General features: G+C 40.2%; 3 protein-coding genes across 5 annotated transcripts in view; 1 reads left to right on the top strand and 2 right to left on the bottom strand.

Moving 5' to 3' along the window:
• The window catches only part of nfkb1 (nuclear factor of kappa light polypeptide gene enhancer in B-cells 1), a 75,187-nt gene extending 66,392 nt beyond the window's left edge, over positions 1-8,795 (bottom strand). Inside the window, exons 1-3 of one of the 2 annotated variants that reach the window (XM_072914907.1) lie at positions 8,580-8,795; positions 4,326-4,369; positions 4,173-4,257 (exon numbers count right to left, since the gene is read on the bottom strand). In XM_072914907.1, coding sequence (XP_072771008.1) covers positions 4,173-4,257; positions 4,326-4,369; positions 8,580-8,688 — 238 coding nt within the window. In that variant the 5' untranslated portion in view covers positions 8,689-8,795. The remainder of the gene's footprint in view (positions 1-4,172; positions 4,258-4,325; positions 4,370-8,579) is intronic. The other variant, XM_072914906.1, reaches the window with a different exon arrangement.
• A 14,549-nt stretch (positions 8,796-23,344) lies between these two features.
• Positions 23,345-75,579, bottom strand: LOC133617111 (diacylglycerol kinase theta). Its single transcript, XM_061976840.2, has 23 exons — positions 75,197-75,579; positions 72,825-72,904; positions 72,660-72,759; positions 72,501-72,586; positions 72,298-72,423; positions 61,576-61,738; positions 61,439-61,507; positions 61,279-61,379; positions 47,311-47,525; positions 47,158-47,239; positions 40,130-40,184; positions 39,990-40,051; positions 39,763-39,913; positions 39,649-39,687; positions 39,401-39,516; positions 35,746-35,897; positions 35,532-35,680; positions 35,296-35,471; positions 35,136-35,236; positions 34,919-35,065; positions 25,774-25,885; positions 25,480-25,632; positions 23,345-23,697 (listed from the first exon to the last, which is right to left on the bottom strand). The coding sequence occupies exons 1-23, from the start codon at positions 75,495-75,497 to the stop codon at positions 23,593-23,595; spliced, it is 2,841 nt and encodes a 946-aa protein (XP_061832824.2). The 5' UTR covers positions 75,498-75,579; the 3' UTR covers positions 23,345-23,592.
• Positions 75,524-140,318, top strand: mgat4b (alpha-1,3-mannosyl-glycoprotein 4-beta-N-acetylglucosaminyltransferase B). Of its 2 annotated transcripts, XM_061976841.2 has the most exons (15): positions 75,678-76,997; positions 109,509-109,688; positions 109,796-109,939; positions 110,066-110,199; positions 121,131-121,177; positions 121,656-121,769; positions 122,305-122,380; positions 122,449-122,563; positions 125,132-125,262; positions 125,321-125,428; positions 125,488-125,681; positions 131,525-131,603; positions 131,670-131,757; positions 139,465-139,577; positions 139,640-140,318. In XM_061976841.2, exons 1-15 carry the CDS (start codon positions 76,754-76,756, stop codon positions 139,661-139,663), a joined length of 1,791 nt encoding a protein of 596 aa, XP_061832825.2. In that variant the 5' UTR covers positions 75,678-76,753; the 3' UTR covers positions 139,664-140,318. The 2 variants fall into 2 exon arrangements, with proteins under 2 accessions (XP_072771006.1, XP_061832825.2); XM_072914905.1 differs by lacking the exon at positions 75,678-76,997 and adding an exon at positions 75,524-75,671 and having other exon boundaries at positions 109,509-109,939.
• Positions 140,319-144,179: the final 3,861 nt, after the last annotated feature.

The following is a 144,179-nucleotide window of genomic DNA, read 5'->3' as shown; positions in this document are numbered from 1 at the left end:
CTGCTGCCCACTGCTCCCCTCACCTCCCAGGGGGTGAACAAGGGGATGTGTCAAATGCAGAGGACAAATTTCATCACACCTAGTGTGTGTGTGACAATCATTGATACTTTAACTTTAACTGCATTATCCTTTTCATCCTTTGTAACTGAGCTACTGTGTGGAACGATTTCCCTTGTGGATCAATAAAGTTGGTCTAAGTCCCGTCTTCTAATCGTCCATAGTGTTTTTACATGTATGGATTCTTCATTCATCACTCCAAGCAACGTTTGTAAGTTTTACAATATAACTAAAACGATTCTTACTTACTAAAACCGTCCCATGTGTGATGTCTGGAGGGGTGTTTTCATGCATATATTTTTGTGCTATCACATTGTAATTAAGCTAGCATAATCAACATTAGTTAGTATGCTCACACTTTCACAAGTGTCTGTGTTGGTATTATTAACTCACAATGGCATTCTTTTTGTAATGTTTCAGTCTCCTTGGTGTTAAATTCACCAAGACGTCACCATGGAGTTATTGAGTCCGTTTAGCTGATTGGAGAGCTGGCTTCCGCAGCCAGCGGGTCCATGACGATGACTTCTGTTTTGTTTGATCAGCCGTTTTACTGCCGTGTTACACACATCGTTTGGAAACATTTAAGGTATGTAAATAAATATTTCTATGCAAATAACTAATTTCACAACGTACAGTCGTGGTAAAAAGTAAACTTGTAAATAATAATGTCATGGCTGTCTTGAGTTTCTAATCATTTCTACAACTCTTCTTTTTTTGTGATAGAGTGATTGGAGCACATACTTGTTGGTCACAAAAACATTCATGAAGTTTGGTTCTTTTATGAATTTATTATAGGTCTACTGAAAATCGGGCATGTGATTTGACCACAATGAAAAAGACTGAAAAAATTTCCGGAGGTCTGGGGGACGAAGGACCCCAGCCAGGTCCAGGGCGGTGCCCTGGTGGGGGGACTAGGGGGGCAACGCCCCCCGAAGCTCCTGGTTTTTCACCAATTTAACATGCTAAAATTAACAAAGACAGCACCATTTGAAGAAAATATTTTAGTGTTTAAAGACATGAAAACATCATTAATAGAATATACATAACCCAATTATCCTAATGAATCACTGTATATGGTTCAGTCCCAACAGTATTTAATCACTAAAAAATTATCAGTGGTGTAACAGGTTTGCCAAGATTTATTATTATACAAAATATATTTTAAAGTTAAGACTAATACATGATATATGCTATCAGAAAGTAGCATTAATTGTAAAATACATAACCACTAATAACAATTCAGTTTTAATGTATATGCCTAATTGCCTACAAGTTTAGTTATAAATATAACAAAATACCAAATGTAACCATTTCATTCTTTTCGCCAAAATAGGATATAAATTTATGAAAATAATTAAACATGTTTAGTATTGTTAACTCATATTTGAAAATAGGAAATAATAATAATGTGAGGACACTGACATATTGCATGAAACAAGTGTGAAAATATTTACCTTCAAGATTGTTACACCACTGACAATATTGTTTCAAGAGACTACATAAGAACTTAATATTACAAAATAGTATTATATGCAAATTTATTTCAAATAAATTGTTAACTGGAATCAATAATGCGACTCTTTGAATTTCTGTAATTTCATAATATATTTTCACGTGGCTTTTTATTTTTAGAAAAACCCATTTATATTTCGCAAAGCAATAATTGGTTGATATTTAAAACAAACATGCGTATTTCGCAAGCAAATATTTTTTAGCTTACCTCACTATTAACAACCCTGTCTGCAACTGAAGTGGGTTGTTTGGATGGATCTTTCCTCTCGATGTCTACGGCAGTTGTCGATGTAAACAAAGGATGAAGTCCGTAAGGTTTGCTCACTTTTGGTTGACATCCAAAAGTACCAGCTAGTGAAAAGTTTGTTTTCCTTGCTTCAAGTTGTTTCATATGTTTTTGGCGTTTCGCATGTACTTCCAAAGCCTTGAAACCTCATGATCCATAGTCAATATTATCATGACACCACGTGCACAAAACCTTTCCGGGACGATCGATTTTCCGAATAAAATCACTGAACAAAGTCGTAACTTCCTTCTTCCCAACAGTATCAGTGATTTCCCTTTCCATCCAGTCCCATCGAAACTTATTTTTGACATGTTTATCAATTTCTTTTACTCGTAAAGCGTCCTTTCTCTCGAGAACCGACATCGTTTACATATGGAAAATGGCGGTAATAACCATTATGAATGATGACGTTATTAACGTCATCATTCATAACAGATGTCCTGATTGGTCACAAGGAACATATCGACCAATCAACTACGGCGTAATATAAACTACGTCTCGAATCTTGATTTATGGTGGGAAAAAAAAACGGAAAAACGGGAGATAATTTTTTTTTTTTACCGAGATTAAAAAAGACGGAATTCCGACTTTAGACGGAAAAATCACATGCCTGGAAAATGTGAGCAAATCTGCTGGGTCAAAAGTATACATACAGCAACATACATGATCAATTTAGGTGATGTACAAAAGTTACAATCAAATCAAACTAGCTTCATGGCATGGCCTCTTAACTTCATGTGAGTGATTATGATTGACGACACCTGTTGACTTCTCTGAGCCCATTTAAATAGGGCTCATCTGATGCAGTCATTAGACTCGGTTACAAATGCGACAATGGGAAAGTCAAAGGAACTCAGCACAGATCTGAAAAAACGAATAATTGACTTGGAACAAGTCAGGAAAGACACTTGAAGCAGCTTAAGGTCCCAAGAGCAACTGTGTAGATAATTGTTCGTAAGTATAAAGTGCATGGCACAGTTTTGTCACTGCCACAATCAGGAAGAAAACGCAAGCTATCACCTGCTGCTGAGAGAAAATTGGTCAGGATGATCAAGAGTCAACCGAGAACCACCAAAAAGCAGGTCTGCAATGAATTGGAAGCTGCTGGAACACAGGTGTCAGTGTCCACAGTCAAGCGTGTTTTGCATCGCCATGGACTGAGAAGCTACCATGCAAGAAGGAAGCCCTTGCTCCAGAAGCCACACCTTAAGGCTTGTCTAAAGTTTGCTGCTGATCACATGGACACAGATAAGACCTTCTGGAGGAAAGTTATGTGGTCAGATGAAACATAAATTGAGCTGTTTGGCCACAATACCCAACAATATGTCTGGAGGAGAAAAGGTGAGGACTTTAATCCCAGGAACACCATTCCTACCGTCAAGCATGGTGGTGCTGGTAGTATTATGCTCTGGACCTGTTTTGCTGGTACTGGTGCTTTACAGAGAGTAAATGGGACAATGAAAAAGGAGGATTACCTCCAAATTCTTCAGGACAACCTAAAATCATCAGCCCGGAGTTTGGGTCTTGGGCGCAGTTGGATGTTCCAACAGGACAATGACCCCAAACACACGTCAAAAGTGGTAAAGGAATGGCTAAATCAGGCTAGAATTAAGGTTTTAGAATGGCCTTCTCAAAGTCCTTACTTAAACCCCATTGGGAACATGTGGACAATGCTGAAGAAACAAGTCCATGTGAGAAAACCAACAAATTTAGCTGAACTGCACCAATTTTGTCAAGAGGAGTGATCAAAAATTCAACCAGAAGCTTGTGGATGGCTACCAAAAGTGCCTTATTGCAGTGAAACTTGCCAAGGGACATGTAAGCAAATATTACCATTGCTGTATGTATACTTTTGACCCAGCAGATTTGCTCACATTTTCAGTAGACCCATAATAAATTCATAAAAGAACCAAACTTCATGAATGTTTTTTGTGACCAACAAGTATGTGCTACAATCACTCTATCACAAAAAAATAAGATTTGTAGAAATGATTGGAAACCCCAGACAGCCATGACATTATGTTCTTTACAAGTGTATGTACACTTTTGACCATGACTGTATGTATCTGAGTCCTATAGTTCCAGTGCTGCTAATATATGGGGATGTTTGTGTGTGTCACACAAATGGCATTTGGAACGCCGCATGTGGACTGTGTCAACAGGAAGTGAGAGCAGTCACGTGACCAAGGCGTCACGAAACTCTTCTTTCACTTTCCCGCCACCACAACTTGTTTTCCCCCACCCACAAAGTTTCGCCTGAGAAGGAACAACCGCAACGACGCGAACAACCGTGCATGTTGCTTTGAGGAAGCCTCACCTGTCCTGAGTGACGAGCTGTGAGTCGTGAGCGTAGTGAATTGTGGGAAGTCCCAGGACGGGTCCATCATCAGTGTGTCCAGTATCTGCACAGAACGTCCAATACTGACTTCCCGCCTGTGTCGTCGTTATTTCTGCATAGCAAGTAACGTACCTGACTGTTCGCAGGAAGGAAGTGATCGTCCCCCGCCATGGTTCCTGTACAGGCAAAAGATGAAAGTCGTTATTAAGTCAACCACCAATAAATGACTTCTTTATTCAACTTTGAATACGCTGGCCTAGTTAAAACTGAAAAGTGAATACTAATTTACTTGCCAATCATCTGTCCTCACAATAGTTGTAAAGCTATTAGGAAAATTACCGTATTTTTCGGAGTATAAGTCGCTCCGGAGTATAAGTCGCACCGGCCGAAAATGCATAATAAAGAAGGAAAAAAAACATATATAAGTCGCACTGGAGTATAAGTCGCATTTTTGGGGGAAATTTATTTGATAAAAGCCAACACCAAGAATAGACATTTGAAAGGCAATTTAAAATAAATAAAGAATAGTAAACAACAGGCTGAATAAGTGTACGTTATATGAGGCATAAATAACCAACTGAGAACGTGCCTGGTATGTTAACGCAACATATTATTGTAAGAGTCATTCAAATAACTATAACATATAGAACATGCTATACGTTTACCAAACAATCTGTCACTCCTAATCGCTAAATCCCATGAAATCTTATACGTCTAGTTTGGTGGTTCTTAACCTTGTTGGACGTACCGAACCCCACCAGTTTCATATGCGCATTCACCGAACCCTTCTTTAGTGAAAAATTTAAAAAAAAAATTCAAATTCAAGACAAAGTTATATGTTTTTGGTAACACTTTAGTATGGGGAACATATTCTAAGTAACAAAGACTTAATTTAGAGTTATTTGGTTAGGGTTAGAGGGTTAGGGTTATAATAAGGCCATGCCGAATATGGCATTAATAAGTACTTAATAATGACTAGTTAAGAGCCATTTGCATGTTAATAAGCAACTAATTAATGGTGAATATGTTCCCCATACTAAAGTGTTACCATGTTTTTTTTACTGGTGCACAAAATGAACTGTGCATGAACATCACCTTGTTCAAAGAACAAAACCAACACAGTGCATAAACTCACAACAAATTACACACCTGCAAATCATTCTGACTCCTGCTGTTGCCGTATCCGTAATACGCCGATAAGGAGAAGTTTTTATTTACACGATGAGTCGGGTGTGTCTTGACCTCCGCCGAACCCCTGAGCCCGACTCACCGAACCCCTAGGATTCGATCGAACCCAGGTTAAGAACCATTGGTGTAGTCTCTTACGTGAATGAGCTAAATAATATTATTTGATATTTTATGGTAATGTGTTAATAATTTCACACATAAGTCGCTACTGAGTATAAGTCGCACCCCCGGCCAAACTATGAAAAAAACTGCGACTTATAGTCCGAAAAATACGGTAACCACGGACGGATAAAATTATATTGACTGCATTCTTTTTCTTTTTATTGACATCCAGCATCAGACATTCCTATCCATCACATCATATATTTGTTGTCTGCCCTAAATGTCAAAATATTTTTGTGTTTATATCCCAGCGATGCCACCCCCCAAAAAGAAAGAAACAGCAAGAAAGCAAAATAATAATATTTACAGACAAATCAATTAAACAAAGAAAAACAAGTAAAAATATATAAATATTTTAATATTACTTTATTTCTGATTATTATTATTGACTGCATTTTTAAACTAGATTACCGCATTTTTAGTCAATAATTTAAAACACTAATACGGTTTTCGACCAAACAGGTTCACTTCCATGGCAGTGATGGAACTAGTTGAGGAGGTAACCACTGCAATTGATAAGAGGGAGTTTGCTGTTGGCGTTTTTATTTATTTATGGCCTTTGACACCATCGATCACACATTACTTTTAAACAAAATGCAGAGGTATGGTGTCAGAGGTCTTGCTCATGATTGGTTGAAGCGTTATCTTGGTGGCAGAGAACAGTATGTGCATATGAACAATGTAGATTCAAATAAAAAGATTATAACACATGGAGTGCCCCAAGGTTCTGTACTGGGACCAAAATTGTTTTTATTGTATATTAATGATATCTGTAAAATCTTTTAAAAACTCAACTGTATTCTCTTTGCTGATGATACAAGTCTGTACTGTTCTGGGCAAGACCTTGGCCAACTTTTAGAGACTGTAGAGAGTGAACTCCACATACTAACGCAATGGTTTGATGCCAAGAAACTGTCAATCAACCTAAATAAAACAAAATTTATGATTTTTGGAAATAGGAAAAATAACATACAGTGTCATATAAGAATTGATGATATGGAGATAGAAAGGGTGTATTCAACAACATTTTTGGGAATCTATATACTGTAGATGATAAATTAAATTGGAAACTGTACATAAATATACTTAAGACAAAGATGGCAAAAAATATTGCTATGTTACATAAAATCAAAAACTCTGTAAATCAAAAGGCTCTTAACATGTTATATAATTCTTTCGTACTCCCATATCTTAATTATTGTGTTGAAATCCGGGGTAACAATTACAAATCAAACATCAACTCTATATTCTTACTTCAAAAGAAAGCGATTAGAATTGTAAATTATGCAGATTATCATGACCATACCAATGCTCTGTTTATTCAATTAAAAACAATAAAACTGCACAATCTTGTTGACCTCAACACTGCTATTGGGACGTACAAAGCTCATAACCACATGCTGCCTCGGTGTCTACAGGAGAGGTTCAAACCTAGGGAGAGTCCCTATGACCTCAGAGGTTCAGCTGTCTTCCAGAAAGCAAACATAAGAAGGAGCTTAAAAAGTAGATGTGTTTCTGTCAGGGGGGTTCAACTGGATGATTCCTTAAAATGTTCCAGTTCTATTCACACATTTAAAAACACTTTAAGACCAATGTCTTGGAAACATATATCACTCCTGAATCAACACAGTAGTTAATACTATGATCAATGTTAATTACAAAACTAAATGTGAGATATGGGCTTTGTACCGAGGATGTCGTTGTGGCTTGTGCAGCCCTTTGAGACACTTGTGATTTAGGGCTATATAAATAAACATTGATTGATTGATTGATTGATATAAATAATAATGGAAGTGTTTGTATATAGTATATAATTGGTGCAAAGCTTTAACATGTGTACAAGGATGTTTCACATGCCTTTACTGTGTATATAATTGAACAGCGTTTATGTTATGTATAATGTGTATTTATAATATGTTGTACAAAGGACATTTCATAATTTTCGGAAGTTCATCTTGTACTTGACTTTGTTTATAGGGTTAGGCGCAATAAGTGTTCAACTTCAGCCTAAACCAGTGGTTCTTAACCTGGGTTCGATCGAACCCTAGGGGTTCGGTGAGTCGGGCTCAGGGGTTCGGTGGAGGTCAAAACACACCCGACTCATCGTGTAAATAAAAACTTCTCCCTATCGGCGTATTACGGATACGGCAACAGCAGAAGTCACACTGATTTGCAGGCGTGTAATTTGTTGTGAGTTTATGCACTGTGTTGGTTTTGTTCTTTGAACAAGGTGATGTTCATGCACGGTTCATTTTGTGCACCAGTACAAAAACATGGTAACACTTTAGTATGGGGAACATATTCACCATTAATTAGTTGCTTATTAACATGCAAATTAGTAACATATTGGCTCTTAACTAGTCATTATTAAGTACTTATTAATGCCTTATTCGGCATGGCCTTATTATAACCCTAACCCTCTAACCCTGGCCCTAACCCTCTAACCCTAACCCTAACCAAATAACTCTAAATTAAGTCTATGTTACTTAGAATATGTTCCCCATACTAAAGTGTTACCAATAACATAACTTTGTCTTGAATTTGAAAAAAATATATATATATTTTTTTAACTAAAGAAGGGTGGTGAATGCACATATGAAACTGGTGGGGTTCGGTACCTCCAACAAGGTTAACAACCACTGGCCTAAACCCTTTCGGTCTGCAACATTTTCATTTTCAATCTATGAATGTACAACTGTTTGTTTATTTTGTTGACCATTGACCGAAGGAGAATAAACTTAATTAGAAATGACACAACTTTACAACTTGCACGCTTGTTATTGACAGTGCTAGCTTCCAAACTAACAGATAACACTGTTGAGTGTGCGAGTTTACACACTTTCACAACAGCACCATGCAGACTAGATATAACGTTTAATACCGTTTATGTTAAACAGACTGTTTATAAGACAGCAAAGCGTGAGTTAAAACGTTAAGATACAAGTTAAGAGAGACGCGAGCTACATGCTAACAACACCAGACTCCATTGAGAATATCATAGAATTAAGATCCAGTACGAGACGTGAACACACTAACCTGTTAGGTCCATTCGCCGAAGGAAATTGGTTAAAGTTGCGTTAAATGATAATTTCGTGCGAATGAAAATAGCGCCGAATTCACCAGCAAGTGTCGATGAATATTTCATGTGGTTTTAAGTCCGGTTTTGAAGGTGTGTGCGTCTTTGCCGCAGAAGAACAACCTTAATTCTTCACATTCCAAAGCGAGTTCTGCGCGGCGCGGCCAATGAGGAAGTGAGTGCAGGAGAAGAAAAGCGGGACTTTGATGTGTAACTTCTGGCAACAAAAACATGTCGTCCTCACTTAAACGACTCGAGTCCTACCTTGTTGGCGACGAACTGAACATGAACGCTGAAGTCGGTCAACTTTCATTTGACTTTGTCCATCGTGTCCGTGTTTACAGTGTGGAGGACGCCGTGACGCGACGTGGACATTTCTTCTTTCACGGTCACGCACCGAGCATTCATGAATGTTCACCGACAGACTAGACTTGTTGTTTAAAAGTGAATATTATGGAGATTATTTCCTTAAAGTTCATCTTCTTCCCTCTCGGGGAAAGTCCCTGTGACGCGCTGCAGAGATAGGTCGGAGTGGCTGACGTCTCACTCGGAGTGAGAAAAAAAATGGATTGTTGGTGGTGGAGATGTGACGTCTGTGAACGAACTGAGTCATTTGAACGGTTCTTTTAAGTGATTCGTTGGGACCCGTATCCCAGTTGTGAGCCGTTATTTTATGCACATGCAAATTTGCCGTTGGCAATTGTCCACTCCACGCATGCGTGCCACCCAACTGGCAACTGGACTACAAAATGAGTCAGACATTAAATAAATTCAGCAGCGTTTATTGTAACTTAAAAAAAAAAAAATAATAATAAAAAATTAAAATAAATAAATTAAATTAAAATTAAAATAATATATACACCTCCAAAGACATGCACCTGGGGATAGGTTGATTGGCAACACTAAATTGGCCCTAGTGCGTGAATGTGAGTGTGAATGTTGTCTGTCCATCTGTGTTAGCCCTGTGATGAGAGGGCGACTTGTCCAGTGTGTACGCCGCCTTCCGCCCGATTGTAGATGAGATAGGCTCCAGCGCCCCCCCGCGACCCCGAAGGGAATAAGCGGTAGAAAATGGATGGATGGATGGATATATTTATATTATATTATACATTTATAAATATAAAAATATAGAAATATATATCTATTTTAATTATTATTATTTTCAAATTGTACAAAACCCAAAACCAGTGAAGTTGTTTCAAAAAAGCTTGCACAAGTGGCAAAAAAGACTGAGAAAGTTGAGGAATGCTCATCAAAGACTTATTTGGAACATACCATAAGGTGAACAGGCTAATTGGGAACAGGTGGGTGCCATGATTGGGTATAAAAGCAGCTTCCATGAAATGCTCAGTCGTTCACAAACAAGGATGGGGCGAGGGTCAGCACTTTGTCAACAAATGCGTGAGAAAATGGTCCAACAGTTTAAGAACAACATTTCTCAACCAGCTATTGCAAGGAATTTAGGGATTTCACCATCTACGGTCCGTAATATCATCAAAAGTTTCAAAGAATCTGGGGAAATCACTGCACGTAAGCGAGGATATTATGGACCTTGGATCCCTCAGGCGGTACTGCATCAAAAAGCGACATCAGTGTGTAAAGGATATCACCACATGGGCTCAGGGACACTTCAGAAAACCACTGTCAGTAACTACAGTTGGTCGCTACATCTGTAAGTGCAAGTTAAAACTCTACTATGCAAAGCCAAAGTCATTTATCAACAACGCCCAGAAACGCCGCCGACTTCGCTGGGCCCGAGCTCATCTAAGATGGACTGATGCAAAGTGGAAAATTGTTCTGTGGTCTGACGAGTCCACATTTCAAATTGTTTTTGGAAACTGTGGACGCCGTGTTTTCCGGACCAAAGAGGAAAAGAACCATCCGGACTGTTATAGGCGCAAAGTTGAAAAGCCAGCATCTGGGATGGTATGGGGGTGTATTAGTGCCCATGGGTAACTTACACATCTGTGAAGGCACCAATAATACTGAAAGGTACATACAGGTTTTGGAGCAAAATATGTTGCCATCCAAGCAACGTTATCATGGACGCCCCTGCTTATTTCAGTGTTACAACAGCATGGCTTCATAGTAAAAGTGTGCGGGTCTAGACTGGCCTGCCTGTAGTCCAGACCTGTCTCCCATTGAAAATGTGTGGCGCATTATGAAGCCTAAAATACCACAACGGAGAGCCCCGGTCTGTTGAACAACTTAAGCTGTACATCAAGCAAGAATGGGAAAGAATTCCACCTGAGAAGCTTAAAAAATGTGTCTCCTCAGTTCCCAAACGTTTACTGAGTGTTGTTAAAAGGAAAGGCCATGTAACACAGTGGTGAACATGCCCTTTCCCAACTACTTTGGCACGTGTTGCAGCCATGAAATTCTAAGTTAATTATTATTTGCAAAAAAAAAAATAAAGTTTATGAGTTTGAACATCAAATATCTTGTCTTTGTAGTGCATTCAATTGAATATGGGTTGAAAAGGATTTGCAAATCATTGTATTCCGTTTATATTTACATCTAACACAATTTCCCAACTCATATGGAAACAGGTTTTGTATATAGTACTGTTTCATGTTGTTGCATAAGATATCATATTTCAATGCTGTTAAAAATACATGAAGTGTGTCAGAAAAGTTTAAAAACAAGACCACGTTTTGAAGGAAAAAAAAGTTGAAGTAGCTCATTATCTTATATTATCTTATCTATTACACTTTAAAGTGAAATTGTATGTAAAACATTCACAGTGTCAAAAATAAAACCAATCTTATGCTTTTCAAAGCTATACATAAGGCTACGCTGACTCATTGTAAAGTTGAATTACCCAGATAGCAGTGGGAGTAAAGATGGTTGTCACAACAAAAAAATGTGACTGAGAATGGTAGGCTGAACATGGTATGATGCAATGTGCCCGAGGCACAGATAATGTATGGTGATGTAAATGCTTGTTACATAAGGAATTATATGTAGTATTGTTAACGCTGGTCTTATATATCATATTTAGATGTTAATAAAATATGAACAGATTGAAAACAATAACCATGGTTGACGAGTAACTCATCGCTAACATGTCCTACAATACTATCTTCTTGTCTCTTACACGTCAACATTAATTTTGACGCCACGCCCCCATTCTGTCATTTGCAAAACATTTTCTGCAATTTGTCGGTAGACCCCCTTTTTAGACCAGTTGATCTGCCGTTTCTTTTCTTTTCTGCCCCACTCTCCCTTGTGGAAGGGGGTGGGGGAAGAACACAGGTCCGGTGGCCATGGATGAAGTGCTGGCTGTCCAGAGTCGGGACACGGGGTGGACCGCTCGCCTGTGCATCGGTTGGGAACATCTCTGTGCTGCTGACCCGTCTCCGCTCGGGATGGTCTCCTGCTGGCCCCCCTGTGGACTGGACTCTCACTATTATGTTGGATCCACTATGGACTGGACTCACACTATTATGTTAGATCCACTATGGACTGGACTCTCACACTATTATGTTAGATCCACTATGGACTGGACTCTCACTATTATGTTAGATCCACTATTGACTGGACTCTCACACTATTATGTTAGATCCACTATGGACTGGACTCTCACACTATTATGTTAGATCCACTATGTACTGGACTCTCACATTATTATGTTAGATCCACTATGTACTGGACTCTCACACTATTATGTTAGATCCACTATGTACTGGACTCTCACATTATTATGTTAGATCCACTATGGACTGGACTCTCACACTATTATGTTAGATCCACTATGGACTGGACTCTCACAATATTATGTTAGATCCACTACGGACTGGACTCTCACACTATTATGTTAGATCCACTATGGACTGGACTCTCACACTATTACGTTAGATCCACTATGGACTGGACTCTCACACTATTATGTTAGATCCACTATGGACTGGACTCTCACACTATTATGTTAGATCCACTATGGACTGGACTCTCACTATTATGTTAGATCCACTATGGACTGGACTCTCACATTATTATGTTAGATCCACTATGGACTGGACTCTCACACTATTATGTTAGACCCACTATGGACTGGACTCTCACACTATTATGTTAGATCCACTATGGACTGGACTCTCACTATTATGTTGGATCCACTATGGACTGGACTCTCACTATTATGTTGGATCCACTATGGACTGGACTTTCACAATATTATACTAGACCCACTCGACGTCCATTGCATCCAGTCTCCCCGATAGGGGAGACTGGATGCGGTCCTCTCCCAGGTCCACTTCTTCCCCCGGAGACTCCAGGAATACTGATGGTAGAAAGCTGAGAGGAGCTTGGTCAAGTTTGAAAAAGTTTGGTCAATTTGAGACAAAAAGCTCTGTCTCGCTCTCTTTCTGTTGCTCTCGCTTATTTATTAATTATGAGATTAAAAAAAGTCATCATTATGAGACAAGGAAGTAGTAATTATGAGATTAACATAATTATGAGTTAAAAAAGTTTAAATTATAAATTTGAACAATCAAAATTATGAGATTAAAAAAACATTTTGAGATAAAAAGTCAAAGGTATTAGATAAAAAGTCAATTGTGAGATTAAAAAAAATGTAGGATAAAAAAATAGTAATTGTGAGATTAAAAATTCGAAAATATGAGATTAAAGCTATAGTTGTGATATCAAAAAGTTATAATTATGAGATTAAAGAATCAAAATATAAAATCTAACAATTGAAATAAGATAAAACAATCATGAGATAAAAACTCATGAGACCAAAAGTCAATGAGATAAAAAGTTGAAAAGAGACAGAAAGTCAATGAGACAAAAAGTCATAATAATGAGAGAAAGTCATGATAATGAGACAAAAGGTCATAATGAATCAAAAAGTTGAAATTATGAGATGAAAAGTTGAAATGATGATAAGTTGAAATGAGATAAAAAAAGTAATGAGACAAAAAGTCATAATAATGAGATAAAAAGTAATAATAATGAGATTAAAAAGTCATGAGACAAAAAGTTGAAATGAGATTAAAAAATTGAAATGATGATCAAAAGTCATGAGACAAAAGTCATAATAATGAGACAAAAAGTTGAAATGAGATAAAAAAGTTGAAATGATGAGATTAAAAGTTGAAATTAGATAAAAAGTCATGAGACAAAAAGTCATAATGCGATAAAAAGTCATAATGAGACAAAAAGCCCTAATAATGAGATAAAGTCATAATGAGGCAAAAAGCCCTAATAATGAGATAAAAAGTCATGAGACAAAAAGCCCTAATAATGAGATAGTCATAATGAGACAAAAAGCCCTAATAATGAGATAAAAAGTCATAATGAGACAACAACTTGAAATGAGATAAAAGGTTGAAATAAGATAAAAAGTTGAAATGATGATCAAAAGTCATGAGATAAAAAGTCATTAGATAAAAAGTCATAATAATGAGACAAAAAGTCATATGAAACAAAAAGTTGAAATGAGATACAAAGTTCAAATGAGATAAAAAGTTGAAATGAGATAAAAAGTCATAATGAGACAAAAAGTCATGAGATAAAGTCATAATGAGTCAAAGTCATAATAATGAGACAAAAAGTCATGAGATAACAAGTTGAAATGAGATAAAAATTGAAATGAGATATCACAGTCATAATGAGATAAAAATGATACATCACAGTTATGAGATAAAAATGATGAGATGTCAGTCAGACAAACATTGCGTATTAAAAACATGTGCCTGCCACACACACAAAAAATCCCCCATGAGAACAAAATGAGAAAGAAAAATTAAATTGAGAGTAAAACAAATGTCTTTTTTTGTAGAAAAATACATGTTTTATTCACAGGGAATAAGAAAATTAAATGGAGATAAATAAATGGTCATTTTGTGAAGAAAAGTTGAGAGAAATAATTTGTCCTTTTTTTGTAGGATTTTCACTTCTGCCCCCTGCTGGTCACACACAACATCCACTTGATTGAATGAAGCCAGTTTGTGATCTTTATTGAACACACGTCATGTTTACACACTTGGCACATGTCACTACTCTATGTGGCGACACTTGACACATGTCACTATTGTATGTGGTGACCCTTGACACATGTCACTATTGTATGTGGTGACACATGTCACATGTCACTACTGTATGTGGTGACACATGTCACATGTCACTACTGTATGTGGTGACACATGTCACTACTCTATGTGGTGACACTTGACACATGTCACTACTGTATGTGGTGTCACATGTCACTACTCTATGTGGTGACACTTGACACATGTCACTATTGTATGTGGTGACACATGTCACATGTCACTACTGTATGTGGTGACACATGTCACATGTCACTACTGTATGTGGTGACACATGTCACATGTCACTACTGTATGTGGTGACCCTTGTCACATGTCACTCCTGTATGTGGTGACACATGTCACTACTGTATGTGGTGACACATGTCACTACTGTATGTGGTGACACATGTCACTACTGTATGTGGTGACACATGTCACTACTGTATGTGGTGACACATGTCACTACTGTATGTGGTGACACATGTCACTACTCTATGTGGTGACACTTGACACATGTCACTACTCTATGTGGTGACACTTGACACATGTCACTATTGTATTGGGTGACACATGTCACATGTCACTACTGTATGTGGTGACACATGTCACATGTCACTACTGTATGTGGTGACCCTTGTCACATGTCACTACTGTATGTGGTGACACATGTCACTACTGTATGTGGTGACACATGTCACTACTGTATGTGGTGACACATGTCACTACTGTATGTGGTGACACATGTCACTACTGTATGTGGTGACACATGTCACTACTGTATGTGATGACACATGTCACATGTCACTACTCTATGTGGTGACACTTGACACATGTCACTATTGTATGTGGTGACACATGTCACTACTGTATGTGGTGACACATGTCACATGTCACTACTGTATGTGGTGACACATGTCACATGTCACTACTGTATGTGGTGGCACTTGTCACATGTCACTCCTGTATGTGGTGACATATGTCACTCCTGTATGTGGTGACACATGTCACTACTGTATGTGGTGACACATGTCACTACTGTATGTGGTGACACATGTCACTACTGTATGTGGTGACACATGTCACATGTCACTACTGTATGTGGTGACACATGTCACTACTCTATGTGGTGACACTTGACACATGTCACTATTGTATGTGGTGACACATGTCACATGTCACTACTGTATGTGGTGACACATGTCACATGTCACTACAGTATGTGGTGACACATGTCACATGTCACTACTGTATGTGGTGACACATGTCACATGTCACTACTGTATGTGGTGACACTTGGCACATGTCACTACTATATGTGGTGACACATGTCACTACTATATGTGGTGTCACATGTCACTACTGTATGTGGTGTCACATGTCACTACTATATGTGGTGTCACATGTCACTACTGTATGTGGTGACACATGTCACATGTCACTACTGTATGTGGTGACACATGTCACATGTCACTACTGTATGTGGTGACACATGTCACTACTGTATGTGGTGACACTTGGCACATGTCACTATATGTGGTGACACTTGGCACATGTCATTAACTTGGCACATGTCACTACTCTATGTGGTGACACATGTCACTACTGTATGTGGTGACACATGTCACTACTGTATGTGGTGACACATGTCACTACTGTATGTGGTGACACATGTCACATGTCACTACTGTATGTGGTGACACTTGACACATGTCACTACTGCATGTGGTGACACTTGTCACATGTCACTACTATATGTGGTGTCACATGTCACTACTATATGTGGTGTCACATGTCACTACTGAAAGTGGTGACACTTGTCACATGTCACTACTGTATGTGGTGACACATGTCACTACTGTATGTGGTGACACATGTCACTACTGTATGTGGTGACACATGTCACATGTCACTACTGTATGTGGTGACACATGTCACATGTCACTACTGTATGTGGTGACACATGTCACATGTCACTACTGTATGTGGTGACACTTGGCACATGTCACTACTGTATGTGGTGACACATGTCACTACTGTATGTGGTGACACATGTCACTACTGTATGTGGTGTCACATGTCACTACTGTATGTGGTGACACTTGGCACATGTCACTACTGTATGTGGTGACACATGTCACATGTCACTACTGTATGTGGTGACACTTGGCACATGTCACTACTGTATGTGGTGACACATGTCACTACTGTATGTGGTGACACATGTCACTACTGTATGTGGTGTCACATGTCACTACTGTATGTGGTGACACTTGGCACATGTCACTACTGTATGTGGTGACATGTCACTACTGTATGTGGTGACACATGTCACTACTGTATGTGGTGACACTTGGCACATGTCACTACTGTATGTGGTGACATGTCACTACTGTATGTGGTGACACATGTCACTACTGTATGTGGTGACACTTGGCACATGTCACTACTGTATGTGGTGTCACATGTCACTACTATATGTGGTGTCACATGTCACTACTGTATGTGGTGACATGTCACATGTCACTACTGTATGTGGTGACACATGTCACATGTTACACGTCACACACGTCAGGACACAGAGCGAGGCGAGCACGTCATCATCACGTCACCCGCTAAGACACTTGGACAGGATGTTAGCATGTAGCAGCGACACACAACACCACAGCATGCGCCCCACAGGGACTTTGGATGTTCCACTCCTGACCAGGTGTGGAGTGGACAATTGAAACCTCCCTTTATTTGGTCATGTGACCAGTGTTGGACTTGTGTGCCCCCCCCCATTACTGAATTTATTCAAAAAACACTCACATTTGTTTGTTCCCGTACACTTTTTCTAAAATACGTTTTCACGTCATCCAGCCCCTTCCCAAAATCTCCCAAAACTTGTCCCAAACATTTGTGCTGCAAACATTTTTTTTTAACCTAATTTTGACATTTTTAATGTTATTAACGTGTTATTACTGTAGCCGTGTCTGATCATGGCGGAGCTGCAGTCGAGTTTCTTAACATGGAGATTTTCTCACTACTTTTCTTTTGTCGAGCACAAAGAAAATAACATTTTAGTTCAATCTAAGTTGTGTCTTGGATCAAAGATCCTATCTACTGCCCAAAACAGCAATTCAAATCTGCTGAAACAGCTACAAAAGCAACATGCTTCAACGAAGCTAGTAGAGACACTTCACCTTAGGATTTTATCGAGGCACTGCTAGTCAGGACAACATTGATAGAGCCATTGCAGCGTATGTGCTAGAAGACATGCAGGCTATTTCTACAATGGAGTCACCCGCTTTCAGGCAGCTAATTAGCATGATACCGGCGTCAAACAGCAAATGGCACAACAACATGTTCCAAGTACCTGGACAGTGAGTACACAAACATGGAAAGCAAGCTAAAGAAAACACTCCAAACTCTGCCTCTGCTCATCATTCAGCACTGAAGGTACACACTCTATGTCAATTCTCTTATATACTCTTTCATTCTAGACTTCTAGAGTGTTTGATTATCACATCACTCTAAATGTATAGACTATAAAGTTCACAAACATAAAGAGGGATGCTAGTGGGCCAGGCCAATCTTTCCTTTTCTCTAAACTAAAACTGGGGAAATGCGTACAGTGTTCTGGGCTTCAGACATGATTTTATTTCACAATTCCTTGAGAGAAAAAAATGCCTGGTTAGGCTTTGTGTATGTAAAGTTAAAGTTAAAGTACTTCCTTGCTTTACAGCTATGTTGTTATTATGCTGTTTGTTACTTATGTATGTTATGTTGCAGCTATTTAAAATAGTTTTGTCAATTTGTTCTGGCCTGAAAGAAATTGGCCCTTTGAAACATATCTTTGTCTTTGTGTGTTGTATGTAGACCACATTGCTTAGCAGAGTTCAGTGATGCAAATGCATGTCAAGTTGATCAACACATTGTATTATTCTCCACTGCAAAAACAGTACTGAAATGAAGGCTAAAAGGGTATTAATGGGAGCCTTAAAAATGTTTTTAAAAAAGTAGTAACTAAATAGTTACTTTTCACAGTAACGCATTACTTTTTGGTGTAAGTAACTGAGTTAGTAACTGAGTTATTTTTTAAATAAAGTAACTAGTAACTGTAACTAGTTACTGGTTTTCAGTAACTAACCCAACACTGGTTATTACTATAAGCGACTTGTGAAAATCTCCCAAAACGTGTTGTTACGTTATTGTCATGTTGTCAGAGTGGTATGTTATTTAAGTGTTAACGTGTTATGTTATTAAAGTGTCATTAAGTCATTAACGTGTTGTTATTGAAGTGTCATTAAATCATTAACGTGTTATTAAAGTGTCATTATCATTAACGTGTTATTACAGTGTTATTAAGTTATTAATGTGTTATGTTATTAAAGTGTTAAGTTATTAACGTGTTATGTTATTAAAGTCTCAAGTTAATAACATGTTATTACAGTGTTATTAAATTATTAACACGTTATGTTATTAAAGTGTTAAGTTATTAACGTGTTATGTTATTAAAGTGTTAAGTTATTAACGTGCTATGTTATTAAAGTGTTATTAAGTTATTAACACGTTATGTTATTAAAGTGTTAAGTTATTAACGTGTTATGTTATTAAAGTGTTAAGTTATTAACATGTTACGTTATTAGAGGGTTATTAAGTTATTAACACGTTGTTATTAAAGTGTTAAGTTATTAACATGTGTTATTAGAGGGTTATTAACATGTTGTTATTAAAGTGTTAAGTTAACGTGTTATGTTAAAGTGTTAAGTTATTAACGTGTTATGTTTTAAAGTGTTATTAAGTTAACGTGTTATGTTATTAAAGTGTTAAGTTAACATATTGTTATTAAAGTGGTATTAAGTTATTAATGTGTTATTAAGTTAACGTGTTATGTCATTAAAGTGTTAAGTTAACGTGTTATGTTATTAAAGTGGTATTAAGTTAATGTTTTATGCTATTAAAGTGTTATTAATGTGTTATTAAAGTGTTACGTTAACGTGTTGTTATCAAAGTGTTAAGCTAACGTTTTATGTTTATTAAACTGTTAAGTTATTAACGTGTTACGTTATTAATATGTTACCTTATTGACGTGCTATTAGATTATTAACGTGTTATTAAAGTGTTATTAAGTTATTAACGTGTTATGTTATTAAAGTTAAGTTAACGTGTTACGTTTAGTATTATGTTGTTATTGACGTGTTTGATGTGCTATGTTAGCATGTTTTGACAATGTGTGTGTGTGGGGGGGCTTGTTATGAATAATAATACTTTAATAACATAATAAAACAAAAAGTATAATAGACTAAAAATTGTTGCTGCACAAATGAATGGAACACGTTTGGGGAGATTTTGACATGGTGGGGAGGGGTCTGTCATGAACAATAACACGTTAATAACATATACTACAAACGTTAATAAACTACATTAGTTGGACAAATACATTTGGGAGATGTTGACAAGGTGGATGACGTCACTCAACATTGACAAGGTGCATGACGTCACTCAACATTGACAAGGTGCATGACATCACTCAACATTGACAAGGTGCATGACGTCACTCAACACTGACAAGGTGGATGACGTCACTCAACCTTGACAAGGTGCATGACGTCACTCAACATTGACAAGGTGCATGACGTCACTCAACATTGACAAGGTGCATGACGTCACTCAACATTGACAAGGTACATGACGTCACTCAACATTGACAAGGTACATGACGTCACTCAACATTGACAAGGTGCATGACGTCACTCAACATTGACAAGGTGCATGACGTCACTCAACATTGACAAGGTGCATAACGTCACTCAACATTGACAAGGTGGATGACGTCACTCAACACAAAATGTCTTTCATAAAAAGTTAAAAGACGGGGGGGGGCAACTTGACCCACTTTGTCGGCAGTAAACAGAGACATCTCGCTCAGTCACCATGACAACACACACACACAGGAAGTAAGAACCCACATTAGTCCACGTCTGAGCACCAAAGAAATGAAGTCTTGTTGACTCAAGAAAAAGTGTTGCTGTTGTGTCGTCAAAGGAGGCGTTCCTCTCTTTAAAACCCATTAGCTAGCCCGCTAAGCTAAAGATAATCTGAAGTTGTCATGTAAACAAAACACCCTTCTCACCTGCGCTAGTTAGCTCACATGCTAGCCCAGCGCTTCTCTAACACTGCCCTGAAATGTAAATAAATAAACATTGACTTTAGGGGGGGCGTGAGAGGCCATAGCCTAATGGACTTTATTTTTACACATACAGATAAATAAATAAACATTAACTTTAGGGGGGCGGGAGAGGCATATATCTTTACACTTCCAAATAAATAAATAAACATTGACTTTAGGGGGGGGGCGTGAAAAGCAATAGCCTCATGGAGTTTATCTTTACACACACAGATAAATAAACATTGCCTTTAAAGGGGGTGTGAGAGGCAATAGTCTAATGGAGTTTATCTTTACATACATATAAATAAACATTGACTTTAGGGGGGGCGTGAGAGGCCATAGTCTAATGGAGTTTATTTTTAAACATACAGATAAATAAATAAACTCTAACTTTAGGGGGGCGGGAGAGGCATATATCTTTACACTTCCAGATAAATAAATAAACATTGACTTTAGGGGGGCATGAGAGGCAATAGCCTCATGGAGTTTATCTTTACACATACAGATAAATAAATAAACATTGACTTTAGGGGGGGGGGGCGTGAGAGGCAATAGCCTCATGGAGTTTATCTTTACACACACACACACACACACACACACACTCAGATGAATAAACATTGACTTGGGGGGGGGGGGGTGAGAGGCAATAGCCTAATGGAGTTTATCTTTACACACATATAATTAAACATTGACTTTTGGGGGGGCGTGAGAGGCAATAGCCTAATGGAGTTTATCTTTACACACACAGATAAATAAACATTGGCTTTAGGGGGGCGTGACAGGCAATAGTGTGATGGCGTCTATCTTTATACATACAGATAAATTAATAAACATTGACTTTAGGGGGGGCGTGAGAGGCTATAGCCTAATGGAGTTTATCTCTACACATACAGATAAATAAACATTGACTTTAGGAGGGGCGTGAGATGCAATAGTATAATAGCAACGTAAGTATCAGTAAAAAACTATCTTGACACATACAAAAAAAATAAAAATAACTTCGGGGGGCATGAGACCAATTATGTCCTCTGTGGGGGGCGTGACAAAAAAAAAGAAAATAAGTGAGAAGCACTGGGCTAGGCTAACATTAGCTAATCTCAAGTGGTAGTACAAATCCAATTAGATTTGTCTCTAAATAAAGATTAGCGTTGTCAGTTTTGCTACGATGCTCAAGCTAAGGTAAACATGTAAGCTAACACGCGTATAAACACGTAAGCTAACTCGCGTATAAACATGTAAACTAACACGCCTATGAACATCTAAGCTAACACGCCTGTAAACATCTAAGCTAACACGCGTATAAACATGTGTTTAGCATAAACATGCACGCTAACACGCGTATAAACATGTACGCTAACACGGGTATAAACATGTAAGCTAACACGCATATAAACATGTAAGCTAACACGCGCATAAACATGTAAGCTAACAGGCGTATAAACATGTAAGCTAACACGCGTATAAACATGTAAGCTAACACACGTAAAAACATGTTCGCTATAACACGCGTATAAACTTGTTCGCTAACACGCGTATAAACATGTTTGCTAACATGTGTATAAACATGTTCGGTAACACATATAAACACGTAAACACGCGTATAAACATGTTTGCTAACAAGCGTATAAACATGTAAGCTAACACGCGTATAAACATGTAAGCTAACAGGCGTATAAACATGTTCGCTATAACACGCGTATAAACATGTTCGCTAACACGCGTATAAACATGTTTGCTAACACGCGTATAAACATGTTTGCTAACATGTGTATAAACATGTTTGCTAACATGTGTATAAACATGTTTGCTAACATGTGTATAAACATGTTCGCTCACATGTGTATAAACATGTTTGCTAACACATAAATACGTAGACACGCGTATAAACATGTTTGCTAACAAGCATATAAACATGTAAGCTAACATGTGTATAAACATGTTTGCTAACATGTGTATAAACATGTTTGCTAACACATAAATATGTAGACACGCGTATAAACATGTTTGTTAACAAGCGTATAAACATGTAAGCTAACACACGTATAGACATGCAAGCTAACACGCGTATAAACATGTAAGCTAACACGCGTATAAACATGTAAGCTAACACGCGTATAAACATGTAAGCTAACACGCGCATATACATGTGAGCTAACATGCATATAAACATGTTGGCTAACAAGCGTATAAACATGTTGGCTAACACGCGTATAAACATTTAAGCTAACACGCGTATAAACATGTAAGCTAACACGCGTATAAACATGTAAGCTAACATGTGTATAAACATGTAAGCTAACATGCATATAAACATGTTGGCTAACAAGCGTATAAACATGTTGGCTAACACGCGTATAAACATTTAAGCTAACACACGTATAAACATGTAAGCTAACACGCGTATAAACATGTAAGCTAAAATGCGTATAAACATGTTGGCTAACAAGCGTATAAACATGTAAGCTAACACGCTTATAAACATATAAGCTAACACACGTATAAACATGTAAGCTAACACGCGTATAAACATGTAAGCTAACACACGTATAAACATGTTGGCTAACACGCGTATAAACATGTAAGCTAACACGCGTATAAACATGTAAGCTAACAAGAATGAGGTGGTGATTGGCGTCAAGTAGAAGCGTCATGGTGACATCTTGATGAAGACTTAACTTGGTCATCGCCATGTCAGCGTAACATTTGAATGTGACCTGGGCGTGTCCACGCACGTCCGCACAATTCCTGCTCCCCTCAGTGTCGTCCACCTTCAAGTCGCGGCGACTCTCACAGCTGGATGCCGTCCGAAGAGGCGGAGCTCTCGGAGCGGGCTTCCTTGGCGCCGCCCGCCGACTTCTTCTGTTTGTGTTTGGACTTGCGCAACATGCGCACCTGCAGAGCACGCACTCAGTGTTCACTCCCTTCATTAGTGCGCTCCTCTGAGTACACTCAGCCTTCTGAGTGCACAAGTGAGTACACTTGGCCTTCTGAGTGCATAAGTGCTCAAAACGGTGTAGTACACTTCAGCAAGTACAGTAACAAATACAAACCCTGTTTCCATATGAGTTGGGAAATTGTGTTAGATGTAAATATAAACGGAATACAATGATTTGCAAATCCTTTTCAACCCATATTCAATTGAATGCACTACCAAGACAAGATATTTGATGTTCAAACTCATAAACTTTTTTTTTTTTTGGCAAATAATAATTAATTTAGAATTTCATGGCTGCAACACGTGCCAAAGTAGTTGGGCAAGGGCATGTTCACCACTGTGTTACATGGCCTTTCCTTTTAACAACACTCAGTAAACGTTTGGGAACTGAGGAGACACATTTTTTAAGCTTCTCAGGTGGAATTATTTCCCATTCTTGCTTGATGTACAGCTTAAGTTGTTCAACAGTCCGGGGGTCTGCGTTGTGGCATTTTAGGCTTCATAATGCGCCACACATTTTCAATGGGAGACAGGTCTGGACTACAGGAAGGCCAGTCTAGTACCCGCACTCTGTTACTATGAAGCCACGTTGATGTAACACGTGGCTTGGCATTGTTTTGCTGAAATAAGCAGGGGCGTCCATGGTAACGTTGCTTGGATGGCAACATATGTTGCTCCAAAACCTGTATGTACCTTTCAGTATTAATGGTGCCTTCACAGATGTGTAAGTTACCCATGTCTTGGGCACTAATACACCCCAATACCACCACAGATGCTGGCTTTTCAACTTTGCGCCTTCAACAATCCGGATGGTTCTTTTCCTCTTTGGTCCAGAGGACACGACGTCCACGGTTTCCAAAAACAATTTGAAATGTGGACTCGTCAGACTACAGAACACTTTTCCACTTTGCATTAGTCCATCTTAGATGAGCTCAGGCCCAGTGAGGCCGACGGCGTTTCTGGGTGTTGTTGATAAACGGTTTTCGCCTTGCATAGGAGAGTTTTAACTTGCACTTACAGATGTAGCGACCAACTGTAGTTACTGACAGTGGATTTCTGAATTGTTCCTGAGCCCATGTGGTGATATCCTTTACACACTGATGTCGCTTGTTGATGTAGTACAGCCTGAGGGATCGAAGGTCACGGGCTTAGCTGCTTACGTTTAGTGTTTTCTCCAGATTCTCTGAACCCTTTGATGATATTACAGACCGTAGATGGTGAAATCCCTAAATTCCTTGCAATAGCTGGTTGAGAAAGGTTTTTCTTAAACTGTTCAACAATTTGCTCACGCATTTGTTGACAAAGCGGTGACCCTCGCCCCATCCTTGTTTGTGAATGACTGAGCATTTCATGGAATCTACTTTTATACCCAATCATGGCACCCACCTGTTCCCAATTTGCCTGTTCACCTGTAGGATGTTCTAAATAAGTGTTTTATGAGCATTCCTCAACTTTATCAGTATTTATTGCCACTTTTCCCAACTTCTTTGTCACGTGTTGCTGGCATCAAATTCTAAAGTTAATGATTATTTGCAAAAAAATAAAAATGTTTATCAGTTTGAACATCAAATATGTTGTCTTTGTAGCATATTCAATTGAATATGGGTTGAAAAGGATTTGCAAATCATTGCATTCCGTTTATATTTACATCTAACACAATTTCCCAACTCATATGGAAACGGGGTTTGTACTCAGGAAGTAAATAGTTGTAGAAGTGTACTAAGTGTAGTGTGGATCACCTTAGGTCCAGCAGCAGAGATGATGATGTGACCAGGAGGCTGCAGCCAAGGTTCTCCATCCACCTGCACAGGGAAGGATTTCCTCAGAGTCACACGGAAGTACGTCCCTTGTGCGATACGGATGCCTGAACGCAGACCGCTCTGCACCTGACCCTGCACACACACACACACACACACACACACACACACACACACACACACACACACACACACACACACACACACACACACACATTATTGACGTACCGTTATTAAGTGGTCAACTTCCCGATGAAGGTGGGGCCACCCACTCACCATGTGGACCACCCCCGTCACGCCCACCGCCTCCAGCATGCCGTCACTTATGCTGGGCTTACTGTAGCGACCGTCCGTCTCAGACCCCCACAGGTCAGCACCGGAGCCCCAGCTAAACACACACACGCACACGCACACGCACACACGCACACACAGTGTTATGCTTGTTGTGTTAAATTAATAAATGTATAACATTTTAAGTGTGTTGTGTAAATGATAAATGTATAAAATGTTTTCTATAAGTGTGTTATGATTTTATTGGGTTTAAATGATACATGTACAACATATTTTAAGTGTGTTGTATTTATATGATCCATTTTTAACATATTTTAAGTGTTATGTTTGTTGTGTTTAAATGATAAATGTTGTATTAAAGTGTGTTATGTTTAATGTGTTAAATAATAAATATACAACGTATTTTAAGTGTGTTGTGTTGAAATGATAAATGTATAAATGTTATATTAAAGTGTATTATGTTTGTTGTGTTAAATTATAAATATACAACATATTTGAAGTGTGTTGTGTTTAAATGATTAATGTATAAATGTTTTATTTAAGTGTGTTGTGTTTAAATGATTAATGTATAAATGTTATATTTAAGTGTGTTGTGTTTAAATGATAAATGTATAAATGGTATATTAAAGTGTGTTATGTTTGTTGTGTTAAATTATAAATATACAACATATTTTAAGTGTGTTGTGTTTAAATGATTAATGTATAAATGTTTTATTTAAGTGTTGTGTTGAAATGATAAATGTATAACACATTTTAAGTGTGTTGTGTTAAATTATAAATATACAACATATTTTAAGTGTGTTGTGTTTAAATGATTAATGTATAAATGTTTTAAAATGTGTTGTGTTTAAATGATTAATGCACAACATAACATGTTTTAAGTGTGTTGTGTTAAATTATAAATATAAAACATATTTTAAGTGTGTTGTGTTTAAATGATTAATGTATAAATGTTTTATTTAAGTGTGTTGTGTTTAAATGATAAATGTATAATACATTTTAAGTGTGTTGTGTTTAAATGATTAATGTATAAATGTTTTATTTAGGTGTGTTGTGTTTAAATGATTAATGTACAACATGCCTTAAGTGTGTTGTGTTTAAATGATAAGTGTACAACGTATTTTAAGTGTGTTGTTTGTTGTGTTTAAATGATACATTTATAACCTATTTTAAGTGTGTTGTTTTTAAATGATACATTCATAACATATTTTAAGTGTGTTGCTTTTAAATGATAAGTGTACAACATATTTTAAGTGTGTTGTTTATTCTGCTCAAGAAATACATTTATAACCTATCTTACTGTAAGTGTGTTGTTGTGTTTAAATGATAAATGTATAACCTATTTTAAGTGTGTTGTGTTAAATGATAAATGTATAACATATTTTAAGTGTATTGTGTTAAATGATAAATATATAACATATTTTAAGTGTGTTGTGTTTAAATGATAAATGTATAACATATGTTAAGTGTGTTGTGTTTAAAATGATAAATGTATAAAATGTTTTCTATAAGTGTGTTATGATTTTAGTGTTTTTAAATGATACATGTACAACATATTTTAAGTGTGTTGTATTTAAATGATCCATTTTTAACATATTTTAAGTGTTATGTTTGTTGTGTTTAAATGATAAATGTATAACATAATTTAAGTGTGTTGTGTTGAAATGATAAATGTATAAATGTTATATTAAAGTGTATTATGTTTGTTGTGTTAAATTATAAATATACAACATATTTTAAGTGTGTTGATTGAGATGATTAATGTATAAATGTTTTATTTAAGTGTGTTGTGTTTAAATGATTAATGCACAACATGTTTTAAGTGTGTTGTGTTTAAATAAATGTACAACGTATTTTAAGTGTGTTGTTTGTTGTGTTTAAATGATACATTCATAACTTATTTTAAGTGTGTTGTTTTTAAATGATAAGTGTACAACATATTTTAAGTGTGTTGTTTGTTCTGCTCAAGTAATACATTTATAACCTATCTTACAGTAAGTGTGTTGTTGTGTTTAAATGATAAATGTATAACCTATTTTAAGTGTGTTGTGTTAAATGATAAATGTATAACATATTTTAAGTGTGTTGTGTTAAATGATAATGTATAAAATGTTTTCTATAAGTGTGTTATGATTGTATTGTGTTTAAATGATACATGTACAAGATATTTTAAGTGTGTTGTATTTAAATGATCAATTTTTAACATATTTTAAGTGTTATGTTTGTTGTGTTTAAATGATAAATGCATAACCTATTTTAAGTGTGTTGTGTTTAAATGATAAATGTATAAATGTTGTATTAAAGTGTGTTATGTTTGTTGTGTTAAATAATAAATATACAACGTATTTTAAGTGTGTTGTGTTAAATTATAAATATATAACATATTTTAAGTGTGTTGTGTTTAAATGATTAATATATAAATGTTTTATTTAAGTGTGTTGTGTTTAATGATAAATATACAACATGTTTTAAGTGTGTTGTGTTTAAATGATAAATGTATAACACATTTTAAGTGTGTCGTGTTTAAATGATTAATGTATAAATGTTTTATTCATAATTGATTAATGTACAACATGCTTTAAGTGTGTTGTGTTTAAATGATAAGTGTACAACGTATTATAAGTGTGTTGTTTGTTGTGTTTAAATGATACATTTACAACCTATTTTAAGTGTGTTGTTTTTAAATGATACATTCATAACATATTTTAAGTGTGTTGTTTTTAAATAAGTGTACAACATATTTTAAGTGTGTTGTTTGTTCTGCTCAAGTAATACATTTATAACCTATCTTACTGTAAGTGTGTTGTTGTGTTTAAATGATAAATGTATAACCTATTTTAAGTGTGTTGTGTTTAAATGATTAATGTATAAATGTTATATTAAAGTATGTTATGTTTTTGTGTTTAAAAGAGAAATAAGTGTACAACATATTCTAAGTGTGTTGTTTGTTCTGTTCAATTAATAAATGTATAACCTATTTTAAGTGTGTTGTGTTTAAATGACAAAAGTACACGTGTGTTATGTTTAAATGATTAATGTATAACTGTTATCATTTAAACACAAAACATAACACATTTTGATATAAGTGTACAACATATTTTAAGTGTGTTTGTTCGGTTCAACTAATAAATGTATAATCTATTTGAAGTGTGTTGTGTTTAAATGACATATGTATATAATGTTTTAGTTATGTTTGTTGTATTTAAATGATGAATGTATAACATATTTTAAGTGTATTATGTTTAATTGTATCTCCTCTCTGAGCTGCCACCTTAACGTGGTAGAGGAGTTTGCGTGTCCCAATGATCCTAGGAGCTATGTTGTCCGGGGGCTTCCATGCCCCCTGGTAGGGTCTCCCAAGACAAACAGGTCCTAGGTGAGGGATCAGACAAAGAGCAGCTCGAAGACTTCTATGGAAATGCAAGAACCGAGACTCAGATTTCCCTCGCCCGGACGCGGGTCACCGGGGCCCCCCTCCGGAGCCAGGCCCGGAGTTGGGGCACGATGGCGAGCGCCTGGTGGCCGGGCCTGTCCCCATGGGGCCCGGCCGGGCACAGCCCGAAGAGGCAACGTGGGTCCCCCCTCCAATGGGCTCACCACCCATAGCAGGGGCCATAGAGGTCGGGTGCAATGTGAGCTGGGCGGTAGCCGAAGGCAGGGCACTTGGCGGTCCGATCCTCGGCTACAGAAGCTAGCTCTTGGGACGTGGAACGTCACCTCGCTGGGGGGGAAGGAGCCTGAGCTAGTGCGCGAGGTAGAGAAGTTCCGGTTGGATATAGTCGGACTCACCTCGACGCACAGCAAGGGCTCTGGAACCAGTTCTCTCGAGAGGGGATGGACTCTCTTCCACTCTGGCGTTGCCAGCAGTGAGAGGCGACGGGCTGGGGTGGCAATTCTTGTTGCCCCCCGGCTCAGAGCCTGCATGTTGGAGTTCAACCCGGTGGACGAGAGGGTAGCTTCCCTCCGCCTTCGGGTGGGGGGACGGGTCCTGACTGTTGTTTGCGCTTACGCGCCAAACAGCAGCTCAGAGTACCCACCCTTTTTGGATTCACTCGAGGGAGTACTTGAGAGTGCTCCCCCGGGTGATTCCCTCGTTCTACTGGGGGACTTCAACGCTCATATTGGCAACGACAGTGAAACCTGGAGAGGCGTGATTGGGAAGAATGGCCGCCCGGATCTGAACCCAAGTGGTGTTTTGTTATTGGACTTTTGTGCCCGTCACGGATTGTCCATAACGAACACCATGTTCAAGCATAAGGGTGTCCATATGTGCACTTGGCACCAGGACACCCTAGGCCTCAGTTCTATGATCGACTTTGTAGTTGTGTCATCGGATTTGCGGCCTCATGTTTTGGACACTTGGGTGAAGAGAGGGGCGGAGCTTTCTACCGATCACCACCTGGTGGTGAGTTGGCTGCGATGGTGGGGGAGGATGCCGGACAGACCTGGCAGGCCCAAACGCATTGTGAGGGTTTGCTGGGAACGTCTGGCAGAGTCTCCTGTCAGAGAGAGTTTCAATTCCCACCTCCGGAAGAACTTTGAACATGTCACGAGGGAGGTGCTGGACATTGAGTCCGAGTGGACCATGTTCCGCACCTCTATTGTCGAGGCGGCTGATTGGAGCTGTGGCCGCAAGGTAGTTGGTGCCTGTCGTGGCGGTAATCCTAGAACCCGTTGGTGGACACCGGCGGTGAGGGATGCCGTCAAGCTGAAGAAGGAGTCCTATCGGGTTCTTTTGGCTCATGGGACTCCTGAGGCAGCGGACAGGTACCGACAGGCCAAGCGGTGTGCGGCTTCAGCGGTCGCGGAGGCAAAAACTCGGACATGGGAGGAGTTCGGGGAAGCCATGGAAAACGACTTCCGGACGGCTTCGAAGCGATTCTGGACCACCATCCACCGCCTCAGGAAGGGGAAGCAGTGCACTACCAACACCGTGTATGGTGCGGATGGTGTTCTGCTGACCTCGACTGCGGAAGTTGTGGATCGGTGGAGGGAATACTTCGAAGACCTCCTCAATCCCACCAACACGTCTTCCTATGAGGAAGCAGTGCCTGAGGAATCTGTGGTGGGCTCTCCTATTTCTGGGGCTGAGGTTGCTGAGGTAGTTAAAAAGCTCCTCGGTGGCAAGGCCCCGGGGGTGGATGAGATCCGCCCGGAGTTCCTTAAGGCTCTGGATGCTGTAGGGCTGTCTTGGTTGACAAGACTCTGCAGCATCGCGTGGACATCGGGGGCAGTACCTCTGGATTGGCAGACCGGGGTGGTGGTTCCTCTCTTTAAAAAGGGGAACCGGAGGGTGTGTTCTAACTATCGTGGGATCACACTCCTCAGCCTTCCCGGTAAGGTCTATTCAGGTGTACTGGAGAGGAGGCTACGCCGGATAGTCGAACCTCGGATTCAGGAGGAACAGTGTGGTTTTCGTCCTGGTCGTGGAACTGTGGACCAGCTCTATACTCTCGGCAGGGTCCTTGAGGGTGCATGGGAGTTTGCCCAACCAGTCTACATGTGCTTTGTGGACTTGGAGAAGGCATTCGACCGTGTCCCTCGGGAAGTCCTGTGGGGAGTGCTCAGAGAGTATGGGGTTTCGGACTGTCTGATTGTGGCGGTCCGCTCCCTGTATGATCAGTGTCAGAGCTTGGTTCGCATTGCCGGCAGTAAGTCGGACACGTTTCCGGTGAGGGTTGGACTCCGCCAAGGCTGCCCTTTGTCACCGATTCTGTTCATAACTTTTATGGACAGAATTTCTAGGCGCAGTCAAGGCGTTGAGGGGATCCGGTTTGGTGGCTGCAGGATTAGGTCTCTGCTTTTTGCAGATGATTTGGTCCTGATGGCTTCATCTGGCCAGGATCTTCAGCTCTCACTGGATCGGTTCGCAGCTGAGTGTGAAGCGACTGGGATGAGAATCAGCACCTCCAAGTCCGAGTCCATGGTTCTCGCCCGGAAAAGGGTGGAGTGCCATCTCCGGGTTGGGGAGGAGATCTTGCCCCAAGTGGAGGAGTTCAAGTACCTCGGAGTCTTGTTCACGAGTGAGGGAAGAGTGGTTCGTGAGATCGACAGGCGGATCGGTGCGGCGTCTTCAGTAATGCGGACGCTGTATCGATCCGTTGTGGTGAAGAAGGAGCTGAGCCGGAAGGCAAAGCTCTCAATTTACCGGTCGATCTACGTTCCCATCCTCACCTATGGTCATGAGCTTTGGGTTATGACCGAAAGGACAAGATCACGGGTACAAGCGGCCGAAATGAGTTTCCTCCGCCGGGTGGCGGGGCTCTCCCTTAGAGATAGGGTGAGAAGCTCTGTCATCCGGGGGGAGCTCAAAGTAAAGCCGCTGCTCCTCCGCATCGAGAGGAGCCAGATGAGGTGGTTCGGGCATCTGGTCAGGATGCCACCCGAGCGCCTCCCTAAGGAGGTGTTTAGGGCATGTCCGACCGGTAGGAGGCCACGAGGAAGACCCAGGACACGTTGGGAAGACTATGTCTCCCGGCTGGCCTGGGAACGCCTCGGGATCCCCCGGGAGGAGCTGGACGAAGTGGCTGGGGAGAGGGAAGTCTGGGCTTCCCTGCTTAGGCTGCTGCCCCCGCGACCCGACCTCGGATAAGCGGAAGAAGATGGATGGATGGATGGATGATAAATGTATAACATATTTTATGTGTTTGTTGTGTTTAAATGATACATGTATAACACATTTTAAGTGTTTGTTGTGTTTAAACGATAAATGTATAACATATTTTAAGTGTGTTGTGTTTAAATGATAAATGTATAACATATTTTAAGTGTGTTGTGTTTAAATGATAAGTGTACAACATATTTTAAGTGTGTTGTTTGTTCTGCTCAAGTAATACATTTATAACCTATCTTACAGTAAGTGTGTTGTTGTGTTTAAATGATAAATGTATAACCTATTTTAAGTGTGTTGTGTTAAATGATAAATGTATAACATATTTTAAGTGTGTTGTGTTAAATGATAATGTATAAAATGTTTTCTATAAGTGTGTTATGATTGTATTGTGTTTAAATGATACATGTACAAGATATTTTAAGTGTGTTGTATTTAAATGATCAATTTTTAACATATTTTAAGTGTTATGTTTGTTGTGTTTAAATGATAAATGCATAACCTATTTTAAGTGTGTTGTGTTTAAATGATAAATGTATAAATGTTGTATTAAAGTGTGTTATGTTTGTTGTGTTAAATAATAAATATACAACGTATTTTAAGTGTGTTGTGTTAAATTATAAATATATAACATATTTTAAGTGTGTTGTGTTTAAATGATTAATATATAAATGTTTTATTTAAGTGTGTTGTGTTTAATGATAAATATACAACATGTTTTAAGTGTGTTGTGTTTAAATGATAAATGTATAACACATTTTAAGTGTGTCGTGTTTAAATGATTAATGTATAAATGTTTTATTTATAATTGATTAATGTACAACATGCTTTAAGTGTGTTGTGTTTAAATGATAAGTGTACAACGTATTATAAGTGTGTTGTTTGTTGTGTTTAAATGATACATTTACAACCTATTTTAAGTGTGTTGTTTTTAAATGATACATTCATAACATATTTTAAGTGTGTTGTTTTTAAATAAGTGTACAACATATTTTAAGTGTGTTGTTTGTTCTGCTCAAGTAATACATTTATAACCTATCTTACTGTAAGTGTGTTGTTGTGTTTAAATGATAAATGTATAACCTATTTTAAGTGTGTTGTGTTTAAAGGATTAATGTATAAATGTTATATTAAAGTATGTTATGTTTTTGTGTTTAAAAGAGAAATAAGTGTACAACATATTCTAAGTGTGTTGTTTGTTCTGTTCAATTAATAAATGTATAACCTATTTTAAGTGTGTTGTGTTTAAATGACAAAAGTACACGTGTGTTATGTTTAAATGATTAATGTATAACTGTTATCATTTAAACACAAAACATAACACATTTTGATATAAGTGTACAACATATTTTAAGTGTGTTTGTTCGGTTCAACTAATAAATGTATAATCTATTTGAAGTGTGTTGTGTTTAAATGACATATGTATATAATGTTTTAGTTATGTTTGTTGTATTTAAATGATGAATGTATAACATATTTTAAGTGTATTATGTTTAATTGATAAATGTATAACATATTTTATGTGTTTGTTGTGTTTAAATGATACATGTATAACACATTTTAAGTGTTTGTTGTGTTTAAACGATAAATGTATAACATATTTTAAGTGTGTTGTGTTTAAATGATAAATGTATAACATATTTTAAGTGTGTTGTGTTTAAATGACAAATATATGACATATTTTAGTGTGTTGTGTTAAATGACAAATGTATAACATATTTTAAGTGTGTTGTGTTTAAATGATAAATGTATAAATGTTATATTAAAGCGTGTTATGATTGTTGTGTTTAAATGATAAGTGTACAACATATTTTAAGTGTGTTTGTTCTGTTTAAATGATACATTTATATCCTATTTTAAGTGTGTTGTGTTTAAATGATAGATGTATAAATGTTGTATTAAAGTGTGTTATGTTTGTTGTGTTAAATGATAAATATACAACGTATTTTAAGTGTGTTGTGTTAAATGATAAATGTATAACATATTTTAAGTGTTTTATGGGTACTGTTCACATTTCAACCGATACAGTACCAATTACCGGTACCTCGTAATCAATACCGGTACTCAATGGTACCAATTATCGTTACTTTAGTGTGTGTTAATAAAAGTTGATTGTTTGACGGTTAAAAAAATATATATATATTTTTTTAACTGTGATGTAGTTGTTACACAGTAAGAAGGAGATTCATATGGCCCCATTTGTCGCGGTTTACCTGACACATGAAACGTGACATATTTGGGGGGTTGGTTGAATATCTATATAATAGTGTTGAATACCTTAAAATGTGTTTTGTGGCAATTCCAACTTTGACCACAGCGTCAGTTGCCATGTAGAGTGGCACTTTCCATCATTACAGCAGACTGCATTGTAAAATGATGAACTCCACCCAGGGATGGGGGGCATAAGACTCCCTTCCTTACTCTATATTCACTGTTACAATGTTGTGGCCCTCAATAAAAACGAGTGTGGGATGGAAAAAGAAGCCGGAGATCAGGGCGCAGGGGTTGGGGGTCTCGGACCTGGGGATGTTGAGGAAGATGAGACCCTCGATGTTGGGTAGCTGCACATGCCGGCCGTCCACATGCAGCTGCAGCTCCCGGTGCAGACTCCTGGTGGCGCTGATCTTCTGCAGGCCCACCTTGACGTACACGCCTTTGTTGTGGAACCTGTCCGACAGCAGGGAGGCGCGTGGTCACGTGACCGCAGACAACCAACCACGGCGCTGACAGGAAGTACCTGCTGGTGAACTTGTCGGGGTCGTCCTCGCGGGCCAGGTGGAAGTCCAGGCTGAGCTCGGCGTCGATGCCGAGTCCGAAGTAGTTGTTCATGTGGACGATCTGGAGGGACAAAGATCAGCTGACACCCGGACGTTCCCTGAAGGGTTCGAGGTGCGCACCTTGGGCGGTTCCAGGAAGTTCTCCTTGCCGCCTTCGGAGAGGTCTTGCGCATCCAGCAGGATGGTCCAGCGGTCCAGAAGGACTTCCTCCGCCTCCTCCACGTGGGCGAGAATGTGGGCGGCGTCCTCGCCGCTGTAACCCGGCCCCCAGCGCAGGATTCGGGCCAGGTCGTTACCTGGTGGGCGGACACTTGTCAAACCACGCCCGCCCACGGATTTAGGAAGGGTTCTCTCACCTGTTCCGAGCGGGACGATGCCGACCGGCGGCTCCCGGCAGGCCAGGTTTTGGCGGACCGCCTCCAGCACCCCCAGCACCCAGCCCACGGTCCCGTCCCCGCCGCACACCAGCACCCGGAACCTCGGAAGGTCCCGGAAGGCGTGGAGGCTGCGCACGACACATGAACTTTACCTCCGAAACCTTAAAGAAGTCCGACCTCGGCGTCTCCTCACCCTGCCAGCGGTCCGCCGTTGGTCATGTCGAAGACCTGGTGCGGGTTGAGAAGCTTCCGGAAGCTGTAGAGAAGTTCTCTGCCTTTCAGACCGCCGCTCTTCGGGTTGACGAACACCAGCAGGGGGCGCACGTCCTCGCCGAGCTTGTCGTGCTGCCAGACCACAAAGAGAAGGGCGTCATGTTTTCTAGTCCGACCTTTTGGGGGAAACTGACACCGCCTGACACTGGGAGGGCTGTAATGCTCCTACTGGCCACAAGAGGCCGCCAGAGGGCAGTTTATGACTAGGACAGGAAGTGGAGCCTTGATCCACTTGAACCCCCAACTTATTTATCTTGTATGAAATGATGAATATTTTACATTCAACTTTGTTATTGTGCAATGATAACATTATCTAAATATTAACAGTAACTAGCGCTCTAATTGCCAGCTACCAACTAGTGCTCTAATCGCCAGCTACCAACTAGTGCTCTAATCGCCAGCTACCAACTAGTGCTCTAATCCCCAACTGACAACTAGTGTGCTGATCGCCATCTAGCAACTAGTGTGCTAATCGGTGGCTGGCAACTAGCGCTCCATTGCTAAATGACAGGTGGAGCGAAAATCGCTGGCTGGCAACTACTGCTCTAATCGCCAGCTAGCAACAAAGCCTCTAATTCCCAACTGACAACTAGTGTGCTAATCGCCATCTAGAAACGAGTGTGCTAATCGCTGGCTGGCAACTAGCGCTCCATTGCTAAATGACAGCTGGAGCGAAAATCGCTGGCTGGCAACTACTGCTCTAATCGCCAGCTAGCAACTAAGCCTCTAATTCCCAACTGACAACTAGTGTGCTAATCGTCAGCTAGCAACTAGTGTGCTAATCGGTGGCTGGCAACAAGCACCCTAATCACTAGCTGACAACTAGCGCTCCGTTGCTAGCTGACAGCTAGAGAGAAAATCGCTGGCTGGCAACTAGGAAGCCAATCGTTAGCGGACAGCTAACTGACAACTCGGGCGTTAATCACTAGCTTGTGACTAGAGACCAACCGCTAGCTAACAACTAGCAAGCCAATCGCTCATTGAAAACTCGGGTGTTAATCACTAGCTTGCGACTACAGTGCTAATCGCTAGCTGACAACTTGCAAGCCAATCGCTCACTGACAACTCGGGCGCTAATCACTAGCTTGCGTCTAGAGCGCTAATCGCTAGCTGACAACTAGCAAGTCAATCACTTACTGACAATTCGGACGTTAATCACTAGCTTGCGTCAAGAGCGCTAATCGCTAGCTGACAACTCGCAAGCCAATCGCTCACTGACAACTTGGGCGTTAATCGCTATCTTGCGACTAGAGTTGCTGCCAACTAGCAAGCCAATCGTTAGCTGACAACTAGGAAACCAATTACTCACTGACAACTCAGTCGTTAATCACTAGCTTGCGACTAGAGCTGTAATCGCTGGCTAAAAACTTGCTAACCAATTGCTCACTGACAACTTGGGCGTTAATCGCTATCTTGCGACTAGAGCACTAATCGCTAGCTGACAACTAGCAAGCCAATCGCTTACTGACAACGCGGGCGTTAATCACTAGCTTGAGACTAGAGGGCTAATCGCTAGTTGACAACTACCTAGCCAATCGCTCACTGACACTTGGTCGTTAATCGCTATCTTGCGACTAGAGTGCTAATCGCCAGCTGACAACTCGCAAGCCAATTGCTCACTGACAACTCGGGCGTTAGTTGCTAGCTTGCGACTAGAGCGCTAATCGGTAGCTGACAACTAGCAAGCAAATCGCTCCCTGACAACTCGGGCGTTAATCACTAGCTTGCGACTAGAGCGCTAATCGGTAGCTGAAAACTAGCAAGCCAATCGTTAGCTGACAACTAGGAAACCAATTTCTCACTGACAACTCGGGCGTTAATCACTAGCTTGCGACTAGAGCTGTAATCGCTGGCTAAAAACGGGCACACCAATCGCTCACTGACAAATCGGGCGTTAATCGCTAGCTTGCGACTAGAGCGCTAATCGCTAGCGGACAACTAGCAAGCCTATCGCTCACTGACAACTCGGGCGTTCATCACTAGCTTGCGACTAGAGCGCTAATCGCTAGCTGACAACTAGCAAGCCTATCGCTTACTGACAACTCGGGCGTTCATCACTAGCTTGCGACTAGAGCGCTAATCGCTAGCTGACAACTAGCAAGCTAATCGCTCACCGACAACTCGGGCGTTAATCACTAGCTTGAGACTAGAGCGCTAATCGCTAGCTGACAACTAGCAAGCCAATCGCTCACTGACAACTCGGGCTTTAATCACTAGCTTGCAACTAGAGCGCTAATCGCTAGCTGAGAACTAGCGAGCCAATCGCTCACTGAAAACTCTGGCGTTAATCACTAGCTTGCGACTAAAGCGCTAATCGGTAGCTGAAAACTAGCAAGCCAATCGTTAGCTGACAACTAGGAAACCAATCGCTCACTGACAACCCGGGTGTTAATCACTAGCTTGCGACTAGAGCTGTAGTCGCTGGCTAAACACTTGCAAACCAATTGCTCACTGACAACTTGGGCGTTAATCGCTAGCTTGCGACTAGAGCGCTAATCACTATCTGACAACTAGCAAGCCTATCGCTCACTGACAACTCGGGCGTTCATCACTAGCTTGCGACTAGAGCGCTAATCGCTAGCTGACAACTAGCAAGCCAATCGCTCACTGCAACTCGGGCGTTAATCGCAATCTTGCGACTAGAGTGCTAATCGCCAACTGACAACTCGCAAGCCAATTGCTCACTGACAACTCGAGCGTTAATCGCTAGCTTTCGACTAGAGCGCTAATCGGTAGCTGCCAACTAGCAAGTCAATCGTTAGCTGACAATTAGGAAACCAATTGCTCACTGACAACTCGGGCGTTAATCACTAGCTTGGGACTAGAGCTGTAATCGCTGGCTAAAAACTTGCAAACTAATTGCTCACTGACAACTTGGACGTTAATTGCTAGCTTGTGACTAGAGTGCTGATCGCCAGCTGACAACTCGCAAACCAATTGCTCACTGACAACTCGAGCGTTAGTCGCTAGCTTGCGACTAGAGCGCTAATCGCTAGCTGAAAACTAGCAAGCCAATCGCTCACTGACAACGTAGGCGTTAATCACTAACTTGCGTCTACAGCGCTAATCGCTAGCTGACAACTAACAAGCCAATCGCTCACTGAAAACCTGGATGTTAATCGCTAGCTTGTGACTAGAGCGCTAATCGCTAGCTGACAACTAGCAAGCAAATCGCTCACTGATAACTCGGGCGTTAATCACTAGCTTGCGACTCGAGTACTAATCGCTAGCTGACAACTAGCAAGCCAATTGCTAACTGACAACTAGGGCGCTAACCGCTAGCTTGAGACTAGAGCGCTAATCGCTAGCTGACAACGAGCAAGCCAATTGCTCACTGACAACTCGGGCATTAATCGCTAGCTTGAGAGTAGAGCACTAATCGCTAGCTGACAACTCGCAAGCCAATCGCTCACTGACAACTCGGCGTTAATCACTAGCTTATGACTAGAGCGCTAATCGCTAGCTGACAACTAGCAAGCCAATTGCTAACTGACAACTAGGGCGTAAATCGCTAGCTCACGACTAGAGCGCTAATCGCTAACTGGCAACTCGAGCGCCAATCGGCATCGTCATACCGTGATGTCTGGGATGACGAGCGACCAGAGCGACTTGCTGTCGACGCTCGTGTCTTTGGCCAACATGAAGACTCGCTCGGCCTCGGAGAAACACGACATCTGCAACGCCAGGGCGCCTAAACACACACACACACACACACACACACACACACACACACACACACACACACACACACACACACACACACACACACACGTAAGTGTAAGTGCAAGGTCATGTGATGCAGTGGACAATTTGGCGAGGTCACCTTGGCTGGGGTAGGCGTGGCTCATGGCGACCAGGTGACCTGCGTTGAGGAAGCAGAAGGACGTAAAGGAAAAGGCGCGGGAGTCAGGTGGGTGGTAGCGGCGTGAGTGCTCACTCTTGGCGGTCAGGTGGTCCTGGATCAGCTGCCAGTACTCCTCTCGGCTAAGCTCGGGGGGCAACCCTCCAATCAGCAGGCTCACCTGCACCGGGTGGTTTCGCCTCTCCACGGCGCAGAAGCGGGTCTGGTTCATCTGGCGCAGAGACACCTGGCGACGAGCATGGGCGCTAATGCTAAAGCTAGCTGCTCACAGGTTCATGGCGACAGTGCGCGTCGTGCCTGACCTTGCGGATCTCCTGCAGCTTGTCCACAATCTTCTGGCATGGCGTCAGCATGTGTCTCTGCACTGAGGACAAACACACACTACAGGCGTCACCTTCTCTGTCCTTTGTGGCTCTGCGGGACCACCTTGACCGCCACTGACCTTGTTTGCTGCTCATCCACACTTCCTGCAGGTCACTTCCTGTCCCGTCGTCTCCCTGGAAGGACACGTGGACTAGTCCAGATCAGTGGTTCTAAAACTTTTTGCACCAAGTACCGCCTCAGAAAACACGCTCTCCAAGTACCACCATTAAAATATAGGAGCGTAGTAGGCCTAAGTATTCAATAGAAACAAGGCAGAGGTTTTATTTAAGCATATTTAGTATGTTGGCCACTGTAACATTACACTATGGGGGTCTTGGGGCACGAGGAGGTTAACCCCTTTACTACTGTTACCCCAGGTGGCCCTTGGCAAAGGCCTAGTATCTGACTGCCCCCTAGCTAGGGATACGGTGAAGACCTCAACGGCGGAGCAGGCGGAAGACGGTAGATTTAAGAACTACCACAACGGCTGCGATGGCGGAAGAAGGCTGCAGCAGAAAAGGGTCCCCAGTCGTCTTGGACTCCATGCCACTGGACCCTGACCCGATTCTGTCAAGGATCGTGTGGTGACTGTCTGTGCACCAGTCTCCCCACGTAAAACAAAGTCACGCACAGGCATCCTCCATAAAGGGATACACCCCTACCAGGAGGATCGTCATACTCTTTCGAGTGACCGCCGATGATGATGATGACACCGTTTGAACAGTAACACTGTGTTAGAATATAAGACAATAAAACACTGTACTTTAATAATGAATCAAGTCAAACTAATTACACATAAAAATTCAATAAACATTGTAATAAAATACCAAAATACAGCTTTTAAAGATTTAATGAACATACATATATATACACACACACATCTTGGTGGGTTGTAAGACCAGTCTGACACAAGGGAGATACACCTGGCGCCACAACCAGGTACTGAAGTGCTTGGCTGCCGAACTTGAGATTAAGAGAGTAATCACCAATGCCATGCCTCTAAATGCCCAGGCTACCTTCCCACGCAAAACAACTTACATCTGGGAAGGAGACAAATGGTGGCCCAAGCCATCACCTCCAGACTCAGGCCCAACTGAACGCAGCCCGGGATTGGGAAATGCAGGTAGACCTCATTCAGAGGCTTACCTTCCCACCCGAAATTGCAGCGACCAACCTGCGCCCAGACCTGGTCCTCTGGTCCATGTCCTGCTGCCGTGTCTTCATCGTTGAGCTAACGGTCCCATGGGAGGACGCCATCGATGAAGCATTCGCACGGAAGAGGCTGCGATATGCCAACTTAGCAGCTGAAGCAGAGGCACAGGGATGGAACGTGAAGGTGTGGCAAGTGGTGGAGCCAGTTCCACCACAAGGCTCCTGAAGGAAGTAGGGATCAAAAGGACAGGCCCAACAGAAGGCAATCAAATAACTTGCCACCGCAGAAGAACGGAACAGTCACTGGCTGTGGCTGAAACGCAGGGATGCAGCATAGGCTGCCAAATAACCACGTGGTGCCACCATGCGACACACACCTAGGTCTGATCAGCCTGTGGTGGGCCAAACTCGGCAAAGGGTGTCTTGTGATAAATGGCCGAAACACCCAAAGACGTCGAAGAACACAAATTAAAATTTGTCGCACTGGTGGCACCATGTGATTATTGCCAAATTCCACCTCACCCAAGAGGACATCTCCAACCCCATTCAATTGTTGTGCTGAATATTTGGGGATTTTTAACAACTGGTCCTATTAAGAATCCTGATGTCTGGTGTCAAAACCAGTGACCGCTGCGAAAGGGCAGCTGACAACCTGGGAAAGACCTGGTGGCGGCCTGAAAAGACTGCTGACAGGTGGGAACAGACCCCAATGGGGCTGGCATGGGGTAGCTACCCGTGCTAGCAGGACCCTTTCACTACATAGTGACCTGGATCCACCCAACAATTGCTACGGAAAGTTCAAAAGGACAGGACACAAGGACACAAGCTACAAAGCTGCAAAAGTTTACATCAGAGAAGGGTCTCAAGATCCACCGGGGCAGGAAAAAGCGCCTGAGAGAGCTTTGCAAGGGGCCTCGCAATGACCACTACTTCCTCAGAGGTAGGGCAAATCAGTCGAGTGAAGCCCAGCGGCAGGATAGTCACCACAGTCCACAGGGCATCACAACCCCAGACGAAGCTCAATCAAGCACAGATCCACCAACGGACGTGAGTCCAGAGCCCACTCAGCCACAGACAGCAGTAGAGAAGAAGATGAATGGACGGAAGCCTCAAATCTTGTGGCCTGAATCCTGCCAGATAAATGAGTGGGAAACCACCGACACAGACCTTGTCCATCTTCTAGAAGGTCTGAAAGGGTGCGTGGAAAGAAAGCTGGACGATATTGGAGAGATCATTTACAGCTATCGAGCAGAGAGATTTGGGGTGAAAAGTAAGAACCGTAGGACACAGACGGAACCATCAGCCCCTCTCAAGTCCTGGAGACAACAAGAGATTGAAAGACGTGTGAAAGAAAGAAGGGGCCTGAGAAAGCAGTGGAAAAAGGCCACAGAAGTGGAAAGGAAAGGACTGGAAGCACTACAGGGCGACATCAAGCAGCGTCTTGCAACACTGCCAAGAGCAGAATGCCTGAGAAAGCAACATAAGAAGAAAGAGCGAATGAGGACTGCCTTCTACAGAGATCCCTACAAGTTCGTCAAAGACCTCTTTGTCAAAAAGAACACTGGGATCCTTAAAGTACCCATAAGGGAACTAGAGGAGCACCTGAGGAAGACCTACAGCGACAGCCAGAGGCATGTGCCAGCCAGCATTTCAGATGACATGCCACCAATCCAACCACCTGAGCACGAGTTCCAAACGAGGCCCCCCACATAGAGAGAAGTTGAGAGCACTGTAAAGCGGGCAAGGACAACCTCAGCCCCTGGACCAAACGGCGTTCCATATAGGCTCTATAAGAACACTCCAGGCATCTTGAAGTACCTCTAGAAGCTAATGAAAGTGGCGTGAGAAAAAGGAATTATACCAAAAGGCATGGCGAAGGGCAGGAGGAATCTTGATCCCCAAAGAGAAGAATTCCTCAACCATCGACCAGTTTCGCCAGATCAGTCTTCTGAATGTGGAAGGAAAGATATTCTTCAGTGTTGTGGCCGAGAGGCTCTCAGTATTCTTGCTGAAGAACTACTTTGTCGACACCTCAGTGCAGAAGGCAGGGATAGGCGGTTTCTCAGGATGCTTGGAACACACAAATGTCATCTGGCACCAGATACAGATGGCCAAGAAAGAGAAGAAAGACCTGCATGTGGTTTTCTTAGATCTTGCCAATGCCTTCGGGTTAATGCCTCGTGAGATTCTATGGACAGCGTTCAACCTCTTCCAAGACCCTGAGGGCATCACAATGATGGTCAAAGCCTACTTCCAGGACCTCCAGTTCTGCGTCACAGCACAGGCCAGTACAATTGCCTGGCAGAACCTCGAGATAGGCATAATGACGGGCTGCATCTCTCCACTGGCGTTTACCATGGCAATGGAGCTCATTATACAACCATCCCGATGGAGGGGAGCGGCTGAAGAGCGGGATGCTTCCTCCAATAAGGGCGTACGTGGACGACATGACGACAATAACAACAACAAAAGGCATGCACCAAACGCCTGCTGGATAAACTCCAGGGATACATTGAATGGGCACGAATGGAGATTAAACCAAGCAAATCCCGCAGTATCTCCATCATCAAGGACCAGCTCACCAATGAGAGGTTCCCCATCAACAACGAGCCAATACCAACAGTTCTGGAAAAGCCTATCAAAAGCCTTGGCCACTGGTTTAGCGCAGAACTCAAAGACTCAAAGCAGGTGGATGAACTCAGGCAGGATACAATCAGCAGCCTCAAGCAGATCAATAACACTGCTCTCTCTGGGAAGCTGAAGCTGTGGTGCTTTCAGTTTGGCCTGCTGCCCCGTCTCATGTAGCCAATTTCCATCTATGAGGTCGCTCTATCCCATGCTAACCGACTGGAGAGGCTGGTGAATGCACAAGTGAGGAAATGGCTTGGACTGCCGATATGTCTTAGCAGCGTAGGCCTGTATGGCAACGGAGCCCTCTCCCTACCGATCTCAAGCGTTGTAATGAAGTACGAATGTGTCTAATCAAGGCAGGAAATGACTCTCACCGAATCCCAGGACCCATTCGTCAGAGGTGCTGCTCCAACCCTAGCTGCAGGGAGGAAATGCAATCCATCTGCAGCAGTTGCAGTGGCAAAGACTGCCCTCAGACACCAGGATATAGTGGGGCAGTCTAATATGGCAGAGGGGGCCTTGGTTTGGAAGCAACAGCACCCACGTGGCTACAGGCAACCGCAGGGATGCAGCATGGGCTGCCAAATAACCACGTGGCGCCACCATGCAACACACACCCAGGTATGATCAGCCTGTGTTGGGCCAACCTCGGTTGAGGGTGTCTTGTGATAAATGGCCGAAACACCCAAAGACGTCGGGGAACACAAAATGAGATGTGTCGTACTGGTGGCACCACGTGATTATTGCCAAATTCCACCCCACCCAAGAGGACATCTCCAACCCCATTCAATTGTTGTGCTGAATATTACACACACGGGTATACATATACTGTATAAACATATACCTATATATATACACACACATATATACATACACACACATATATATACATATATATATATATATATTATATATATACATACATACATACATACATACATACATACATATATATACACACATACATATGCACACACGCATGCACGACACACACACACACACACACACACACACACACACACACACACACACACACATATATATATATTATATAATTATAAAAATATACACACACACACACACACACACATCACTGGTCCAGAGCATTAAATTAAAAATAAAATGCTGGCATAAAACGTTAGAATGCTAACCTTAGCATGATAATGTTAACATGATAAAATAGGAAAAGTTAGCATACATCTAGGATAGTGCCGAAGATAAAAAGCCATGATATTTAGGTTCAAGTGAATTAAATTAGCTGAAATACTAGCATAAAACCTTAGCATGGTGACATTGGAAAAGTAAGCGTAGTTCTAAGATTAAAAATCAAAAAGTCATAATTTTTAGGTTGTACGAGTAAAATTTGTTAAAATGTTAGCATAAAACTTTAGAATCTTATTGTTAGCATGATAACGGGAAAAGATAGCATACTTCTAAGATGGCGCAAAGTATTAAAATCCAGGATTTTTAGTTATGTATGAATACAATTAGCTGAAATGGTAACATAAAATGTTAGCATGCTAACGTTAGCATGATGACATAGAAAAGTAAGCGTACTTCTAAGATGGCGCCAAGAATCAAAAGACATGATGTTTAGGTTCATACGAATAAAATTAGCCAAAATGCTAGCATAAAATGTTACATAATGTTAGCATGATAAAACAGGAAAAGTTAGCCTACTTTGCATAAAACTTTAGCATGCTATTGGTAGCATGCCAACATAAAAAAAAGTTAGCATACTTCTTAAATGCCGCAAAGTAATCAAAGCCATGATTTTTAGGTGTGTACGAATTAAATTAGCCAAAATACTAGCATAAAATGTTAGTGTGCTAACGTCAGAATGAAGACATAGTAAAAGTAAGCGTACTTTTAAGATGGCGCCAAGAATCAAAAGCCATGATTTTTAGGTTTGAACTAATACAATTAGCTAAAATGCTAGCATAAAACAATACATAATGATAGCATGATACAATAGGAAAAGTTAGCATACTTCTACAAAGCTGTCAAGTATCAAAAGACATGATTTCTAAGTTTGTACGAATAAATGAGTTGAAATGTTAGCATAAAAATTTAGCATGCTAATGTTAGCATACCAACATTAAAAAAAAGTCAGCATACTTCTTAGATGACGCAAAGTAATAGAAGCCATGATTTTTAGGTTTGTACAAATAAAATTTGCTAAAATATTAGCATATAATTTTAGCATGCAAACGTCAGAATGACAGGAAAAGTAAGCGTACTTCTAAGATGGCGCCAAGAATCAAAAGCCATGATTTTTAGGTTTGTACGAACAAAATTTGCTAAAATGCTAGCATAGAACATTAGCAAGTTGATGTTAGCATGATAACAGGAAAAGTTTGCATACTTCTACAATGGTGCCAAGTATCAAAAGCCATGATTTTTAAGTTTGTACAAATAAATGTGTTGAAATGTTAGCACAAAACTTTAGCATGCTAATGTTAGCATGCCAACTTAATACAATTTTTAAGTATACTTGTTAGATGGCGCAAAGTAATAGAAGCCATGATTTTTAAGTATGTACAAATAAATGTGCTGAAATGTTAACATAAAACTTTAGCATGCTAATGTTAGCATGCCAACATAACTTCTTTTTTTTTACCATACTTCTTAGATGGCGCAAAGTAATAGAAGCCATGATTTTTAAGTTTGTACGAATAAATGTGTTGAACTGTTAGCATAAAACTTTAGCATGCTAATGTTAGCATGCCAACATAATTTTTTTAAGCATACTTCTTAGATGGCGCAAAGTAATAGAAGCCGTGATTTTTAAGTTTGTACGAATAACTGTGTTGAAATGTTAGCATAAAACTTTAGCATGCTAATGTCAGCATGCCAACATAAAAAAAAATTCAGCATACTTCTTAGATGGCGCCGCAAAGTAATAGAAGCCATGATTTTTAAGTTTGTACGAATAAATGTGTTGAAATATTAGCATAAAACTTTAGCATGCTAATGTTAGCATGCCAACATAAACATTTTTTTTAGCATACTTCTTAGATGGCGCAAAGTAATAGAAGCCATGATTTTTAGGTTTGTACGAGTCAAATTAGCCAAAATACTCGCACAAAATGTTAGCATGCTAACATCAGAATGCTTACATAGGAAGAGTTTGCATACTTATAAAATGGCGCAAAGTACCAAAGCCATGATTGTTAGGTTGTTACATATCGATTAAAAAAGAAACATTAGCATGCTAATGTTAGCATAATGATATTGGAAAAGTTAGCGTACTTCTAAGATAGCGGCAAGTATGAAAAGCCATGATTTTTTTTTTGTCGTCGTTCCAGAAGCCTCCACGCTTACCAGCTGCTTGTGGACTTCAGCCAGGACGGACTCTGCGGTGCTGTCCTCGGACACGGACACGGTCACGTACTTGGCTCCGGACCTGAAACACACGCCGACGTTGACTTCCTGTGGAGGAGTGCGTGCGTGTTGGCGGTGCAAGAAGACCAAGACCTGGGCCGCCCGCCGTACACCTTGATGACCTCCGTGTCGCGGCCTTTGTTCCTGAGCAGCCAGGAGTCGCCACCGTCCTTCAGGGAGGTTCTGTTGTCCGGACCGCTGTTCCGGTTCAGGACATCGTCGCTATGGAGACGCTGAAGACCGCCTACCTCTTGCAGCTGATAGTCCTGATCGTCATCTGGCAGGTAGAAGGCCCTCAGTGCTGCCCCCTGCAGGACAACACTGACATTTAACACCATACATGTTTACACTGACACATGACTGACATGTGACCGACACAAGACTGACATATCCAATGACATGTTAAGTGAAATGTGACTAATACACTGACTTAAACCTGATTGGCATCTTACATGTTTACACTGACACATGACTGACATGTGACTGACACAAGACTGACATATCCCATGACTGAAACCTGATTGGCATTTTACATGTTTACACTGACACATGATTGACATGTGACCGACACAAGACTGACATATCCAATGACATGTGACTAACACACTGACTTAAACCTGATTGGCATCTTACATGTTTACACTGACACATGACTGACATGTGACTGACAAGATTGACATATCTAATGACTGAAACCTGATTGGCATTTTCCATGTTTACACTGACACATGACTGACACAAGACTGACATGTGACTGACATATCAAATGACATGTTTAGTGTAATGTGACTAATACTAATACACTGAGACTGGCATCTTAAATGTTTACACTGACACAAGACTGACATGTGACTGAAACAAGACTGACATATCCAATGACATGTTTAGTGAAATGTGACTAATACACTGACTTAAACCTGATTGGCATCTTACATGTTTACACTGACACATGACTGACATGTGACTGACACAAGACTGACATATCCAATGACTGAAACCTGATTGGCATTTTGCATGTTTACACTGACATGTGACTGGCACAAGACTGACATATCCAATGACTGAAACCTGATTGGCATTTTACATGTTTACACTGACATGTGACTGGCACAAGACTGACATGTGACTGACACAAGACTGACATATCCAATGACTGAAACCTGATTGGCATTTTACATGTTTACACTGACATGTGACTGGCACAAGAATGACATATCCAATGACTGAAACCTGATTGGCATTTTACATGTTTACACTGACATGTGACTGACACGTGACTGACACAAGACTGACATGTGACTGAAACAAGACTGACATATCCAATGGCTGAAAGCTGATTGGCATTTTACATGTTTACACTGACATGTGACTGGCACAAGACTGACATATCCAATGACTGACACCTGATTGGCATTTTACATGTTTACACTGACACATGACTGACACGTGACTGACACAAGACTGACATGTGACTGAAACAAGACTGACATATCCAATGGCTGAAAGCTGATTGGCATTTTACATGTTTACACTGACATGTGACTGGCACAAGACTGACATATCCAATGACATGTTTAGTGAAATGTGACTAATACACTGACTTAAACCTGATTGGCATCTTACATGTTTACACTGACACATGACTGACATGTGACTGACACAAGACTGACATATCCAATGACTGAAACCTGATTGGCATTTTACATGTTTACACTGACATGTGACTGGCACAAGACTGACATATCCAATGACTGAAACCTGATTGGCATTTTACATGTTTACACTGACATGTGACTGACACGTGACTGACACAAGACTGACATGTGACTGACATATCCAATGACATGTTTAGTGAAATGTGACTAATACACTGACTTAAACCTGATTGGCATCATACATGTTTACACTGACACATGACTGACATGTGACTGACACAAGACTGACATATCCAATGACTGAAACCTGATTGGCATTTTATATGTTTACACTGACACATGATTGACATGTGACCGACACAAGACAGACATATCCAATGACATGTGACTAACACACTGACTTAAACCTGATTGGCATCTTACATGTTTACACTGACACATGACTGACATGTGACTGACAAGATTGACATATCTAATGACTGAAACCTGATTGACATTTTACATGTTTACACTGACACATGACTGACACGTGACTGACACAAGACTGACATGTGACTGACATATCCAATGACATGTTTAATGTAATGTGACTAATACTAATACACTGAGACTGGCATCTTAAATGTTTACACTGACACATGACTGACATGTGACTGACACAAGACTGACATATCCAATGACTGAAACCTGATTGGCATTTTACATGTTTACACTGACACATGACTGACACAAGACTGACATGTGACTGAAACAAGACTGACATATCCAATGGCTGAAAGCTGATTGGCATTTTACATGTTTACACTGACATGTGACTGGCACAAGACTGACATATCCAATGACATGTTTAGTGAAATGTGACTAATACACTGACTTAAACCTGATTGGCATCTTACATGTTTACACTGACACATGACTGACATGTGACTGACACAAGACTGACATATCCAATGACTGAAACCTGATTGGCATTTTACATGTTTACACTGACATGTGACTGGCACAAGACTGACATATCCAATGACTGAAACCTGATTGGCATTTTACATGTTTACACTGACATGTGACTGGCACAAGACTGACATGTGACTGACACAAGACTGACATATCCAATGGCTGAAACCTGATTGGCATTTTACATGTTTACACTGACATGTGACTGGCACAAGAATGACATATCCAATGACTGAAACCTGATTGGCATTTTACATGTTTACACTGACACATGACTGACACGTGACTGACACAAGACTGACATGTGACTGACACAAGACGGACATATCCAATGATATGTTTAGTGAAATGTGACTAATACACTGACTTAAACCTGATTGGCATCTTACATGTTTACACTAACACATGACTGAAATGTGACTGACACAAGACTGACATATCCAATGACCAAAACCTGATTGGCATTTTACATGTTTACACTGACATGTGACTGGCACAAGACTGACATATCCAATGACTGAAACCTGATTGGCATTTTACATGTTTACACTGACACATGACTGACCTGTGACTGACACAAGACTGACATATCCAATGACATGTTTAGTGAAATGTGACCAATACGCTCACTGAAACCTGACTGGCATCTTACATGTTTACACTGACACATGACTGACACAAGACTGACATATCCAATGACATGTTTAGTGAAATGTGACTAATACACTCACTGAAATGAGATTGGCATCCTACATGTTGAATAAGATGTGACTGACACATGACTTACATGTTTAGTGACATGTGACAAATAAACAAACTGAAACGTGACTGGCATCTTACATGTTGAGTGACATGTGACTGACACATGACTAATAAAAAACCGACACAAGACTTACATGTTTAATGACATGTGGCTGATACACTGACTGAAAAATGACTGACATCTAAGATGTTTACTGACACATAACTGATGTGTGACTGATACAAGACTGACTTATCTGATGAAATGTGACTGACACAAGACTGAAATGTGCCTGACATCTTACATTTTTAATGACACAAACGGACATGTAATTGATATGACTGATGCAAGATTGAAATGTCTAATGACATGTGACTGAGACATTCACTAAAACGTGACTGGAATCTTACATGTTGTATGACATGGGACCGACACATGACTAGGAGAAGACTGACACAAGACTGACATGTTTGCTGACATGAAGCTAGATACACTAACATGTGTTTGGCACATGACTGACACAAAACTGACGGATCTAACGTCCAGTCTGAAGTCATCTTGCCTGACATGTGACTGACAGAAGACTGACAGATCTAATGTCCAGTCTGAAGTCATCTTGCATGACATGTGACTGATGCACTGACTGACATGTGATTGACACATGACTGACACAAGACTGACAGATCTAATGTCCAGTCTGAAGTAATCTTGCGTGACATGTGACTGATGCACTGACTGACATGTGATTGACATGTGACTGACACAAGACTGACAAGATATAATGTCCAGTCTGAAGTTATCTTCCGTGACATGTGACTGATACACTGACTGACATGTGATTGACGCATGACTGACACAAGACTGACATATCTAATGTCCAGTCTGAAGTCATCTTGCCTGACATGTGACTGATGCCCTGACTGATTCATGACTGACATGTGACTGACACATGCCTGACATGAGACTGACACAAGACTGACAGATCTAATGTCCAGTCTGCAGTCATCTTGCATGACTTGTGACTAATACACTGACTGACATGTGATTGACGCATGACTGACACAAGACTGACAAGATCTAATGTCCAGTCTGAAGTCATCTTCCGTGACATATGACTGATACACTGACTGATTTGTGACTGACATGAGATTGACACATGCCTGACATGTGATTGGCACATGACTGACACAAGACTGACAGATCTAATGTTCAGTCTGAAGTCATCTTGCGTGACATTTGACTGACACAAGACTGACAGAACTAATGTCCAGTGTTAGAATAATTATGTATATATATTATCATCATAACTTTATGCTTAAGGGCCATACTATAAAGTATTGTCAATTTGTGCAGAGCTAGCAATCCAAAAGATTGCTAGCCTCGTTATCAGTGTTGTGTGCAGACTCGGCCTGCTGGCAGCCAAGGCCGAATATTTGGTTCCAAGACCAAACAAAGCAGAGAAGAGACTGGGCGATATCTCCAAGTGTCAACATATTTGCATTTTTGTATTATCATATATTGTGTCTTACTGGAGTTGTCGAGATTACCCCCTTCCCTCAGTCACCGTGATGTAATAGGGCCATTTCCTAATAAATGGAGGAGGCACACGGGCTTTTCTTTAGAACGTAGTTTGGATCTGTAACTAGAGTACAGCCCAAAACACGTGTCTCCTCATGAGCTAAATTGAACTCCGTCTCTGATTCATTCCTTGCTTCTTGTCTGATTAGTAGATGTCAACAGTGTTTGCACCTGACATCTCTTTGGTCCTTCGAGCCGGATCCCAACACGTCTGACGATTCCAGCCTGGTGAGTAAAACCAGAAGACCATGGCACCCACATCTCCCATTGAGGAGCTGCTTTTTCTGCACCCTGGCTGGATCTGACGACTGACGGGGAACCGAGGACAAGAGGAAGGAACGCAGATTTCAGTGAGTACGTTTTGAATTACAAAGGAAAAATAGCGTGTGACTGAGGGTTACGACGCATAGAAGAAGAAAAAAAAGCGTGTAACTAAGGGTTACGACGCATACAAAAAGCGTGTGACTAAGGGTTACGACGCAAAAACAAACCCTGTAAATCCTAGGCTCTAACAGGTAAAAAGGCCTACAAATCAGAAGGACGTCGGAGTCCGCAAAGAATGAAACTTCCGTAAGATTCAACATTGAAAATAAACCAAATTAAGGACATCGGAGTCCACGTAAAAACCGACAATTCTAAAACAGAAGAGGCCATATAAGGACGTCGGAGTCCACAAGTACTGAAACTTCCGTAAAACAAGTGTGAAAGGTATGAACGTGAGAGTGTGTGGGAGTTATCGCCACTAGGCGATCACTCCATACTAAAGTTGTGAGAAGTAATAGTGGGTTATTGTGGAGGCATCAGGCAAGACATCTCCACTGGGGGAAAAACCTCCAGTAGAAGTGACATGTACCACAATAATAAATTGAACCACTATCTTACAACAAAGACAAAAGTAATCCTTATAAGTTTGGCTCTGTAAAGTACGACGGATTACTCCAAATTCTCAAAATGGAAAGAGGGACCCAAAGAAACGCAGATCTGATATGGTCTATTACAATCTATTATAACCAAAATAGGAGAAAACAACAACGGCAGCGGTTACACCCTACTGCATGTTGGCGTTGTGGCAGAGAAGGACATTTAGCACGAGACTGTCCTGAGAAAAAACAAAACGTAGATCAGCGTTAAACAAAATCTAATCAGAGGACATACTAAGTTATGAGAACTTAAGTAAACAGACAGCAAGTAAACCAGAAATAATAATTGAAATAAATAACAAAGAAAGCAAATTTCTATGTGACACTGAAGCATGTAGAATTACATGTAGAGAATAAAACTAAATGGAAATAAATGTCTGCAAGATAAGAAGTCTGTCCAGTGTTTACAAGGACGAGACGTCATGAACTGTGCTCGGATTAGTAATAGCTAGATAGCACTCTATTGATTCCTTCAGGAGAGTTCCCTCAGGAAAATTTAAATCCCAGCAGCAGTGTACAAAATTGAGATTGAGTTTAAAAAGTAAAAAGTAAATAATGGGGGTATAAATGGAAACAAAATAGAAAAATATTATAATAGAATAAAAATAAAAAGCAACAATGAGAATGAAAATATAACAGTAAAATAAGAATATCACAAGAGAAACTAGGCATTAATGACCATGTTATGAAAAGGTATTGCACTGTTATTGTTTTGCATCCCCTGTCATCCTAGCTCCCCCAAAGAGGAGTTGTACAGTCTAATGGCGTGTGAGACAAAGGATTTTTTTTTTTTTTTAGTCTAAATCATATCTAAAGTTTAAAATTCTAAAATTCAGGTTATGAAGGAGGAATGATTGTTAAGAGATAAATAAAGATGCATGACATTAAAAGGTTTTGGATTGCTGCTGACCCTGTTGTATTTTATAAGACTGATTTATTTTGGATTGTTGTGTTTGTATTGTGAAAAGAGAGAGAAGGAGAAAGAGAGAGAGAGAGCAGGTGAAGGAAGATTGAGGGTGAAGAGAATGGATTGAGAAAATATGGAAAAAGAATGTTTATAACCTTACGTTACGTGAATGGTTTCTAGGAGAGGAGAACAGAAAATAGAAACATTGTGTGAAGTGTAAGGAAGAGATGGATACAGGATGTTGTTTGTAAAGGAAAACGAAAGTGAAGAAAAGATGAGAAAGTGACAAATGAAGGTATTCACAAGTGGTAGGCTGTTGGTTGTGGTTCGCTGCAAGTTTGTGTATTTGTTTGTTTGGTAGTTTAAGTGAAATGGGAAGAAATCAATAGGAAGAATTAATGCAAAATGGAATAAACTAATGCGAACGAGAGATAATGGGGGATATTGAAATAAGATATGAAGAAAATGTAGATTGAAGATATACATGTATGTTTGGATATATAAATAGCGCTTTTATATATACAAATATATGTATATATATCTATAATTAAAATAATGGAACAAATAAAAACCTAGATTAATAACTATAATAAGAGTCGATATGTATAGCATGATAAAATGATATAAAATAAGTTACATGTTTAGAGGCTGAGGAAGAAAAAAAAGAAAAACGCTCTTCGAGTGTGTTCGCCTTATCTCTTAGAATGTGCACTCACGCACACACATAACCTTGTGTGTGTGTGTGTGTGTGTGTGTGTGTGTGCGTATGGCGCACCAGGAGTGCAAGTTAGAAAATAAATGTATTAAGTGTAAGTTTTAAGTTGTTTAACTTTAAAGTGTAGTCTAACATTCTTAGGTTAGAATATTTTTTAGACATTTGCAGTACACCATACATCTGGGTGGTGAGCTATGATAAGATAATGGCATAACATGAAATAAATAAAGAGGCATGGCAATCTCAACAGCTTTCAGTTAGCTATAGACTTTTGATGATATAATGTGAGTAACTATAACCATTACAACTGTTTGCTTTGAATATTGTTGAATAATAATTACAAATAAAACATTAAGAATTGGAAGAATGTCTCTTCTGAGTTGTAAAATTATAGTTAATACACTTAGACAGTTTTTAGTGGGTTTAAAATGTTATTTAAAATTACATGAAGTAATAGGTATAACATTTGAATTAGGAATATTGATTTAGTGTTTATTAGGACAATAAATGCTGTAATTTTAAACATCATATGCAGGATTGGACACATTTCACAGTGATTGATATCAGTAATGCATTCTTCTCGATACCAATACATAAAGAAAGTAAATTTTGGTTTGCATTTACTTATAAAGGGAAAAGATACACCTATACAAGACTACCTCAAGGGTATGCGGAAAGTCAGACAATCTTTTCACAAGCAATGCATGCAAGCATGTCCAAATTCGAACCTTCAGGAGGAAAACAAAAGTCCTGATATACGTAGATGACATATTAGCATCACTGGATAGAGAAACCAGTAGAAAAGATACATTAGCGTTATTAAATCATCTACACAGTGAAGGACACGAAGTAAGCAAAACAAAAGTCCAATTATGCAAAACAGAAGTAAAATATCTAGGACATTCTCTAAACAAAGATGGACGCACTATTGTGGGAAGCAGAAAAACAGCAGTGCTGCAAGCACCAAAACTACAAACAAAGAAGCAAATTGTCATTTCTAGGATTAACTAATTACTGTAGAAGTTGGATACCAAATTACACAGAAATAGTAGCTCCTTTAAGTAAATTAATGTATGAAAAAGATCTAAAAATGTCAACACCAATAGAGTGGAATTTAGAAGCTAAAGCAGCATTCTGTGAAATAAAAATAGAATAGGATATGTGCGGTTGTTACAGCAACTGAAGTTTTGAAAGCTATCAAATGAGCATCAAATGACTCAATACAAGCGGCACAACTAGTAACACTAAAGCAAGTAAATTAATAAGATCAAAATGTTACAATACACACAGATAGTCAATATGCATTCTCAACAGTGCACACATTTGCACAACACTGGCAAAATAGAGGAATGATAACGTCAACGGGAAACCTTGTAACACATGGAGAACTATTAAAAGTAATATTAAAAGCGGTACAGTTAGCAGCTAAAATAGCAATGTGCAAATGTGTGGCACACACCAACGGAACGGACGCAATATCTGTCATACGTGGGTTATGCAGCTTGCTGCGGTTCGTTCTTTCAATGCAAAAAGACGGCTCTGGACGAAGGTGTAAAGGTAGGATGGGATTTATTAACATAAATCATCCAACTACCAAAAACACAAACAACATAAGAAGAAAGGCGTGCCTAAAACACGTCAAGCTAAGACTAAAACAGAAGCTATGGCATGGAACAAGAAACTTAATTGGTACAGCGTGACACAAACAGTGTGACATAAATAATGAAGCCAGGCCCACTGACTGGCAGAGGTAACTTAAATAATGCCTCTGATTGGTGCTCGGGAAGCAGGTGAGCGGGCGAGCACTAATCAGAGACAGGTGAACAAAATAAGTCGCCATGGTGACAAAAACAAACAAGGAAGCCTAAACGGGAATTAAAGAAGTCCAAAACTAACAGAACATAACTAAACAAAACATGATCAGGACCACGGATCATGACAATATCACGTTTGCGGACAAAACAGCAAAACAAACAGCAGAAGAAGAAATACAAGGTTTTAAACTACAAACTAGTGAAATGAATAATGATATACTAAAAGACATGCAACAACAAAGTACTCCAAAAGAAAAAGATAAATGGAAAAATAAACCAAAAAAAAAAAGAACAAAAACAAAAAACGGAGCCACGTTGAACAAAGACGACATCTATGTATGTCCAGACAATAAACGAATTTTACCAAAAAAATCTGTATAAGTAGGCAGCAGTATTGAGCCATGGTTGTACTCATGTCTCAACAGGAGGGATGGTGACCCTTATACAGAAGTACTATACTACCTACAGCTTTTATTCTTATTCAAAAAATAAATAAAAATAAAATTTGTAGGTCATGCATGACCTGTGCGAGGCCAATTTCCCCAAACCAAAACACCCGTTCCAGCATCTATGCATGGATTTTATTGAACAAAATAGGAGTGAAGAAAAACAGTGTTGTCTGGTCATAGTAGATGCATTTTCAAAGTGGGTAGAAATATTTTTTAAAGGAAAAGCAGATGTGCTAACAGTAGTAAAAGCATTATGCAAAGATATAATACCAAGATAGGGTATAACTAAATCTATACATGAGAATGGACCTCAATTTGTAAATCAATTAATCAAGAATAAGAAGCTATTTAACCAACAGGAAGCAATATGGGAAGATGGGTGAAAATATGTCAACACGGCTAGATATATCTTGTGGTGTACCCCAAGGATCAATACTGGGACCAAGATTGTTTAATATTTATACAAACGACATTTGTAAAGCTACAAAGGACTTAAAGTTAGTTTTATTTGCAGACGACACAACTGCTTTCTGTTCAGGAGAGAACACACAGAAGATAAACTGGAAATCTTATATACAAAACATACAACATAAGGTGGAAAAAAAACATTTCAATAATGAATAAAGCAAAATACGTCCTGGGCCAAAACTCACTTCATATTCTCTACTGCTCGCTCGTGTTAAACTTAAAAGGATTCCCACCACGGGAACAGACTGGCCAAATTACTGGTGGTACCTCACAGGACATACAATACGGGGGAAGTGGACACTCTGGTCACTACATATATTATACTGTAGTATAGATTATATGTATTATTCTACTTATTTTGTGTCTGGTTTTGTATTTGTTTTGTATCATCCCGTGAGGTGTATATTATTTTTTGTTATATTTGGATGCATTTGTTTGGTTTGTAAGCTTGTGAATCTGGGCTATCCATTAAGTAAGACTACTTATTATGTTGAAGGGGGCAGGAAATATAAGATTCTCTTTATCCTGTTCCTTCTCAAGCATAGGTGTGTAAATATGTGTTCAGTTGCCAAAGTTTTGAATTGTCTATTGATAATGAATGAATGAATTACTGGCCCCGGGAGATAGTGAAGAAGCTAAATTCTTTAAAAGTCGAATAACTCTGAAACATTAAGGCCCAAATCTAGTGTTAACCATATCACTCTCTGATGGACAAAATAGACCACCCAATGCCACACTGTTCAACACATCCAGATGGGGTTTCCAATTATGGGCATGGTCAAGTGGACTAGACCCATATTTCCTGGTGATTGTTTGCATAAATCAAACCATGCGCAACACCGAATAACCCAGAGTGTTCTAAACGCGCTGGAAGTCACAGTTGTAAGCGTACCATTTGATGATGTGGATAAATGTTCAAAGTAACAACTGGTGTGTAATAATTGGTTCCTCCTTTGGCTGTTAATTGGTTACTCATGGCAAAAAGGTTTAATTGAAGTAATCTGCGAAACAACTCCTGAATGGAATTGCACTACATGGGACAAAATCTAGCCTGTAACCAAAGAAACAAAGCAGAAACCAATATTTGATAAACATGTGACAAAAGCTAATTACACCTGCATTTACATACTAGGCTCTGGACAACAGTTAGGAAACTTATCGTCAGACAACTGCTTACACATAGTAAATGTATCAATATTTGTACAAAAATTGTTAACACGTCTGAACAGTTTGATATCCGAACATTGGAAAATAACTACACGTGATGTAAACTGGCAAAGTGTTGGAGATCCAACTTATATCGATACAATAGGTGTCCCCAGAGGTGTACCTGACGAGTACAAATTGGTAAATCAAGTTGCAGCTGGATTCGAATCATCCGTCTGCTGGTGGTGTACGATTAACAAGAATGTTGACAGAATAAACTATGTCCACTACAACATACAGAGATTAGGAAATTGGACAAAGGCCGGACTTGAAGTCGTCACTGATCAACTCGCCGCAACCTCCCTTAAGGCCTTTCAAAACCGTATGGCGCCAGACATGTTGTTAGCGGAAAAAGGAGATGTGTGCGCAATATTGGGTGAACAGTGTTGTACTTCATACCAAAATACACTGATGCAGAAGATAGCCTGACCAGAGCACTGGAAGGCCTTCGCACCCTCAACGGTAAAATGGAAGAGCACTCACCTATGTGGGATGGATGGTTGAATGTGTTCGGCAAATACAAGTCCTTGGTATCATCAATTCTAGTATCTATGGCTGTGTTTGCAGCAAAACTGACGTTGTGTGGATGTAGTTGTATTCCCTGTCTGGGTTCTCTGCTTAACCGTCTGATTACCACAGCGATTAGCCCAGCAGATGATAGAACTGTTCAGATGCACCTTCTGGCGGACGACAAGAAAGATGAATCTGATGACGAGGATACCTACCTGGACGGTGTTCCTGATCTGTTTCCAGACCCTGGTGACTATATATATATAAAAATATGATGATGTTTAAGTGTAAACATAACTTGGCCCTAAAGAAATGAACTATTAACTGAAAATCGCAAGAAGAAGTTATTGGGGATAAGAAGATTATGGGGAAGTTATGTGATAAACAGGAGGGAAATGTTAGAATAATTATGTATATATATTATCATCATAACTTTATGCTTAAGGGCCATACTATAAAGTATTGTCAATTTGTGCAGAGCTAGCAATCCAAAAGATTGCTAGCCTCGTTATCAGTGTTGTGTGCAGACTCGGCCTGCTGGCAGCCAAGGCCGAATATTTGGTTCCAAGACCAAACAAAGCAGAGAAGAGACTGGGCGATATCTCCAAGTGTCAACATATTTGCATTTTTGTATTATCATATATTGTGTCTTACTGGAGTTGTCGAGATTACCCCCTTCCCTCAGTCACCGTGATGTAATAGGGCCATTTCCTAATAAATGGAGGAGGCGCACGGGCTTTTCTTTAGAACGTAGTTTGGATCTGTAACTAGAGTACAGCCCAAAACACGTGTCTCCTCATGAGCTAAATTGAACTCCGTCTCTGATTCATTCCTTGCTTCTTGTCTGATTAGTAGATGTCAACAGTGTTTGCACCTGACACCAGTCTGAAGTCATCTTACGTGACATGTGACTGACACAAGACTGACAGATCTAATGTCTAGTCTGAAGTCATCTTGCGTGACATGTGACTGATACACTGACTAAATCATGACTGACATGTGATTGGCCCATGACTGACACAAGACTGACATGTGATTGACACATGACTGACACAAGACTGACAGATCTAATGTCCAGTCTGAGGTCATCTTGCGTGACATGTGACTGATACACTGACTGATTCATGACTGACATGTGATTGACACATGACTGACACAAGACTGACATATCTAATGTCCAGTCTGAAGTCATCTTGCGTGACATGTGACTGATACACTGACTGATTCATGACTGACATGTGACTGACACATGACTGACACAAGACTGACATATCTAATGTCCAGTCTGAAGTCATCTTGAGTGACATGTGACTGATACACATGACTGACACAAGACTGACAGATCTAATGTCCAGTCTGAAATGATCTTGCGTGACATGTGAGTGATACACTGACTGATTCATGACTGACATGTGAGGTGACACATGACTGACACAAGACTGACAGATCTAATGTTCAGTCTGAAGTCATCTTGCGTGACATTTGACTGACACAAGACTGACAGAACTAATGACCAGTCTGAAGTCATCTTACGTGACATGTGACTGACACAAGACTGACAGATCTAATGTCTAGTCTGAAGTCATCTTGCGTGACATGTGACTGATACACTGACTAAATCATGACTGACATGTGATTGGCCCATGACTGACACAAGACTGACATGTGATTGACACAAGACTGACAGATCTAATGTCCAGTCTGAGGTCATCTTGCGTGACATGTGACTGATACACTGACTGATTCATGACTGACATGTGATTGACACATGACTGACAGATCTAATGTCCAGTCTGAGGTCATCTTGCATGACATGTGACTGATACACTGACTGATTCATGACTGACATGTGACTGACACATGACTGACACAAGACTGACATATCTAATGTCCAGTCTGAAGTCATCTTGCGTGACATGTGACTGATACACATGACTGACACAAGACTGACAGATCTAATGTCCAGTCTGAAATGATCTTGCGTGACATGTGAGTGATACACTGACTGATTCATGACTGACATGTGAGGTGACACATGACTGACACAAGACTGGTCCAGGAGCGGGAGGGTGCAAGTGGAGTACGGCGTAACACACGACTGCCATGTGAGGTGACACATGAGGTTTACGGTGGTCCTTCTTACCAGAACTTCTTCGTTGGTGTTGGCCTTGACGATGGAGACCAGGCGGAAGTGACCTCGTCTGACGGCGTCGTCGCCATCAAAAACTTTAAGAAGCTGCTTGCCTGCTCGTTAAAACACACTTTTAATGACTATTTGACTTCCACACAGAAGTCCAACTGACCGTGGTCGGGTGTGGCGGGCTGACCGTCTTTAGACGCCACAGCCGACGGGTCTGCGCCAACGCTGTCATCTGCGGGAAGCCATTTTAAAAGTGACATTACACAATACGGTCTTTCCTGTCGGCCTGCTAGTGCGTACCAAGGTCATGGACACCGCCGCCGCCGTCCTCCGTGATGCGGTAGCAGTGCATCCTGCTGAAGTTTCTGGAGTGGAGGCGGACGCAGGATGGATGCAGCATCATGCGGCGCAGACGTCCCATGGTGCACTCTGGCGCCACGTTGAGGTAACACGGCGTGTGACACTGTCGGGACAAACAAGGACACGTCAATGCGGCCGGCAAACGCTAATTTGCCGCGGGAATTTACTTTTTTTCATCTAATGACATGTTTAGTGACATGTTACATGTGACTGATACATGACTAATACAAGACTGACACAAGACTAACACGTCTAAAGGACATGTTTAGGGACATGTGACCAATACACTGACTGAAACGTGACAGGCAGCTTACATGTGACTGACACATGACTAAAACAAGACTGACACAAAACTAACACGTCTAAAGGACATGTTTAGTGACATGTGACCGACACGTGACTGATACAAGACTGACACAAGACTAACACGTCTAAAGGACATGTTTAGTGACATGTGACCAATACACTGACTGAAACGTGACTGGCAGCTTACATGTGACTGACACATGACTAATACAAGACTGACACAAGTCTAACACGTCTAAAGGACATGTTTAGTGACATGTCACAAATACACTGACTGAAACGTGACTGGCAGCTTACATTTGACTGACACATGACTAATACAAGACTGACACAAGACTAAAGGACATGTTTAGTGACATGTGACCGACACGAGACTAAAACAAGACTGACACAAGACTAACACGTCTAAAGGACATGTTTAGTGACATGTGACCAATACACTGACTGAAACGTGACTGGCAGCTTACATGTGACTGACACATGACCAATACAAGACTGACACAAGACTAACATGTCTAAAGGACGTTTAGTGACATGTGACCGACATGTGACTAAAACAAGACTGACACAAGATTAAAACGTCTAAAGGACATGTTCAGTGACATGTGAGCAATACACTGACTGAAACGTGACTGGCAGCTTACATGTGACTGACACATGACTAATACAAGACTGACACAAGACTAACACGTCTAAAGGACATGTTTAGTGACATGTGACCAACACGTGACTGATACAAGACTGACACAAGATTAAAACGTCTAAAGGACATGTTTAGTGACATGTGACCGACACGTGACTGACACAAGACTAGCACGTCTAAAGGACATGTTTAGTGACATGTGATCGACACGTGACTGATACAAGACTGACACAAGACTAACACGTCTAAAGGACATATTTAGTGACATGTGACCAACACGTGACTAAAACAAGACTGACACAAGATTAAAACGTCTAAAGGACATGTTCAGTGACATGTGAGCAATACACTGACTGAAACGTGACTGGCAGCTTACATGTGACTGACACATGACTAATACAAGACTGACACAAGACTAACACGTCTAAAGGACATGTTTAGTGACATGTGACCGACACGTGACTAAAACAAGACTGACACAAGATTAAAACGTCTAAAGGACATGTTCAGTGACATATGAGCAATACACTGACTGAAACGTGACTGGCAGCTTACATGTGACTGACACATGAGTAATACAAGACTGACACAAGACTAACACGTCTAAAGGACATGTTTAGTGACATGTGACCGACACGTGACTAAAACAAGACTGACACAAGATTAAAACGTCGAAAAGACATGTTTAGTGACATGTGAGCAATACACTGACTGAAACGTGACTGGCAGCTTACATGTGACTGACACATGACTCATACAAGACTAACACGTCTAAAGGACATGTTTAGTGACATGTGACCGACACGTGACTAAAACAAGACTGACACAAAATTAAAACGTCGAAAAGACATGTTTAGTGACATGTGAGCAATACACTGACTGTAACGTGACTGGCAGCTTACATGTGACTGACACATGACTAATACAAGACTGACACAAGACTAACACGTCTAAAGGACGTTTAGTGACATGTGAACAACACGAGACTAAAACAAGACTGACACAAGATTAAAACGTCTAAAGGACATGTTTAGTGACATGTGACTGATACAAGACTGACACAAGACTAACACGTCTAAAGGACATGTTTAGTGGTAAGTGACCAATACACTGACTGAAACATGACTGGGAGCTTACATGTGACTGACACATGACTAATACAAGACTGACACAAGACTAACACGTCGAAAGGACGTTTAGTGACATGTGACCGACACGAGACTAAAACAAGACTGACACAAGATTAAAACGTCTAAAGGACATGTTTAGTGACATGTGACCAATACACTGACTGAAACGTGACTGGCAGCTTACATGTGACAGACACATGACTAATACAAGACTGACACAAGACTAACATGTCTAAAGGACATGTTTAGTGACATGTGACCAACACGTGACTGATACAAGACTGACACAAGATTAAAACGTCTAAAGGACATGTTTAGTGACATGTGACCAGTACACTGACTGAAACATGACTGGCAGCTTACATGTGACTGACACATGACTAATACAAGACTGACACAAGACTAACACGTCGAAAGGACGTTTAGTGACATGTGACCGACACGAGACTAAAACAAGACTGACACAAGATTAAAACGTCTAAAGGACATGTTTAGTGACATGTGACCGACACAAGACTAGCACGTCTAAAGGACATGTTTAGTGACATGTGATCGACACGTGACTGATACAAGACTGACACAAGACTAACACGTCTAAAGGACATGTTCAGTGACATGTGAGCAAACACTGACTGAAACGTGACTGGCAGCTTACATGTGACTGACACATGACTAATACAAGACTGACACAAGACTAACACGTCTAAAGGACATGTTTAGTGACATGTGACCGACACGTGACTCAAACAAGACTGACACAAGATTAAAACGTCTAAAGGACATGTTTAGTGACATGTGAGCAATACACTGACTGAAACGTGACTGGCAGCTTACATGTGACTGATACATGACTAATACAAGACTGACACAAGACTAACACGTCTAAAGGACATGTTTAGTGACATGTGACCGACACGTGACTAAAACAAGACTGACACAAGATTAAAACGTCTAAAGGACATGTTTAGTGACATGTGAGCAATACACTGACTGAAACGTGACTGGCAGCTTACATGTGACTGATACATGACTAATACAAGACTGACACAAGACTAGCACGTCTAAAGGACATGTTTAGTGACATGTGATCGACACGTGACTGATACAAGACTGACACAAGACTAACACGTCTAAAGGACATGTTTAGTGGCATGTGACTGACACGTGACTAAAACAAGACTGACACAAGACTAACACGTCGAAAGGACGTTTAGTGACATGTGACCGACACGAGACTAAAACAAGACTGACACAAGATTAAAACGTCTAAAGGACATGTTTAGTGACATGTGACCGACACAAGACTAGCACGTCTAAAGGACATGTTTAGTGACATGTGATCGACACGTGACTGATACAAGACTGACACAAGACTAACACGTCTAAAGGACATGTTCAGTGACATGTGAGCAAACACTGACTGAAACGTGACTGGCAGCTTACATGTGACTGACACATGACTAATACAAGACTGACACAAGACTAACACGTCTAAAGGACATGTTTAGTGACATGTGACCGACACGTGACTAAAACAAGACTGACACAAGATTAAAACGTCTAAAGGACATGTTTAGTGACATGTGAGCAATACACTGACTGAAACGTGACTGGCAGCTTACATGTGACTGATACATGACTAATACAAGACTAACACGTCTAAAGGACATGTTTAGTGACATGTGACCGACACGTGACTAAAACAAGACTGACACAAGATTAAACATCTAAAGGACATGTTTAGTGACATGTGAGCAAACACTGACTGAAACGTGACTGGCAGCTTACATGTGACTGACACGTGACTAATACAAGACTGACACAAGACTAACACGTCTAAAGGACGTTTAGTGACATGTGAACGACACGAGACTAAAACAAAACTGACACAAGATTAAAACGTCTAAAGGACATGTTCAGTGACATGTGAGCAATACACTGACTGAAACATGACTGGCAGCTTACATGTGACTGACACATGACTAATACAAGACTGACACAAGACTAACACGTCTAAAGGACATGTTTAGTGACATGTGACCGACACGTGACTAAAACAAGACTGACACAAGATTAAAACGTCTAAAGGACATGTTCAGTGACATATGAGCAATACACTGACTGAAACGTGACTGGCAGCTTACATGTGACTGACACATGACTAATACAAGACTGACACAAGACTAACACGTCTAAAGGACATGTTTAGTGACATGTGACCGACACGTGACTAAAACAAGACTGACACAAGATTAAAACGTCTAAAGGACATGTTTAGTGATATGTGACCGACACGTGACTGACACAAGACTAGCACGTCTAAAGGACATGTTTAGTGACATGTGATCGACACGTGACTGATACAAGACTGACACAAGACTAACACGTCTAAAGGACATATTTAGTGACATGTGACCAACACGTGACTAAAACAAGACTGACACAAGATTAAAACGTCTAAAGGACATGTTCAGTGACATGTGAGCAATACACTGACTGAAACGTGACTGGCAGCTTACATGTGACTGACACATGACTAATACAAGACTGACACAAGACTAACACGTCTAAAGGACATGTTTAGTGACATGTGACCGACACGTGACTAAAACAAGACTGACACAAGATTAAAACGTCTAAATGACATGTTCAGTGACATATGAGCAATACACTGACTGAAACGTGACTGGCAGCTTACATGTGACTGACACATGAGTAATACAAGACTGACACAAGACTAACACGTCTAAAGGACATGTTTAGTGACATGTGACCGACACGTGACTAAAACAAGACTGACACAAGATTAAAACGTCGAAAAGACATGTTTAGTGACATGTGAGCAATACACTGACTGAAACGTGACTGGCAGCTTACATGTGACTGACACATGACTCATACAAGACTAACACGTCTAAAGGACATGTTTAGTGACATGTGACCGACACGTGACTAAAACAAGACTGACACAAAATTAAAACGTCGAAAAGACATGTTTAGTGACATGTGAGCAATACACTGACTGTAACGTGACTGGCAGCTTACATGTGACTGACACATGACTCATACAAGACTAACACAGGACTAACACGTCTAAAGGACATGTTTAGTGACATGTGACCGACACGTGACTAAAACAAGACTGACACAAGATTAAAACGTCTAAAGGACATGTTCAGTGACATATGAGCAATACACTGACTGAAACGTGACTGGCAGCTTACATGTGACTGACACATGACTAATACAAGACTGACACAAGACTAACACGTCTAAAGGACATGTTTAGTGACATGTGACCGACACGTGACTAAAACAAGACTGACACAAGATTAAAACGTCTAAAGGACATGTTTAGTGATATGTGACCGACACGTGACTGACACAAGACTAGCACGTCTAAAGGACATGTTTAGTGACATGTGATCGACACGTGACTGATACAAGACTGACACAAGACTAACACGTCTAAAGGACATATTTAGTGACATGTGACCAACACGTGACTAAAACAAGACTGACACAAGATTAAAACGTCTAAAGGACATGTTCAGTGACATGTGAGCAATACACTGACTGAAACGTGACTGGCAGCTTACATGTGACTGACACATGACTAATACAAGACTGACACAAGACTAACACGTCTAAAGGACATGTTTAGTGACATGTGACCGACACGTGACTAAAACAAGACTGACACAAGATTAAAACGTCTAAAGGACATGTTCAGTGACATATGAGCAATACACTGACTGAAACGTGACTGGCAGCTTACATGTGACTGACACATGAGTAATACAAGACTGACACAAGACTAACACGTCTAAAGGACATGTTTAGTGACATGTGACCGACACGTGACTAAAACAAGACTGACACAAGATTAAAACGTCGAAAAGACATGTTTAGTGACATGTGAGCAATACACTGACTGAAACGTGACTGGCAGCTTACATGTGACTGACACATGACTCATACAAGACTAACACGTCTAAAGGACATGTTTAGTGACATGTGACCGACACGTGACTAAAACAAGACTGACACAAAATTAAAACGTCGAAAAGACATGTTTAGTGACATGTGAGCAATACACTGACTGTAACGTGACTGGCAGCTTACATGTGACTGACACATGACTCATACAAGACTAACACAGGACTAACACGTCTAAAGGACATGTTTAGTGACATGTGACCGACACGTGACTAAAACAAGACTGACACAAAATTAAAACGTCGAAAAAACATGTTTAGTGACATGTGAGCAATACACTGACTGTAACGTGACTGGCAGCTTACATGTGACTGACACATGACTAATACAAGACTGACACAAGACTAACACGTCTAAAGGACGTTTAGTGACATGTGAACAACACGAGACTAAAACAAGACTGACACAAGATTAAAACGTCTAAAGGACATGTTTAGTGACATGTGACTGATACAAGACTGACACAAGACTAACACGTCTAAAGGACATGTTTAGTGGTACGTGACCAATACACTGACTGAAACGTGACTGGCAGCTTACATGTGACTGACACATGACTAATACAAGACTGACACAAGACTAACACGTCGAAAGGACGTTTAGAGACATGTGACCGACACGAGACTAAAACAAGACTGACACAAGATTAAAACGTCTAAAGGACATGTTTAGTGACATGTGACCAATACACTGACTGAAACGTGACTGGCAGCTTACATGTGACAGACACATGACTAATACAAGACTGACACAAGACTAACACGTCGAAAGGACGTTTAGTGACATGTGACCGACACGAGACTAAAACAAGACTGACACAAGATTAAAACGTCTAAAGGACATGTTCAGTGACATATGAGCAATACACTGACTGAAACGTGACTGGCAGCTTACATGTGACTGACACATGACTAATACAACACTGACACAAGACTAACACGTCTAAAGGACATGTTTAGTGACATGTGACCGACACGTGACTAAAACAAGACTGACACAAGATTAAAACGTCTAAAGGACATGTTTAGTGACATGTGAGCAATACACTGACTGAAACGTGACTGGCAGCTTACATGTGACCGACACGTGACTAAAACAAGACTGACACAAGATTAAAACGTCTAAAGGACATGTTCAGTGACATATGAGCAATACACTGACTGAAACGTGACTGGCAGCTTACATGTGACTGACACATGACTAATACAAGACTGACACAAGACTAACACGTCTAAAGGACATGTTTAGTGACATGTGACCGACAAGTGACTAAAACAAGACTGACACAAGATTAAAACGTCTAAAGGACATGTTTAGTGACATGTGAGCAATACACTGACTGAAACGTGACTGGCAGCTTACATGTGACTGATACATGACTAATACAAGACTAACACGTCTAAAGGACATGTTTAGTGACATGTGACCGACACGTGACTAAAACAAGACTGACACAAGATTAAACGTCTAAAGGACATGTTTAGTGACATGTGAGCAAACACTGACTGAAACGTGACTGGCAGCTTACATGTGACTGACACGTGACTAATACAAGACTGACACAAGACTAACACGTCTAAAGGACGTTTAGTGACATGTGAACGACACGAGACTAAAACAAGACTGACACAAGATTAAAACGTCTAAAGGACATGTTTAGTGACATGTGAGCAATACACTGACTGAAACGTGACTGGCAGCTTACACTGACACATGACTAATACAAGACTGACACAAGACCGACTTGTCTAACAACTTATTTAGTGACATGTAGCTAATACACTGAAAGGTGACTGGCATCTTATATGTTTACTGGCATGTGACTGACACATGACTAATACAAGACTGACACAAGACCGACATGTCTAACAACTTATTTAGTGACATGTAGCTAATACACTGAAAGGTGACTGGCATCTTACCTGTTTACTGACATTTGACTGACACAAGACTGACATGTCTAACGACATGTTTAGTGTGATGTGACTAATACACTAAAACGTGACTGGCATCTTACATGTAGAATGACATGTGACTGACACATGACTTAAAATGTTTAATGACATGTAGCTAATACACTGGCATGTGACTGACACAAGACTGACATGTCTAATGACATGTGACTGAAAATTCCCACATGTTCACTGACATGTGACTGACACAAGACTGACGTGTCTAATGACATCCTTAGTTACATGTGACTGAAACATCTTACATGTTCACTGTCATGTGACTGACACAAGACTGACATGTCTAATGACATGCTTAGTGACATGTAACTGAAACATCTTACATGTTCACTGACATGTGACTGACATGTCTAATGACATCCTCAGTGACATGTGACTGAAACATCTTAAATGTTCACTGACATGTGACTGACACAAGACTGACATGTCTAATGACATGCTTAGTGACTGAAACATCTTACATGTTCACTGACATGTGACTGAAACAAGACTGACATGTCTAATGACATGCTTAGTGACATGTGACTGAAACATCTTAAATTTTCACTGACATGTGACTGACACAAGACTGACATGTCTAATGACATGCTTAGTGACTGAAACATCTTACATGTTCACTGACATGTGACTGACACAAGACTGATATGTCTAATGACATGCTTAGTGACATGTGACTGAAACATCTTACATGTTCACTGACATGTGACTGACACAAGACTGACGTGTCTAATGACATGCTTAGTGACATGTGACTGAAACATCTTACATGTTCACTGACATGTCTAATGACATCCTCAGTGACATGTGACTGAAACATCTTACATGTTCACTGACATGTAACTGACACAAGACTGACATGTCTAATGACATGCTTAGTGACATGTGACTGAAACATCTTACATGGTCACTGACATGTGACTGACATGTCTAATGACATCCTCACTGACATGTGACTGAAACATCTTAAATGTTCACTGACATGTGACTGACACAAGACTGACATGTCTAATGACATGCTTAGTGACATGTGACTGAAACATCTTACATGTTCACTGACATGTGACTGACATGTCTAATGACATCCTCAGTGACATGTGACTGAAACATCTTAAATGTTCACTGACATGAGACTGACACGAGACTGACATGTCCAATGACATGCTTAGTGACTGAAACATCTTACATGTTCACTGACATGTGACTGACACAAGACAAGACTGACATGTCTAATGACATGCTTAGTGACTGAAACATCTTACATGTTCACTGACATGTGACTGACATGTCCAATGACATCCCCGGTGACATGTGACTGAAACATCTTACATGTTCACTGACATGTGACTGACACAAGACTGACATGTCTAATGACATGCTTAGTGACATGTGACTGAAACATATTACATGTTCACTGACATGTGACTGACATGTCTAATGACATCCTCAGCATGTGACTGTAACATCTTAAATGTTCACTGACATGTGACTGACACAAGACTGACATGTCTAATGACATGCTTAGTGACTGAAACATCTTACATGTTCACTGGCATGTGACTGACACAAGACTGACATGTCTAATGACATGCTTAGTGACTGAAACATCTTACATGTTCACTGACATGTGACTGACAAGACTGATATGTCTAATGACATGCTTAGTGACATGTGACTGAAACATCTTACATGTTCACTGACACATGACTGACACAAGACTTACATGTCTAATGACATGCTTAGTGACATGTGACTGAAACATCTTACATGTTCACTGACATGTGACTGACACAAAACTGACATGTCTAATGACATGCTTAGCGACATGTGACTGAAACATCTTAAATGTTCACTGACATGTGAGTGGCACAAGATTGACATGTCCAATGGCATGCTTAGTGACTGAAACATCTTACATGTTCACTGACATGTGACTGACACAAGACTGACATGTCTAATGACATGCTTAGTGACTGAAACATCTTACATGTTCACTGACATGTGACTGACACAAGACTGACAAGTCTAATGACATGCTTAGTGACATGTGACTGAAACATCTTAAATGTTCACTGACATGTGACTGACACAAGACTGACATGTCTAATGACATGCTTAGTGACTGAAACATCTTACATGTTCACTGACATGTGACTGACACAAGACTGACAAGTCTAATGACATGCTTAGTGACATGTGACTGACTGAAACATCTTAAATGTTCACTGACATGTGACTGACAAGACTGACATGTCTAATGACATGCTTAGTGACTTAAACATCTTACATGTTCACTGACATGTGACTGACACAAGACTGACATGTCTAATGACATGCTTAGTGACATGTGACTGAAACATCTTAAATGTTCACTGACATGTGACTGACATGTCTAATGACATGCTTAGTGACTTAAACATCTTACATGTTCACTGACGTGACTGACACAAGACTGACATGTCTAATGACATGCTTAGTGACATGTGACTGAAACATCTTAAATGTTCACTGACATGTGACTGACATGTCTTATGACATGCTTAGTGACATGGCACAGAGGCTATTTTGCAGCAGGAATGGACTTTTTACTGCGTAATATTCCTCGATGCCTTCTTACCGTGACGTTGCACCACTCGCACCTCATTCCCGCCAGGACGTCGGAGGAGCTGCAGGACCGTCGACACACCTCGCACCTCGCGCTGGACGCCAGGTTGCCCTCCCTCCAGTGGTGGTGAAACGTGCTCTGCAGACACAAAGCACCAGGAGGAGTTGATTTGGTTTTTCAGGACAGGAAGTCCAAGATGCGGACAGGACGCCAACCTGCTCCCGGCTCCCATCCGTGTGACAAAGGCGGCAGTCGGCGCAGGCGAAGGCGGCGCAGTCGGCGTGCACGTGGAGCTCGCACACTGAAAGTGTTAGCAAGAGTTGTTAGCAACGGCGATTGCGACGTCGTTAGCGGCCCCGTAGCGGCGTGCAGACCTTCGCAACGCAGCGCGGCGTTTCCCTCCGTCTGCTTCCTGCACACGCAGCACATGCGTCTCTTGCCGGCGTCCGGGCCGAAGCAGTGCGCCACGGGGACCTGCGGGGGGGGGGGTGTCAGCGTGAACAAACGGGCGCGTGGTCAACGTGACGGCGTTGACTCACCCGCACTGCAGAGGGCGCCATGCTGGAGCACGGTGAGCGTAGCGTCTTCAGACATTTCTCGTGACACATGAAGTTGCACACTGAGGGAGACGACAACACGCATACTGTGTCACCATGGCAACGCTGGTTAGAAGACGTCACTCGCGGTTAAGGGAGAGGAACGAGGTTTTCAAAATAAAATATGTTGTTCTCACAATTACATTGGTTGTTATTATACATCACACACACACACACACACACACACACACACACACACACACACACACACACACACACACACACACACACACACACACACACACACACACACACACACACACACACACACACACACACACACACACACACACACACACACACACACACACACACACACACACACACACACACACACACATCTTCTGCTGCCATGACAACTAGAGGAACTGCAAGAGAAAGGCTTCCGACCCTCGAGCAACACACACACAAACACACACACACACACACACACACACACACACACACACACATACATTGCGCACACACAGACACACACACACTGGACAACTGGCGTGTTACTGGGCAGAAGATGTGTGTGTGGTATGTCTTTGTGAGGACCAGTTGGACTGTACTGTCAAGTGTAGTGAGGATACACACGGTACAGTTACACAATGAGGACATGTAAACACAATTAAAACATTGTGGAATAAAACACACTATGTGGACATTAAGACACACTATGAAGATATGAATGAGGACGTGTAAGCACAATAAAACATAAGTGAGGACACATTGTGAGGATTTTCAGACGTAAATAAGGACATGTAAACACAATTAAGACACGTTTTATGGACCTGTGGACACAATAAAGACGTGAGACGCGATGACAACATTTATACACAATACAACCGTTAGAAACGATGACAAACAACGTTTATACACAATAAAGACGTGAGACACGATGACAAACGTTTATACACAATTCAAATGTGAGACGCGATATATATATATATATATATATATATATATATATATATATATATATATATATATATATATAAACATTAATCAAAAACAACATTTATACACAATGAGACACGATGACAAACAACATTTATACACGATGAGACACGATGACAAACAACATTTATACACGATGAGACACGATGACAAACAACATTTATACACAATGAGACACGATGACAAACAACATTTATACACGATGAGAAAAAACAACATTTATACATATGAGACACGATGACAAACAACATTTATACACAATGAGATGCGATGACAAAACATTTACACACAATGAGACACAATGACAAACAACATTTATACACAATGAGACACGATGACAAACAACATTTATACACATGAGACACGAGACAAACATTCATACACATGAGACACAATGACAAACAACATTTATACACAATGAGACGCGATGACAAACAACATTTATACACAATGAGACACAATGACAAACAACATTTATACACATGAGACACGATGAAAAACATTCATACACATGAGACACGATGACAAACAACATTTATACACAATGAGACACAATGACAAACAACATTTATACACAATGAGACACGATGACATACAACATTTATACACAATGACAAACAACATCTATACACAATGAGACACAATGACAAACAACCTTTATACACAATGAGACACAACATTTATACACAATGACAAACAACATCTATACACAATGAGACACGATGACAAACAACCTTTATACACAATGACAAACAACATTTTTACACAATGAGACAAGATGACAATCAACATTTATACACGATGACAAACAACATTTATACACCATCAGACACGATGACAAACAACATTTATACACGATGACAAACAACATTTATACATAATAAGACATGATGACAAACAACATTTATACACGATGACAAACAACATTTATACACAATGACAAACAACATTTATACACGATGACAAACAACATTTATACATAATGAGACACGATGACAAACAACATTTATACACGATGACAAACAACATTTATACACAATGAGACACAATGACAAACAACATTTATACACGATGACAAACAACATTTATACATAATGAGACACGATGACAAACAACATTTATACACGATGACAAACAACATTTATACACAATGAGACACGATGACAAACAACATTTATACACAATGACAAACAACATTTATACACAATGAGACACGATGACAAACAACATTTATACACAATGACAAACAACATTTATACACAATGAGACACGATGACAAACCACATTTCTACACAATAAATGTCAGTCAGAAGTCAAAAGCGCCTGCTGTCAACAATGTTGTCAAACAGGGTCAAGCTAGAAAACGTGTGTACCTTCACACAGGAAGCCGAGCAGTCCCCACAGGAAGTCGCTGCAATGGTGACAATATGTCGGTTTGGTCAGCGTCGCCCTCTTGAAGCTGTGACCCAGAGCCGGGTTCTGGTATCGGTTCTTGGCCGTCAGCGGGCTCGCAGTCCGGCTGTCTGTGGCTTCCGGCTCTGCCGGGCAGCAGTCGGCCATGTCTGACGCGCATGCACGACGTCTACAATGTGTCGGGTCCAGTATCGAACCGTTAGGATCAATACTTGACGTCATCCCGCCTTCCAGAGGGGGGCGTGGTCCCGTCCGGCTCATAAGCACGCTGCGCAGTGGCAACCTTGCTCGCTCACGTCGGCGGTGACGAGCGTCGTGATCAATGACTTCCGCCTTTTTTAAAGTCAGGGGGTCACGTGACGCGCGGGCGCGCGTGAGAGCGGTACCAGCCGGCGCGGGGGCGCGCGGCACACAGGACGAAAGCGTCGTCGAGGGGTAATGACGAGCGCGTCTTCTAGAACCTCAAGAACACAAACAGAACCTTGAAAAGTTAACAAGTGTTCTGTTTTAACTTGCACTACTTCTTCTTCTCTTTCATCCTACTTCCTTGTTTATTGTGAGTGTTCGCCTCATCGAGTTCTCGCTCACTTCCGGTTTCCTTCCTCCGTCTTCTCTGAACACATAAACCGCTTTGTTAACTTTTACGATATACTTTTATTACTACAATGCTATATTACATGTATTCTGACACTTTATAGTTTATGTTCATTGTATATTTACAGTTTGTCCCTTCAATAAGGCGGCTTAAGGCGTCGAGGTGCACTTACTAATCATGACCACAAGATGTCGGTGTAACCCCGCCTCGTCTCTAAAACTATTTCCGGGTGTCAGAGTTTGTTATTTACAAATTACGATTACACTCACGTGATGATTTACCCCGCTCATAAGATTTTTTATTTATTTATTTTATTTATGATTTTTTAACCAATTGTTTTTTAAAAGGAACAAATAGACTTACACATTTGAATGAGTAAAGTTCTTTATTGTCATTGCTTTCATACAGACAATTAAATACAACTTAGCGGCATCATTTCAAAACAATTAAAAAAATAAAAACTAGGCTCCAGCGCCCCTCGCGACCCCGAAGGGAATAAGCGGTAGAAAATAGATGGATGGATGGAAAACTACTACATGAAAGTATGCAATATAGAAACACGTGACTCGCCTCTGAGACCACCTGATCGGAATTGGCGCGGCAATCATCCAAACGAAAGGGGGCGCTAAAGGCTAAAAAATAAATAAATAGATGCGTGACGTCACACGGAACGGCCATGACGTCATACATTAAGTCAAAACCACCCCCCTTTTTAACATATGACGTAATTCCACCTGTTTTGTCCTCCTTAAGCTCCTCCTGATGCGGGTGGGCGATACTGCCATTTCGGTGTCGACTCGATACCAAGTAACGATACGGATACCGATCCACGTCACTCAATACTCGTTTCTCTCGAATCTATTGATAATGACTATGAGCCGAAGAAAATACCTTCCAAGCGAGCAATTTGAGCTCGGTGTCGATGCTACCGATATTAGGTTCGATCCGCCCCCCCCCCAGCCCCTCCCCTCCACAATCTCTCTCTCTACCTGTCTCTCTCCCCTCCTCCCTCGGTCCTCTTCCCGCTCCTCCTCCCTCTCGGTGCGGACATGCTCCGGGTCGTGAGGAGATGAGGTTCCGAAATGCCTCCTTCTTGACGCTGCTGTTGTTCGGACTGTGCGGGCTGGTCTCGCTGTCCTGGTACACCGCCTTCAGCAGCTCCAGAGGTAAGGGCACTTACCCCCCTAACCCCCTCTTTCCCCGTGTCCTTACGGTGCGGTTCGGATGTTTCTGTTGATGATGATGATGATGATGATGATGTGAAGCAGCTGCGGGCTGGAAGCTCAGCAGGGAGCGCTCGCTTTACGACGCGGCACGTGCCAGCTGGGTCCTCGCCAGACGGGGCGGGGGGGGGGGGGGGGGGCGCTCGGTTTGCGTCAGGTGAGAAGAGGAGTGGCGCAGGGTGAAGGAAATGAGATGCGGGGCGCGTTTGTTTCGCGACACGCCATCCCCTGCCATTCCCCCCCAACATTTAATCTCAGAGGTCAACGAAGGGGCGCTTCATGTACCACACTGCGCGTGCCCGCCGTGGCTCGGGTCTGAGAGGAGCGCTTGGTTTTCGTGTCACTTTCCAGGTGGGGACGCGGGTTTTTTCTCGAGGAGAGCAACAAAGTGCGCCCGAGATGGGAGCGCTTGATATGTGCCGTTATGGCTCCGGTTCAAGAGGGGCGCTTGGTTTTGTGTAACGCAGGGGTGTCAAACTCATTTTAGATCGGGGGCCACATGGAGAAAAATCGACTCCCAAAATTTACGGCACGATAACTTAAAAATAAAGACGACCTCAGATTGTTTACTTTGTTTAAAAATAGAACAAGCACATTCTCAAATCGTACAAATAAATGGGTTATACTTGTGTAGCGCTTTTCTACCTTCAAAGTACTCAAAGCGCTTTGACACTATTTCCACATTCACCCATTCACACACACATTCACACACACATTCACTCACTGATGGCGGGAGCTGCCATGCAAGGCCCTAACCACGACCCATCAGGAGCAAGGGTGAAGTGTCTTGCTCAAGGACACAACGAACGTGACGAGGTTGGTAGTAGGTGGGGATCGAACCAGGAACCCTCAGGTTGCTGGCACGGCCACTCTCCCAACAGCGCCACGCCGTCCCCATCATAATGTTGTTGTTGTTGTTTTTTTACAATTACAGTTAATAGTAGAGATGTCCGATAACATCGGACTCCCGATGTTATCGGCCGATAAATGCTTTAAAATGTATTATCGGAAATTATCGGTATCGGTTTCAAAATTATCGGTATCGGTTTCAAAAAGTACAATTTATGACTTTTTAAAATGCCGCTGTGTACGCGGACGCAGGGAGAAGTACAGAGCGCCAATAAACCTTAAAGGCACTGCCTTTGCGTGCCGGTCCAATCACATAATATCTACGGCTTTTCACACACACAAGTGAATGCAAGGGTGGCCGTATAAACAACTTTAACACTGTTACAAATATGCGCCACACTGTGAACCCACACCAAACAAGAATGACAAACACATTTCGGGAGAACATCCGCACCGTAACACAACATAAACACAACAGAACAAACACCTAGAACCCCGTGCAGCACTAACTCTTCCGGGACGCTATAATATACCCCCCCACCTCAACCTCAACTTCCTCATGCTCTCTCAGGGAGAGCATGTCCCAAATTTCAAGCTGCTGTTTTGAGGCATGTTAAAAAAAATAATGCACTTTGTGACTTCAATAATAAATATGGCAGTGCCATGTTGGCATTTTTTTCCATCACTTGAGTTGATTTATTTTGGAAAACCTTGTTGCATTGTTTAATGCATCCAGCGGGGCATCACAACAAAATTAGGCATAATATTGTGTTAATTCCACGACTGTATATATCGGTATCGGTAATTAAGAGTTGGACAATATCGGATATTTCGGATATCGGAAAAAAAAAGCCATTATCGGACATCTCTAGTTAATAGTATACTTTATTTGTCGTTATTTATATTTTCTGAATAAATGATGTGATAATATTCATCAGTCAACTCATTGGTGTTCATTTTCAATCTATCAAGATAAAAAAAATGATATCAAGATCAAATTATTCTATGTCATTTATGTAGTTTGATTATTTTCCTGGACTGATGTACTAACATTATGTGGATGTTAGTGACAAATAATTGCTATTGCGACATCTAGTGGACACATTTAGAACAGCTATTTTTTTAAATAAAAAATGAGCAAACTCATCCCGCGGGCCGGATAAAACCTGTTCGTGGGCCTGATCCGACCCTCGGGCCGTACGTTTGACACCTCTGATGTAAGGGATGACTGTGTTGTGTAAACCCCACTCGCCCGTGTCTTAAGAGATGCACCGACGATGAGTTGACAGGCCAAGGGTTTTAGCTCATTGTTTAGAGCTGCTCGACTCGACTCATTTGGTGGGGTTTTGCAGTCGCTGGTTGGAGGCCAGCATGGGCTGGACTGGACTGGGTCAGGAGGACAACTGGTACTCCGGTGCGAGTGGAACAAGGCAGGTGGAAAGCATGTGTGAAGTTGCCCTCCAAAACCCCCCAGACTTGTCCCAATAGTTTGTGCTACGATTGTGCTGCAATGTTTTTTGTCTATATCATAATTTAGTTTTTAATGTTTTATGGATTGTATGTTGCTAACATGTTATTATTCATAACCACCCCCTCTTGTCAAAACCTCCCCAGACCTGTCCCAATAGTTTGTGCTACAATTGTGCTGCAACGTTTTTTTGTCTACAAACCCCGTTTCTATATGAGTTGGGAAATTGTGTTAGATGTAAATATAAACGGAATACAATGATTTGCAAATAATTTTCAACCCATATTCAGTTGAATATGCTACAAAGACAACATATTTGATGTTCAAACTGATAAATATATATTTTTTTTTTGCAAATAATCATTAACTTTAGAATTTGATGCCAGCAACACGTGACAAAGAAGTTGGGAAAGGTGGCAATAAATACTAATAAAGTTGAGGAATGCTCATCAAACACTTATTTGGAACATCCCACAGGTGAACAGGCAAATTGGGAACAGGTGGGTGCCATGATTGGGTATAAAAACAGCTTCCATGAAATGCTCAGTCATTCACAAACAAGGATGAGGCGAGGGTCACCACTTTGTCAACAAATGCGTGAGCAAATTGTTGAACAGTTTAAGAAAAACCTTTCTCAACCAGCTATTGCAAGGAATTTAGGGATTTCACCATCTACGGTCCGTAATATCATCAAAGGGTTCAGAGAATCTGGAGAAATCACTGCACGTAAGCAGCTAAGCCCGTGACCTTCGATCCCTCAGGCTGTACTGCATCAACAAGGGACATCAGTGTGTAAAGGATATCACCACATGGGCTCAGGAACACTTCAGAAACCCACTGTCAGTAACTACAGTTAGTCGCTAAATCTGTAAATGCAAGTTAAAACTCTCCAATGCAAAGGCGAAAACCGTTTATCAACAACACCCAGAAACGTCGTCGGCTTCGCTGGGCCTGAGCTCATCTAAGATGGACTGATACAAAGTGGAAAAGTGTTCTGTGGTCTGACGAGTCCACATTTCAAATTGTTTTTGAAAACTGTGGACGTCGTGTCCTCTGGACCAAAGAGGAAAAGAACCATCCGGATTGTTACAGGCACAATGTTGAAAATCCAGCATCTGTGATGGTATGGGGGTGTATTAGTTCCCAAGACATGGGTAACTTACACATCTGTGAAGGCGCCATTAATGCTGAAAGGTACATACAGGTTTTGGAGCAACATATGTTGCCATCCAAGTAACGTTACCATGGACGCCCCTGCTTATTTCAGCAAGACAATGCCAAGCCAGGTGTTACATCAACGTGGCTTTATAGTAAAAGAGTGCGGGTACTAGACTGGCCTGCCTGTAGTCCAGACCTGTCTCCCATTGAAAATGTGTGGCGCATTATGAAGCCTAAAATACCACAACGGAGACCCCCGGACTGTTGAACAACTTAAGCTGTACATCAAGCAAGAATGGGAAATAATTCCACCTGAGAAGCTTAAAAAATGGGTCTCCTCAGTTCCCAAACGTTTACTGAGTGTGGTTAAAAGGAAAGGCCATGTAACACAGTGGTGAACATGCCCTTTCCCAACCACTTTAGCACGTGTTGCAGCCATGAAATTCTAAGTTAATTATTATTTGCCAAAAAAAAAATAAAGTTTATGAGTTTGAACATCAAATATCTTGTCTTTGTAGTGCATTCAATTGAATATGGGTTGAAAAGGATTTGCAAATCATTGTATTCCGTTTTTTATTTACATCTAACACAATTTCCCAACTCATATGGAAACAGGGTTTGTACTTGCTGCCTCGCGGCTCAGAGCCTGCACGTTAGAGTTTAACCCGGTAGACGAAAAGGTAGCTTACCTCCGCTTTCAGGTAGGCGGACGGGTTCTGACTGTTGTTTGTGCTTACGCACCAAGCGGCAGTTCAGAGTACCCACCCTTTTTTGAATCCCTAGAGGGAGTACTGGAGAGTGATCCCTCTAGGGATTCCCTTGTTCTACTGGCCAACTTCACAGCTCACATTGGCAACGACAGTGAGATCTGCAGAGGCATGATTGGGAGAAACGGTCGCTCTGATCTGAACCAGAGTGCTGTTTTGTTATTGGACTTTTGTGGTCGTCACAGATTGTCCATAACAAACACACATTTTCAAACATAAGGGTGTCCAGATGCGCAATTGGCACCAGGACACCCTACGCCGCAGTTCGATAAGCAACTTGGCGGTTGTATCATCGGATTAGGACACTCGGGTGAAGAGAGGGTCGGAGCTTTCAACCAATCACTACCTGGTGGTGAGTCGGCTCCAATGGTGGGGGAGAATGACAGACAGACCTGGCAGGCCCAAACGCTTAGTGAATCTCTGCTGGGAACATATGGCAGAGTCTACTGTCAGAGAGAGTTTCAATACCCAGCTCCGAGAGAATTTCGAACATGTTACAAGGGAGGAGCTGGATATTGAGTCTGAGTGGACGATGTTTCGTACCTTTGTTGTCGAGGCAGCTGATCGGAGCTGTGGCCGCAAGGCGGTCGGTGCCTGCCGTGGCGGTAATCCGAGATCCCGCTGGTAGACGCCAACGATGAGGGATGCCGTCAAGCTGAAGGAGTCCTATTGGGTTCTTTTGGCTCCTGCATGGGATCACACTCCTCAGCTTTCCTGATAAGGTCTATTCAGGTGTACTGGAGAGGAGGCTACGCCGGATAGTTGAACCTCGGATTCAGGAGGAGCAGTGTGGTTTTCGTCTTGGTCTTGTAACTGTGGACCAACTCTATACTCTTGGCAGATAGTTGAACCTCGGATTCAGGAGGAGCAGTGTGGTTTTCGTCCTCGTCTTAGAACTGTGGACCAACTCTATACTCTTGGCAGGGTCCTTGAGGGTGCTAAGAGTTTGCTCAACCAGTCTACATGTGCTTTGTGGACTTGGAGAAGGCACTCGACCGTGTTCCTTGGGAAGTCCTGTGGAGGGTGCTCAAAGAGTATGGGGTATCGGACCGCCTGATTGTGGCGGTCCGCTCCCTGTATGATCGGTGTCAGAGCTCGGTCCGCATTGCCGGCGGTAAGATGGACCTGTTTCCACTGAAGTCTGGACACCAGGGCTGCCCTTTATCACCGATTCTGTTTACAACTTTTATGGACAGAATTTCTAGGTGCAGTCAGGGTGTTGAGGGGATGCAGGATTAGGTCACTGCCTTTTGCGGATGATGTGGTCCTACTGGCTTCATCAGGCCAGGATCTTCAGCTCTCACTGGATCAGTTTGCAGTGGAGTATGAAGCAACTGGGATGAAAATCAGCACCTCCAAGTCCGAGTCCATGGTTCTCGCCCGGAAAAGAGTGGAGTGCCATCTCTGGGTTGGGGAGGAGATCCTTCCCCAAGTGGAGGAGTTCAGGTACCTCAGAGTCTTGTTCACGAGTGAGGGAAGAGTGGATCGTGAGATCAACAGGCGGATCAGTGCGGGGTCTTCAGTAATGCGGACCCTGTATCGGTCCGTTGTGGTGAAGAAGGAGCTGAGCCGGAAGGCATAGCTCTTGATTTACCGGTTGATCTACGTTCCCATCCTCACCTATGGTCGTGAGCTTTGGGTTATGACCGAAAGGACAAGATCACGGGTACAAGCGGCCAAAATGAGTTTCCTCCGTCGGGTGGCGGGGCTCTCCCTTAGAGATAGGGTGAGAAGCTCTGTCATCCGGGAGGAGCTCAGAGTAAAGCCGCTGCTCCTCCACATCGAGAGGAGCCAGATGAGGTGGTTTGGGTATCTGGTCAGGATGCCACCCGAACGCCACCCTGGAGAGGTGTTTATGGCGCGTCCAACCGGTAGGAGACCACGAGGAAGACCTAGGAACCGGCTGTGTTCCAGCTGGCCTGAGAACGCCCCCCGGGAAAAACTGGAGTAAGTAGCTGGGGATAGGGAGGTCTGGGCTTCTCTGCTTTGGCTGCTGCCCCCCCACCCCACTTTAGATAAGTGGAAGAAGATGGATGGACATAGCTGGTTTGTGATGCAACATTTTTTGTGTAATTATTATAGGTTTTATGATATTTTGTGTTTTTATGTTTTTAAAGTTATTACGTGTAATTAACGTGTTAATATTGATAACAGCCCCCTCCGCCACCAACAATGTCAAAACCTCCCCAAACTTGTCCCATTCCTTTGTTCCGTTGTTACGTTTGGGGGTTTTTGGGTCAAGGATTATAGTTTTTATGGTATTAACGTTTTATGATTCATAACCAGCCCTACAAAACATTAATAGAATGAAAACTAATACACAACAAAATGCAGCAGGTAAAGGAATGGGACAAGTTTGGGGAGATTTTGACAAGGTGGGGGCGGGGGAGGGCTGGTTATGAATAATAACACGTTAATTACAAGTTAATAACATTACGACTAAAATAGTAATAATATAACGACTATAAAATGTAACATATAAACTATAAAATGTTAACATAAAAACTATAAAATAGTAATAACATAAAAACTATAAAATAGTAATAATATAATAACTATAAAAAGTTCACATAAAAATTATAAAATAGTAATAACATAAAAACTATAAAACAGTAATAATTTAAAAACTATAAAATGTTAACATAAAAACTATAAAATGGTATTAATATAAAAACTATAAAATGTTAATAACATAAAAACTATACAATGTTAACAAACTTTAAATTAGTATTAACATAAAAACTATAAAATAGTAACATCAAAAATATAAAATAGTATTAACATAAAAACTTTAACATTTTAATAACATAAAAACTATAAAATAGTAATAACATCAAAACTATAAAATAGTAATAACATCAAAACTATAAATAGTATTAACATCAAAACTATACAATAGTATTAACATAAAAACTATAAAATAATAATAACATAAAAACTATAAAATAGTATTAACATAAAAAACTATAAAATAACAACATCAAAATTATAAAATAGTAACATCAAAACTATAAAATAGTAACATTAAAACCATAACATAGTAACATAAAAACTATAAAATAGTAATAACATAAAAACTATAAGATAGTATTAACATAAAAAATATAAAATAGTATTAACATAAAAACTATAAAATAGTATTAACATAAAAAATATAAAATAGTAATAACATAAAAACTATAAAATAGTAAACATAAAAACTATAACATAGTATTAACATAAAAACTATAAAATAGTATTAACATAAAGACTAACATAGTAATAACAAAAACTATAAAATAGTATTAACATAAAAACTAAAACATAGTATTACCATAAGAACTATAAAATAGTAATAACTTCAAAACTATAAAATAGTAATAACAAAAACTATAAAATAGTAGTAACATAAGAACTATAAAATAGTAATAACATCGAAACTATAACATAGTAATAACATAATAGTAATAACATCAAAACTATAACATAGTAATAACATAATAGTAATAACATCAAAACTATAGTGGTTAGACCCCCCAAAATTGCTGCACAATGGGCCACATTTGGGGAGATAGTGGGGGCGCAACTTGACACAGGTGGGTGACCTGCACCTGTTTGGTAGCAACAGCACTTTCCGACGGGGGACGCTTGTTTTGCCCAGCGGGACAAGTTGCGAGCAGCAACAAGTGCATTCAAGAAGGATCAGCGCTTGACTTTGGACGCCGAACTTTCGATATGACTGATTTGGAGGCCTCGTGTCCGAGGAGCGCTTGGTTCTTCGCACCGGACAGCTGTGAACATCAAGTGGCTCCTTGAGCATCACATGACCTGGCGTGCAGGACAACGAGGGGGAAGAAGGGGGAGGGGCTTAGCATGCAGATGTTTCCTGCTTGGACAAGTCAACACGCTGGAAGACTTTTATGAGGAGAGCTTGTTTTACCGTGTAGCGATATGCCACATGGGAGGAGACATCTGACGTCATCCTTCGTGGTGACACGTTTGTCATCTTTGCTAGATCACACCTTTATCTGGTCGTGTTTGGTCGTCTTTTTCTTTTCTTTTTTTTTTAAATCACGGGAACACACCTGGACTCCATTGGAAACCAGTTCGGTGCGTGTCCGTGGGCGTGTGTGCGTGAAAAGAGCAGGACAAGTTCTGACTGGTCTGCTCGCAAAAAAAAACGAAAACTAAATACTCTCTTTGGGTTCTGGCAGCGTGCGCGAGCAGGATGTCCTTATATGGTCACGACGGGGGGAAAACACTACTCGAACATGAATGAGTGACGATGAGAACATGATTTATCTTCATCATCTGCTGGCTGGTTGAAGGCAACAAAAATCTCCCTCGCGTCCACGGCTGAGTCACGCTGATGACATGCGCGCGCACACACGCGTTATTTGCACGTCCCCCCCCCCCTCTCCCCCCCCCCAACATGCGTGGAAAAACATGGCCCGTGGACGCAAACACCGTCACGCGCATGCGCACAAACACGCACGCGCGCACAAGGTGTGCGTTATAGTGTTATTCCCAGTTTTTGTGAGCGTGTCAGTGACGGTCACGTGGTTTCAATGGAATGTAATCAGTGCTGTGTTTAGGGGCAGTCGGACAACTGAGCTCCCAATACACACACACACACACACACACACACACACACACACACGCAGCGTTAAATGGAGATATGTAATCTTCCTCTCGAGACTTGTTGCTCGCTCCCTTGTTTTTCCCGCCTCATAAAAGCTGCATGAGCGCCAACACAACCGAGGGACATTATGGGATGTTCGATTCCCGTGCGTTAAGGGGCGTGCGCGTAAATATTTCATGTGAGCTCAGTTGTTATTGTCGGCATCGGCGAGCGCGCACACTTAAACAATTGCGTCTGGCTGGTCACGTGACCTCACAGCACCCTTATTTGGCGTGTACCATTTTCCACAAACACGCACACATCTGACGTGCGCGTGCGTGTGTGTGTGTGTGTGTGTGTGTGTGTGTGTGTGTGTGTGTGTAAAGTATCAGAAGGCCAACATGTGACAGAGCCCCTGCAGCATGTGACTGTGATTTTACATTTTTGGACATGACCCTTGACCTGCGGTTGTTGCCTCACTTAGCGTGTGTGTGTGTGTGTGTGTGTGTGTGTGTGTGTGTGTGTGTGTGTGTGTGTGTGTGTGTGTGTGTGTGTGTGTGTGTGTGGTGCTAATTAGCAGTGATACAAAAAGGAGCTGCTTGTGTGAAAAAGATGATGAAGATTTTGCTGGCTTGAAGTGGACAAATCTGGATGAGGACTCAGCACTAACAAGTGTGTGTGTGTGTGTGTGTGTGTGTGTGTGTGTGTGTGTGTGTGTGTGTGTGTGTGTGTGTGTGTGTCGTCTCCTGCCAGGCCACCATCTGCCACACACACTTGTCTTGGGTGTTTGATCAGCTGAGGTGAGAATGTGACATTCAAGTGCGCGTTTAATGCAGTGCTTCTCTAATGGTGGGAAGGGGCGCCATGATAACATTCACTTCAGGGGGGGGCGTGAATTTTTTTTTATCTAGAAACATTTAATGCAATCTTAAGTAGTGGGGCGCCAAGATACAGTATGTAGGGAGAGGGCGTGAGATGTATTATTGAATTAGATATACAAACCCCGTTTCCATATGAGTTGGGAAATTGTGTTAGATGTAAATATAAACGGAATACAATGATTTGCAAATCATTTTCAACCCATATTCAATTGAATGCACTACAAAGACAAGATATTTGATGTTCAAACTCATAAACTTAATTTTTTTTTGCAAATAATAATTAACTTAGAATTTCATGGCTGCAACACGTGCCAAAGTAATTGGGAAAGGGCATGTTCACCACTGTGTTACATGGCCTTTCCTTTTAACAACACTCAGTAAACGTTTGGGAACTGAGGAGACACATTTTGGCAACATATGTTGTTCCAAAACCTGTATGTACCTTTCAGCATTAATGGCACCTTCACAGATGTGTAAGTTACCCATGTCTTGGGCACTAATTAGACTTAGACTTAGACTTAGACTTAGTACCCATGTCTTGGGCACTAATACACCCCCATACCATCACAGATTCTGGCTTTTACACTTTGCGCCTAGAACAATCCGGATGGTTCTTTTCCTCTTTGGTCCGGAGGACACGACGTCCACAGTTTCCAAAAACAATTTGAAATGTGGACTCGTCAGACCACAGAACACTTTTCCACTTTGTATCAGTCCATCTTAGATGAGCTCAGGCCCAGCGATGCCGACGGTGTTTCTGGGTGTTGTTGATAAACAGTTTTCGCCTTACATAGGAGAGTTTTAACTTGCACTTACAGATGTAGCGACCAACTGTAGTTACTGACAGTGGGTTTCTGAAGTGTTCCTGAGCCCACGTGGTGATATCCTTTACACACTGATGTCGCTTGTTGATGCAGTACAGCCTGAGTGATCGAAGGTCACGGGCTTAGCTGCTTACGTGCAGTGATTTCTCCAGATTCTCTGAACCTTTTGATGATATTACGGACCGTAGATGGTGAAATCCCTAAATTCCTTCCAATAGCTGGTTGAGAAAGGTTTTTCTTAAACTGTTCAACAATTTGCTCACACATTTGTTGACAAAGTGGTGACCCTCGCCCCATCCTTGTTTGTGAATGACTGAGCATTTCATGGAATCTACTTTTATACCCAATCATGGCACCCACCTGTTCCCAATTTGCCTGTTCACCTGTGGTATGTTCCAAATAAGTGTTTGATGAGCATTCCTCAACTTTATCAGTATTTATTGCCACCTTTCCCAACTTCTTTGTCACGTGTTGCTGGCATCAAATTCTAAAGTTAATGATTATTTGCAAAAAAAAAATCAGTTTGAACATCAAATATGTTGTCTTTGTAGCATATTCAACTGAATATGGGTTGAAAATGATTTGCAAATCATTGTATTCCGTTTATATTTACATCTAACACAATTTCTCAACTCATATGGAAACGGGGTTTGTATAAAGAAATAAACATTCACCTCAGGGGGCGTGAAAACAATTAATGCAATCTTCTTAAGTAGTGGGGCGCCAAGATATGTAGGGAGAGGGGGCATGAGAGGTAATAATGTATTTAGATAGATACAGAAATAAACATTCACTTCAGGGGGCGCGTGAAAAAAAAAAGTTCTCTCGAAACATTTAATGCAATCTTAAGTGATGGGGTGCCAATGTATGTTGGGAGAGGGGGCGTGAGAGGTAATAACGTATTTAGATAGATAAAGAAATAAACACTCACTTCAGGGGGTTGTGAGAATAAAAATGTTTTCTAGAAACATTTAATGCAATCTTAAGTAGTGGGGCGCCAAGATATGTAGAAGGGGAAGGAGAGCGTGCGAGGTAATGTATTTAGATAGATAAAGAAAAAAACATTCACTTCAGGGGGGGCGTGAAAAAAAAAGTTCTCTAGAAACATTTAATGCAATCTTAAGTGATGGGGTGCCAATGTATGTAGGGAGAGAGGGCGTGAGAGGCAATAACCTGTTTAGATAGATAAAGAAATAAACACTCACTTCAGGGGGTTGTGAGAATAAAAATGTTTTCTAGAAACATTTTATGCAATCTTAAGTGATGGGGTGCCAAGATACGTAGGGAGAGGGGGGGCGTGCGAGGTAATAATGTATTTACTGTAGATAGATAAAGAAATAAACATCCACTTCAGGGGGCGCGTGAAAGAAAAATATGTTCTCTAGTAACATTTAATGCAGTCTTCTTAAGTAGTGGGGCGCCAAGATATGTAGGGAGAGGGGGCGTGAGAGGTAATAACATATTTAGATGGATGAAGAAATAAACATTCACTTCAGGGGGCGCGTGAAAAAAGAAAGTTTTTTAGAAACATTTAATGCAATCTTAAGTGATGGGGTGCCAATGTATGTAGGGAGAGGGGGCGTGCGAGGTAATGTATTCGGATAGATAAAGAAAGAAACATTCACTTCAGGGGGGCGTGGAAATAAAAGTTCTCTAGAAACATTTAATGCAATCTTAAGTGATAGGGTGCCGATGTATGTAGGGAGAGGGAGCGTGAGAGGTAATAACGTGTTTAGATAGATAAAGAAATAAACACTCACTTCAGGGGGTTGTGAGAAAAAAAATGTTTTCTAGAAACATTTTATGCAATCTTAAGTGATGGGGTGCCAAGATACGTAGGGAGAGGGGGGGCGTGCGAGGTAGTAATGTATTTACTGTAGATAGATAAAGAAATAAACATTCACTTCAGGGGGCGCGTGAAAGAAAAATATGTTCTCTAGTAACATTTAATGCAGTCTTCTTAAGTAGTGGGGCGCCAAGATATGTAGGGAGAGGGGGCGTGAGAGGTAATAACATATTTAGATGGATAAAGAAATAAACATTCACTTCAGGGGGCGCGTGAAAAAAAAAAGTTATTTAGAAACATTTAATGCAATCTTAAGTGATGGGGTGCCAATGTATGTAGGGAGAGGGGGCGTGTGAGGTAATGTATTTAGATAGATAAAGAAAGAAACATTCACTTCAGGGGGGCGTGAAAAAAAAGTTCTCTAGAAACATTTAATGCAATCTTAAGTGATGGGGTGCCGATGTATGTAGGGAGAGGGAGCGTGAGAGGTAATAACGTGTTTAGATAGATAAAGAAATAAACACTCACTTCAGGGGGTTGTGAGAATAAAAATGTTTTCTAGAAACATTTTATGCAATCTTAAGTGATGGGGTGCCAAGATACGTAGGGAGAGGGGGGGCGTGCGAGGTAATAATGTGTTTACTGTAGATAGATAAAGAAATAAACATTCACTTCAGGGGGCGCGTGAAAGAAAAATATGTTCTCTAGAAACATTTAATGCAATTTTCTTACGTAGTGGGGCGCCAAGATATGTAGGGAGAAGGGGGGGCGTGCGAGGTAATAATGTATTTAGATAGATAAAGAAAGAAACTTTCCCTCCAGGGGGGCGTGAAAAAAAATATGTTCACAAGAAACATTTAATTAAGTAGTGGGGCGGGTACCCCCTGGGAGGCGCCAAGATATGTAGGGAGAGGGAGAGCGTGAGAGGTAATAATGTATTTAGATAGATAAAGAAATAAACATTCACTTCAGGGGGGGGGGCGTGGGAAAAAAAGTTCTCTAGAAACATTTAATGCAATCTATAGTGGGGCTCAAAGATATGTAGAGAGAGAGGGGCGTGAGAGGTAATAACGTATTTAGACAGATAAAGAAATAAACATTCACTTCAGGGGGCGTGTGAAAGAAAAATATGTTCTCTAGAAACATTTAATGCAGTTTTCTTAAGTAGTGGGGCGCCAAGATATGTAGGGAGAGAGGGGGCGTGAGAGGTAATAACATATTTAGATGGATAAAGAAATAAACATTCACTTCAGGGGGGCGTGAAAAATATTTGTTTTCTCTAGAAACATTTAATTAAGTATTGGGGTGGGTACCCCCTAGGGGGTGCCAAGATTTGTAGGGAGAGAGGGTGCGTGAGATGCAATAACGTATTTAGATGGATAAAGAAATAAACATTCACTTCAGGGGGCGCGAGATGCAATAACGTATTTAGATAGATAAAGAAATAAACATTCACTTCAGGGGGTGCGTGAAACAAAAATATGTTCTCTAGAAACATTTAATGCAATCTTCTTAAGTAGTGGGCCGCCAAGATATGTAGGAAGAGGGGGCGTGAGAGGTAAAATCGTATTTTGATAAATAAATAAACATTCACTTCAGGGGTTGCATGAAAAAAAAAAGTTATCGAGAAACATTTAATGCAATCTTAAGTAATGGTGTGCCAATGTATGTAGGGAGAGGGGGCGTGAGAGGTAATAATGTATTCAGATAGATAAAGAAAAAAACATTCACTTAAGGAGGGGCGTGAAAAAACTGATGTTACTTTAAAACATTTTATTGCAGGCACTATATGTGTGGGGGGGCGTGAGAGGTTATATACAGAGACGTGAAAAAATAATATTCACTAGAAAACATTATGTGAGGAGGTAATAATGTATTCATATTCAGATAGATGAAGAAATAAACATTCACTTGGAGGGGTGGGGCCTGAAAAAATTATGTACCTTAGAAAAATTAAACGCAGTGCTTCTTAAAAAGTGGGAAGGCCCCCCTCCCACGATATGTGTAGGGGGGGGCGTGAATGGGGGGGGTGCCAGTATATGTGTGGGGGGCGTGAGAGGTAATAGCGCATATCTTGGCACATATACTGTAGATGGATAAGTAAATAACACGATATGTTCGGGGGGGGGGGGGGGGGGGGGCGTGAGAGGTAATAGCGCATATCTTGACACATATAAACATTCACATCAGGGGGGGGCGTGAAAAAATTACTGTATATTCACTACAAAAATGTATTGCAGTGCTTCTTAAGTAGTGGGGCGCCAAGATATGTAGGGAGAGGGGGGCGTGAGAGGTAATCATGTATTTAGATGGATAAAGAAATAAACATTCACTTCAGGGGGCATGTGAAAGAAAAATATGTTCTCTAGAAACATTTAATGCAGTTTTCTTAAGTAGTGGGGCGCCAAGATATGTTGGGAGAGAGGGGGCGTGAGAGGTAATCATGTATTTAGATGGATAAAGAAAGAAACATTCACTTCAGGGGGCGTGTGAAAGAAAAATATGTTCTCCAGAAACATTTAATGCAGTTTTCTTAAGTAGTGGGGCGCCAAGATATGTAGGGAGAGAGGGGGCGTGAGAGGTAATAACGTATTTAGATAGATAAAGAAATAAACATTCACTTCAGGGGGGCGTGAAAATGTTTTTTCTCTAGAAACATTTAATTAAGTATTGGGGTGGGTACCCCCTGTGGGGTGCCAAGATATGTAGAGAGAGAGGGTCGTGAGAGGTGATAACGTATTTAGATAGATAAAGAAATAAACATTCACTTCAGGGGGCGTGTGAAAGAAAAATATGTTCTCTAGAAACATTTAATGCAGTTTTCTTAAGTAGTGGGGCGCCAAGATATGTAGGGAGAGAGGGGGTGTGAGAGGTAATAACATATTTAGATGGATAAAGAAAAAAACATTCACTTCAGGGGGCACGTGGAAAAAAAAAAAGTTATTTAGAAACATTTAATGCAATCTTAAATGATGGAGTGCCAATGTATGTAGGGAGAGGGGGCGTGAGATGTAATAATGTATTTAGATAGATAAAGAAATAAACATTCACTTCAGGGGGCGTGTGAAAGAAAAATATGTTCTCTAGAAACATTTAATGCAGTCTTCTTAAGAAGTGGGGCGCCAAGACATGTAGAGAGAGGGGGTGTGAGAGGTAATAACATATTTAGATGGATAGAGAAATAAACATTCAATTCAGGGGGGCGTGAAAAATATTTGTTTTCTCTAGAAACATTTAATTAAGTATTGGGGTGGGCCCCCCCTAGGGGGTGCCAAGATTTGTAGGGGAGAGAGGGTGCGTGAGAGGTAATAACGTATTTAGATGGATAAAGAAATAAACATTCACTTCAGGGGGGCGTGAAAAATATTTGTTTTCTCTAGAAACATTTAATTAAGTATTGGGGTGGGTACCCCCTATGGGGTGCCAAGATTTGTAGGGAGAGAGGGTGCGTGAGAGGTAATAACGTATTTAGATAGATAAAGAAATAAACATTCACTTCAGGGGGCGTGGGGAAAAAAATGTTCTCTGGAAACATTTAATGCAATCTTCTTAAGTAGTGGGGCACCAAGATATGTAGGGAGAGAGGGGGCGTGAGATGCAATAACGTATTTAGATGGATAAAGAAATAAACATTCACTTCAGGGGGCGCGAGATGCAATAACGTATTTAGATAGATAAAGAAATAAACATTCACTTCAGGGGGTGCGTGAAACAAAAATATGTTCTCTAGAAACATTTAATGCAATCTTCTTAAGTAGTGGGCCGCCAAGATATGTAGGAAGAGGGGGCGTGAGAGGTAATAACGTATTTTGATAAATAAATAAACATTCACTTCAGGGGTTGCATGAAAAAAAAAAGTTATCGAGAAACATTTAATGCAATCTTAAGTAATGGTGTGCCAATGTATGTAGGGAGAGGGGGCGTGAGAGGTAATAATGTATTCAGATAGATAGAGAAAGAAACATTCACTTAAGGAGGGGCGTGGAAAAACTGATATTACTTTAAAATATTTTATTGCAGGCACTATATGTGTGGGGGGCCGTAAGAGGTTATATACAGAGACGTGAAAAAATAATATTCACTAGAAAACATTATGTGAGGAGGTAATAATGTATTCATATTCAGATAGATGAAGAAATAAACATTCACTTGGAGGGGGGGGTGAAAAAATTATGTACCTTAGAAAAATGTAACGCAGTGCTTCTTAAAACGTGGGAAGGCCCCCCTCCCACGATATGTGTAGGGGGGGCGTGAATGGGGGGTCGGGGGCGCCAGAATATGTGTGGGGGGCGTGAGAGGTAATAGTGCATATCTTGGCACTTATAGATGGATAAATACATACCACGATATGTCCGGGGGGGGCGGGGGCGCGTGAGAGGTAATAGCGCATATCTTGGCACATATACTGTAGATGGATAAGTAAATAACACAATATGTCCGGGGGGGGCGTGAGAGGTAATAACGCATATCTTGACACATATAAACATTCACATCAGGGGGGGCGTGAAAAAATTACTGTATATTCACTACAAAAATGTATTGCAGTGCTTCTTAAGTAGTGGGGCGCCAAGATATGTAGGCGGAGGGGGGGCGTGAGAGGTAATCATGTATTTAGATAGATAAAGAAATAAACATTCACTTCTGGGGGGGGGGGGGGGCGGCGTGAAAAAAAAAGTTCTCCAGGAACATTTAATGCAATCTTATTGAGAAGCACTGGATTAATGTGTCCTGTATCAAACATGTTATCTTCATTTTGTGTGTGTGTGTGTGTGTGTGTGTGTGTGTGTGTGTGTGTGTGTGTGTGTGTGTGTGTGTGTGTGTGTGTGTGTGTGTGTGTGTGTGAGGAGGCGGAGTCAGTGGTGTGAAGGTCTCTGGCCCTCTAAAAGTCGTCTTTGTGTCCTCTGGTTTCTACAAACCTTCTCATTCAGCGACCACTGCTCACCAGTTGGTTTCGATTGGGGGCGGAGTCAGTGTGTAGAGGCGGGGCATGTACAGGTGACAAGGTCCCGCCTTTAAAGGGCCGACACAGATCCAGAAGACTTCATGCTAACATGTTCTTCTGCTTTGATGGTCAAATGAAGCCCACATAAGTACAAACCCCGATAAATAATAAATAAAAACAGAATACAATGATTTGCAAATCCTTTTCAACTTCTATTCAATTGAATAGACTGCAAAGACAAGATATTTAATGTTCACACTGAGAAATGTAATGTTTTTTTGCAAATAATCATTAACTTAGAGTTTAAAGCCAGCAACACATTGCAAAAAAGTAGTCACAGGGGCATTTTTACCACTGTGTTACATGGCCTTTCCTTTTAACAACACTCAGTAAACGTTTGGGAACTGAGGAGACACATTTTTTAAGCTTTTCAGGTGGAATTCTTTAAGTTGTTCAACAGTCCGGGGGTCTCCGTTGTGGTATTTTAGACTTCATAATGCGCCACACATTTTCAATGGGAGACAGGTCTGGACTACAGGCAGGCCAGTCTAGTACCCGCACTCTTTTACTATGAAGCCACGCTGTTGTAACGTGTGGCTTGACATTGTCTTGCTGAAATAAGCAAGGGCGTCCATGATAACGTTGCTTGGATGGCAACATATGTTGCTCCAAAACCTGTATGTACCTTTCAGCATTAATGGTGCCTTCACAGATGTGTAAGTTACCCATGTCTTGGGCACTAATACACCCCCATACCATCACAGATGCTGGCTTTTCAACTTTGCGCCTATAACAATCCGGATGGTTCTTTTCCTCTTTGTTCTGGAGGACACGACGTCCACAGTTTCCTAAAACAATTTGAAATGTGGACTCGTCCGACCACAGAACACTTTTCCACTTTCCATCAGTCCATGAGAGATCGAAGGTCACAGGCTTAGCTGCTTACGTGCAGTGATTTCTCCAGATTCTCTGAACCTTTTGATGATATCACGGACCGTAGATGGTGAAATCCCTAAATTCCTTGCAATAGCTTGTTGAGAAATGTTGTTCTTAAACAATTTGCTCACGCATTTGTTGACAAAGTGGTGACCCTCGCCCCATCCTTGTTTGTGAATGACTGAGCATTTAATGGAAGCTGCTTTTATACCCAATCATGGCACCCATCTGTTCCCAATTAGCCTATTCACCTGTGGGATGTTCCAAATAAGTGTTTGATGAGCATTCCTCAACTTTCTCAGTCCTTTTTGCCACTTGTGCCAGCTTTTTTGAGATATGTTACAGGCATCAAATTCCAAATGAGCTAAACGTTTCTCAGTGTGAACATTAAATATCTTGTCTTTGCAGTCTATTCAATTGAATATAAGTTGAAAAGGATTGGCAAATCATTGTATTCTGTTTTTATTTACCATTTACACAACGTGCCAACTTCACTGCTTTTGGGTTTTGTATTTTATCTTATTTTTACACCGACATCTTCTTCTTCTCTTGTGAATTGAGTGTTGTTAATCAGGTCCTCAAACATTCCAACATAAACTCATTTATGTGTTTTGAAAAAGCGACTTCAAAGTTTTTTTTTCAAGTGCGTAAACGTCACGACTGACACTCGTGGACCTGATGGCGGCCTTCAGGCGGTCTGAGGGGACGCTACACACACAGAGCGTCTGTTCTCAGCGCCGGTCCGGCACTTCGTGTCACACAAGGCCAGCAGTGTGCCGCCCGCCAACAGAACCGCGTGATCCGCTACCAGGTTCTCCTCAGGCCTTTGGAACTGAACCGGTCTTGTCTGCTGGAGTGATTAGCGGAGTGCAGGGAAAGCATTTTCTCTGTTATCATAACTGCACTAAGCCCCGCCCTGCTGGCAAATGTGAAGACAGGAAGTGCGTGTTTTCTGCTTCCTGTCTGCGCACCGTGACTTCCTGGAGCCCGCAGGAAGTCTTCTGTTGCTTCATCATCTCCTTCTATAATGTTAACGTCGAGAACAGTGTTTTTCCAACCACTGTGCCGCGACACACACTGTGTGCCGTGGGAGATTATGTAATTTAACCTAATTGGGTTAAAAATATTTTTGACAAACCAGTAATTATAATCCGCATATGTGCCGTTGTTGAGTGTCGGTGCTGTCTAGAGTTCGGCAGAGTAACCGTGTAATACTCTTCCATATCAGTAGGTGTCAGCAGGTAGCTAATTGCTTTGTAGATGTTGGGAACGACGACGATGGTTTGCAGGTCAAAAGGTATCTAACGCTTAAACCAAAAATAAACAAAAGGCAAGTGCCGCTAAGAAAAGGCATTGAAGCAAAACTAAGCTAAAACTGAACTGGCTGCAAAGTAAACAAAAACAGAATGCTGGACGACAGCAAAGACTTACAGTGTGTGGAGCAGACAGCGTCCACAAAGTACAAACCCCGTTTCCATATGAGTTGGGAAATTGTGTTAGATGTAAATATAAACGGAATACAATGATTTGCAAATCCTTTTCAACCCATATTCAATTGAATGCACTACAAAGACAAGATATTTGATGTTCAAACTCATAAACTTTATTTTTTTTTTGCAAATAATGATTAACTTAGAATTTCATGGCTGCAACACGTGCCAAAGTAGTTGGGAAAGGGTATGTTCACCACTGTGTTACATGGCCTTTCCTTTTAACAACACTCAGTAAACGTTTGGGAACTGAGGAGACACATTTTTTAAGCTTTTCAGGTGGAATTCTTTCCCATTCTTGCTTGATGTACAGCTTAAGTTGTTCAACAGTCCGGGGGTCTCCGTTGTGGTATTTTAGGCTTCATAATGCGCCACACATTTTCAATGGGAGACAGGTCTTGACTACAGGCAGGCCAGTCTAGTACCCGCACTCTTTTACTATGAAGCCACGTTGATGTAACACGTGGCTTGGCATTGTCTTGCTGAAATAAGCAGGGGCGTCCATGGTAACGTTGCTTGGATGGCAACATATGTTGCTCCAAAACCTGTATGTACCTTTCAGCATTAATGGCGCCTTCACAGATGTGTAAGTTACCCATGTCTTGGGCACTAATACACCCCCATACCATCACAGATGCTGGCTTTTCAACTTTACGCCTATAACAATCCGGATGGTTCTTTTCCTCTTTGGTCCGGAGGACACGACGTCCACAGTTTCCAAAAACAATTTGAAATGTGGACTCGTCAGACCACAGAACACTTTCCCACTTTGTATCAGTCCATCTTGGATGAGCTCAGGCCCAGCGAAGCCGACGGCGTTTCTGGGTGTTGTTGATAAACGGTTTTCGCCTTGCATAGGAGAGTTTTAACTTGCACTTACAGATGTAGCGACCAACTGTAGTTACTGACAGTGGGTTTCTGAAGTGTTCCTGAGCCCATGTGGTGATATCCTTTACACACTGATGTCGCTTGTTGATGCAGTACAGCCTGAGGGATCGAAGGTCACGGGCTTAGCTGCTTACGTGCAGTGATTTCTCCAGATTCTCTGAACCCTTTGATGATATTACGGACCGTAGATGGTGAAATCCCTAAATTCCTTGCAATAGCTGGTTGAGAAAAGTTTTTCTTAAACTGTTCAACAATTTGCTCACGCATTAGTTGACAAAGTGTTGAACCTCGCCCTATCCTTGTTTGTGAATGACTGAGCATTTCATGGAATCTGCTTTTATACCCAATCATGGCACCCACCTGTTCCCAATTTGCCTGTTCACCTGTGGGATGTTCCAAATAAGTGTTTGATGAGCATTCCTCAACTTTATCAGTCTTTATTGCCACCTTTCCCAACTTCTTTGTCACGTGTTGCTGGCATCAAATTCTAAAGTTAATGATTATTTTCAACAAAAAAAAAGTTTATCAGTTTGAAGATCAAATATGTTGTCTTTGTAGCATATTCAACTGAATATGGGTTGAAAATGCAAATTGCAAATCATTGTATTCCGTTTATATTTACATCTAACACAATTTCCCAACTCATATAGAAACGGGGTTTGTAAGAAGGTGCGCTTGTTTTATGTCTCTGTGAGAAGGAGACACAGGAAATAATGAGAAGAGCATGTAGTGTAATGCCCGCAGCTAAAAGCAACTGCGTGAGAACGTATACTCGAATATCTCGATATAGTCATTTTCTATATCGCACAAAGACAAACCCGCGATATATCGAGTATATCGATATATCGCCCAGCCCTAGTCTGCTGTTTCCTGAAAAAGGTCATTATAAAAGGGGTGTACCTAATCAATAGGCCCATTGAGGGACTTTTCGCTCAATTGGGTCGACGTGGTAACATGAAATGTTCCAAAAATAAAATACCCCTGTAACCACCATCGAGACCTTTCCAACAATATGAGATATGTTGGGGTTTGCTGGCTGGTTTGTCCCGTATTAAAAGTGTCCGAATAAGATTTAAAAAAAATTAAAGCTGCAAGCAGCGATGGACGGGACCGACTTTGAGAGCTCATAAAATCCAAACCGGAGTGGTAATTAAAACTCTTTCATCAACTTTTAATCAGAAGGGTTCAATCTCTCTCCTGTGATAATTTGAAGCCGACACGACAAAAGCGCTCAGAGGAGATAATGTTTGAAAAAAGGTGACTGTTTTAACACAACTTTTGAACTTTTGAAGGGGGAATTGCAAACTTCCTGTTGATTTTTGCTGGGGGTTGTCAGTGTATGAAATATAGGTCTAAGTGAGACCTACATAGAGGTTTTTGTTTCACGTCTCTACGACATTCCTAATGGGAGTTACAGGCAGTTGTGTCTGTGTTTTCTTCCTAGGGGGCGCTAGAGCGCAATTTTGAGTTTTGGGGTTTGGTTTTTTGATTAGATCGCAATTTTCGCCAGTCCTGATGTGTGTCCAATTTGGTGAGTTCTGAAGCATGTTAAGGGGGTCAAATTACAGCTCAAAGAGGCGGCGGTATAATAATAAAACGCTAGAAATACAATAGGGTCCTCTGTCCCAAAGGGACTCGATCCCTAACTATATGAAGGATAAGTCCAAGCAATGTTATTATAGGCCTGTTTTGCTCCGCAAATTATTTTTAGTCATGTGTTGATTATCCGATGAAGAAACGTGCACAGCTTTTTCCGACATACACATTGTATGTGTTTGAGAGAGAGCAAGAGAGCTCATTGCCGTGGAAACCACAGCGCATCGACCGCCGGCCCAGAAGGGGTCAAGTGCTTTCTAGCTTGAGCAAACCACAAGATTTGACCTTTGAACACTGAATACATCGGCCAGCCTATTTCACAAGGGAGGGGCCTAGGAACAAACATCTTTTTTTCCCTCCAACATGGCCGCCACACACATTAGCAGCACTTCATCAAATGTAAACATGTCAATCATCTCTGACGCACGCTGTCATCTGACACCATGACCTCACCAAGACACAACAATCTTCAAAACTTTAAAAAAATTACCTCACCAAACCAACTTCCTGGAGCCCACAGGAAGGCTTTTGTTGATTCGTGGGTTTAATTAAATAAAATTTGCTAAAATGCAAGCACCAGAAGTTAGCATGTTAAAGTTAGCATGTAGCCATAGGATGAGTTAACAAACTTCTAAAATGGCAAGTATCAAAATCCCTGGTTTTTAGGTTCAAATGAATAAAATTAGCTAAAATATTAGCATAACACATTAGCATGCTAACATTAGCATGATAATATAATAAAAAGTTGCGTACTTCTAAGATGGCGTAAAGTATTGAAAAGTCATGAATTTTAGGTTGAAACAAATACAATTAGCAAAATCCTAGCATAATATGTTAGCATGCTAACATTAGCATTATCACATAGGAGAGGTTAGCATTCTTCTAACATGGTGCCTAGTACCAAAATCCATGATTTTTAGGTGTATACAAAAACATTTTTTTTAAATGTCAGCATGTTAACGTACAATCGGAATTGACTTATTTTTTTCCTCCACATACATTAGCAGCACTTCATCAAATGTTAACATGTAAAAAAGATGCAAGCCAAGACGTTAGCATTTTAATGTTAGCATGCAGCCATAAGACAAGTTAGCAAACTTCTCGAATGGCAAGTATCAAAATCCCTGGTGTTTAGGTTCAAATTAATAAAATTAGCTAAAATACTAGCATAATATGTTTGCATGCTAAAATTAGCATGATAACATGGGAAAAGTTTGCGTACTTCTAAGATGGCGCTAAGTATCGAAAAGCCATGATTTTTAGGTTGGAAAAAAAATTAGCAAAATTCTAGCATAAAACGTTAGCATGCTAACATTAGCATGATCACATAGGAGAAGTTAGCATTCTTCTGAGATGGTGCCTAGTACCAAAATCCATGATTTTTAGGTTTATACGAAAACATTTTTTTTAAATGTTAGCATACTAACGTACAATCGGAATAAACTTCTTTTTTTCCTCCATACACATTAGCAGCACTTCATCAAATGTTAACATGTAAAAAAAAAATAAGCACAAGACGTTGGCATGTTAATGTTAGCATGCAGCCATAAGACAAGTTAGCAAACTTCTAAAATGGCAAGTATTAAAATCCTTGGTTTTTAGGTTCAAATGAATAAAATTTGCTAAAATACTAGCATAACACGTTAGCATGCTAACATTAGCATGATTATACAGGAAATGTTTACATACTTCAAAGATGGCTAAGTATCGAAAAGTCATGATTTTTAGGTTGAAACAAATGAAATGAGCAAAATGCTAGCATAAAACGTTAGCATGATCACATAGGAGGAGTTAACAAAGTTCCAAAATCCAGGATATTTAGGTTTAAAAATTAGAAAAAAATGTTAGCATGCTAACGAACGATAGGAATGAACTTATATTTTTCCTCCAACATGGCCACCACTTGGCACTTAGCAGCACTTCATCAAACTTAACATGTCAATCATCTCTGACGCACGCTGTCAAAAAAAATGACCTCACCAAACCGACTTCCTGGAGCCCACAAGAAGGCTTCTCTGGATTTTTGGGTTTAAATCAAATAAATTTGCTCCTCTCTGAGCTGCCACCTTATCGTGGTAGAGGAGTTTGCGTGTCCCAATGATCCTAGGAGCTATGTTCCATGCCCCCCTGGTAGGGTCTCCCATGACATGTCGGTGAGGAACCAGACAAACAGCATCTCAAGGACCCACGCGGGTCACCGGGGCCCCCCTCTGGAGCCAGGCCCAGAGTTGGGGCACGATGGCGAGCGCCTGGTGGCCGGGCCTGTCCCCATGGGGCCCGGCCGGGCTCAGCCCGAAAAGGCAACGTAAGCCACCCCTCCAATGGGCTCACCACTCATGGGAGGGGCCATAGAGGTCACCCGATGTTGTGAGAGAAAGTTTCAATTTCCACCTCCGGAAGAACTTTGAACATGTCACGAGGGAGGCGCTAGACATTAAGTCCGCGTGGACCATGTTCCGCACCTCTATTGTCGAGGCTCGGTCCGCAGCCCAGTGTGAAGCGACTGGGATGAGAATCAGCACCTCCAAGTCCGAGTCCATGGTTCTCGCACGGAAAAGGGTGGAGTGCCATCTCCGGGTTGGGGAGGAGACCCTGCCCCAAGTGGAGGAGTTCAAGTACCTCGGAGTCTTGTTCACGAGTGAGGGAAGAGTGGATCGTGAGATCGACAGGCGGATCGGTGCGACGTCTTCAGTAATGCGGACCCTGTATCAATCCGTTGTGGTGAAGAAGGAGCTGAGCCGGAAGGCAAAGCTCTCAATTTACCGGTCGATCTACGTTCCCATCCTCACCTATGGTCATGAGCTTTGGGTTATGACCAAAAGGACAAGATCACGGGTACAAGCGGCCGAAATGAGTTTTCTCCGCCGGGTGGCAGGGCTCTCCCTTAGAGATAGGGTGAGAAGTTCTGTCATCCGGGGGGAGCTCAAAGTAAAGCCGCTGCTCCTCCACATGGAGAGGAGCCAGATGAGGTGGTTCGGGCATCTGGTCAGGATGCCACCCAAACACCTCCCTAGGGAGGTGTTTAGGGCACGTCCGACCGGTAGGAGGCCACGGGGAAGACCCAGGACACGTAGGGAAAACTATGTCTCCCGGCTGGCCTGGGAACGCCTCAGGATCCCCCGGGAGGAGCTGGACGAAGTGGCTGGGGAGAGGAAAGTCTAGGCTTCCCTGCTTAGGCTGCTGCCCCCGCGACCTGACCTCGGATAAGCGGAAGAAGATGGACGGATGGATGGATAAAATACATTTGCTAAAATGGAAGCACAAAACGTTAGCATGTTAATGTTAGCATGCAGCCAAATGTTAAGCCATAGGATCAGTTAGCAAACTTCTAAAATGGCAAGTCTCAAAATCCCTGGCGTTTAGGTTCAAATTAATAAAATTAGCTAAAATACTAGCATAATACATTAGCATGCTAACATTAGCATGATTATATAGGAAAAGTTTGCGTACTTCTAAGATGGCGCTAAGTATCAAAAAGGCATGGTTTTTAGGTTGAAACAAATAAAATGAGCAAAATGCTAGCATAAAACGTTAGCATGATCACATAGGAGAAGTTAGCATACTTCCAAGATGGTGCCTAGTACCAAAATCCATGATTTTTAGGTTTAAAAATTTGAAAAAAAATGTTACCAAGCTAACGAACAATAGGAATAAACTTCTCTTTTTCCTCCAACACGGCCGCCACACTTCATCAAATGTTAACATTCGGTCTGCCCCGCAGGATGAATATTGAGTACCTGTCATAGACAATTTAGAGTGAAAAGTTCATTTTATTTTCACTCGCATACAAAACATTCTAACTTGGATTGTTTCCCTGGCTTGGAGACTCTCCTGAAGGACAGTGCAGTGAAGACGCAACCAATTCCTTTCTTGTCTCTCATGGACACACACCTGTTGTTGTTGACTTTGGACTGACTGGCAAGAACACCAACGCCCTTGATGCGAATCCCTTAGGGGTGATGGACGGCTGGGCAGCGCCTGAAGAGCTGCAGCCTGCCACCGTAGCCCCCCACTCCCTCCCCTCTGTTGCAAGTCTCCAGATGTTTGTTGTAATGTGTATATTTGCTATGGAGGCCCCCTTAGGAGCCCAGTCTAGATTGTATTTTTTTACTCATCCTTCCCCAGCGTTTACCTTTTTCCTACCAACATGTCAATCATCTCTGACGCATGCTGTCATCTGACACCATGACCTCATTGCGTGTGTGTGTGTGTGTGTGTGTGTGTGTGTCTGTGTGTGTGTGTGTGTGTGTGTGTGTGTGTGTGTGTGTGTGTGTGTGTCTGTGTGTGTGTGTGTGTGTGTGTGTGTGTGTGTGTGTGTGTGTGTGAGGTCTTGTTTCAGTCAATACGTGTGTGTGTGGGTGTAAAAGAGCCTGGCATCAATAACAGTCAAGTGTGTGTGTGTGTGTGTGTGTGTGTGTGTGTGTGTGTGTGTGTGTGTGTGTGTGTGTGTGTGTTGTATTTCTACCCTTCTTGAGACATCAACAAGGAAAAGTAGCTTCCATATGAGGAGTTGTGAACAAGTGAGGGCATTAATCATGCTCCAATACGGAAAACCATTGCATCTAATAGAGAATGTCTCATTTGCACCCCCTGGTGGTGAAATCTATCAAAATGAGGGTGGTCCCAAAAAAAGTGCTCCACCTCTGGTCAACATATGAAATAACAAGTGTGTGTATAAATTTGAAGTGATCCCCCTCTGGTCAACATATGAAATAACAAGTGTGTGTAAGAAATTGAAATGCGCCCCCTTTGGCCAAAATTAATTTAAAAAATAAATAAATATGTATATAGAGACATAATGATAACTTGATGTAAATAATGAAGAATAAAAAACAATTACAAATAAAAAATGAACTAAAAGTAGTCTTTTTCTCACAATGTGTCAACTTTTTCTTATAAAATTGGGAATCCTTTCTCATGTTCTTTCTGTTTCTGTAATATTGCAATATTTTCTCGTGAAAATATGACTTTTTTATGTAAAATTATTACTTTTTAATGCAAAATTGTGAAATTTGTCATATAAAATTCTGACTTTTATCACAATATTGCCAATTTTTCTGTTGTTATTGTAAAATAGTGAAATTTTTTTTTAGTAAAATATGACTTGTCATCAGTTTGCCGAGGAAAATTCAGATTATTATTTTAATATTGCCAACATTTTAAAGTTTTCTTGTAAAATTGTGATTTTTGTAGAGTAAAATTACGACTTTTCATAAAATTGCCAAAATGTTAAGCTTTTCTTGTGAAATTATGACTGTTATTGAGTAACATTCCAGCTTTTATCATAATATTGCACAAATGTTCAGTTTTTTTTGTCAAATTTTGACCTGCGTTGAGTAAAATGACGACTTTTATTATAATACTGCCAAAATTCTACGTTTTTCTTGTGAAATTCCAACTCATTTTTCACAACAAGCTTTTTTATACTTGCATAGTATGTATATATTATTAATGTTGTAAATACACTTCTTTATATATCTAGAAAGGGTGGTCCTGAAGAGGTAGGCGTTTTTCTCAGGTCTCAAGAAGGTAAGAAATACAAGAATGCGTGTGTGCGTGTGTGCGTGTGTGCGTGTGTGCGCGCGCGTGTGTGTGTGTGTGTGTGTGTGTGTGTGTGTGTGTGTGTGTGTGTGTGTGTGTGTGTGTGTGTGTGTGTGTGTGTGTGTGTGTGTGTGTGTGTGTGTGTGTGTGTGTGTGTGTGTGTGTGTGTGTGTGTGTGAGGAAGGCGATGAGCTCACTGACTGGTCCCGCAGTGTGGACACTCGCTGTCAATCACAGGAAGACATGACATGATGCCTTCAGGCTCACTGGGAAGAACCGCTTGTTAGCATCAGGTTAACAGTCAGTGCTGTCTTGTAACCGTGGTAACCGTGCGCCACGCTTGTGTTGCCACGTCACACAACTGTCCCCCTCCCCCAGGACCAAATATGGTCGAGACATTAGTCTTCCCATTAAAGATGATCCGTCTGGGATTAGTGCAGGTTTTCATGCTCTTCCCAGGATTTATTTCCACATTTCCACACAAGCTGCCAGTGATGCTCACATTTTAATTCAATAAAAAGCTTTTTAATCTGCTGCACTGTTAGTAACGGCCATCCACTTGAAGCCAGCGATTAAAAAAAAAACCTACATTAATGGATGTGCAAGGGTGGCAGATACTGCTCAGTGCCGTATCGATCCCATCCCTAGTCAACCGCTGTGGCCCACAAGGCGGTAATACCCTTTTCCACCACTTGTGGCAGTCATGACCACATCAAACAAACAGAAGAAGTCTGAAGCTATAGTCATAGAAGAAGTTCTCAAGCACAAAAATGATGACTACATTTTCATTTAATTTAATGATTTTATTTACAAAACCCGAAAGCAGTGAAGTTGGCACATTGTGTAAATGGTAAATAAAAAGAGAATACAATTATTTTGCAAATCCTTTTCAACTTATATTCAATTGAATAGACTGCAAAGACAAAATATTTAATGTTCACACTGAGAAACTTAATATTTTTTAGCAAATAATCATTAATGGCAGCAACACATTGCAAACAAGTTGTCACAGGGGCATGTTCACCACTGTGTTACATGGCCTTTCCTTTTAACAACACTCAGTAAACGTTTGGGAACTGAGGAGACACATTTTTTAAGCTTCTCAGGTGGAATTCTTTCCCATTCTTGCTTGATGTACAGCTTAAGTTGTTCAACAGTCCGGGGGTCTCCGTTGTGGTATTTTAGGCAACAATGTATTTTGTAAACACATATAAAATGTCATCCTTTCCAAATATAACGGTTAATAAGGAAATAATACAAAATGTTAGTGAATATCGTTACCTGGGTGTCATTTTAGACCCAACACTTGGCTTTAAAAAACATATCAATCAGAGTCTTAAATACAACATAAAAACGTTCAAATGTATCAGGAATTCATTAACACTGGAGGCAGCTCAAACTTATTTTAATGCAATGATTATGTCTCGTTTTTATTATTGTATAACATGTTGGTCGCAGGCAAGCAAAATGACACTGAGGCCATTGGAAACTTTGCACAAACAATCGCTCAAAATCCTTGACCGAAAACCACAACACCACCATCACTGTTTAGTTCTCCAAAAATATAGATTGTTAAATACGAATGGCCCATCGAATCCTAAATAACACTGCACCAGCGCCACTTAAGCACTTTGTCCAGTTTACATCTGCTGTAACAACTAGAAACACACGAGCCTCCACCAGGGGCAGTGTAGCGTACCCAGATGTAAAACCTCTTTTGCACAATCAGCCTTTTCATATAAAGCCATAAAGGAATGGAACGACCTCACAACAAACTTGAATAGTCTAACAGATGACTCTTCATTCCCAATTGAAGTTAAAAAGTGGCTTTGGAGCAATCAAAGCTGCTCACACAGTCACTAAGGTGGGCACCTTGTTTGACATGTCAACTTAATGTGTATTATATTTATCCATGAGAGTATTTTTGTTGTACATTGTGAGGTGTGTCTGTTAAAATCATGGTTGTTTTTACAAATGATGACAGATGTAAACAAGAGCATGTATTGTCTTTGTGTGATGATGTAAATGAGGTGTGGTTGTATTGTATATTAAGTATGTGTCCATGAAAGGACACACATGACTTTTTTCTTAATACTTGTGTATGATTTTATTGTCATAATTTTATTACATGATTTTTGTATCCCTTTAATTTAGGTAGCCAGGGACTGCAGATGGAAATTAGCTCTTTAGCTATAATCTGGTACAGAACATATCTGTCTTTGAGCTTAATGTTTCTGTGCATTGTCCCTTCAAATAAAGACTAAACTAAACTAGGCTTCATAATGTGCCACACATTTTCAATAGGAGACAGGTCTGGACTGCAGGTAGGCCAGTCTAGTACCCGCACTCTTTTACTATGAAGCCACGCTGTTGTAACACGTGGCTTGGCATTGTCTTGCTGAAATAAGCAGGGGCGTCCATGGTAACGTTGCTTGAATGGCAACATATGTTACTCCAAAACCTGTATGTACCTTTCAGCATTAATGGTGCCTTCACAGATGTGTAAGTTACCCATGTATTGGGCACTAATACACCCCCATACCATCACAGATGCTGGCTTTTCAACTTTGCGCCTATAACAATCCGGGTGATTCTTTTCCTCTTTGGTCTGGAGGACATGACGTCCATAGTTTCCAAAAACAATTTGAAATGTGGACTCGTCAGACCACAGAACACTTTTCCACTTTGCATCAGTCCATCTTAGATGAGCTCAGGCCCAGCGAAGCCGACGACGTTTCTGGGTGTTGTTGATAAACGGTTTTCGCCTTGCATAGGAGAGTTTTAACTTGCACTTACAGATGTAGCGACCAACTGTAGTTACTGACAGTGGGTTTCTGAAGTGTTCCTGAGCCCATGTGGTGATATCCTTTACACACTGATGTCGCTTGTTGATGCAGTACCGCCTGAGGGATCGAAGGTCACGGGCTTAGCTGCTTACGTGCAGTGATTTCTCCAGATTCTCTGAACCCTTTGATGATATTACGGACCGTAGATGGTGAAATCCCTAAATTCCTTGCAATAGCTGGTTGAGAAAGGTTTTTCTTAAACTGTTCAACAATTTGCTAAGGCATTTGTTGACAAAGTGGTGACCCTTGCCCCATCCTTGTTTGTGAATGACTGAGCATTTCATGGAATCTACTTTTATACCCAATCATGGCACCCACCTGTTCCCAATTTGCCTGTTCACCTGTGGGATGTTCCAAATAAGTGTTTGATGAGCATTCCTCAACTTTATCAGTATTTATTACCAACTTTCCCAACTTCTTTGTCACGTGTTGCTGGCATCAAATTCTAAAGTTAATGATTATTTGCAAAAAAAAAAAATGTTTATCAGTTTGAACATCAAATATGTTGTCTTTGTAGCATATTCAACTGAATATGGGTTGAAAATGGTTTGCAAATCATTGTATTCCGTTTATATTTACATCTAACACAATTTCCCAACTCATATGGAAACAGGGTTTGTACTATGAAGCCACGCTGTTGTAACACGTGGCTTGGCATTGTCTTGCTGAAATAAGCAGGGGCGTCCATGATAACGTTGCTTGGATGGCAAACCTGTATGTACCTTTCAGCATTAATGGTGCCTTGACAGATGTGTAAGTTAGCCATGTCTTGGGCACCAATACACCCCCATACCATCACAGATGCTGACTTTTGAACTGTGCGCCTATAACAATCCGGATGGTTCTTTTCCTCTTTGTTCCGGAGGACACAACGTCCACTGTTTCCAAAAACAATTTGAAATGTGGACTAGTCCAACCTCAGAACACTTTTCCACTTTGCATCAGTCCATCTTAGATGAGCTCTGGCCCAGCGAAGCCGACAGCGTTCCTGGGTGTTGTTGATAAACGGTTTTCGCCTTGCATAGGAGAGTTTTAACTTGCACTTACAGATGTAGCAACCAACTGTAGTTACTGACAGTGGTTTTCTGAAGTGTTCCTGAGCCCATGTGGTGATATCCTTTACACACTGATGTCGCTTATTGATGCAGTACCGCCTGAGGGATCGAAGGTCGGTAATAATAATAATAATAATCGCTTACGTGCAGTGATTTCTCCAGATTCTGTGAACCTTTTGATGATATTACAGACCGTAGATGGTGAAATCCCTAAATTTCTTGCAATAGCTGGTTGAGGAATGTTTTTCTTAAACAATTTGCTCACGCATTTGTTCACAAAGTGCTGACCCTTGCCCCGTCCTTGTTTGTGAACGACTGAGCATTTCACGGAAGCTGCTTTTTATACCCAATCATGGCACCCACCTGTTCCCAATTAGCCTGTTCACCTGTGGGATGTTCCAAATAAGTGTTTGATGAGCATTCCTCAACTTCCTCTGTCTTTTTTGCCACTTGTGCCAGCTTTTCCAGTTCGAACGTTAATTATCTTGTCTTTGCAGTCTATTCAATTGAATATAAGTTGAAAATAATTTGCAAATCATTGTATTCTGTTTATATTTACCATTTACACAACGTGACAACTTCACTGCTTTTGGGTTTTTTATAATGATTGAATATTCAGTGTTAATATTTGAGTGGGTCCCGTGCCTCTGTGTAGTGGAAAAGTAGGCCCTCTGTTAAGAACCTCTGTTCCAAGGTGTTGCTTTTCGCTCAAAGGGGGGAATATATCCCCTAATCCAGTACATCAAGTCGTCCGCTTGTGGTCCAGGTTCTGGTCCGTGTCGGAACCGGAGCCTGTCGTCCTGATGGTTTGGTTGTGTGGCCGACAGGAGATGTGGTGGACATCTACCAGAGAGAGTTCCTGGCCTTGAGGGAGCGTCTGCACTCGGCCGAGCAGGAGAACCTGCAGCGCTCCAAGGAACTCAACGTGGTCCTGGAGGAGATCAAGCGGGCCATCGCGGAGAAACAAGCGCTGAGGGACATCAACAGGACCTGGAGCAGCCTCTCTGGTCTGGAAGCAGAAGTCCTCACCTTGTACGAGCGCCAGCTGGTCTGACACGATGTGTGTGTGTGTTTGTGTTTGTGTGTGTGTGTGTGTGTGTGTGTGTGTGTTCAGAGGAGACCCGGTTGAAGTTGTGGAACGTGAGCAGCAGTAAAAACTTCTTGCAACTTCCTTCAGTCCTCCATCATCTTCCCCACCTGATCCACAGAGAAGACAGTCTGCAGCCCGCCGTGCACGTGGGCCAGGGACGCACTGGAGGTCGGTGTGTGTGTGTGTGTGTGTGTGTGTGTGTGTGTGTGTGTGTGTGTGTGTGTGTGTGTGTGTGTGTGTGTGTGTGTGCGCGTGTAGTTGTGTGCGGTCACCTTGACGCGTGTGTGTGTGCAGTCTCCATAGTGATGGGCGTTCCCAGCGTGAAGAGGGAGGTCCACTCCTACTTGACGGACACACTCAACTCACTGATGTCGCAACTCAGCGCCACCGAGAAGGACGATTGCGTCATCGTGGTCCTCATCGCTGAGGTCCGTCTGAGCATGTGTGTGTGTGTGTTCTTGTCTTTCAACCCTTCTTGAGACATCAACAAGGAAAAGTAGCTTCCATATGAGGAGGTGTGAACAAGTGATGACATAAATCATGGTCCCAATACAGAAAACCATTGCATCTAATAGAGAATGTCTCATTTGCACCCCTGGTGGTGAAATCTACCAAAATGAGGGTGGTCCCAAATAGGAGGGATTTTTCAAATTGACTGTGTGTCACTTTTAAAAGTGCCCCCCGTCTGGTCAACATATGAAATAACAAGTGTGTGTAAAAATTTGAAAAATTTAACAAAACAATGTTAAATGCGCCCCCTTTGGCCAAAATTAATCACAAAAATTAAATAAATATGTATATAGAGACACACTGTAATAACTTGAAGTAAATAATGAAGAATAAAAAACAATTACAAACAAAACAATAATAAAAAAACAAAACTAAAAGCTTACCTTTTTTGTGTTTGCATAGTTTGTATATATTATTAATGTTGTAAATACACATCTTTATATATCTAGAAAGGCTGGTCCTAAAAAGGTAGACGTTTTTCTCAAGTCTCAAGAAAGCAAGAAATACAAGAATGTGTGTGTGTGTGTGTGTGTGTGTGTGTGTGTGTGTGTGTGTGTGTGTGTGTGTGTGTGTGTGTGTGTGTGTGTGTGTGTGTGTGTGTGTTATTGTATTTCTACCCTTCTTGAGACATCAACAAGGAAAAGTAGCTTCCATATGAGGAGGTGTGAACAAGTGATGACATAAATCATGGTCCCAATACAGAAAACCATTGCATCTAATAGAGAGCCAAATACTAGAGTCCGTGAACATTGCTCCAAAGTCAGGATTTTTGTGTTGATTTAATGTGCATACAAAAGTAAACATTGACAGGTGCAAAGGCAGCAATATATGATAAAACAAAATGAGCTCTTGTGTATGTGTGTGTTCTTGTATTTCTACCCTTCTTGAGACATCAACAAGGAAAAGTAGCTTCCATATGAGGAGGTGTGGACAAGTTAAGACATAAATCATGGTCCCAATACAGCAAACCATTGCATCTAATAGAGAGCCAAATACTAGAGTCTGTGAACATTGCTCCAAAGTCAGGATTTTTGTGTTGATTTAATGTGCATACAAAAGTAAACATTGACATGTGCAAAGGCAGCAATATATGATAAAACAAGATGTTAGCTTGTGTGTGTGTGTGTATTCTTGTATTTCTACCCTTCTTGAGACATCAACAAGGAAAAGTAGCTTCCATATGAGGAGGTGTGGACAAGTTAAGACATAAATCAAGGTCCCAATACAGAAAACCATTGCATCAATAGAGAGCCAAATACTAGAGTCCGTGAACATTGCTCCAAAGTCAGGATTTTTTGTGTTGATTTAATGTGCATACAAAAGTAAACATTGACAGGTGCAAAGGCAGCAATATATGATAAAACGCAATGTTAGCGTGTGTGTGTGTGTGTGTGTGTGTGTGTATGTGTGTGTGTGTGTGTGTGTGTGTGTGTGTGTGTGTGTGTTTGTTCTTGTATTTCTACCCTTCTTGAGACATCAACAAGGAAAAGTAGCTTCCATATGAGGAGGTGTGGACAAGTTAAGACATAAATCATGGTCCCAATATAGAAAACCATTGCATCTAACAGAGAGCCAAATACTAGAGTCCGTGAACATTGCTCCAAAGTCAGGTTTTTTTTGTGTTGATTTAATGTGCATACAAAAGTAAACATTGACAGGTCCAAAGGCAGCAATATATGATAAAACAAGATGTTAATGTGTGTGTGTGTGTGTGTGTGTGTGTGTGTGTGTGTGTGTGTGTGTGTGTGTGTGTGTGTGTGTGTGTGTGTGTGTGTGTGTGTGTGTGTGTGTTCTTGTATTTCTAGCCTTCCTAAGACATCAACAAGGAAAAGTAGCTTCCATATGAGGAGGTGTGAACAAGTGATGACATAAATCATGGACCCAATACAGAAAACCATTGCATCTAATAGAGAGCCAAATACTAGAGTCCGTGAACATTGCTCCAAAGTCAGGTTTTTTTTGTGTTGATTTAATGTGCATACAAAAGTAAACATTGACAGGTCCAAAGGCAGCAATATATGATAAAACAAGATGTTAATGTGTGTGTGTGTGTGTGTGTGTGTGTGTGTGTGTGTGTGTGTGTGTGTGTGTGTGTGTGTGTGTGTGTGTGTGTGTGTGTGTGTGTGTGTGTGTGTGTGTGTGTGTGTGTGTGTGTGTGTGTGTGTGTGTTCTTGTATTTCTAGCCTTCCTAAGACATCAACAAGGAAAAGTAGCTTCCATATGAGGAGGTGTGAACAAGTGATGACATAAATCATGGACCCAATACAGAAAACCATTGCATCTAATAGAGAATGTCTCATTTGCACCCCTGGTGGTGAAATCTATCAGAATTAGGGTGGGACCACCACATTTTTCAAATTGACTGTGTGTCCCTTTTAAAAGTGCTCCTCCTCTGGCCAACATATGAAATATGTTGTGTGTGTAAAAAATTGAAATGCGCCTCCTTTGGCCAAAATTAATAAAACAAACAAAATAAAAATGTATATAGACACATACTGTAATAACTTGAAGTAAATAATGAAGATCAAAAACCAATCACAAACCAAAAATAACTAAAAGCTTATCTTTTTTTAAATATTTTCATAGTTTGTATATATTGTGTGTGTTGTATTTCTACCCTTCTTGAGACATCAACAAGAAAAAGTACTTTCCATATGAGGAGGTGTGAACAAGTTAGGACATAAATCATGGTCCCAATACAGAAAACCATTGCATCTAATAGAGAATGTCTCATTTGCACCCCTAGTGGTGAAATCTACCAAAATGAGGGTGGTCCCAAAAAGGAGGGATTTTTCAAATTGACTGTGTCTGTTTTAAAAGTGCTCCCCCTCTGGTCAACATATGAAATAACAAGTGTGTGTAAGAAATTGAAATGCGCTCCCTTTGGCCAAAATTAATACAAATAAATAAATAAATAGGGGAACCGGAGGGTGTGTTCTAACTATTGTGGGATCACACTCCTCAGCCTTCCCGGTAAGGTCTATTCAGGTGTACTGGAGAGGAGGCTACGCCGGATAGTCGAACCTCGGATTCAGGAGGAACAGTGTGGTTTTCGTCCTGGTCGTGGAACTGTGGACCAGCTCTATACTCTCGGCAGGGTTCTTGAGGGTGCATGGGAGTTTGCCCAACCAGTCTACATGTGCTTTGTGGACTTGGAGAAGGCATTCGACCGTGTCCCTCGGGAAGTCCTGTGGGGAGTGCTCAGAGAGTATGGGGTATCGGACTGTCTGATTGTGGCGGTCAGCTCCCTGTATGATCAGTGTCAGAGCTTGGTTCGCATTGCCGGCAGTAAGTCGGACACGTTTCCGGTGAGGGTTGGACTCCGCCAAGGCTGCCCTTTATCACCGATTCTGTTCATAACTTTTATGGACAGAATTTCTAGGCGCAGTCAAGGCGTTGAGGGGATCCGGTTTGGTGGCTGCAGGATTAGGTCTCTGCTTTTTGCAGATGATGTGGTCCTGATGGCTTCATCTGGCCAGGATCTTCAGCTCTCACTGGATCGGTTCGCAGCTGAGTGTGAAGCGACTGGGATGAGAATCAGCACCTCCAAGTCCGAGTCCATGGTTCTCGCCCGGAAAAGGGTGGAGTGCCATCTCCGGGTTGGGGAGGAGATCTTGCCCCAAGTGGAGGAGTTCAAGTACCTCGGAGTCTTGTTCACGAGTGAGGGAAGAGTGGATCGTGAGATCGACAGGCGGATCGGTGCGGCGTCTTCAGTAATGCGGACGCTGTATCGATCCGTTGTGGTGAAGAAGGAGCTGAGCCGGAAGGCAAAGCTCTCAATTTACCGGTCGATCTACGTTCCCATCCTCACCTATGGTCATGAGCTTTGGGTTATGACCGAAAGGACAAGATCACGGGTACAAGCGGCTGAAATGAGTTTCCTCCGCCGGGTGGCGGGTCTCTCCCTTAGAGATAGGGTGAGAAGCTCTGTCATCCGGGGGGAGCTCAAAGTAAAGCCGCTGCTCCTTCACATTGAGAAGAGCCAGATGAGGTGGTTCGGGCATCTGGTCAGGATGCCACCCGAGCGCCTCCCTAGGGAGGTGTTTAGGGCACGTCCAACCGGTAGGAGGCCACGGGGGAAACCCAGGACACGTTGGGAAGACTATGTCTCCCGGCTGGCCTGGGAACGCCTCGGAATCCCCCGGGAGGAGCTGGACGAAGTGGCTGGGGAGAGGGAAGTCTGGGCTTCCCTGCTTAGGCTGCTGCCCCCGCGACCCGACCTCGGATAAGCGGAAGAAGATGGATGGAGACATACTGTAATAACCTGAAGTACATAATGAAGATTAAAAACCATTTACAAACAAATAAAAACTAAACTAAACTAAAAGCATACCTTTTTTATATTTGCATAGTATGTATATATTATTTATGTTGTAAATACACTTCTTTATATATCTAGAAAAGGGTGGTCCTAAAGAGGTAGGCATTTTTCTCAGGTCTCAAGACGGTGAAGTGAAGTGAATTATATTTTTATAGTGCTTTTCTCTAGTGACTCAAAGCGCTTAACATAGTGAAAAGGTAACAAATACAAGAATGTGTGTGTGTGTTTGTGTGTGTGTTTTTGTGTGTGTGTTGGTTCATTAGCTGAAGCACTGACCTTTAGAAAGCACACACACACACACACAGTGTTAATGTCCGTGTTAGCAGACGTGCTAAAGCTAACTTCTAATCGCTGCAGGGGGAGCATTGATGATGATGATGGTGATGATGTGCGTGTCGTGATGAAGATGCACTGTTTTACAGCTCAGCAAATATGAATATTTGACTTGAATTGACTTATTAAGACTTACATGTTCTAGAATGTCCAAACTATTTGACCAAACTATGTGGTCGAGGCCCAAAAAGCAGACTGAAAGATGATTTTTATACATACATATATATATATGTATATATACATATATATATACCCCAAGGTATATATATATATATATATATATATATATATATATATATATATATATATATATATAAAGTTTTGTAATTAGTCCGAAACATCTGCACGAAACATGGATACGTGTGGAGAGTGTTTTGCCTTTTTCCCATGATGCATTGTAATGGATCTAAATTGTAAAGCGCTTTGAGTCACTAGAGAAAAGCGCTATATAAATATAATTCCATTCACTTCACTTAAATGGGTGTAGTTTTGAATTTGTTTATGGTGCATGGACTTTTTTTGTAGTATCCACAAAGTTCAGGGAGAAGGTTGTGTTATGTGTGACATTGTTTGTTGACATTTTGTGATGGTGATTTTTTTATCTTACCATGACTAGGGAGGTTGTTTGCATACACCATATTTTTCGGAGTATAAGTCGCTCTGGAGTATAAGTCGCACCGGCCGAAAATGCGTAATAAAGAAGGAAAAAAACATATATAAGTCGCACTGGAGTATAAGTCACATTTTTGGGGGAAATTTATTTGATAAAAGCCAACACCAAGAATAGACATTTGAAAGGCAATTTAAAATAAAGAATAGTGAACAACAGGCTGAATAAATGTACGTTATATGAGGCATAAATAACCAACTGAGAACGTGCCTGGTATGTTAACGTAACATATTATGGTAAGAGTCATTCAAATAACTATAACATATAGAACATGCTATACGTTTACCAAACAATCTGTCAGAGGTGGGACCAAGTCATTGTTTTGCAAGTCACAAGTAAGTCTCAAGTCTTTGCCCTCAAGTCCGAGTCAAGTCCCGAGTCAAGACAGGCAAGCCCCGAGTCAAGTCCAAAGTCAAGACTGGAAAGTCTCAAGTCAAGTCCTAAGTCCTGCATTTTGAGTTTCGAGTCCTTTCAAGTCCTTTTAACCACAGACTAATATATTAACACAGATTGTGTATGCTTTTCAAACGCTGTATTTATTTATTAAAACAAGTGCATTTTAAATTGCAGGAAAGAAAATTGTGCTGACATTGCACTTTATAATAGCACTATTAACCAGTCATTTTAAACATTAACTCATTCCTTTACAGAACAAACACATTGAAAAATAAAGTGCAAATGTACTTATTTGTACAAAAGTGTTAACATTGAAAAAACATGACATATACGTGAACATAACAAAAAAGTTGTACTTTTTATATGTCAGGGCCCTATGCTGCATTGCATTTGCAAAAGACCAAATTAGCCAAGAGTCTGTCAGTCATTTGTGCACGATGGGGGCGTAGTATGATGCCACCATGGCTGAAAACTCGCTCCACTGGAGCACTGGAGGCAGGCACTGCCAAGACTCTCATGGCCACTCGGAACAGTGAAGGAAGAGTCTTCATGTTCAATGCCCAGAACAAAAGGGGGGAGAGAGTTGTTTTGGGTTGGTGCACTACTTGTAAGTGTATCTTGTGTTTTTTATGTTGATTTAATTAAAAAAAGAAGAAAAAAAAAAATCATTTCTTGTGCGGCCCGATACCAATCGATCCACGGACCAGTACCGGGCCGCGGCCCGGTGGTTGGGGACCACTGAGGTAAACAACCAACAGTATGTCAGAAAGCTAGCTAAAACGGTACACATATTCATAATATAGTATACATTTTAACTGACCTTTATTTTACTATTTTTGTCTTTTTTTAGGTGGCTAAAATACGCGGTGCTACTGACCGCCGTCTAACGTTACGTGTGATATATTGACTAACGTAACCCTGCTTAAAAAAAATCACTGAACAAAAAGTATGAATAAGGTAGTGAACTGCAACAGAGTCCCGTGTTTGCAATAACGTTATAACGTTAGCAGTGAGTTTACAGCCTCACTGATTTAACTACACAGCAAATAAAAGTCACGTTACTTAGCCAATAAACGTTATCTTACATTCAAAACTTACCGTTCTTTGTGCAACTTCAAATGCCGGACGAAGTTGGAAGTTGTTGCCTCTCCATCAGTAATTTTCGAACCGCATGTGTTGCATACTGCAAACCGTTTTGTGTTGACCACCTCGTAATTTTTATACCCAAACGAAATTATTTTAGGTATCATTTTTTGTTCACTGGTGTGTGGTTTGGAGATGTCTTCTTCGTTGGTTGTCCTGAAATTTGATTGGATGAATGCTGTGTGATGAAAACAAAGTAGATCTAATTTGATTGGCTGTTGTACTGAGACCACACCAGCTGACACACGCAACGCTGATAGACAAGTACACAATGAAAAATACGGAGCGCTCCCGAATAACTTTTTCATCTTTGGGTTTTGGGGAAAGTAGCAAGTCATGTCAAGTCATGTCAATTCAAAAGCCTCAAGTCCAAGTGAAGTCACAAGTCATTGATGTTAAAGTCTAAGTCGAGTTGCAAGTCTTTTTACATTTTGTCAAGTCGAGTCTAAAGTCATCAAATTCATGACTCGAGTCTGACTCGAGTCCAAGTCATGTGACTCGAGTCCACACCTCTGCAATCTGTCACTCCTAATCGCTAAATCCCATGAAATCTTATACGTCTAGTTTCTTACGTGAATGAGCTAAATAATATTATTTGATATTTTACGGTCAAGTGTTAATAATTTCACACATAAGTCGCTCCTGAGTATAAGTCGCACCCCCGGCCAAACTATGAAAAAAACTGCGACTTATAGTCCGAAAAATACGGTAAATTAATGCTCTCTACAAAATCATACTGAGCATAATCAAATGGCACTACTTTCTCTCGACGAAATAGCAGCATCTTAGACAGTTTTTTAAAATGAATGCATTCTCCTAGCAGGCAATATTCCTTATTTAACTCATGACGATTCCCGTGCCAAATTTTGTGTTGGTTAGATTTTTTTTTTTTTTTTTGCACCATGACTAGGGAAGGTTGTTTGCATTGGATCATATAAGTAAATTCTCTGCACATATGTGTTCTGAGCATAACAAAGGGCATTAACCTGATTTAACTGTGTTGTCCACTTGATGGCGACAAAATACCAGCATCTAAGGCAGTTTTTAAACTGAATGCCATCTTCGAGCGGGCAATATTCCTTATTTAACTCATGATGTTTCCCGGGCCAAATTGAAGACGTCGCCGGGCCGCACTTGGTCTGTAGGCCGTAGTTTGGACACCGCTGTAATCTAAACGTTTATTATTAGTAGTATTAGCGCCTATTGCAGTGGTTATCAAACTTTTTTCACCAAGTACCACCTCAGAAAACAGTTGGCTCTCCAAGTCCAAAACCGCAGTCCTGAGGCTCTATGTGGGTCTTTGTTCTGGTAATTGGTGAAGCTAAAAGTCCAGTGCCAGAGGAACTCGGGATCCGCGAGGGTGATACAGTAAAAGCAAGTCAGATAGATGAGAAGGCGCAAGACCATTAAGACATTTAAAAACTAATAATAGAACTTTAAAATCGACCCTGAAGTGGACGGGGAGTCAATGCAGCGATTTTAAAACTGGTGTTATGTGCTCCCGTCCTCTGGTTCGACCAGAGCAGCTCAGTTTTGTAGTAATTGTAGACTTCTGATATTCTTTTTGGAAAGGCCAGGGAGTATTACAATAGTCTAAAGGACAGAAAACACAAGCATGCATTAGCACCTCCGTGTTGGCCTGAGAGAGAAACAGACGGACGGACTCTGCCCATGTTCTTAAGATGATAATAACACCATATTTTTGTAATATTTTCAATATGTGGGATAAAAGTCAGCTCAGAGTCAAAAATCACGCCCAGATTTTTTATAGACTGTGTTGGTTTAAAATATTGTTATTTTAATAAAAGTTTCTCCCTCTGGTCTTTAGGAAATTCACTGCCGTCCATGACTTGATGTCTACAACGCAGTTGAAAAGGTTCCTATTGGTCCCATCCTTACTTTAGATCAACACAAAACGTTGAAAGAGCCATTTTTGACCAAAAATATAAAAAACAAATCTGTCTGGAACCGCAAAAAATTAAAAGTCTTATATAAGTGTTATAATGAAGGCAACACATAATGCAAGTGTTTATATTAGCTGTTATAGCCTACTGTCAAAATGACTTTAAAAGTCTTATAAGTGTTTTAATGAAGACAACACATAGCGTCCGTGTCAATAATAGCCTATTATCAAAATGACTATGTGTCGCAGGCTAAAGCAAATCTTCGTTGACAGAAATGTTGAAATGTAATATTTATTCTACACATTTTTACAACATTAGAAAACATTAGTAAATCAGAGGCTACTCAGAAGGTGAGATAACTCCTGGAAATTACTGGCTTTTCATGGCCAAAGGTATAGATGTGTGTCCGAGTTAAAGGAAACGGCAGGCTGTCTTCTTCTAATGGATTTATTACAATCTTTGCAAGTTAGGTAATGTTTGCTGTGGTCTGGAACAACATGGCACACAAACAACTATGAGAAATGCAGCCAATATTACATACAGATAACATGTTATGAGACATGCAAATATAAATTAAATACACAGAGTACATAAGTAAAGGAAATTAAATGAGCTCAATTATACCTACAAATGAGGCATAATGATGCAATATGTACATACAGTTAGCCTACATACCATGTTAGCATTGATTAGCTTGCAGTCATGCACTGACCAAACATGCCTGTTTAGCACTCCAACAAGTCAATAACATCAACAAAGCGCGCCTTAAAACATAAAATGTTTGGTGGACAAAATGAGACAAAGAAGGAGTGGAAAATTTTACATGTAAACAAACTGTTGCATCACAGTCCACGCTATGGTCAGTTCAAGAACCGCCGCAATTTGTAGGACAAAACGATGTTCACCAAATACTCTCATCAGTGAAGCATACATACAAACATATTAAACAGTGGGCTTTCTGACAATTGGGAAGGTTCGTGTTGTGTTTGTCTTCAAACAAAGAACATACTAAAACCAAAAAAAAAATTCCCCCCCCACATTTTTTTCCATTTTCATTCCTTTTTTAAAAATGCTCCACAGAGCCACTAGGGCGGCACTAAAGAGACCCCTGCTTTAGATGATCAGATCTCCTTCCAAACTGATATGAAGCTTTCAGGTTTGGATCTGATCACACTGCACGCTGATATCGACACCAACATCGCCCCCTTGTGGTGGAAAATTATAATGGTCTTCTTTCCACGTGCTCCAATCTTCCTGACATTTTAAACGGTGGGTCGGGGTATTGGGAGGCACGTAACTGCATGCGACTTAACCCAAAGGTTTACTTTTTGTGATTCAAGTAAAGATTAAAGCTGCAAGCAGCGATGGACGGGACCGACTTTGAGGCCTCATAAAATCCAAACCAGAGCAGTAATTAAAACTCTTTCCTCAACTTTTAATCAGAAGGGTTCAATCTCTCTCTTGTGCTAATTTGAAGCCGACACAACAAACGCGCTCAGAGGAGATAATGTTTGAAAAAAGGTCACTGTTTTTACACAACTTCTGTTTTGAAGGGGGAATTGCAAACTTCCTGTAGATTTTTGCTGGGGGTTGTGAGTGTATGAAATATAGGTCTAAGTGAGACCTACATAGAGGTTTTTGTCAACATTCCTACTGGGAGTTACAGGCAGTTTTGTCTGTGTTTCCTTCCTAGGGGGCGCTAGAGCGCAATTTTGAGTTTTGGGGTTTGGTTTTTTTGATTAGAGCGCAATTTTCGCCAGTCCTGATGTGTATGTCCAATTTGGTGAGTTTTGAAGCATGTTAAGGGGGTCAAATTACAGCTCAAAGAGGCGGCGGTATAATAATAAAACGCTAGAAATACAATAGGGTCCTCTGTCCCAAAGGGACTCGGTCCCTAAAAATGTTTATTTTGGGACTATTTTCACTGGCAGGGTGATCCATGATTCTGATGTTTACTGCAAGATCTGACCGTGTGTGTGTGTGTGTGTGTGTGTGTGTGTGTGTGTGTGTGTGTGTGTGTGTGTGTGTGTGTGTGTGTGTGTGTGTGTGTGTGTGTGTGTGTGTGTGTGTGTGTGTGTGCAGGCGGACCACGAGTACGCCATGAGTGTGGCGGACAACATGAAGCAGCTGTAAGTGGGCCCCGCATGATGGGATGCTGTTACCGTGGCAACAGACGTCTTCATTTCCTGTGCTCTGTGCCTGGTGTGTGTGTGTGTGTGTGTGTGTTTGTATTTCTGTCCCGGTGGGACCAAGAACCTGACATTTGATTCACGCTGTGGGGTCCGGCTCGACCACAGCATTCACATCAATAGAAAGTGGGCTCTTTTGAGGCCTAAAAAATGGAACGATCCCCCTGGAGACCAATTTTGTGTGTGACGAGTGGCCAAACATAAGCACTGCAGTGTGCGTGTCGGTCCCCACAAGGTCTAATGCGTGTGTGTGTGTGTGTGTGTGTGTGTGTGTGTGTGTGTGTGTGTGTGTGTGTATATATCATGTGAACACCTTCTCGTCTTCTCTCTGTCGTCTTCCCTCCCCTGAACGTCTTCTCGGCCGTCCTATGGTCTCCAATAACAGGCCGGTCATGTGACTCTCCTTCTCCCTGCTCAGTTTTCCAGTAGAGATCCAGTCCGGTCTGTTGGAGGTGGTGTCTCCATCGGTGCACTTCTATCCAGACTTCTCACGCCTCAGAGAGTCTTTTGGAGACCCCAAAGAGAGAGTGAGGTCAGAGACGCTCCTTTCTTTAGATTTTTTTATCATCCCAGCAAACAAACCACAAATGTCCCGGTCCTGGTTCTTGTGGTTCTGGTCTGGCTGCTTGTCCAGGTGGAATCTTCCAAACTAAACACACACACTTCCTTTGAGGTCAATGTGGGGACTGAGATGACTTCATTGTTGTTGTAGAGCAGGGGCGTCCACACGTTTTCCACATAGGGCCACAATCTAAGAATCCAGGGACCATTTTGATATTTTTCATTACCAAAACCAATACTATAGATTTTTTTGGGGCGTTTTGGGCTCCCCTAAAGTTTGGTCCCTGCGATTCAAAAGGGTCTCTGTCATAAAAATTAACTTTTTCCCATTATATTTCTCCTGTTTGCTCTTTTATTCCACTTTTTTATGTTTTTTATTTTTTTAAGCATATTTAAAATGGAAAAACGACCTGTGGGCCACAAATGGCGCCCCCGGGCCACACTTTGTGCCTTAGAAAGAGTGTGATTGCACACGTTGACTAGTCACATGACCACATTTTGTCCAGGTGGAGGAGCAAGCAGAACCTGGACTACTGCTTCCTGATGATGTACGCTCAGTCCAAAGGCACCTACTACGTCCAGGTAGGACACGCTGACCTTTGAACCCTCTCTGCCGCAACAACACTGACCCGTGGTGACCCGTGTCTCAGCTGGAGGACGACATCGTGGCGCGGCCCAACTACTTGACCACCATGAAGAACTTCGCTCTGCAGCAGCCTTCGGAGGAGTGGATGATTCTGGAATTTTCTCAGCTCGGCTTCATCGGTGGGTCTCTTCCTCTTCCTCTGATTGACAGGTTGTCGTCCCCCCCCCGTGCCCCCCCATTACACAAACCAAACTAACAAAAGACAAAATGATTTACAATAACAACAATTAATTAGCAAAAAACAAAACAACTCTTAATTACTTGTAACTAAATTAATAAAAACTAAACAACTTACAATTACACAAACCAAAAAATGTACAAAAGACAAAACAACTTGCAATTGCATGAATCAAACTAACAAAAGACAAAACCATGTACAATAACAACAATGAATTAGCAAATAACAAAACAACTTACAATTACACAAACCAAAACAAATACAAAGCCATTGTAGCCATTAATCCTGGCTTCCTCATTTTGTTTAGAAAAATAAATAAAAATCAGCACAAATTATTTTATTTGTGTTTGTTTGGCAGCTTAACTTTTTGTTCATGTATTGTGCTAAGTTAATGTTGCTGATCAATAAGAATTTATTATTACAAATGTTATTTTATTTATTGTTCTTCTTTTTTTTTTTACTTTTTGTTTTGTTTTATTTAATTATTTAATTATTTATTTCGGGAGGGGCTGAGGGGGGTCTGTTTTCTCAATACCTGTATTATGATTTCTCTATCAAAAGAATAAATAATTGTTTGTTTTTTTAATAATGAAAAATATATATATTTTACAGTTATAAAAACAACACATTATATTTGGAATATATATAGAAAACATTTCATTATTTCTGGAATATGTATGTATACAGTATATACATGTATGTATATGTATATACTGTATATGACAAATGACAAATACCACTAAACTGTCATAAATCTTCTACAAATACAACTAAACTGTCATAAATATTCTACAAATACAAACCCCGTTTCCATATGAGTTGGGAAATTGTGTTAGATGTAAATATAAACGGAATACAATGATTTGCAAATCCTTTTCAACCCATATTCAATTGAATGCACTACAAAGACAACATATTTCATGTTAAAAAAAATTTGCAAATAATAATTAACTTAGAATTTCATGGCTGCAACACGTGCCAAAGTAGTTGGGAAAGGGCATGTTCACCACTGTGTTACATCACCTTTTCTTTTAACAACACTCAATAAACGATTGGGAACTGAGGAAACTAATTGTTGAAGCTTTGAAAGTGGAATTCTTTCCCATTCTTGTTTTATGTAGAGCTTCAGTCGTTCAACAGTCCGGGGTCTCCGCTGTCGTATTTTACGCTTCATAATGCGCCACACATTTTCGATGGGAGACAGGTCTGGACTGCAGGCGGGCCAGGAAAGTACCCGCACTCTTTTTTTACGAAGCCACGCTGTTGTAACACGTGCTGAATGTGGCTTGGCATTGTCTTGCTGAAATAAGCAGGGGCGTCTATGAAAAAGACGGCGCTTAGATGGCAGCATATGTTGTTCCAAAACTTGTATGTACCTTTCAGCATTAATGGTGCCTTCACAGATGTGTAAGTTACCCATGCCTTGGGCACTAATGCACCCCCATACCATCACACATGCTGGCTTTTGAACTTTGCGTCGATAACAGTCTGGATGGTTCGCTTCCCCTTTGGTCCGGATGACACGATGTCGAATATTTCCAAAAACAATTTGAAATGTGGACTCGTCAGACCACAGAACACTTTTCCACTTTGCATCAGTCCATCTTAGATGATCTCGGGCCCAGAGAAGCCGGCGGCGTTTCTGGATGTTGTTGATAAATGGCTTTCGCTTTGCATAGTAGAGCTTTAACTTGCACTTACAGATGTAGCGACCAACTGTATTTAGTGACAGTGGTTTTCTGAAGTGTTCTTGAGCCCATGTGGTGATATCCTTTAGAGATTGATGTCGGTTTTTGATACAGTGCCGTCTGAGGGATCAAAGGTCAGGGTCATTCAATGTTGGTTTCCGGCCATGCCGCTTACACGGAGTGATTTCTTCAGATTCTCTGAACCTTTTGATGATATTATGGACCGTAGATGTTGAAATCCCTAAATTTCTTGCAATTGCACTTTGAGAAACGTTGTTCTTAAACCGTTTGACTATTTGCTCACGCAGTTGTGGACAAAGGGGTGTACCTCGCCCCATCCTTTCTTGTGAAAGACTGAGCATTTTTTGGGAAGCTGTTTGTATACCCAATCATGGCACCCACCTGTTCCCAATTAGCCTGCACACCTGTGGGATGTTCCAAATAAGTGTTTGATGAGCATTCCTCAACTTTATCAGTATTTATTGCCACCTTTCCCAACTTCTTTGTCACGTGTTGCTGGCATCAAATTCTAAAGTTAATGATTATTTGCAACAAAAAAAAATGTTTATCAATTTGAACATCAAATATGTTGTCTTTGTAGCATATTCAACTGAATATGGGTTGAAAATGATTTGCAAATCATTGTATTCAGTTTATATTTACATCTAACACAATTTCCCAACTCATATGGAAACGGGGTTTGTACAACTAAACTGTCATAAATATTCTACAAATACAACCAAACTGTCATAAAAAGCTAGCATGCTAATGATAGAATGCTAACAATTGTTAAACAATTAAAAAGGTGTGCGTGTGTGCAGGTAAGATGTTCAAGTCCTCAGACCTGTCCCTCATCGTGGAGTTCATGTTGATGTTCTACAAAGACAAGCCCATAGACTGGCTCCTGGACCACATCATGTGGGTCAAAGTTTGCAACCCCGAGAAGGACGCGGTGAGTTTCCTCCGCCCAGCGCTCAAAGTCTGTTCCTCAACGGTCTTCTGGTCCTCAGAAACACTGCGACAGACAAAAAGCCAACATGAGGATCCGCTTCAAGCCGTCCCTCTTCCAGCACGTGGGCACACACTCCTCCCTGGCCGGGAAAATCCAGAAACTCAAGGTGAGGCCCTCAGGTGAGTGGAGTGCGAGCAGGAGTCACATGACGTCCCCTTGGTCCAGGACAAGGACTTTGGCAAGCAGACCCTCCACAAGGGCCACGCCAACCCCTTGGCCGAGGTGACCACCAGTCTGAAGACCTACCAGCACTTCACGCTGGACAAGGCCTACCTTGGAGAGGACTTCTTCTGGGCCTTCACCCCTGTGGCCGGGGACTTTGTACGCATCCGCTTCTTCACACCCGTGCGCATCGAGAGGTCGGTACCCCGCCAACAAAACCAGTTCTAGAGACCCTCGGCTTGGTCATGTGTTTATAGTCCGGGTGATGTCCAATGATAGCAAATGGTGCGCTAATTGCCAGCTAGCGATTAACGTTTTAGTCGTCAGCTAGCAATTAGCGCTCTCGTTGTCAGCTACAACTAAAACAGCTAGCGTTGACGCTAGCTGTTTTAGTTACCAGCTAGCGATTAGCTCTCCTGTTGCCAGCTAGCAATTTGTACTCTGTTTGCCAGCGAGCGAGTAGCGCTTTAGTTGTCAGCTCGCAATATGTGCTCTAGTTGCCAGCTAGCGAATTATGACCTAGTTCTCAGCAATTGGTGTGCTCGTTGCCAGCTAGCGATTAGTGCTCTTATTGTCAGATGGCGATTCATGTTTTAGTTGCCAGCTATCAATTAGCCATGTAGTTGCCAGCTAGCGAATAACATTTTTATTTGCCAGCTCGCGATTAGCCTTCTAGTTGCCAGGTAGCAATATGTGCTCTAGTTGCCAGCCAGCGATTAGCACTCTAGTTGCCAGTTAGCCATTAACGTTTTAGTTGCCAGCTAGCAATTAGTGCTCTTATTGTCAGATGGCGATTACTGTTTTAGTTGCCAGCTAGCAATTAGCCCTGTAGTTGCCAGCTAGCGATTTGTACTCTATTTGCCACTTAGCAATTAACGTTTTAGTTGCCAGCGAACAATGAGCGCTCTTGTTGTCAGCTACCAATTGACATTTTATTTGCCAGCTCGCGATTAGCCTTCTAGTTGCCAGGTAGCAATATGTGCTCTAGTTGCCAGCCAGCGATTAATGCCCGATAGTAAATGGTGCCCTAATTGCCTGCTAGCGATTAGCGCTCTAGCTGCCAGCTAGAAATTAACATTTTAGTCGTCAGCTAGCAATTAGCGCTCTAGTTGCCAGCTAGTGATTAACGTTTTCGTTACCAGCTAGCAATTAGTCATCCTGTTGCCAGCTAGCAATTTGTACTCTGTTTGCCAGCTAGCGAATAGCGCTTTAGTTGTCAGCTCGCAATATGTGCTCTCGTTGCCAGCTAGCGATTTATGCCCTAGTTCTCAGCAATTGGTGCGCCTGTTGCCAGCTAGCGATTAGCGCTCTAGTTGCCAGCTAGTGATTAACATTTTCGTTACCAGTTAGCAAATAGTGCTCTCGTTGCCAGCTAGCGATTTATGCCCTAGTTCTCAGCAATTGGTGCGCCTGTTGCCAGCTAGCGATTAGCGCTCTAGTTGCCAGCTAGTGATTAACATTTTCGTTACCAGTTAGCAAATAGTGCTCTCATTGTCAGATGGCGATTAATGTTTTAGTTGCCAGCTAGCAATTAGCCCTGTAGTTGCCAGCTCGCGATTTGTACTCTATTTGCCAGTTAGCAATTAACGTTTTAGTTGCCAGCGAGCAATTAGCACTCTCGTTGTCAGCTAGCGATTAACATTTTATTTGCCACCTCGCAATTAGCCTTCTAGTTGCCAGTTGTTTATCTGTATATAGCGATATATAAATAATAATGTCAGTGTTTATCTGTAAATAACAATATATAAATAATAAATGTCAGTGTTTATCTGTAAATAACAATATATCAATAATAAATGTCAGTGTTTATCTGTATATATACCTACTCAGTGGCCTAGTGGTTAGAGTGTCCGCCCTGAGATCGGTAGGTTGTGAGTTCAAACCCAGGCCGAGTCATACCAAAGACTATAAAAATATCATAATAAATGTCAGTGTTTATCTGTAAATAACAATATATCAATAATAAATGTCAGTGTTTATCTGTATATAGCGATATATAAATAATAATGTCAGTGTTTATCTGTAAATAACAATATATAAATAATAAATGTCAGTGTTTATCTGTAAATAACAATATATCAATAATAAATGTCAGTGTTTATCTGTAAATAACAATATATGAATATTAAATGTCAGTATTTATCTCTAAATAAAATATATAAATAATAAATGTCAGTGTTTATCTGTAAATAACAATATATCATAATAAATGTCAGTGTTTATCTGTAAATAACAATATATCAATAATAAATGTCAGTGTTTATCTGTATATAGCGATATATAAATAATAATGTCAGTGTTTATCTGTAAATAACAATATATAAATAATAAATGTCAGTGTTTATCTGTAAATAACAATATATAAATATTAAATGTCAGTATTTATCTCTAAATAAAATATATAAATAATAAATGTCAGTGTTTATCTGTAAATAACAATATATCAATAATAAATGTCAGTGTTTATCTGTATATAGCGATATATAAATAATAATGTCAGTGTTTATCTGTAAATAACAATATATAAATAATAAATGTCAGTGTTTATCTGTAAATAACAATATATCAATAATAAATGTCAGTGTTTATCTGCATATATACCTACTCAGTGGCCTAGTGGTTAGAGTGTCCGCCCTGAGATCGGTAGGTTGTGAGTTCAAACCCAGGCCGAGTCATACCAAACACTATAAAAATGGGACCCATTACCTCCCTGCTTGGCACTCAGCATCAAGGGTTGGAATTGGGGGTTAAATCACCAAAAAAATGATTCCCGGGCGCGGCCACCGCTGCTGCCCACTGCTTCCCTCACCTCCCAGGGGGTGATCAAGGGTGATGGGTCAAATGCAGAGAATAATTTCGCCACACCTAGTGTGTGTGTGACAATCATTGGTACTTTAACTTTAACTTTAACAATATATAAATAATAATATCAGTGTTTATCTGTATATAGCGATATATCAATCATAAAAGGTCTGTGTTTATCTGTAAATAACAATATATCAATAATAAATGTCAGTGTTTATCTGTAAATAACAATATATCAATAATAAATGTCAGTGTTTATCTGTAAATAACAATATATCAATAATAAATGTCAGTGTTTATCTGTAAATAACAATATATCAATAATAAATGTCAGTGTTTATCTGTAAATAACAATATGTCAATAATAAATGTCAGTGTTTATCTGTAAATAACAATATATCAATAAAAATGTCAGTGTTTATCTGTAAATAACAATATATCAATAATAAATGTCAGTGTTTATCTGTAAATAACAATATATCAATAATAAATGTCGGTGTTTATCCGTAAATAACAATATATCAATAATAAATGTCAGTGATTATCTGAAAATAACAATATATCAATAATAAATGTCAGTGTTTATCTGACATTTATTAACGTTTTAGTCGTTAATAAAAACGACTAAACTTGTGATTTAGGGCTATATAAATAAACATTGATTGATTGATTGATAAATAACAATATATTAATAATAAATGTCAGTGTTTATCTGTAAATAACAATATATTAATAATAAATGTCAGTGTTTATCTTTATATAGCGATATATAAATAATAATGTCAGTGTTTATCTGTAAATAACATTATATCAATAATGAATGTCATTGTTTATCTGTAAATAACAATATATCAATAATAAATGTCAGTGTTTATCTGTAAATAACAATATATGAATATTAAATGTCAGTATTTATCTCTAAATAAAACATATAAATAATAAATGTCAGTGTTTATCTGTAAATAACAATATATCATAATAAATGTCAGTGTTTATCTGTAAATAACAATATATAAATATTAAATGTCAGTATTTATCTCTAAATAAAATATATAAATAATAAATGTCAGTGTTTATCTGTAAATAACAATATATCAATAATAAATGTCAGTGTTTATCTGTATATAGCAATATATAAATAATAATGTCAGTGTTTATCTGTAAATAACAATATATAAATAATAAATGTCAGTGTTTATCTGTAAATAATATATCAATAATAAATGTCAGTGTTTATCTGTATATAGCGATATATCAATCATAAAAAGTCTGTGTTTATCTGTAAATAACAATATATCAATAATAAATGTCAGTGTTTATCTGTAAATAACAATATATCAATAATAAATGTCAGTGTTTATCTGTAAATAACAATATATGAATATTAAATGTCAGTATTTATCTCTAAATAAAATATATAAATAATAAATGTCAGTGTTTATCTGTAAATAACAATATATCATAATAAATGTCAGTGTTTATCTGTAAATAACAATATATAAATATTAAATGTCAGTATTTATCTCTAAATAAAATATATAAATAATAAATGTCAGTGTTTATCTGTAAATAACAATATATCATAATAAATGTCAGTGTTTATCTGTAAATAACAATATATCAATAATAAATGTCAGTGTTTATCTGTATATAGCGATATATAAATAATAATGTCAGTGTTTATCTGTAAATAACAATATATAAATAATAAATGTCAGTGTTTATCTGTAAATAACAATATATCAATAATAAATGTCAGTGTTTATCTGTATATAACAATATATAAATAATAATGTCAGTGTTTATCTGTATATAGCGATATATCAATCATAAAAAGTCTGTGTTTATCTGTAAATAACAATATATCAATAATAAATGTCAGTGTGTTTATCTGTAAATAACAATATATCAATAATAAATGTCAGTGTTTATCTGTAAATAACAATATATCAATAATAAATGTCAGTGTTTATCTGTAAATAACAATATATCAATAATAAATGTCAGTGTTTATCTGTAAATAACAATATATCAATAATAAATGTCAGTGTTTATCTTTAGATAACAATATATCAATAATAAATGTCAGTGTTTATCAGTAAATAACAATATATCAATAAAAATGTCAGTGTTTATCTGTAAATAACAATATATCAATAAAAATGTCAGTGTTGATCTGTAAATAACAATATATCAATAATAAATGTCAGTGTTTATCTGTAAATAACAATATATCAATAATAAATGTCGGTGTTTATCCGTAAATAACAATATATCAATAATAAATGTCAGTGATTATCTGAAAATAACAATGTATCAATAATAAATGTCAGTGTTTATCTGACATTTATTAACGTTTTAGTCGTTAATAAAAGCGACTAAACTTGTGATTTAGGGCTATATAAATAAACATTGATTGATAAATAACAATATATTAATAATAAATGTCAGTGTTTATCTGTAAATAACAATATATTAATAATAAATGTCAGTGTTTATCTTTATATAGCGATACATAAATAATAATGTCAGTGTTTATCTGTAAATAACATTATATCAATAATGAATGTCATTGTTTATCTGTAAATAACAATATATCAATAATAAATGTCAGTGTTTATCTGTAAATAACAATATATCAATAATAAATGTCAGTGTTTATCTGTAAATAAAATATATCAATAATAAATGTCAGTGTTTATATGTAAATAACAATATATCAATAATAAATGTCAGTGTTTATCTGTATATAGCGATATATAAATAATAATGTCAGTGTTTATCTGTAAATAACATTATATCAATACTGACTGTCAGTGTTTATCTGTAAATAACAATATATCAATAATAAATGTCAGTGTTTAAATGTAAATAACAATATATCAATAATACATGTCAGTGTTTATCTGTAAATAACAATATATCAATAATGATTGTCAGTGTTTAAATGTAAATAACAATATATCAATAATACATGTCAGTGTTTATCTGTAAATAACAATATATCAACAATAATGCTCCCGAAAAGGTTCCTGGTCGCTTGGAAAAATCCCACCGAGCTAGGAGGAACTCGGAAAGGTTCCTGAAGAACTAAATGTACCTGGGTAGTTTTTGGTGGAAACACAGGGGGAACTTTATTTATAAGTGGGGAAGTTCCTGTGGTGGAAAAAGGGTGTGTTGAGTGTTCATGCCGGGACACTAAAGTCACCTTTCTCACCAAAACGTCTCTCTTCAGGTACTTCTTTCGCAGCGGGAACATCGAGCACCCGGGAGACAAACTCTTCAACACGTCCGTAGAAGTTCTCCCTTTCGATGTGAGTTTGTGCAGCGAGTCAGCAGATCTCTGCGGACGCTCCACTCTGACGTGTGGTGTCTTCTAGAACATCCAGGCAGACAAAGAAGTCCTGGCGGACGGGAAGGAGAGGAGCCAACAGTACCATCGCACGGAGGACGGCTTCATCAGAATCGGTACCTGCACCTTCTAGTCTGCACTTAGTCTGATGAAGAACTGTTGGGGTTGTGGGGAGCTCACCAAGCATGAAGGTGCTTTTTAATGCACTTAAAGGCAGGAACACATTGCCTTTTATTGCCTTTTATTATTTAAGAGCATTGCCTTGTAATGTTGCTGCGTGGGAGTGTGTGTCAGAAGCAATGAGACACACTGTGGTGCGTGGACACTTCCCAGACACCAGGACTATCCCATTAGTGCTCACGTGCTTCCTGAGCGGGAAGAGCGCCTCTCACAGGAAGCACGTGGACCACCACCAATGCTGAGCGACAACCGCGACAAAACCCAACAGCTTTACTTAATGGACTTTGATTGAAGGCAGCGGCTCTTCATGAACCACCAACATCCTGCTCTGGCCACAAATACAACTAAACTGTCATTAATATTCCACAAATACAACTACTCTGTCATGAATCTTCCACAAATACAACTAAACAGTCATAAATCTTCCACAAATACAACTAAACTGTCATGAATATTCCACAAATACAACTAAACTGTCTTAAATATTCTACAAATACAACTAAACTGTCATAAATCTTCCACAAATACAACTAAACTGTCACAAATCTTCTACAAATACAACTAAACTGTCAAAAAATCTTCTACAAATACAACTAAACTGTCATAAATCTTCAACAAATACAACTAAACTGTCATAAATATTCTACAAATACAACTAAACTGTCATAAATCTTCTACAAATACAACTAAACTGTCATAAATTGTCTACAAATACAACTAAACTGTCATAAATATCCTACAAATACAACTAAACTATCATAAATCTTCCACAAATACAACTAAACTGTCATAAGTCTTACAAAAATACAACTAAACTATTATAAATATTCTACAAATACAACTAAACTGTCATAAATCTTCCTCAAATACAACTAAACTATCATAAATCTTCTACAAATACAACTAAACTGTTGCAAATATTCTACAAATACAACTAAACTGTCATAAATCTTCCTCAAATACAAGTAAACTATCATAAATCTTCTACAAATACAACTAAACTGTCATCAATCTTCTACAAATACAACTAAACTGTCATAAATCTTCCACAAATACAACTAAACTATCATAAATCTTCTACAAATACAACTAAACTGTCTTAAATCTTCCACAAATACAACAAAGCTGTCATAAATCATCTACCAATACAACTAAACTGTCATAAATATTCTACAAATACAACTAAACTGTCGTAAATATTCTACAAATACAACTAAACTCTCGTAAATATTCTACAAATACAACTAAACTGTCATAAATCTTCTACAAATACAACTAAAATAATAAATAATAAAATAAATCTTCCACAAATACAACTAAAATAATAAATAATAAAATAAAATAAATCTTCCACAAATACAACTAAACTGTCATAAATCTTCCACAAATACAGCTAAACTGTCCTAAATCTTCCACAAATACAACTAAACTGTCATAAATCTTCTACAAATACAACTAAAGTGTCATAAATATTCAACAAATACAACTAAATGTCTTAAGTATTCTACAAATACAACTAAACTGTTGCAAATATTCTACAAATACAACTAAACGGTCATAAATATTCTACAAATACAACTAAAATAATAAATAATGAAATCAATCTTCCACAAATACAACTAAACTGTCATAAATCTACAAATACAACTGAACTGTCATAAGTATTCTACAAATACAACTAAACTGTCATAAATATTCAACAAATACAGCTGAACTGTCATAAGTATTCTACAAATACAACTAAACTGTCATAAATATTCAACAAATACAACTAAACTGTCATAAATTGTCTACAAATACAACTAAACTGTTATAAATCTTCCACAAATACAATTAAACTGTCATAAATCTTCCACAAATACAACTAAACTGTCATAAATCTCCTACAAATACAACTAAGCTGTCATAAATCATCTACCAATACAACTAAACTGTCATAAATATTCTACAAATACAACTAAACTGTCGTGAATATTCTACAAATACAACTAAACTGTCGTAAATATTCTACAAATACAACTAAACTGTCATAAATCTTCTACAAATACAACTAAACTGTCATAAATCTTCTACAAATACAACTAAACTGTCATATTTTACAAATATTAACAAAAGGCTAAGAATTTTACAATTACATAAATCAGATTAACAGAGTACAAAAAATTACAATTAAACAAGCCAAAAAAACCTACTTGCAGGTACGTAAACCATATTTACAATATACAAAACAACTTATAATTACACAAACAAATTAACAAAATACAAAAAAAACCTATAAATACACAAACAAATTAACAAAATACAAAACAACTTATAATTACACAAACAAATCAATGTAAGACACAAAACAACTTACATTTACACAAAACACATTTAACTAAAACAAAACAACGTATAATATAGTAATCAAATTAACAAAAACAAAACAACTTAGAGTAAACAATTTCACAAAAAACAAAACAACTTATATTTACACAAACAAATTAACAAAACACAAAATAACTTGTAAATAAAGTAAACAAATTAACAAAAACAAAATAACTTATAAATAAAGTACACAAATTAACGAAAACAAAACAACTTATATTACAGTAAACAAATTAACAAAAACAAAACAACTTATAATTACAGAAACCAAATAACAGAAACAAACAACTCATAACTACACAAACCATAAAAATAAAAATACAAAACAACTTATAGTTACACAAACAAATGAACAAAATACAAAATAGCTTACAATTACACAAACCAAATAACAAAAACAAATAACTTACAATTACACAAACCAAATAACAAAAACAAACAACTTCTAATTACACAAACAAACCAACACAAGAGACAAAACAACTTACAATTACGCAAAACAAATTTAACAAAAACAAAACAACGTATAATTATAGTAATCAAATTAACAAAAAACAAAACAACTTAGAGTAAACAATTTCACAAAAAACGAAACAACTTATATTTACACAAACAAATGAACAAAACACAAAATAACTTATAATTAAGGTAAACAAATTAACAAAAGCAAAACAACTTATATTTCAGTAAACAAATTAACAAAAACAAAACAACTTATAACTATAGTAAACAAATTAACAAAAACAAAACAACTTACAATTACAGAAACCAAATAACAGAAACAAACAACTCATGACTACACAAACCATAAAAATGAAAATACAAAACAACTTATAGTTACACAAATAAATTAACAAAATTCAAAATAGCTTACAATTACACAAACAAATAACAAAAACAAAAAACTTACAATTACACAAACCAAATAACAAAAACAAACAACTTATAATTACACAAACAAATCAACATAAGACACAAAACAACTTACAATTACACAAAACAAATTTAACAAAAACAAAACAACGTATAATTATAATTATAGTAATCAAATTAACAAAAAAAAAAAACTTAGAGTAAACAATTTCACAAAAAATGAAACAACTTATATTTACACAAACAAATAAACAATACACAAAATAACTTATAATTAAAGTAAACAAATTAACAAAAGCAAAACAACTTATATTACAGTAAACAAATTAACAAAAATAAAACAACGTATAACTATAGTAAACAAAATAACAAAGACAAAACAACTTACAATTACAGAAACCAAATAACAGAAACAAACAACTCATAACTACACAAACCACAAAAATGAAAATACAAAACAACTTATAGTTACACAAATAAATTAACACAATTCAAAATAGCTTACAATTACACAAACAAATAACAAAAACAAATAACTTACAATTACACAAACCAAATAACAAAAACAAACAACTTATAATTACACAAACAAATCAACATAAGACACAAAACAACTTACAATTACACAAAACAAATTTAACAAAAACAAAACAACGTATAATTATAATTATAGTAATCAAATTAACAAAAAACAAAACAACTTACAATTACAGAAACCAAATAACAGAAACAAACAACTCATAACTACACAAACCAAATTAAAAAAAATACAAAACAACTTATAACTACATAAACAAATGAACAAAATACAAAATAACTTACAATTACACAAACCAAATAACAAAAACAAATAACTTATAATTACACAAACAAAATGAACAAAAAACAAAACAACTTATAATTACAGTAAACAAATTAACAAAATACAACAAGTTATAATTACACAAGCCAAATTACGAAAGTTGTATTTGTTGAGTTGAGTTGAGTCAGTTGATGAATTGACATAGCACATTTAAAAACAAGCCCAGTTGGCCAAAGTGCTGGACAAACTTAAGAAAAGGGGCACATAGTGTCACGTTTACATGTTAACACGGAAGGATGAATAAAATACGATAGTAAAGTATACCTACAAAAAAGTGCAGAATATATCACCTAAAATACTCAAATGTAACAAATAAATAGAAGAGGATGAAACAAGAAATAAAACAACCAAGATATTCTGTCTAATTGGATTTGAACGGCAGGGAGTAAAAATATGATAGATTCATTCAAGGTTGTTTCACTGAGAAGGCTCTGGTTTTTATAAGTGTTTATTCTGCAGAAAAAGGGCAAAAGGATGAAGCAGTGGCTAAATTGGGTAATACTAGCACTCGCACGAGCCTCCATGGTTACAGCCCAGCCTCAACACTGGCAGTTATTACAGCATATGATGATAAATCATGACTGGCTTTACAAGTGCTATGGATTATGTACAAACCCCGTTTCCATATGAGTTGGGAAATTTTGTTAGATGTAAATATAAACGGAATACAATGATTTGCAAATCCTTTTCAACCCATATTCAATTGAATGCACTACAAAGACAAGATATTTGATGGTCAAACTCATAAACTTTATTTTCTTTTTGCAAATAATAATTAACTTAGAATTTCATGGCTGCAACACGTGCCAAAGTAGTTGGGAAAGTGCATGTTCACCACTGTGTTACATCACCTTTTCTTTTAACAACACTCTGTAAACGATTGGGAACTGAGGAAACTAATTGTTGAAGCTTTGAAAGTGGAATTATTTCCCATTCTTGTTTTATGTCGAGCTTCAGTCGTTCAACAGTGCGGGGTCTCTGCTGTCGTATTTTACGCTTCATAATGCGCCACACATTTTCGATGGGAGACAGGTCTGGACTGCAGGCGGGCCAGGAAAGTACCCGCACTCTTTTTTTACGAAGCCACGCTGTTGTAACACGTGCTGAATGTGGCTTGGCATTGTCTTGCTGAAATAAGCAGCGGCGTCCATGAAAAAGACGGCGCTTAGATGGCAGCATATGTTGTTCCAAAACCTGTATGTACCTTTCAGCATTAATGGTGCCTTCACAGATGTGTAAGTTACCCATGCCTTGGGCACTAATACACCCCCATACCATCACACATGCTGGCTTTTGAACTTTGCGTCGATAACAGTCTGGATGGTTCGCTTCCCCTTTGGTGACACGATGTCGAATATTTCCAAAAACAATTTGAAATGTGGACTCGTCAGACCACAGAACACTTTTCCACTTTGCACGAGTCCATCTTAGATGATCTCGGGCCCAGAGAAGCCGGCGGCGTCCTGGATGTTGTTGATAAATGGCTTTCGCTTTGCATAGTAGAGCTTTAACTTGCACTTACAGATGTAGCGACCAACTGTAGTTACTGACAGTGGTTTTCTGAAGTGTTCCTGAGCCCATGTGGTGATATCCTTTAGAGATTGATGTCGCTTTTTGATACAGGGATCGAAGGTCACGGGCATTTAATGTTGGTTTCCGGCCATGCCGCTTACGTGGAGTGATTTCTCCAGATTCTCTGAACCTTTTGATGATATTATGGACGGTAGATGTTGAAATCCCTAAATTTCTTGCAATTGCACTTTGAGAAACGTTGTTCTTAAACTGTTTGACTATTTGCTCACGCAGTTGTGGACAAAGGGGTGTACCTCGCCCCATCCTTTCTTGTGAAAGACTGAGCATTTTTTGGGAAGCTGTTTTTATACCCAATCATGGCACCCACCTGTTCCCAATTAGCCTGTTCACCTGTGGGATGTTCCAAATAAGTGTTTGATGAGCATTACTCAACTTTATCAGTATTTATTGCCACCTTTCCCAACTTCTTTGTCACGTGTTGCTGGCATCAAATTCTAAAGTTAATTATTATTTGCAAAAAAAAAAAAGTTTATCAGTTTGAACATCAAATATGTTGTCTTTGTAGCATATTCAACTAAATATGGGTTGAAAATGATTTGCAAATCATTGTATTCCGTTTATATTTACATCTAACACAATTTCCCAACTCATATGGAAACGGGGTTTGTACATACATCCAGGCATTTCCTACCACTCTGAGCCTGCCCAGCAATGGAGTTGCATCACAGGGAGATAGAGGCCTAAACAAAGACCTAAAATCTGTGATGTAAGTGCTCCGATAAAAAGGTAAACATGTGAGGCTATAAGCTACTAGGAGCTAGCAGTTATACAACAGCGAAGCACCCAATAACACTCAAGCTATCCATCCATCCATCCATCCATTTTCTACCGCTTATTCCCTTTTGGGGTCGCGGGGGGCGCTGGAGCCTATCTCAGCTACAATCGGGCGGAAGGCGGGGTACACCCTGGACAAGTCGCCACCTCATCGCAGGGCCAAGCTAGACATACAAAATAGCTATCCTCAATTCAGTGCTTGATTTCCTGTTTAACTCAAGAAAACATTCTCCACTGTGACTACATATGGTATCATTTGCCTATGAGATTGTTATAAGTGCGCCTCTGCACAACATTAAATCCATTATAGAAAATGAAAAAAATATATAAATCAACTTACAACAACAAATAACTTTATTAACATGGTTTTTGGTCTGTAACAAAAATGATTTGAAGTGCCTGAAATAAAAATAAATGAAAAGTAATACCTGTTTGAACTATAAACTATATATATAAAACCCAAAACCTGGGTGTTGTTGATAAATGGTTTTCGCTTTGCATAGGAGAGTTTTAACTTGCACTTAGAGATGTAGCGACCAACTGTAATTACTGACAGTGAGTTTCTGAAGTGTTCCTGAGCCCATGTGGTGATATCCTTTACACACTGATGTCGCTTGTTGATGCAGTACAGCCTGAGGGATCGAAGGTCACGGGCTTAGCTGCTTACGTGCAGTGATTTCTCCAGATTCTCTGAACCCTTTGATGATATTACGGACCGTAGATGGTGAAATCCCTAAATTCCTTGCAATAGCTGGTTGAGAAAGGTTTTTCTTAAACTGTTCAACAATTTGCTCACGCATTTGTTGACAAAGTGGTAACCCTCGCCCCATTTCATGGAATCTACTTTTATACCCAATCATGGCACCCACCTGTTCCCAATTTGACTGTTCACCTGTGGGATGTTCCAAATAGGTGTTTGATGAGCATTCCCCAACTTTGTCAGTCTTTTTTGCCACTTGTGTCAGCTTTTTTGAAACATGTTGCTGGCATCAAATTCCAAATCAGCTAAATTTGCAAAAAATAACGTTTTCCAGTGTGAACATTAAATATCTTGTCTTTGCAGTCTATTCAATTGAATATAAGTTGAAAAGGATTTGCAAATCATTGCATTCTGTTTTTATTTACCATTTACACAACGTGACAACTTCACTGGTTTTGTACTTTTCTCCGGCAGGAATGTTCCAGAAGGGCATTGCCGAGGGGGAGGTGGATCCCACCTTCGGGCCCTTGGAGGCCATGCGCCTCACCGTGATGACCGACTCCCCGGTTTGGATCATCCTCAGTGAGGTGAGGCCACACGCACCTGCTAACATGCTAACAAGCTGACATCCACACATGTCCTCCATCAGATCTTCATCAAGAAGGCGGAGTGAGGGTCCTCCTGCTCAGTCAACCTCCGCCTGATCGCTTCCCCACCACGGTGCGACGGCGCCGCCCTCTGGTGGAGCTTTGCCACTGCAAGTCAGACAAGACAGAAAACGGCGAGGCGCCCAGACAGGTGTTCTCTGCGAAACCACCGCCATGGCTTAAGCGGGACCTTCTCAAGACGGAGGCCGGTTTGCGGCGGAGACGTGGACATGCGTGGTGGAGGATCAACAAGATGGCGTGTGCCTTTTTTTTTGAAGGGCTGCTGTGGGGCCCCGGGGGAGCCCGGAGACATCCTGCAGACATCCTGCCTGTCAATAAGACGTGCTCCTCATGAGATCATGGCGGAAGTCAGATGCTATCTGCTCCGCTTCGGGCGGAGAGCATCACGTGACACCCGCTCTCAATAAACACTTTGTACTGGTGCTCCATGCCGCCAGGACCTTTCTGCTCTTTTCTTGGCCACTTTCCTGTCACGTCAACAGTAAAATAGGAATTATTACATGAAGGGTCTGCACATTGGTGTTCTTCTTCTGGGAGATGTTCTCCACCAAATAATTAGCTTTAAAGTAGTAAAAAAAACACGTTGCCTTTATATTGAAGCTGTTATCATATACAGTCGTGGTCAAAAGTTTGCGTACACTTGTAAAGAACATAATGTCATGGCTGTCTTGAGTTTCCAATCATTTCTACAACTCTTATTTTTGTGTGATAGAGTGATTGGAGCACATACTTGTTGGTCACAAAAAACATTCATGAAGTTTGGTTCTTTTATGAATTTATTATGAATCTACTGAAAATGTGAGCAAATCTGCTGGGTCAAAAGTATACATACAGCAATGTTAATCAATCAATCAATGTTTATTTATCCATCCATCTTCTTCTGCTTATCCGAGGTAGGGTCGCGGGGGCAGCAGCCTAATCAATCCATCCATTTCCTACCGCTTATTCCCTTCTGAGAATAGCTGGAGCCTATCTCAGCTACAATCGGGCGGAAGGCGGGGTAGACCCTGGACAAGTCGCCACCTCATCGCAGGGCCAACACAGATAGACAGACAACATTCACTCTCACATTCACACACAATCCACTTTCTTTATTATAGCACATTTTGTTAAGTCTTGGCAAAAATGAGGACTCAGATGCAGAAGAGAGACAATTGACTCAGACTTTATTTAATTAGTTTTCTTTGCTATCTCTTGGACAGAGTGATTAAACAAAGTGGCTACAAAATCTATCTATGATAACTAGAGGGTGTGTAGCATAGGACATAAGGCAATAAACAGAAAATCACTCCATAAGGAGGAAAAGGGCAATAGCAAAATTTCTATACAAGTCTAATAACAAAAAACCAACAATCTATGATAATCTACAAAAAGATAATTTTACTCATGAAAAGAAGTCGAGAAGCTTGCAAACTAAAAACGCTCCAGAAGGAGGAAAAAAGAAGACAAGGGACTATGAAAATTGATACAAAAAGACTTGACCGAAAAAACTTTAGCAAAAGAAAATCACTCTCTCAGAGGAAACAAAGAAATCAATAAATAAAGCGAGACAATACTTATCAAGGCTGTGGACAAGGCTGGAGGTACGTAGCGAGACGATTTACTCCGGCAACAAGACAGGGGAAGACGAGGACTATATACACGTGAGGGAGGGTGACACAGGTGGACACAATCAGGCAATCAGGAGAGACATCAGACCAGTGACACAGGAGGAAGAGCAAGTGGCCTGAAACGAGAGGAGGATTAGAATTTTCAAAATAAAACAGGAAGTTTGCCAGACAACCCCAAAACAGGACTTCCCTCACCGCGATGTGACACATTTAAACAACAAAAATGTTTCCAAAGTGCTGCACAACAATATTAAAAACAATATTAAAAACAATATTCAAATATTATCCTTAGCTCCACCAATGACTGAATAAAAACAAAAAATAAATAATTATAAAACCAATATAAAAATAAATATGCTTAAAAACAGTAAATAATAATAATAAAATGTATTTTAAAAAAACACCGGAGACCGGATCCAATGGACGTCGAGTGAGTCTAGCATAATATTGTGAAAGTCCAGTCCATAGTGGATCTAACATAATAGTGAGAGTCCAGTCCATAGTGGATCTAACATAATAGTGAGAGTCCAGTCCATAGTGGATCTAGCATAATAGTGAGAGTCCAGTCCATAGTGGATCTAGCATAATAGTGAGAGTCCAGTCCATAGTGGATCTAACATAATAGTGTGAGAGTCCAGTCCATAGTGCATCTAACATAATAGTGTGAGAGTCCAGTCCTTAGTGGATCTAACATAATAGTGAGAGTCCAGTCCATAGTGGATCCAACATAATAGTGAGAGTCCAGTCCATAGTGGATCTAGCATAATAGTGAGAGTCCAGTCCATAGTGGATCGAACATAATAGTGTGAGAGTCCAGTCCATAGTGGATCTAACATTATAGTGTGAGAGTCCAGTCCTTAGTGGATCTAACATAATAGTGAGAGTTCAGTCCATAGTGGATCTAACATAATAGTGTGAGAGTCCAGTCCATAGTGGATCTAACATAATAGTGTGAGAGTCCAGTCCATAGTGGATCTAATATAATAGTGAGAGAGTCCAGTCCATAGTGGATCTAACAATAGTGTGAGAGTCCAGTCCATAGTGGATCTAACAATAGTGTGAGAGTCCAGTCCATAGTGGATCTAACATAATAGTGTGAGAGTCCAACCCATAGTGGATCTAACATAATAGTGTGAGAGTCCAGTCCATAGTGGACCTAACATAATAGTGAGAGTCCAGTCCTTAGTGGATCTAACATAATAGTGAGAGTCCAGTCCATAGTGGATCTAACATAATAGTGTGAGAGTACAGTCCATAGTGGATCTAACATGATAGTGTGAGAGTCCAGTCCATAGTGGATCTAACATAATAGTGAGAGTCCAGTCCATAGTGGATCTAACATAATAGTGAGAGTCCAGTCCATAGTGGATCTAACATAATAGTGAGAGTCCAGTCCATAGTGGATCTAGCATAATAGTGAGAGTCCAGTCCATAGTGGATCTAACATAATAGTGTGAGAGTCCAGTCCATAGTGGATCTAACATAATAGTGTGAGAGTCCAGTCCTTAGTGGATCTAACATAATAGTGAGAGTCCAGTTCATAGTGGATCTAACATAATAGTGTGAGAGTCCAGTCCATAGTGGATGTAACATAATAGTGTGAGAGTCCAGTCCATAGTGGATCTAATATAATAGTGAGAGAGTCCAGTCCATAGTGGATCTAACAATAGTGTGAGAGTCCAGTCCATAGTGGATCTAACAATAGTGTGTGAGAGTCCAGTCCATAGTGGATCTAACATAATAGTGTGAGAGTCCAGCCCATAGTGGATCTAACATAATAGTGTGAGAGTCCAGCCCATAGTGGATCTAACATAATAGTGTGAGAGTCCAGTCCATAGTGGATCTAACATAATAGTGAGAGTCCAGTCCTTAGTGGATCTAACATAATAGTGAGAGTCCAGTCCATAGTGGATCTAACATAATAGTGTGAGAGTCCAGTCCATAGTGGATCTAACATGATAGTGTGAGAGTCCAGTCCATAGTGGATCTAACATAATAGTGAGAGTCCAGTCCATAGTGGATCTAACATAATAGTGAGAGTACAGTCCATAGTGGATCTAACATAATAGTGTGAGAGTCCAGTCCATAGTGGATCTAACATAATAGTGTGAGAGTCCAGTCCATAGTGGATCTAACATAATAGTGTGAGAGTCCAGTCCATAGTGGATCTAACATAATAGTGAGAGTCCAGTCCATAGTGGATATATTATAATAGTGAGAGTCCAGTCCATAGTGGATCTAACATAATAGTGAGAGTCCAGTCCATAGTGGATCTAACATAATAGTGTGAGAGTCCAGTCCATAGTGGATCTAATATAATAGTGTGAGAGTCCAGTCCATAGTGGATCTAACATAATAGTGAGAGTCCAGTCCATAGTGGATCTATTATAATAGTGAGAGTCCAGTCCATAATGGATCTAACATAATAGTGAGAGTCCAGTCCATAGTGGATCTATTATAATAGTGAGAGTCCAGTCCATAGTGGATTTAACATAATTGTGAGAGTCCAGTCCATAGTGGGGCCAGCAGGAGACCATCCCGAGCGGAGACGGGTCAGCAGAGATGTCCCCAACCAATGCACAGGCGAGCGGTCCACCCTGGGTCCCGACTCTGGACAGCCAGAGGGAGAGGGGGGCAGAGAAGAAAAGAAAAGAAACGGCAGATCAACTGGTCTAAAAAGGGGGGTCTATTTAAAGACTAGAGTATACAAATGAGTTTTAAGATGGGACTTAAATGCTTCTACTGAGGTAGCATCTCTAACTGTTACCGGGAGGGCATTCCAGAGTACTGGAGCCCCAATAGAAAACGCTCTATAGCCCGCCGACTTTTTTGGGGCTCTGGGAATCACTAATAAGCCGGAGTTCTTTGAACGCAGATTTCTTGCCGGGACATATGGTACAATACAATCAGC

This window comes from Nerophis lumbriciformis, linkage group LG16 (assembly GCF_033978685.3).
Source record: "Nerophis lumbriciformis linkage group LG16, RoL_Nlum_v2.1, whole genome shotgun sequence".
Lineage (NCBI taxonomy): Eukaryota > Metazoa > Chordata > Actinopteri > Syngnathiformes > Syngnathidae > Nerophis > Nerophis lumbriciformis.
Note: the sequence above shows the minus strand (reverse complement) of the source record. Positions and strands in the feature narration are given on the sequence as shown.

Coding starts and splice junctions, on each gene's coding strand:
- LOC133617111 (XM_061976840.2), bottom strand. CDS start 75,497: ATGAGCCGGACGGGACCACGCCCCCCTCTGGAAGGCGGGATGACGTCA. Junction 39,517..39,648: donor CCACGCCTACCCCAGCCAAG/GTGACCTCGCCA, acceptor GTGTGTGTTTAG/GCGCCCTGGCGTTGCAGATG. Junction 35,898..39,400: donor TCGTCATCCCAGACATCACG/GTATGACGATGC, acceptor GTGGTCTGGCAG/CACGACAAGCTCGGCGAGGA.
- mgat4b (XM_061976841.2), top strand. CDS start 76,754: ATGCTACCGATATTAGGTTCGATCCGCCCCCCCCCCAGCCCCTCCCCT. Junction 110,200..121,130: donor TCGTGGTCCTCATCGCTGAG/GTCCGTCTGAGC, acceptor GTGTGTGTGCAG/GCGGACCACGAGTACGCCAT. Junction 131,758..139,464: donor GGACGGCTTCATCAGAATCG/GTACCTGCACCT, acceptor TTTCTCCGGCAG/GAATGTTCCAGAAGGGCATT.